The sequence below is a fragment of the Scomber scombrus genome, chromosome 14 (assembly GCF_963691925.1).
Source record: "Scomber scombrus chromosome 14, fScoSco1.1, whole genome shotgun sequence".
In the NCBI taxonomy this organism is placed as follows: domain Eukaryota; kingdom Metazoa; phylum Chordata; class Actinopteri; order Scombriformes; family Scombridae; genus Scomber; species Scomber scombrus.
Genome location: NC_084983.1, coordinates 9,310,617 through 9,454,795, shown reverse-complemented (window position 1 = coordinate 9,454,795; position 144,179 = coordinate 9,310,617). Strand labels below are relative to the sequence as shown.

The window sequence follows — 144,179 nt, the reverse complement described above, 5'->3', positions numbered from 1 at the left end:
GGGAAAACACAACAGAAGTGAGTCCAGATGTCAGTTCGGCCATTTTGACGACTAACTACTTCTAAAAGCGACCTTAAAGGATAAAGGAAGACTATGAAAACACATTCGCGCTTAGTAATTATGGTCTATCTACATTAAAGGGGGAGGACACACTCGCTACAAAGCTGAGGTCTGGAAAACTGCGTCTGGAAACGGACCCGTGCACCGTTTAAGTGCGTACTGTGGGGACGAATCCAGCACGGCAGTCGAAGTCCTCTCCAAGATGTTGTAACATGGGGAAAAAATCGTACATAAGGATTCAATTTAGAAAAATTCTTACCCCGGGTCATGTTGTGAATCATTTAGGCTTCCGGATGTGGCTTGACTCCCGTCTCCTTCCATATCTATTCCAAACTATAGGCTGGGACTACAGTAACAGTGACAGACACACACAGATACGGCAGGAGATATGCAAAGCCCCGCTATGAGAATATTACTGAGCCGGGAATGAAAGCGTCACACGTGGGATCAGCTCAGCCCCCTGCTCCCTCCTCCCTCTCTCTCAGCATGCTCTACCTTGGCCCACAGGGGGCGGAGCCTGGCTCTGTCACCTAACCAATCCAATTGACGTCAATTCAGGCAATCTGCAAACCAATACTCCGATTTGTCATTTAATTAAGCAATAAGCCACTAGAGGTGAAAGTGGCTTATTGCTCTTCTAAACCAGTGGACACATAACCTACTATTATATTAATAATAAAACATATTTGTCTAAGATATTGTTCTAATTAGTCGTGTTTACTTGTCACTATTCCACTGAGTAGTAATCATGTCAAAAGCAGCTGCGCAATCTTCTTTTTTTAATTACAATTACTTGTTCTTCCGCGATGCAATATAGTCCCCCAGAAAGCATTCAAAAGTGGGGCAATTCCTATGGGCGTGTTAATATTAAAATGATCCTGATAGTATGGCTGACAGGTGTTTATTATGATATAAGCAGAGTTTTACTCGGATAAAATAAGCATTAAATGTGTCCCAAAGTTTAACATTGGTATTGTAAAGCACAAGTTAACTGGCACCTTATTAGATTTCGCTAATGTATTTATAATTGAACAATAATTGAATAATAAGTAGTCAATAAAACAGTTATGGGTGGTCTTATTGAATGCTACCAATATGACTGGAAAGTGATAGATGGTAAATGTTGCAGTTAGCATATGTGAATTTTTTTATGTCTTAGTAGGAACGTTTGACTTTTAATGGGCCTTACAGCTTTAAACATGAACCTCATGTGCTACCAACAATGCAGACTTGTATTAATTAACAATTTTGTAATGTACATTATTAATTGAAATATGTTACAGTGATAATCCCCATAAACGAATCCATACTATAAAACATTACATTTTAAATACAGCCAAGAATGTGCAGAGGATCCAATTTTACAATATACAAAATGTTGCACATGTTAAGGTTACAAGATGAGCTGATATTAGAGAAAGTCTCCTGAGCCATCAAACCTGTGTTTAAGCTGACCCTGTGGCCTGGCCTTTAACAGCTATATTCATAATGAAAGCCAATGAAGTATTTTCCTATGGGGATCAATAAAGCATGGTATCTGTACAGTGGAGTAATTATGGATCTTTCATGTAGATGACCTATAATGAGCTTCTAGCTGTGCCCTCTGAACAATGTATGTGGAGATAAGCTGGTGCTGCCCTCTCATGACCCTGAAGAAGAAGCAGGATAAGAAATTAATGAATAAATGAACATGTATGACAGTTGCAATGGGAAAACACATATTTCTGGTATACATTATTTCCACCGTATGCTATCAAAAGACCACAAGAAAAAAAATCTCATGCTCAAATTATGTTTTAAAAATTGTAATATTCTAAGTCTTGTAGAAATGTAACCTTGTAACCACGCCAGATACTACTCACAGAGTTCACAGACAATAAATCCTATATAAATACAGTTTTCATTCATCTTAGCATGAGAATACATACAACAAAACTTCCCAAGCTTCTGCATGAAACGTGACTAGTGATCTATTATTCACATTCAGTGAAGTTTTGTGAATAGGCCTGCCTGTGCTGACTGTTTAGGGCACTACCAGAGGGAATTTCTTATCTATCCAGGCAGCATGTTTTTGAAACAATGACTTAGATAAAAACCCAAATAGCAACACTCTCGACATTTTAACAGCTAAAACTCTGTCATTAGTTAGGGGACACTCCACATTGCAGCTGTCAGTATCTTTGAAACAAAGGTACAGAAGCAATTGGAGGCAATTCCTTCTTGCACAGGACTGTCAAAGAAAATGGAAATATGAAGACCGGTGTGAAAGGCTATTACTTATTCCACTGTCTTTGCACTATTGTTATGTCCCATGCCATTTGGTGATACATTTAAGATTACTTTACTGTTGCGTTTTCTGTAAGTTGTCAAATGTGTGGTTGTGTCCTACAGCATATGCCTAGTGCAAGGAAATCACATGCAGCTGCAGAGATAGAAGAGTGAGAGAGGTGATAAATTGATGCATAATATGCGCTCTGAGGAACAACAGGCTTTAAAGCCCATCACAAGGTATTGAAGAGTCACAGTGGATTTAGCACATGAAAAGCAACTTCTGTTTTATGCTCAAATAAAGACACCGGAGTCCCAGGTTTCATGGTGTGGCTGAATTGTTTTTTTTCTTTTTAACATTGTTACCATTCCCTCTCTATTCTCTGTTGTTATACCATGAAGAGAGCAAAGTCAAATGTGAAAGATATGGTACAGCATGTGTGCCAGTTTACAATATCTGATCAAAGATTGTGAACTAGATGTGAACTGAAAACAACCCAAAGCAGACAATTGTATGTTAAATGTGAGACAGTCAAGCATATCCTATTACAGCAACAATCTTTCATATATTATGGACAACACCCGTTCAGGGTTTAGATCTCTAGATCCTTTTTTAAACTGATTGAAGTAGAAACATGTATAGATTTTTAAATTGAGCACTGTTCTCCTTTAATCTGATGATGAAAGTGCCTAAAATGTTTATCCCTCTTTAAGCAACTTTAGGTGCTCTGACTGCTATGCTTTTGGAGCAGTTGAGTGGTTTCTATTGAATGAGAACGAAAGAGGAAGGTTACCATATTCTATTACAAAGTCTATGAACAACATTCCTCGATAGTGATTCTCATCACGCAGTAATATCACCGTGACTTGCAAGTATTTATAATGGTGACAGCTGTTGTAAACATTCTAATTAATGAGTGGATGAAGAGTGTTAAGAAATGCACTTCTTTTTTTTATAGCCATCCTTTGAACTCAACTCTAATTCAATATTTACTTCAGACTGAAGGTAAATGCAAGGTTTTCTGAAAGCATAGTTGTGTCATTGCTACTGTATCCTGCATTCAGTGCTGAAAGATGAACCACTTCTCAATGGTGGGGGGGAACTCTGCCTGCGAAAAAAGCTTGTAACTAATTGAGCCTTTGCATGAAAACTGGAGGATTTGGGCATTGAGAGAGAAGTAAAATTGATAGTGTGTGAAAGAGCTGAGGGGAAAAAGAAAGTGAGAGAAGCAACAGACTTCACTGACAGTGTTATGAGATTCTGCTTTGAGAAGAAGAGGCATCCTGTTTCCTGTTGTAGTAATCATTTCGCACCTTCAGAATCTACACTTGACCTTGGAGAAATTGTTCTGGGATCCTCTATGACCCATTTTCTCCACAGAGATTCTGATGTATAATATGTGCATGCAACACAAAGCTATGTTTTTTTAAATATATTTTGTGCCGGTGATAATAAATGACTCATAGTGCTTATATGTATTTTAAAGTGAAACTCGAAGTCTATGGGGATTTTACATTTTTAAACAGAATTTGCATAAGTATCACAGAGGCTCATGTTTTGAGCATGTGAAAGAATCCAATATATATTAATCCAGCACTAAAAGAGAGCTCAGAGTAAATACCTTCAATCACTTGCATGAATATTTTGTGGGTATTATTCAGACACTCTTGAGATATTCTTAATTTTATCCTTCGGATTTTGTGAATGATTTTATATTGATCACTGTGGATTGAGTCGTCTCTGCTTTTCTCCGGAGGGCTTATTACGGTAAGAATTCAAAAAACCCAGAGGAGAAGCTGTGGAGAAGGCTGCAGATGTGAACAAATTGTCTCCCTCTAGTGTCCTTTCCTTTCTGCTTCTGCTTTGCTAAAGCACCTCTCAGGCTGCAGGGAGAAAGGCAGACTGAAACATGCATAATTGACAGTCCTATTTCAGGAATTAGCCATCCACCAAACTGCAGTCTACCTGCTATTTCATCTGGCATGGAATAACTTAGCATTTTTTAAGTCTGTGTCAGCCATAAAAGATTATTGAACAGTAAACTGATGTATTTAATTAATAAAATGTATGTTCTCATCACTGATTTGTATGTTTCCCCAAAGGTGCTTTTGTAAAAAAGCAACTGATCATAATTTGTGAGGATTACTGGGAATGTGTACCTTTGTTGCCACACACAGAAAAACTGTTTGAAGTCAGATCAGTAGGAAGGATGTTCTGGTGATGAGTGATTTCTCTCCCCCATTATGCCTTCTGTAACTACAGATGAGTTAATTAAGCTGTGCCAGAGGCTATGCACTCACATTCCAGGTAGATGGGCTACTGTGATATTCAGACTTCCACATTATTAAGAAATGAAACTGTAATATTGACTTTAGAAATATCTAAAAATGATGAGGCTTTTCACTGCTTTCACATTTCCAAAAATAAAGTCCTCCCATGCACTATGTGCCCAAATGTACCTCAGGGTACCACAAAACAGCCTGTTGTACCTCAAAATACCCCAAAGGATCACAAATTATTCCTCAGGGTATCACAAAATATGCAAAGTAAAATCCATCAGTACTGCATGAACAGAAGGTCCAACAGAGGTTTTACCACAATTGAACGACATACATTTCTGCTTTTCAATCCATACAAGTTGTCAAAACTTCATTTTGACCTTAGTATTAAAGTACCATTTGAATGTGGGGCTCTTTAGACCAATCAGGATCCGACATTAGTGGATGATGACGACATCATTTACCTGCTCCACTGGGCTGGGAGATAAGCTCATGCCCCTGCTGCTCCCTGGAACGTTCAGGCTGCTGTTTGTACGACTCCAGAGAGAGCTGTGTGTTACAGATGATGACGAGCGGCATTAAAGCACCGCGAGGAGCCATCCTATCACCTGTACAGGCAGCGACGGGGAGGGTGACGTGCATGCTGGCCTTTTGGAGGGCTTCATCAAGACAGAGGACCCTTCCTCATGCAGACACTGAATATGAAACTATCCCAGTCATGAAAGCCGCATCAATTTCACGGATTGGCTGAACATTTTAAATTCGACATTGTTTCTAAAGTGGGCTTGATTTGGAGCTCACAAGTCTCAAATCTATCCTTTTCCTCTAAGTACATTGGAGCCCATTTTGTTGAAATCCTCCTCAGGACAGCTGTGCACCATGCTCTCTGAGTATGCAGGCTTATCATGCAAATTTACAGCACACTCTCAAGATTTCCTTCTTAAAATGGTGTTAAGACACACTCATGCATGCGCACAGCTGCATTTGTTGTTGCTATACGGACAGACTGTCAAAAAAAGCTGCCTATGTATTAATAGCCTGAAGAACTCTTACATCCAATTTTATGCACTTTCTCTGGGTTTGTTTATATGAGTGCATGCTCTGCCTCAGACACTTTAAAAAAAAATCTTCCAGAGGCTAATAATGGTAAGCAGGCGTCTCTGGACAACACCAGCTAAGTGGTGTTTTTTGTCCTGTGGCTCATTCTTTGTTTTTCTACCAGCCTTTTCTTGTTACTTTATATTTTCCCCTAACTGGCTGCCACCATGCATTTTCTCAGTTGCCAACCACTTCCAATTCTGCAACCACTGACCTTAACACTGACCTTGCCTTGTCTGTGCCATTGAGACGAGAGCGAGAGATACCATATCTTCAGCTTCCCCCACTAGGCTGCAGGGTTGAATTTTGCCTGTCTCATCAGTCTTCCGGCTGCTGGAGTACGCCTTGTTATTTCTTCCAGATTCGTACACATTCACTTTTTAGCTGATCAGTGCCCGGATGGAAAACATTGCTCTTGGCTCAAAGAGATGGTGAGCCTTGGCATATAGACCCAAGCTGTCAATACAGATTAGGTTAATCAGATAAACTTTATCTGCAACATTTGAGCGTCCTTTGGTTGGGTACCAGCCTGATTTGGAGTTACAACTGATATTGTGATGCAGGCTCAAAGGAGGTTCAGATTGGCAGCCATTGTTTTATCTATAAGCTGGCTGCAGTGGTCTTTGGAAAGCCTCTGTGTATGACAGTGTGTGTGAGTGTTGGTCTCTCATGATGGTCCACAATAATGGTGTTGCATTAGGTGTACATTAGGCCTGTCGGTTGCTGGTTATCTACAGTAATTGTCCCCTCTCATGTGAGGAAAAGGTTTCTCTCAGAGCATTATCCTTCATCCTTTACTCTCTGTCTGTTTGTTCCCTTATTTTGAGTTGGTCTGAGTGCCAGAATGTGGCATTCCTGGAGAAGAATATCATTCAAAAGTTCAAAGTATAAGCCACAAATTTAGACACAAACAGCGACTGATTTCTGCCTACAGTTTTGAGATGCATTTAATTAAAATCTGAACAATAGTTGCATGTGAATTGTGTTGAATTATTAAGTCCCGTCATTGCAGATAACTCAAATATTTAAGTAGTGGTAGTAGTTAAGTACTAAGAGGTCATTCAGATTAGTTTCTGTCAGGTGCAGGTTGTGTACTGGTGTAGAATATAATCTTTCATTATTTGGTCTTTGACTGTCATATTTTGGAATAAACATTCATTTCAGTCCCACCACCACAAGAGGGCACTTGGAGCATGCCTACTCACAAGAGGAACTGATGTCATTTGTGTTTATGTGTCATTGTCTACGTGTGTATTCATGGAGGAGGTTCAGAGTGACAGGTCTCTTGTGTGCGTTTTAGGCGTGGTGAGTCTAATATAGTACATCACCCCAGGTTCACCACCTACAATGAACCTACAGCCTCTCTAGCTGAAGGGAAAGGCTGTATGACTTTCACAGGCTGTTGTGAGGGGAACAGCTAAAATGCTGGGATGTTTTCTGGACTCCCTGTTATTTCTGTGTGTAGAGCTTTTTCAGCAGTGTTAGATGTATAAACTGAAAACAACAACAGCAACAAAAAATTCTTAATGCTATTGTCTGTCTGTCTCTGTAGCTGATGGGGAATTAAATGTATATATAAGAGCACACGAGGGCAGCGGGGTTGCCGGGTGCAAAGACGTACACTGAGGGTGAGTCTTATTGAGTGTGGCTGAAAGAAAGAAGGCAGTTCACTCAAAATAAGCCTGGGAGGAGAGATGAAGAGGGGAGGCATGGCAGCAGTAAATGATACTAGCTTTCTACACCTTGTCAGTTATTAGGAGAAGCCAGAAGAGAAGTCTGACATGACTTTGTGTTGTCTACAGAGAAAATAATTGGCTAGCAGGCCAGCTCACTAGCACCTACAGTACAGTACTTTGAAAGGATGTTTTAAAGTTCAGCAGTTACAGGGAGGCAGGAAAAAAAGAAGTATATATATATAAAAAGATCTTTCTATATAAAAACATTTGCAACTAACCCACAGGCAAGTGACTTTTTTTTTCCTTTCTTTGTGGCAATCACACATCTGTTTGTGGGCAAATACAAACCATACAAAGAGCTCAAGGTAATACAAATAATACAACATGAATTGATGACCTGACCAGTCTACAGAGGGACACTATCTGGCTGGTCAATACGTTCAGCAGTACTTCATATAGGCAGAAATGTATGTGGCTTAAGAATAAAGTCAATAGAATAAATGTTTAATAATTAGTAAGTAATGACATAAAGATGCACATGGAAGAAAGAGACTGAGTTGACGTGAGACATGTAAACCAGGTTAATTTTTGTTTCGACCTGCCTATAAATAAACACCACACCAACCACAAGTTTCTTTCGGTTCTGCTTCTGCGTCTAAGCTGTAAGTACACAGAATTTATTCAGCAGGTGTTTCAAGATCTGTGATGCAGATTTTTGATGATATGATATGAATTAAGACTGGAGTGTAGATAAAATGATCTGTTATTTTTGTAGACTCTCTCTGACTTTTATCTTATTGTTTTTATTGAATAAACCTTTAGAATGAAATGTTGCTCTGCTAAATCATTTCAGTGCCTGATTGTCATCAGCCACATAACTATCTGTCCATCTCTCTCTGCAAATATAAGTTGGCATATTTTTAAAAGGGAATATATTTTACATGTCATTTTCCTTTCTGTTTTAGTTATTCAGGTATGCTCCATGGCCTGACAGGCATTACATCAGATGATTATCATTCACAGTGTGGGTGGTGACAGTGACTCCATATTGCTCTCCTTAGCTGTACCCGGCTGATCCACAGGTTCACCTGTTCTCCAGACTCTCACCTTCCCGCGCCACACAATTCCAGGAGGGAGCCTGGCTTTCGCTGTTTCACAGATGTTGCTGCATGTGAGATTTTCTCACTTCTGTTCAAGATGTCGCTCGAGGTCATATAGAGAGCATACACTCCTATGTTAGTCTCTGCTCCACGGTGTATTAATGCATAGTTAATTGTTTTTCACGGATATTTTGAAAACTAAGACTTGATATTTCAGAATGGTTGCTCAATTAGCAACAGATACGACTGTGTTTGTACTGAGCAGTTTCCATGTGTGATTAAATGTGGAATAAGTACTTTTATGCTTTATATAATATATAAACATAAAAACAAATACACTACTGTGCTTGCTAATGACATCTGAATGATGTAAGGTTGCCATGAGGACTGACAGAGTACCTATGTATAAAAGACTCATGTGAGTTGTAATTGTTGAATACTAAAAAAAATCAAACAATGACCAAAAGTTGTACATAACTGAGCACTTTTTTTATTTAACTTTACAGAAGTTACCTGGACATGTACCCAACAGTCACCTGACTCTCAGACATTGTATCCTTCTTTAGTTCATGAAATGCAGATTGCTTTAATGCTTGTCTTACTATTTTGGCACCTTTTATCCTTTTGGTACCGTATGCAAAGGTATTCCTAAAATGTAAAAATCTGTAGGATAGCACATTGCAGATATTTACACTAAATGACCATCAAGATTTGAATATCTTAACATTTCTTATAAATAAGATGAATATGTCTGTGCTTTAATGCTCTGCGGCATATAGCAGTACGTTAGCATTCCTGGAACGTTCGATCACCATGCAGATAATTTTCACGAGCACCACTGAATCATGAAGGACACTTAAGTCTGAGATGTGATCAAAATACAGAAGCAGGACTCGGCACTCAGAGTTTGTTAAAGATAGTGACGCAACATTGTCCATGTGTTTTTCCCTCCAGTTCACAGAGTCTGTGTTGTTTCCTGTTATGTGCATGTCATCGGCAGTTTCTGACATCATCCTGACACCAGAAAATATGGCTCATCTGTTTTGTTATATGACACAAGCAGGCAAGCATCATGGGCGTATATTAAAATAGGAAAAAGGGTCAAAATGAGTAATTTGGAACTTAAAGGAAGTTGGGGAAAAATACAATGGTAGGACCAAGACAACATTAGCCAAATCCATCCAGTGGTTTTGGAAAAACTGGAAGGATGACAATAAAACATGCACAAAAAAATGTTGGGCCATAACATGTACCGAACAGGTACTGACAGTAGTTGCAGATAAGCACCAGGCTACATTCAGACAAAACTGGTTCTTGAATGTATAGTGCCATCATGTGCTTAGCTGTAATCATTACAGAGTGCTTTTTTTAAAAATCCAGTAACAATGTCATTTGAGAGGAGGCCTACAAAAAATGTTATTACTGTAGAAAAGCTTTTTTTTAAACCTATAATTATAAATGTAGCATCATACTGTGCTCAGGATAGCAGGAATTGTGACAGTTATCATGAAGCCTGTGCTCTGTGTTGTATATGGCATTTTGCTGAAGAGAGCTGGTAATAGACCAACATAACAGGGACACAACAGTCAACAGTCTTGTGCATGTGCTGTAAATTCATAGTCAGACTATTTTTGAACTTGTTGTTCAAAATACATGTTGCAGAATGAGAGACAGAAGCCCCAGGTTATGTAGGAAAGTGAGAGAGGAGCAGGTAGCGTGGGCCGGGCTGCTGTTGCCGATGCCACTAGGAGGGGACTGATTCTGCCTCCTCACACTCCTGGTACGAAGAGTGGTTGTCTTCTTTGTTCGGATGGAAGGACTCTCTGTTGTGAAGAATCGGTCCGTGGGAAGCGTCATGTAAGCTCTGATGGGCGTTTTAGCGATGAAGCTTGTGTCGGAAATTGCGGATGTGTCAGTGGTGTGGAGTGAGTCACTGGGAGAGGTTTTCTCTGTGCCAGAGATGAAATTAGAATCCGTGTGGAGCATGTGATCTGCAGCAGCTGGGCTAGTGGTGGCAGAAAGGTGATTTATAGTTAGGTGGGTGCCTGTGGTTCTGACTGGCAGGGAGGAGATGCTGATAGGTGTGGTTGTGAAAGTGTGGTGCTGTGTGCTCAAGGTCTCCTTAGTGGTACTTAGCAGAGCAGAAACAGACATGTACCACCACCCGGTGACCCTAGCCTCATGGGGCATGGTGCTCATTTCCTGTGCACTCGCTGCCAGTGGGGGCAGGTTATAGGAGGCAAAGTGCCAGCCTCCAGTCCTGCTAGGGCGTAACCCTCCACAGACAGGCTGGGTGTGACAGGGGCAGCCCAGGACACGGGCAGGGGTACGCTGACTCCAAGAAAGTAAGTAGCTTATGTCGGCATAAAGGTGACAGTCCCAAGGGTTGTCGCCCAGAGTGATGAGTCTAAGTGATGTCGTCTTGTCCAACACTCCGGAGGGCAGCGTGGAAAAGCGGTTAGCGTGCAGATAGAAGTAAGTTAATCTGGAAAGGCGGTCCAAAGATCCTGGTAGCACCTTCACAAGTAAGTTATGGGACAGGTCAATAATCTCCAGGTGTACAGGCATGTTGGTGGGCAAAGTCCAGAAGTGATTGTAGCTCAGGTTGAGCGTGCACAGATTGATCAGAGTGTTGTTGATGAAGATGGCCCGCTCCAGGTTGTTGCTGGAGAGGTCAAGCGTTCGCAGATTCCACTGGTAGACTGTATCATTCTTGTCCAGCAAATGGATGCGGTTGGAGGCGGCATAGAGCTGCCAGAGGGAACGAGGCAGGCTGGTGGGCAGGTGACTCAGCCGGTTATGAGACAAATCGAGGATGCGGAGGTGAGATTGTGAGGAGAGCTGGTCGTCAAGGTTGTGGAACCGGTTATGGGACAAGTTAAGGGAATGCAGGTTGTGCTGCAGGCCATCGGGCAACTGTCTCAAACCCCTCCAGGAGCAGTCCACCTCCCTGTGGCTTTGGCTGCAGGAGCACACGGAGGGGCACACGGCTAGGACATGCAATCCCAGCAACAACACGAGCAGGAGTCCCAGCAGGGCCTCATTAGAGGAAAGCTTCAGCAGCTCATGCCTGCTAAAAGAAAGACAGGGAGACTGAAATATTAGGGTTTGTCTTACACTGCATCCCTGTTATCTTAAGAGGACACAGAGTGTACGTAGAGGTGATGCCTGCAGTGTGCTTGGATATTGAACACAGGGTATGTGCATTGACTATATGTAGGAGAAGCTAACTGCAGAGGGCTGTGCTGTTTCATCGTGGCTTTATAGCTCCACCTTCTGTCAGAATGTCTTTCTCTCTCTCTCTCTCTCTCTCTCTCTCTCTCTCTCTCTCTCTCTCTCTCTCTCTCTCTCTCTCTCTCTCTCTCTCTCTCTCTCTCTCTCTCTTGCTCACTGTCTGACACACACATACACAGAAACATTTTGTATATAAGTGCACATGCAGCTGCACATCTCTGCATTGCTTGCAGGTACATACATTCACATTACATGCCAAACTGACTCCGCTGATTATGCAGGCACGTTTTTAAGGGATGCTGTGGAGGTGTCGTTTCTAGAAATGGTCATACTGTAAATGTACCATCAGTAAGGGGTAATTTAAGGGCAGGGTTGTAATTTGTTCTTTTTCTTTAACAGACAAACATTTGACCTGATTTGCTAGAGGATATTTCTAGTCTATTCAAGAATATCATTCATCACACTGGATGAGAAATCCCTGTAGTAATTTTCCCTGGCATCAGTTTGCGTGTTCAGTCATCAGTGGTTGTCAGTACAGTCAGTCCCCTATCCTCACAGGAGGAGAACTAGCTCAATAGATGGGTTTTATTAATGACTCCACAGAGGACTAAGGCATCAGCCAGTCCAAAGGCAGGCAAAGACACAACCAGGAGCTCCACACAGCTGAATCTGCAGTATTATGTGGAGGCAGGGTGTGGCAGAATGCGTTAAAAAAAGAGTCATGAAATTTGTCCATAACTCACCTTCTCATCTTATCATTCCAGTTACTTTTCTCTGCTCCTTTTTGCTGTCCAGACCCTCTTTCCTCTCCTCTCCTGCTTTCAAGCTCGGGACCAGCTGCTGCTGTGCTGAAGGAGAATCTTTCTACGCCTGATTCCCCCTCATAGAATTTGACCCTTGCCCACTTGTCCAGTGCAGATTTCTAAGGTATAGCCCTCACCAGTTTGCTGCCTGGTCCTTTTGTCCTCTGAGAGTTGATATTGCCTCTTTTATGGATCTTTTGGGTTGGTGCGATCAGGCACTGCAGGCTCTGGATTTACTGTGCAGTGGAAGTGAGTGGGGAGGGATGGAGTGTTGTGTATTAGATGGGGAGGGGAGGGGAGGGGAGGAGGAGGTTGTAAGGAGAAATGGGGCGCATAAGGCTGCTACAAAGGAAACTCCTCATCACTCCACCATAAATCTGGTACCTTCCAGGATTTACTTCTGCATTTAGACTAACAACTATTGTTGTGTTTAGATTAATTGACTGATTGCAGGTGGTTGTATTCAAAATAAATTAGACTGTCCCCTAAATCAATATTATCCTTCTCTAAAGCACCCCTTTACAAAGTAGTACTGAAGAAATTGTGCTGTAATTGGTTGTTATTTTCCCTGTGTAGAGTTAGAGGCTGCCACAAAAAGCTTCAGGATTTATTGCAGAGGACTCTCCTCCACTGCAGCTTCCTACCTGTCATCAGCAATACAGGCAACTCTCTGTTCTGCACTGCATTGCTGTACTTCTACCACACACCACTAAGAACAGGTCAACAGTGATATAAATGATTCTCATCTCCATTTATTTTCTAATCAGGGTTTAAGTATAAAAAATGTAACAATCCCCACAATGTAAATTCCTGATTTATGCAACCACAGCAGCTGAGCCTTCTTCTGTATTTGTCTGGGACTTCTCTTTGCTCAATGTAAATTTAAAAACAGGAATGTCACTTGTAATGCATTTGTTACTTCCCCACTTATTTCTCTACTCTCATGCCTGCCTATTCATCTGATAACCAGCATGAGAATGAAACTTTTCTAAATGTGTCCTTTCACCGCTAGTTCCCAAAAGTCAAAACAGTCAAATCTTCACTTCCACAAAAAAAAACTTTAAACTGATGAAATAAATGGCACATCACCCAGAGATATCCCTCTTGAGGTGTTTCTATTTCAAAGTCGAAGCAGAGGCTGCACTGAGAAGGGACAAACTATTCAGACTTTTAATGAAAGGTGCACATCAATCATGGCGTCACAAGTAGATTGACAAATATCTTAACAAGACGATGGAAACAACCCTGCGTTGGATTTCTGAAAAGCTTTTTTGTATGGCTCTGTCAGCTCTGGCTGAGGTGAAAGAGAGCGTTCTTCCTGAGTTGAGTGGCACTGCCTGGGAGAGGCACATTCTCTGCTTGCTAATCAAGCAGATCTCTCTTTCTCTTTCCCTTACACACACACACACACACACACACACACACACACACACACACACACACACACACACACACACACACACACACACACACACACACACACACACACACACACACACACACACACACACACACACACGCCTTACGCACAACTTCATCTGAATGTTTCATTTCTCTTTTCTTTTCATAAATGCCATGAATGTGCTGTCCATTCTAAAAAGTGAAGTGTGAAAGACACAAATAGACACAATTGCACTAACCCGTATTCTGACATTACTATATTTTAATATTACAAAACACACAAATAACAGAGAACTACAGTATCAACTCATTATTTTCAACCAGAAATGGTCAGAGCTCAGACTGACTGAATTTCACAGCACACACAGATGTTCAACTTACTGAAAAGCAAAAGCTGCTGAAAAAAAAGTGCTCTTTCTTTAGAGGGCATGTAAAACTATAAACTATAGAGAACTGAAGACAGTTACTCAGAAAACTCTGGCCTCACACACACACATGTCAGATCATGGTCACTCTTGGGGACATCACATAGACTTACATTGAGTCCCCCCCCACCACACACACACACCACTCTACACCACATCCTTTGGTTCCTCTGTACCCTCAGAGGAGGAGGCTGCCACAGCTTTGGCCGACTGGGAATCTGCTGTCTCCTCTTGCAGGTTGGGGGAGGAAGGATTTTCATCACTGATCACAAGTGTCTCCTTCTCATTTTCACCTGCTGAAGCTTGAGCAGTGTCTCCAGGCTCCTTGTCGTTCTCTTCTCCCATTTGTCCATTATTGATTACTTTCTCTTCTTCTTTGGTGGCACTGTTACCCACCTCCTCCTGTGTTTGACTGACGTCAGCCATTAACACAGTGGTCTCTATGGCTTCTGTCTCTGACTTGCTTTTCTCTTTCATGGCAGTTCCCATCACACACCCAGAGTCAGAATCTCTCCTCTTCAGCTTGTTGATGTGTCTGCTCAACTGGCACACTTTGCACGTCAACGACACAGTAGAAATCAGCAGAACAGCACAGAGTATGATCAGTCCTCCAGCCACTGCTAACTCTCGGAGACACTCCGGCTTGTAAAATCTATCGTTATGTTTGGTGGCGGTGGGAATTGGGCCAGGTGGATTTGAAACACTATATTTGGGGGTTATTTGACCATTTGGGGTGACTGTTGACTCGCTACTTGTCAAGTAGCTAGCCTCAGATGTATGGCTGACAGCAATTGAGGATGTGTCGCTGGCAGTAGTTTCGGGCATGGTGCTGGCAGCTGGGGTTGGTTCTGAAAGAGCATTTCTGGCCATTAAGATCTCTTTTCCTGGAGTAGCCGTTTCAGGTAAGCTATCGTCATCATGATTATCATTGGTTGGAAAAATATCAGCTCCACAGAAAAGCACCATCAGAGTTTCTATGCAGTACAACAGGAGGAGGATGTTAGGGGCTTTCATGTTGTATCTGAAAAGAAATGTAATGGCAGTTTAGTTTAATGAAGTACTGTCATTATAATTTGCTTAATTTCTCTTCTTTCTCAGTAAGGTGCAATCTAGACAGGATCACACTTTACTATAAAATATATGGGAGGACACTATGAAAAACGATCTTCAAAGTGAATCAGCTACAGTGATTCTAGAAATTTGAATAGGTTGGAAAAGACCTATGAGCTGATCTTTTAAGGATAGATTCACAATTTTTCAAAGTCTTTCTTCAAATAATATTCAGATGTTCAAATGAACATTGACATGTTTTGTTTTCTGTAATAATTCCTACTGTTCATACTGACATAACATAATTGTGCTTAGAATGTAAGTGATGGCAGCCAACATACACAGTTCTCATTTTGAGAAAAAACTTTTTTTAAGAGTTTATCCGAAGATAATATGAAGCTCCAGCTGTCTGACTTTGTTAAATAAAGTGGCCATCTTCCACAGCTACTGTCTTTTTAGTAAAAACAACCAGCGTGTTCCTGTTCAGCTGCACTGGAAGGGTCTTAAAAAAAGAGAGATCTTGGCACTAGAAAGACTGTAACTTTAAAAGATCTTGACTTGATTTGACTAATTTGGACAACTGAAGTTTCATATTAGCATCACTTAAATACATTTTTTCACTGAAGAAGGACTGTGGATTTCAGTGTATGAACATAATAACGGGATTTCTTCATGGCAAGGAATAATTACAGCAAGAAAATGTGTCAATGTTCATTTGAGCAGCTGACAATTGTTTTAAGACAGACCTGAAAAACTGTGAATCCGTCCTTTAAGAGTCAATTACTGAACAACATAACGTCAAAAAGGGGAGGATTGTCCCATAACTGATATTTCATCATTCATCATTCACACATTTACATAGATTTGTAATATATATTGCTGAATACATGTACGTTCCTGAAATGGATGTAAAGTGATACAGGATATTGTACAACATATACTGCATCTTTAAAAGGTTATCTTTAAAACAGTCAAGTGGCCTGCGATTCAATTCACATTTCAATCTTCTGGATTCAAGACAGAACCATTCAATGTCACTAAATGTAAATTCAGATGTTAGCACTCATTTCATTTTCTAAGAGTTCATACCAAATGTGCTATAAAAAAGAACATTCTATTATTTCGAAATAAAAGTGCATATTAAAACATGAAATCTGTAACTTACGTTTGGTGATGTTGATATAGTTCCAAGAGGAGACAAAGGTTTTGTGTAGGTAAATATGTACACAGTGTGCTGCAGGTATAGAGAGATGGGACTCAGGCACAGTGGCAGTAATCTAAATCAATGGCATGCGTATCTAGCTGTCTGTTTATACTTCTCCATTTGGACTATAATAAGAAAAGGAAGTGGTTTTGTGTTCTGTTCTGGTCACGCAGACATCTGTGAGGTGGTATGTTGTAAAACACTGTATGAGTCGTAAATGATGACGAGAAGCTCACTTACAGGAAGAGAGTTTCTATTCACTGATTAAACTCATTGTAGAGGTTCAAAAAATATTTTATACGGCTATCAGCCACTTTTGGCTTTACTTTAGTGAGATTTGAATGAGTGCAGTTTGGGCTTTACTGTACATACATGCAACCATTTCAGTCATCTGTATTTACTTTAATAACAGAGTAAAACTAACTACACAATATCTCACACAAACACAGGAAGGAGGTCCACTAACTTTTAGAATGGTGATAGTCCAACTAAAAAACACTCAACACGTTGTAATAAACCTACAAGCAATATAATCTACAGCTGCAGATGTCTGTAACTTCACCCACAATGTTACTTAATATATATGCATGTAACTAATAGTTAGATATGTATGTATTAATAAACATGTTAAGTGTTTTTACTTATTTATTTCTTATTCTATTTATATCCTTGCTCTTGTCTAGAACCTGTGAGGAAGTTGCAGTGGTTTTGATGTGCAATAACAATAAACACTTTCTGTTTTATTCTATTTACTGTTGTGCATTTTGTGTCAGTCACTTCGGAAACAGCTCGGTCTTTCAGGCCACTCACAGGTCTGTATTTGGAAGCGGAGAAGCTGAAGAGGCATTATCATTTCAGCTCTCTTCTGGTTGGGGCCTGCAGACTATTTTAGGAGACATACATCGTCTTCAGCGTCATCTTCATCATTTTGTCAAAGCCGCACTACACGTACCTTTAATTATAAACCATGTTTCATGTCATGTAACAGTGATGCATGGCCTTTTGACTCAGTTAACACCATGTAGCAGAAAATATTGCAGCACAGCTTGTAGCTCAGGTTTAACATCCAAATAATGCAAGTAAGAGGAGCTGTGTTCAACATCAGTCATTTGCATTCATTTAGTCAAGTTCATTTTATGTAGTTCTTCTTTTGTTTTCCTCTGTTATTGTAACTCTGTGTCTCCTATGAGACTTTGCACTGTGATCATATCTACAATGAGTGAACATGTGCACCTGTACTATTTTGGGAGTGAAATGCTTGATTTGTCAAGTAACTTCATGCCTGCAAACGACTCGCAAAACAAGACCCACCCAACCCAGCCTTCATGAATCGACACTACATAGTCTATTTGTTTTGTAGGTAGAGAAGCAAAGACCGTGGATCTATCCTTTTGTCATCAGGGAAGTGACACCAAATATCAAAATGATACATATTAATATTGACCATCGAAATAACTGATAGTAAAACTGACTAAAAAAGAAAATGTATACCTCAAATGAAACTTTAAGCACAAGCTCAAGCAGGAAAACAACTGTCAGCCTATTTCATCATCACACTACATCAACTATTTTCCAATTATTTCACTGGGCTCTGAAGAGAGAAGAGAAAACCTGTTATGGTTCTATTCCAGTGTGTCTTTATATTTCTTAGCTGCCTTTATCCACCAGTTCACCAGAGACCCTCTGCTTTTCCCCCCTGTAATGTTGAGTCTGGACTGAGTGGGAGAAGGTCAGATACTTTGAATGTTAAGATGAACTGACTGTTTAATCCTGCATCATGACCTTACATCGCCATAGATGTCTTTTCTGTTTATTGATCACGTCTTTGTCCATATTCATGGACTAGACTAGGATGTTCTGTAAATATCTAACATGCAGGCAGGTAATACAACATTTTCAGTGGGTTTTCGTTGTTCCTTATGTTGGTTTCACTTATAGGTTGGAAATGTTAGTGACATATTGAGGAAAGGATTTTGTTTTTGGTTCCTCTGTGTTTTTCCTCCTGAATCCTCAGCCTGCTCTATCCTTCATACTTTCCCTCCACACCTGCCCTGCATTCAGTCTCTTTAGCCCTGACACACTCCTTGTGTCTTCCCCAGCCAATCAGCTCCCAGCCTGCCCTTGTGTCTTGCCACATGTTCCTTTTTGTTTCATTAGTTCAGTTTGTATTTTAAGACCTTGTTCTCAGTTCAGTTTTGTCGGCTCCTTTGTTCAGTCTGCTCTGTTTGCGTTGCAGTCTGTTTCAATTTTGCTTTGCCCTGCCAGTTTGGCTTTTGCCTGTGCAGTAATAAAGAAGTTTCTTCAAGACCCTGCACACCCACGCAGGTGTTTTCAATTTTTCTGGCTGCTGACTTCTGCTCAGGTTGTAGCTGGGTGGAGCTATATTGGAATTTTATGAGGTGACTAATCTAAACAAGCAAATAAGAATTACAGTGGTGTAATCTCACCCTCCCTAAAAGTTACAACTTTACTAATTACAGGGTCAGACACATGTTAATCAAGTGCAGTCTGTTCACGCCCACACAGTCCTCAGATAATGTCTAATCAGGCAAGAAAGTGAAAACACATGTGTGGGTGTGCAGGGCCTTTCAGTCTTACTCAACCATGCAGTCTACTGCATTTGGGTCCACCTGCTCTGTTCCATCTACCAAAAACGTTCAGTGCACTTAAAAATTCAAAATCGATCCCTATTTAAATAATATTGATTCATTAGGTTTCTGTCCTTGATGCTGATATTACAGTATATGATGAGGGAGGGAAAATGTGACCAGGTTGACCATGTGTGAAAGGAAGTGTGAACAGAAGAAGAAATTAATTCATCTCAAAAGCCCCCACCCCCCTCTTGAGTGATGGAAAGTCCCATTTGTCTGTATCAACAATGTCAGTTTACTGTATTCAACTTTATGATGGATGTGTGTGTATTTGGTTGTGACCCCATTTTCGTCCGTTTTGTACACTCACTCCTATAAATAACCCGGTGGATGTGGTGGTGGACAGCTCCACTGACATTGTAGATGTATTCTCTCTATTTTTGTTGTCATTAGTCATTAGTTTTGAAGATGTATTATTATTTTATTGAAATTGTTGCTTTTACTTTTGTATGTAGGAATTCTCCCGGTGTAAAAATGTAATAAAGTATATTTAAAATCTCAAGGTACACGTATACTTTTTCGTGCCCCTGGTACTCCGCACTACTTGATGCTGACAAGATGGAATGAAAGAGCGACGTCACTTTTCCGCCACACACCAGATGATAGGATGGGAAAAATCCACAGACCAGTTTTCCTTATGATAAGTTTTTACCTCATGCTTCAAACCCAAAGGAAAATGGATAATCATTCAAGTTCACATGCAATATTAATACTGAAAATCAAGATCAAGCTGACTCTTCTCTTCTACTCTACAGGATATTTCTGTCCAATCCTGAGTTCACTTTGGAAACCTGTGTAACCATTCGCAGGCGGCTGGCCAACCCACCCCATTCTAGCACTCGATGACTTTGATGCAACAGGGACTGAAGCTTGACACAGCCTCTGGTTACCGGTGATTGACCGGCAGACCACAGAGAGACCCGAGTGGGGTCTCTGTGGTAGGGTCCCTGGTCATGGGGGCAAACCCGCAGGCTAGAGGAACCAACCAGCTGAACACTGGAGAGAAGCTGGCTGGCAGGGGCTTTCTGATGGCAGGTCATGATTACCAATCGATCAGTGGAACAAAGTATCAGAAAAGCACAGTTTAGCTGCTTAGGCAACCCAGAAAGCACCCCACGAAAGTGGGCCACAAGTCTGGTGGCTTGTCAGGGCTGCTCTCTGGAGTCCTATGTTTTCATAACTGGGTTTCTGAAATCGTGCAAATAGTGGCTTGGAATTTCCACCAAAAGGAGAAGCAAAGACGCTTGAAGCTAAGGGGTCTGGCTTTGCTACTTCAGTCAAAACACACATTTCCAGGAAGTATTTTGCAGCCATGGTACAGCTGAAACACTTTGAATATTTCCGAGTAGTATTTCGCAGCCCTGGTACATCTGCTGGTATTTAGCAGCCCTGGTACACTGGCATGTATTTAGCAGCCCTGGTACAAAGGCATGTATATAGCAGGTCTAGGACACCTTGCAGTATTTCACAGCCCTGGTACACCAGCATGTATTTAGCAGCCCTGGGACACCTGCCAGTATTTAGCAGTCCTGCGCACCCAAACACAGGGCACTATGTGCTGCTTTCTTCTTTTTTTTTTTTACTTTTTTTCTTTCCATCAATCCCCTGCTTCATCCAAACACACACACCCAGAGTTAAAGCACTCGCACCCGGGCCTGGCGTACCCGTGGCATGCGAACCTCCGAACCTCCATCAACCTCACGCTTCATCCAAACACAAATACCCAGAGTTAAAGCACCCAAACCCGGGCACTGCAAAGCTACTATTACAAGTAGTGTGGTCTTTAAACAAAAAATAACTGAACTGAAAAGACAAAGAACACTGGACCTCAGACAAAAAAGACTCATACGGTGGAACTTGTTAAGGAGAGTCAAAAGGCTCAACTGATGGCTGACAGTTGCAGCAGTGCGCTCAGCAAATGCCAAAATGGCCTTCTTCTCTCTCTGTCTCTTTCTCTGGCTCACTCTCTCTCTGCCAAGGTTTAACAACAACGTTGTGGTGGTAGTGGTGTGATGACATTTCTGCACATTTGAGATTTGATACAATTATCACAGTCTAATTTTAAATCTGTTAGAATACTAGTAGAGTATGTGTTAAGTCTGTAAGTGCAAAGTTGAGTAACCAAAACAAACAAATGACTTATTGTCATATATTGCTTTGATTACCATGCAGGAAAGAAAGGCCATTCAGTGCCAGGCCCCCCAGTGAAGGAAAGTTTCCCCTCATCAAATTCTGGTCATGTGATACTGTACCAGTCGGAGTCAAAGAGCTTTTGGTTGCAGTACATCACCAGTCAGGATACAAGGCCCTTTCTCTTCTGCTGGATTAATACCAGTACACAGAAACCAATCCATCATTCTTAATAATCAGAGCTACACTTCAGATGCAACCTTAGTGAAAACAGGCTTCAAGGACTGAATGCTAGCAGTATTTCTCATTTTACTGACAGCTCGCAAGGCCTTGCATTGTAAACTTTTGATTGATTAATTGCTGAAAAAAGCTGCATAAGCAGAATGGTGAAAACTCAGAAGCTTGTAAAGCATTGCTTGTGTCAACAGTACATACTGGTTTTAATACATTAATAAAATCTTCAACCTGATTTGGACAGCACACATGCACTCTTTTTTCCCCCCACAATTCATTTTGGAGCAGATCCAGGCAGTTTAGCAGACTAACTCACTTACTGTAGTGGTTTCCAGATTTAGGAGGTAGTATAATTTTCAAATCAGCGGATTCAGCTTTGGGTGATAAAAAATATGACTATTTCATTGCTGAATAATGCGCAACACAAAAAGGGGAAAGCATGATAAGCTACAAAAAAGATCTGAGCAAACATAAGGTGCAAATGTGCAGATAAGCAGAGCTGACTCTCAGTGCTGGTTCACAATACAAAGACTGAAGATGACTATTATTACCTTCTGTTGGGTCTTTATGCCACCTAGAGGCAAACTGAGATTTTGAAAATTATAGAGTTTGAAGCAAAACGCAGCCCATACATAATTTACACATTAGGTAATATAATACTGTGTTTTTAGTATATATTACCTTTGTGTTACTGTCTATCTACTAAAGCACTATCCAACGATTTTGGTACTAAAAAGACTTTGGAAGATTCCCACTTGATTTGTAAACCTCTGTTTAGAGACTGTTGAAGTCTCATATTACCTTCCTCTATACTTTGAACAGACCAAGGACTGTGGATTTTGTCCTCATCACTTATACTGTAATCATAATAGGAAAGGGATCTTCTGCCAGTAAAGCGAGAAGGAACAACTGCAACAAGCATTAAGATATACTTGAAAATATATGAATATGTGTGACAATTGCCCTATTCTGATTTTATCCTGCATTCAGATATCCTATTTGCAGACACTAAACTTTTTTTCACTAATCATTGCACTGAGGATCCTATTAACATGTCCCATTAATTGGTTTGTAAAATGCAGAATAATAATACTTCAGTAGTTTTTCTATATCTGCATATTACATACTAGCATGGCAACAACTGAGGCTGGAATTTGTAATTTAGCTGCTATTAATCTCATGTTTGAAGCTAAATATTGTAGGGTACATCAATTATACTGTAACCTCGTGCTGTTAGGGGGTCAATAACAGCACTGCAACAGTAAAATAAGTGTCCACTCTACTGTTACATGACAAGCCTCATTTTATTGTCTTCCATGGATGAAAACAGAAACTGCGTGTACAGAATGGTAATCACATGCAATACAAAAATATGAATTTTTACAACAACATAAAAAACATGTATTGGCCCATTCTAAAAAATTGTACAGCTTTTTATACATTATTTTATACATGAAAAAAATATAAATATATATACACATCTGTAATAGCCATAGCAGTACCTATTCAAAAATGTTGTGATGTATTTTACATATAAAATGTTTATACAAATATTAGAAGAATCATGTTAATTTGCTATACATTAAATAATGTATGTACATTACATACCATTGGATTTGCAACACATTTACTGCAGTCTTTCACTAAACCAACCCTACGTATTCCAACACAGTACACTCACTCAGTCGCACGTGCACCCACACACACACACAACACATTAATACAAGCACGCCAACTGAAGCCAGCAATTACAAACAGAATACACAAGCGCGCACAAGAGGTAATGTTTTAGGAAGATATAGGACACTTTTGCGCCAGGTTCCTGATCTATCTTTTTTTTTTTCTTTTTTCTTTTTTGCGCAGATTATGAAATCACTCAACTTCTTCAGAAAGATCTTTCTAAATAACTCATATTCTCATAAGGTGCACTTTACACTTCAATGCATGGACATTACTTAAAAAAAATCTTTAATCATAAATAGCCAGCATTATTCTATTCCCAAGTGGATTGTGAACGATGAAGGGAATATTTCACCAGTTTCTTTTCACTTTTCAAAATGCATCCAATCAAACGGTGAATTTACCAGATTATATTCCAAAAAGACAACATACAAGTGAGCATATCACACTGTCCAAGCCTCTGAGTCCCTCCTGGAGAAATAAAACACTGCAAATATGACTATTCAATACCAAACTATAAAAAAAACCAACAGCAACAACAACAACAACAAAAAAAGAGTTCATGATTATTTTTTTCCTGCTGACAAAGTGCATATTGTGTCTAGACATTGGCTGGTGAACATCTCAGCACATGCCATCACACAACCATTAAAAAACTTGGGGTGGAGAGGAGCTGAGAGGCAGTTTGTTGGAGAACATCACTCAAGCAGCCTGTCGAATGTATGTCAAACCCTCAAAGGAAACATAGATAAATGAAGTGGTCCATTTGGTAGTAGGGTCCATTTTATGTCCAGCAGTGTGTGTGTGTGTGTGTGTGTGTGTGTGTGTGTGTGTGTGTGTGTGTGTGTGTGTGTGTGTGTGTGTGTGTGTGTGTGTGTGTGTGTGTGTGTGTGTTCAGAGAGGAAAAAAGAGCCATGGGGTCAGGGCTCCGGCAAGAACAACCACATCACAGCAGCACAGAAAAGGTGAGCGGGCCGAGGACAGGGCAGCCATCAGCAGGCACGGACCACAGCACACAAGTCAGTCTCAGCAAAGACACAACAAGCCAGTTAATTCACAAGCCTCAGAGTCCCGAACGACGTTACAGAAAAAAAAAACAACAACAAAAAAAACAAAAAGGAAGGCAAAGAGATATTAGACGAAAGGAGGGAAAGCGTGGAGGACGATAGCGGTTGTCCCCTCCCTCCTGCCACACCTCGGTCCACCGATCCTCTCTTCCGAACAAGAAAACGCAACGGTTAGACATGGAAGATCAGACTGTGGATTAGTGGAAGCAGTGTCTGTTTCAGGCAGAGGCAATGCTTTGATCAATCCTGTAAGAGTTAAGGATTCAGGAGCATGCAAGGCAGACCCAGGCTTTGTTTTGCATTGCTTATGTTTCAGAGTGACTGCTACAACCTAGATTAGAAAAGAGAAAAAAAAAGAAAAGAGAGAGAGATAGATAGAGTGAGAGAGAGAGAGAGAGATAAGAGCAAAAGGAAAACACAAAGGTTAGACGGTTAGTGAAAGTGCACAAGGGCTCACATTGAAGAGAGTACAATTTGAAGAGCAGAAAGATATTACATACACATAGATTAGTTAGGACATTCACTAAAAACAGATCAGGCTGTGTGAGTTCAATCCACAAAGAGATCGCTTCTGTATTAAGCGAATCATTTCGGGTCCAAGCTGATCTGAAGTCATTCATATCGTTTGCTTTTAAAGAAAACATGCTTCTCATCATGCATCTCTCCTGTCATCCGGCTGAAAAAAATTGCATTTGACCACACAGGGTTGATAGTGAAGCTCTATTAAAAAATAAAATATTTGCATGTAGTCTTGACAAGTGATGTGTGAAGATGCAAATCATAGAGAGAAAGCAGAAAAGAAGGAGGAAACATGGTGTGAAAGTGAAGCTGTGCTGATGTCCGGTGAATAAAAGTGTGGATGGTTGTGTTGCTGCAGGAAGTGGGGGAAAAAAACAAACTGGTCTGGGTACAAAATCTATCCTGATGGAGAAATGTTCAGGACTACTACACATACATGATTAGCAACATAGATGACAGCAAGCTTTTAAGGTCATGGTCTATTTGTTTTTGTATATATTATTTTTTACAGCTGCTCTCATCTTAAGATGACATGCCACAAAATGCCCTTTATTTATACCTATGTGACAGTATATCTCCCTTATACCTCCATATGTATGTATGTATATGCACTAAGTTTCATACATGCAGTAAGAAACTTAGTTCATGTATGAAATGGACTCACAGTGTGACTGTCATAACATTACTAAATTACTAAATGTGTGAGACAGTGACAGTCATGCCATGTGACACTTTTTTTCAGTCAAAAATGTGTTCTTTCAGTTGAGAGACAACTGTCAGGGCATTGTGTGATGAATAAATTAAACTTCACAATTCACATTTACATAAAAACTGCAACGCTCACATTACATTTGAGAACAAGGAGCTGCAGCTAAAGAGAACTATGCCATGGTGCAGTGACAGAGTGCATTAAGGGTAATGTGTGAAATACTTTTCTTTCTTTAAAAAAAAAAAAAAAATGTAACAACGTTTTTAATCTTAAGACTATGTAACCCCAACCCTTAATCTTGAGGCAGAAAAAACCTCTACTTCAGCCTCATATTTTTACTTGAGTTTGGAGTCAGTGATCATCAATGAGATGCCATTGTACCATGAGGAAACAGCAGATACACAATAAGAGATCTTCTTTTGTATTCACATGTCCAGTGTCATCACATCCTCTTTCGTTTCTGGGATACCTACTCTGCAGACTTCCAGAAGTGCCCTGGGTGGGATAGCCTGCGGTTGAGTTTTGGCAGCTTCTCCAGCATGTCGGCCAGCTGGGTGAACGTGGGCCTCTCTCTCAAGTCGTACGACCAGCAGGCGGACAGGATCTCCTGAGAGAACGAACCGCTTTGTGTCAATACACCTATCCAAAAATGCTGAGCCATGCACTCGCTGGACTGTGGACTATGAATGATGATCGATCTAACAAGTTTTGCAGCATCTTGATATCTCTGCATCACTAGGGCATGGTTGATTATTTTCCACTATTACAAAAGCAGAATAAATATGCACTTTTCTGAATGACACATTTGTGTTTCAACTCACAGTGACCTCCTTGCCAAGGCTGATCTCTGCCAGGACATTCTTTATCCCTTCTCCGCTCCCCACCTGCCATATGGTAGCTTCCACATGCTGGTTAGTGATTGGCCAGTCTCTTGCTTGGAGCTCATACCAAATGGTGCTTAAAGTGGAGGAAGAAAAAGTGTGATTATTATGACAAATGTTATTATCTCAAAGTAAAATTAAGCTCAAAAACAGGTGTGACATGACAGTAGGTCTCCAAGTAAGTTGAGTGTGCGGAGCTTACCCAAAAGCGTACACATCTGCAGAATTGGAGAAAGGAAGGCGGTCCTCATTGTTACCTGGGCTCATCCTGCGCACAATCTCTGGTGCGAGATAACAAATCCAGCCATGTGGAAGCTTTAGTTTATTCTCACGCCTGGAAAAAAAAGGCACGCTTTTCAGTAACAAATCAAATGGAGTGGAAAGATGCATTAACCATCGTGGAAAATACATTAACCACTGTGCTACTGTAAAACGTCTATTCAGAATGTGCTGGAAGTTACAGTGTACAATCAGGAAAACTCAGTCTCTGCAGAAAAAGAAAAAAAAGTACTGGCTGACAAGGGAGATGGATGGCTGCAGGACTGGAGCCACTGTGGACCTCAGCAATTATTACAAATCACTGGACCTCCCCAGGTAATAGTAGTGCAGTGTGAACAGGACTTTAGCTGAGGTTGTGTTTTTAAGCCTCTCAAGTGGTGTTTCTTACCTCCCCTCCTGAACAACTCCAGAGATCCCAAACAGCCCGAAGTCTGTGATCACTACTTTATTGGTATCATGAAATACGTTCTTTGACTTCAAGTCTTTGTGAACAATGCCTTTAGCGTGCAGATACCCCATTCCCTGTATAGGAAGACAAACATTGACAGTTCTTGAAGCGATGGCACACAGGCTCGGATGTTAATTCAGACAAATCTTTGACAAACTGGGACTTCTAAAATGCCAATTCAAAAAGGTGCACACTGTGGATTCTGGTTATATACTTTTGAATATAGTTTCCTTCCATTTTTCGATTGTAGGTCAATTAAATGTCTTTTTGCTGGGGCATTTTTATTTTCATGCACAAAAAAACACTGAAATGGCAACATGCTTTTGGGACATTAAAGCTATAATGAAAATTAAAGAGCAACAACACAAATGAAGTTTTAAATCAAAACATCAATGAGAGCTCTTAATAGATATCTATACATTAAAAACATTACCTTTACAATCTCCTGAGCGATTTGTCTCGTCTTATTAATATCCAAAGTGTTCTTAGTGTCTCTGACAACTGAATACAGCGTCCTCCCTTTACAGAAACTGTGGAGAGAGGTGAAGAGATTAAGAATACACTAAAAATGAAAAGATGTATTTGTGACATGTTAGATTCATTTTAGAGGCGCAGTATACTTAATGTATTTCTGCTCTCACCTGGTGATGATGGCTAGGTGGGGTGGAGCCATGCAGGCCCCCATGAAGAGGACCACATTCTCATGCCTGGTCTGCCTGTAGTTCATCACCTCCTTTTTAAAGAGCTTCAGATGGTCCTGATTGTTCCCATCAATCTCAAGAAGTCGGATGGCCACTTCGCCATGCCACCGACCTTTATGCACCTTTCCCCAGCGACCCTGCACGTACAAACCACTCCAGCATGAGTTCCAAAGCTCTCTGAATTCATTTGTACTAATTTTGAACCACTGCTGGGCCAATTTAAAGCAGACATAGAGGGATGGGACCCTCTTTTTATTTCTTTACGGGGTAAGGCTAATATTTTGAAGATGACTTGTGCACCTAGGTTTAATTACCTGCTCCAGACACTGCCAATTAGGATTCCCCTGAAATATTTTAAGCAGTTTAATAGGCTCTGTAGTATGTATCTTTGGAACAACAACTGCCCTAGGATTAACTTGCGCAGGTTACAGAGGCCAGGGGACCATGGTGGGCTAGGCATTCCAAACCTCCTTTCATGTCATCAGGCTTTCGGTTTGAGGCACCCGGCCCATTAGACTCTGCTATCTGAGCTCAACACCTTGGTTTTCTATTGAAAATGCCCTTTAATCATTATATATCAACTAGACTGCTGAAGGAGGCTCAGACTCACCCTATACTCCAACAAATGCAATGGATTTGGAAAAGGTTCTCTGTAATACTTAGGTTTGATCCATTCTTGAATCGGTCTTCAGGTATCTGTCAGAATCCTAAGCTTAACATAGATAAGAAACCATTTCTCTGGAAGGTTTGAGTGGAGAGGGGCATTCTTGTCTTGGGGGACTTTTGTGAGGGGGATAATGTAAAGTCATTCCCAAAAACAACAGTTTGACCTACCCCGACATCATTTGAGCAATGTTTTAGTTCACAAGTTTGACTCAACTTCTTCAAAATCCCCGGACTCAAACACTCCCTCTTCTATTCTGGGTTTATTCGGAAATGGACATGGGGCTTCAAAATACTACTCCATGCTTCTAAAGTATTAAAATACTAAGTCTTCTAATTTTGAAGTGGGATGGGAAATATCCAAATATGTAATTTTCGAAGATGTGTAGAAAAATTCTAAGGAATTTAAAGATAATGTCCAGTGAGATTAAAACAAGACTGGTCCAGTTTAAGATTATAAATAAAATGTACTTGATTCCTTCAAAGTTGTTCAAAGCTAAGCTGAGGGAGAGTCCAGAGTGCTGAAGATTTAAAATCGTAATGACATCTGTGATCCTGCCCATACTCGCAAGGTATTGAACAGCTATTCATGAAAATATTAAATTGAACATTGATGAGGATATTCCACTTTCTCCTATTTTGTACATTCTGGGTGATCCCCTAAGACTGTGTGATTCCCCCACGTCAGATGCAGATTGGATTCATGCAGCTGGGTAGGAAAATTCTAGTTTGTGAGAGGATTTGCCCCTAGCGAGAGTAATGTTTGGTCAACTGGGGACAACATTGTCTCTCTGGGTTGAACAGGTGGAGAATTATGGTCAAAAATGGGGAAAATACCTGGACTTTGTGAATGGTCAATAACAGAGGCCATAAGCTTAACCCCTCCCAGATGTTGGACCATCTGTGATTACCTGATTGTGAGTTATTCGGATGTGTGTCTACTGCTAGAGTGACATTATATGTGTCTCCTTTCATTTAATGTTGATTAGGATTAGGATTTAACACTTCAGCATGAATGCCCTTTTAGAATCTCATGCATACACTAGTAGCGTCTCAGTAAGATTGCTCACCTTTCCTATGAGTTCTCCAAGGTCCAGCTGCTCAAACGGGATGTCCCACTCCTGCAGGTACACGCTGGTCTGGCTCGCCTTGCGGGAGATGGGGCCCTTCCACTGGTTTCCTCGAGAGCTGGGCAGATCATCGAGCTCGTCGCCGTCACACTCGCCATCGGAGCCCATGTTCATCCTCATATCCTCTCTGTCGTCCTCATCCTCGCATTCGTCCTCATCCTCCTCCTCATTGTCCTCGATCTCCTCCTCTGCGTCGGGGTCTTCCTCTTCAACCTCAATTTCCTCTTCCCCTTCCTGCAAGAGTGTGGTGATGGGTTTTGTTATTCTACTGTGCATAAAGAATAACATCACAACCCCAGCAGGTCAACCTGGTTTCAATAAACAGATGTCAGAGGAGCTACTGTTTAAGGTTAATACCAGGCCATTCACAAAGAAATCTTTTGCAAAAAACCATGCCATCTGGGTATTGTAATCACATGAAAAATTGCAATCATTATCATGTTCAAAAGGAAATGACCTCATGTATCTGACTGAATAACTATAATGAGATCTGTTGCCTTCATATCTGCTTCAACACAGTTTGAGAGAAATTAGTTTGACCCTTGTCACTCTGCTTTGACAGCTGACTTTCAAAAAACCCATCTTGGTGCCAAAACAATTTCATTTAAAGCCATTTCCATCCATTTAAATGTGCATCACCATTTTCCTCTCTGTATGAGGCTAAGAGACTTTTGTGTGTTCTGTGGCACCAGTCCATTGCCTCCCAAGGTTACTCCATGAGCTCGAGAATGAATCGGAGTCTTTTACACATCTATGTGCTACAGTACCTTTGATGGATAACAATATCAATTGGTGTATTAGCATAAAAACAGAAAATATGATACAAGATACATTTCAAAAATATGTGTCTGAACGATCTCTTTATGTTGACAGTAAAATCTGGCACTGAAGTGTATTTTCTGTCGCGAAATTACCTCTTCGTCTTCATCTTCCACCAGCTCAGCATGTATGTCATCCGCTGATTGCTCTATTTCACTACTGTGATAGAGAAATTTGGTATGAGAGAGGTAAACTCCAAAAAAATAAAAAGTGTGTCATCAGTGAATCTGATTGAACTAGATTTTTATTAAAGAAATATCAGACGAGAACAGTCTTACACAGTGTCTTGGAGGACATCAGAGTGCAAATGAGAAGGACTGGAGACATCTGTAAGAGAGACAATTAAAAAGGTGGTTTAGGAAAGAATGAGAGGAATGAGGAAAAACTATTCTCCCTCTTCCAAAAGGCTTGATGCAATAGCGTCTAAACCCACCACATACACAACATGACTGTCCATGCAATTCCCCACTACCACCAGCAGATGGAGTCAAAACGGCTCTAAATGTCAACATGCAACCCTAGTGCTACCACGCAGTGACTGACTGCTAACCGCCACCACCCTGAGAGCAAACATGCAGAGGACAGTGAGAGCTAGAGGGAAGCTAATGTTTGCAGGGTGGAACGATGGGATAGTGACAGTGCATCATGACATTTTAGGACTCACCAGGGAAGATAAACTGCTGTCTATGCTGAAAGTAACAGGCAGCTTTTGTAAAAAAAAAAAAAAAAAAGAGAGGGAAAGACCGACAAGCATGGCAGGGAGAGAGACCGTTGGTTAGAGAAGCTTTGAATAAACAGATTTTGTAAAAAGGCACATCCACATTTGTCTTTCAGTGTTAATGCAATATACAAGAGAAAGGGAGAGAAGTGTTTTTGAGGTCAATACTGTTAAACTGGGATATAGGAGAAAAAATCTGTATAATAAGGAGAAATGAAGACTACAGTTCTAGCATGCACATGTCAGTATTTGTATTTCTTTACGTTTGTCTGTATATCTGTGTGTTTCTATATCCATCTGTGAGCCTTACCTGGGAAGTTGAAGCGGCTGTCCCGATGGCCTTTGGGCGAGGGGTTGGGTGGTGGAGTGGCGCTGGGGGGGTTACTCTGCTGGAAGGGTGCTGGGGAGGAAGGCGTGGACGAGGTGGTGGAGGACGGATTGCTGCTGGAGTCCAGCTGGTTCAGCACTGGGGGATGATCCTGGTGGTGGGACGGGGATGGATGCAAACAACACTAATCAGGATTGATAGATGATGGTCAAATGACATATTCAAAATTACTTCTACACTTCATTTTACAGCGCAGCAGTCAAATGAGATTTCCAGGTGAATCTGACAGATTTCTTTATGACAGAGACGGAAGCTTGATGGCAAAAATGGGACAAGCATCAGTAATTGTAATGTTTTGCCAGGACAGATGACAGAATAGGATCAGGCAGAGATGTAAAATCATTGCAAATATGGTGTTAATTCTCATACATACAAACAGTAAGTACCATACACAAGGCTCTAATCTGGTTGATTTACATCTTTGATATCTAGCTAAGTCATAGTTAAGTCAACAATGACGCAGCACTGTTTCAAATGACTACATACAGTCGGGACTATGCAGAACCCATAAGCCTTTTTTACCTTTTTGGTAATGGCCTTTGGTAGTGTGCCAAACTGTGGTGCTTCTGGCGGCCGGTCCACAGGGTTGTTTATATCAGACGGAACAGACTCAGTCCTCCGAATTTTGGCAACTAGGAGCGAATTAAGTAAGGTTACAATGTATAGACGCAATTCATCGTGTTAATCTGTTGCAGATGGAGGATATAACAAAGCTTACTTGGTAGAAAGGAGATTCTGCAGGATGGAGCTTCCTTTGTGCATTTGTTGTGGCACTTTAACCTGCACACACAGTAGGCAGCATATTAGAGATGCAGTAACTATCAACAATGTCTAACGCGCTACTGTTCTACTCAGTCAGTAATAAGAAATACTTCACACTGAGCGAACTGCGCTTTTAAACACAAAGCGCTCAACTCACCGACAGTGTTTGCACTTCACCCCAAACATCATGTTCTTCTGGCACACCTGACATGTCTGAGACAGCCAGGACTTAGTCGAAAACCTGCACAAGTAGAACTGCTGTTAGACCTACAGCATTATAGTCCTGAAGAATTATTGTTATCATTGTTAACTGATAACTTCATTAAATACAGATATAGTATATTTGATTTATTATGATATAAGCTAAGGATATATATTATAATAAAGTCTGTGTGCAAGCAGTAAGATCTACCTGTGTGTGACTGCTAAGCCTATGTCCCTTCTCACTGCTTGTGGGGAGCTGCGATGCCCTGCTACGTTATCTGGAAGGAAGAAAAGAGCGATTTAATGAAGTGACCCCAGTGGTTAATCACATACAGTTAGAAACTGAGAATTTAACAATTTAGATTTTGTCATTAGAACAGGGTCAAACTAATTTTCGGATTTGATTCCAGCACACAGAGAGGACTGGAGATGTTGCAGATCCAAACCTCATTCACAATCAACCCACAAAACACAAATGCAAGCACAAGAATGCATAGTAAATAAAGATGAGGAATTTAAATGTTCCTAGAACCTATTAGACAACCAAACTATGCTAATCAAATACAGAAATGCCAATCATTTTGAACACGTCAACTTGGATAAACCACGCTACCACATGCATTCACCAAATGAGCACAATTAAAAGTCAAAAACGTGCACAACTCACTCTTAATGGTGCTGTGCTCTTCCAAGAGGGTAGGCGTGCCAGGAAGGGTGTAAGGTGCTGTAGTGGCAGCTGGGGTGACTCCGGGGGTGCGTGCAGGCATGACGGGGTAACGAGAAGGTGAGTCCTCACATCCGTTCCCATTAACTTGCATATTCAGGAACAACTTATTCTTTTTAACACATCTGGAATAAGAGAGAGAGAAAAAAAAAAAAAGGAGAATCAGAAGGTCTGCAGTGTATGAGCAAAATCCAGGTTGGATACCACACAATGTCCACTGCACTGCTTGAGCACTATACTGTATGAGACAGATTATGTAAGGGCTAGAGAGAGGCACGTTGTAGCACCTAAATAGCATTGGCACAGGATAGCCAGGGTGACATCCCTAACACCCAGGCTGAAGTCACAAGGACTGATCCATAAGCACCTAGTAGTGCCAGTACTGTGACGTTTAAACACACGCACGTATGCACGTGAGTGATCGCAATTAGAAAAAGTGTCAACTCATCCCATTTTAGCAGATATCAGACCTGTGACCTGTTTTTACCAGCCAAAGAGTTTATACGCATATTGTTAGATACTGAACAGTGTGTTCAAACTAGCAAGATTGTCTGGGTGTGCGTTAGATACATTGGATCCATGTCAGCCATGTGTATCTCTTCATTTGCCAGATTTTTTTTTTTTTTACAGTTAAGCTTTCCATATACAGACAGGATATTATGGATAAACATGTGGCTTGTTTGTATATGTGCATCCAATCGCAATAGAGAGAGGGACACAGAGAGAGATTGTGTGCGACTTGCCACCTCTGAGCATTAGTCCACGGAAATACTTCCTGTTTTGACATGAGTCATAATCTCTGGGAATCTGTATGGGGATTAGCTCCAGTCATACCGTGCAGAGCAAAGGAGCAACAGGCAGGATGTGAAAAGGAGGAGAAAGAGACAAAGAGAGAAAATGTAAGTATCTAAGGAAAGGCTGACATGGTGTAAGACTGAAGTAAGATGCTGGACAGGTGCATTCAGATTATAAACTGTTATAATAACTCTGCAGGTGACTATAACAGCAACCTAGTTAGTGTAGTACCACCATGACCAGGCTGCACCACCCTCTACTGCAATTTCTCTTCACTACGTGTGGTACTTTTACAGGTTAATTGTTGAATTTTTGCAGTGCTAAAAGGACAGCTTGCCCTTGAATATATGAATACTCACCTCTCTGTGTCATAGCCAGAATAAAAGCAGACACAATTTGTCATGCATACAGCTCTGGCTTAGTCATGGAATAGTAAAATAAATTTGAGTAAAGCCCAAATGAAAAATCTGCTTCAAGAGGCCCTGTTAGAAATGCAATAATGCTAATAAGAATAATGATACATTTGCTTTCCTCTTGCAGGTCTTTTGAACACACACACACACACACACACACACACACACACACACACACACACACACACACACACACACACACACACACACACACACACACACACACACACACACACACACACACACACACACACACACACACACACACACACACACACACACACACACACACACGTGTGTAAACTAACTACCAGCAAAGCAACAGCTTGAGCTGACCACCTACTTGTTGGTGGGTGGGTCTTCGATGCGGTTGCCCAGCTGGGACTCGTGGCTTTTGCTGCGTGTCAGGGTGATATTGGGAAGTAGATGCAGCACTTTGCGGGACGGTGGCGGAGGGGTGCAAGGGGGCTTCAGTCGGTGACGCCTCTTTGAGGGCGGAGTAATGGGTGGGGTGGAAATGTGTCCGTGGAGCCGAGCTGAGCGAGCTATGGACATGGGAAATGGATCTGTGAGAGGGCTTTCGCTGTGGAAGTATGACATGGTCGCCTCAGGTGTGGGAACCGCTGACACAGAACCGGAGCGGGGATGAGGGAAGGTAGCGCAGGGGGTGGATGGGGTGGACTGGACGGCGGATGGGCGGGCTAGAGGTGAAGGACTGTGAATGCGGAGGGGTGTCCCCAGATTAGTTAGTTGGTCTGCGGTCAGTAGGGAGCCGCTGTCCCTCCTGGTGGGCTCAGACAACCAGGGACTGCCATCTTCTCTAAGTTCACCTCCTGATCAGGAGACAACAAAAAAAAGGCACTATAATAAACCAAAGGAAAATACAGTATGATGTATTTGATCATGGAGGTTTGGAGCAAACACATACCTGATTCAGTGGCACTATTCAGACAGGAGAGGGCAGCAATGAGCCTGGCACATTCTTCTGAACTGGATCCTAGCCTTCGCATTGTATCCCTCACCTGAGCACCTGTCATCTGCAGTAAGGCATCCAGGGACAACTTTGCTTCCACTGCCTAAAGAGGAAAGAATGACAACAATAAAAACATGTTTCATTGTAACTGGTGTATGGTAAAGTAGGTTGAAACTCAGCTTTAAAAAAGGAAAGTATAGTCTGGCACTAAATAGGTCACACAACCTGTGACAGATTATACATTACTTCAGATGTGGTTTTATGCCTGGATCAGTGTGTTTAACATTTAAAAACATTCTGCTGAAGTGGGGACCACCTCAGTTCAACTGAACAAAAGCTCAAGACCAAACAAAGATACGCCTGTTGGGAGGCCTGTATTCAGATTTAGCCAGTGTCCATTCAATATTCATTCTAATATTTGAAAGTCAGCCATGTTCATACAGATTCACTCAGAGCGTCCAAATTAATGTAGTAGGTGAAGCAAAGCATTTTGAGTGAGTGAGTGAGTGAGTGAGTGAGTGAGTGACTGAGTGAGAGAGAGAGAGGGATCATTGTACAGAGATGAAGGTTGACTAGAGATAGTAAACAGACATGTACGGTGTAGTGTAGAAACACACAACATGACATTATGCTAGTGAAAGATTCCATTGGTAAGCCAAAAATCACAAAAGTGGGTACCACTGGTAGACTACAAACTCAGAAAACAAACAGACCACAATAAGCACACTGTTCATTTAAGAATACAGAAAAAAGTACACCTTTCACATAGATTTAACAATTTAAGATAGATTAATTTTCTCACTCATGAAGTTTTCAATGTCTCAAATGATATCTGTTTCTGCCTGTATTTGGAAGTTACAGGTCCGAATTATACAATCAACTACTAATAACTAGACTAAATTTGAATAATTATGTGAATTATAATTACAATTTTCGCAACTATTCAATGAATGATTTTGCCTATGAAATGTCAGAAAATAGTTCAATTCCCCACAGCCTAAGCTGACATCTTCATATGTCTTGTTTTGTCTGAACAACAGTTATAAACAAAGATATTCAGTTTACTATCATGAACGACCATGAAAAGCCTAAAATCCTTCCATTTGAGAAGCTGAAACCATCGTCTGTCATGCTAAAACTATTTGATTATCAAAACAATTTTTTGTTGATCGACTAGTCAGGTCAGCTTGTTCCGAGAGCGTGAACACTGATCAGAAAACAAGGGTCATGAACGAAAACAGCCAAATGCAACATGACTGAGAGAGAACTAAACAACTGGACTAAGTAAATATAACTTAACAATAAAACCGTGGAAGTTTATAATACAGTAGGGTCCAAAAGTCTGACACTCATTCCTACTGTATGTCATATTTTAAGTGCAGTAAGTTATTAGTCACAGATTTTGATCAGGACTTTATGTAATAAAGTAGTAAAGAGAACCTGTATGAAACATGCATCTTTGACTTTACACTGTTAAATCACCATTTAGTTAAATGGGAGTTTGAACATCAAACAAGGCGCTTTATTGAAAGAACAATCCTTACACTACTTCTATCCATATACTCCCACCTCTTGCTTAGTAAAGAATATGTTCCTTTGTTCCAGGCCTTTCTCTGTGTCCTCTTATTTCCATCTGTTGTACAGTATACACCACTATCAGCCTTTTATGAGGATATAATAGCTGAGGATTAGGGGTCAAAGACTGAACAGAAACTGAGGCTGTATGGATACAGACCTACAACACTAGGTTATGTACTTTGCCAGTAGGCAAGATGCCAGAACATACAACAATTTATATATCACAGGAGGAAACAGGAGATAGTCAAGTGAGTTTAGGATGTTTTTTTTGTCATGGGAAGTGCGCAATTGCTTATCAGTCAGGTTAAACCCTTGCTCTGAGAGGGCAAACACTGATCAGAAAACTAGTGCAACCTCCCACACTCATGTGTACACTGTAAGCAAAAGGAAGTGCACACACGCAGACATAAACATATAAGCAAAGGTAAGAGATGTGTAATTCAAAAGTGGCTGTGGGCCCTCCACTCCCACTTTTTCACTCATAACAACATTTTTTTGCAACATTAACAGTTAATAGCTGGTTTGTGTGATTTCTGTGCTGGGCCTTCTTTGTGCACAATTGCTACGTATGTGTACACAGTTGGTGTTAAACACTAAAACATCTGAGAAATGTATTCCTGCAAAATGTACTCATCCAGAGTCCCTCAACCTATGGGCTTGGCCTGTGAGAGGTCAAATCTACTGGGCCTCACTCACATTATCAGATAACAGGGGTTACAGGATGAGTAACCGAGGATTCGTCTCACATTGGCTTGGCTCAAAATGCACTGGCAACCTTTTTTTTTCTTGTAGTGAGCACTGGGTTAATCAAGATAGGGCTGAAGAGCCACAGAGAAAATTAATTAGTTCACAGAAAGACACACATGCTCATTTAAAAGGCTGCCAACATGGATTCCACATGGTTGTATCACATTACGCAATAACTCACCGTCAGTTATAGTGTTGGAGCAGCGAGGTTGGAGTCTATGTAAAAGTAATGTAATGTATCATCTATTGGATCTCATAGTATGGTGCAAGAAGACACTGTAGAAATCTCAATCTAATCATGTTTGATCTAAGTGGGTCATCGACATGCCACGACGACTTTACATCTTTTAGGAAATCCCCATTGGCATACAAAAACAAATCAGCAATGTCACTATTTTTTTAAGCGAAGGGCTAAATTCTTTGAGGGTTAAGGTTGAGGTTTAAAGTGAAAAGCAAACAGCGCACTGAGCATGACAGATATGACTAAGCCGTAAACAGAGGACAAATAATCAGATATGGAACAAAGCATTGAAACGCCACTAAAAACAAGCTTGGGCCATATTAAAGAATAACAAGAGCAGAAACATTTTAAATAAGCAGGTCGCGGTCAGGTCACAACACAAAGACAAACAGACAAGAACAACACAAACATACATTAGCCAAGAGGGATTAAAACAGTTTACAGCGGCACAGGAAGGGGAGGTAGTGGCAAGAGAAAAAACGACAACAAACCATGCTGAGGAATGACACTAAACCACTAAACATGTAGAATAAAGGAAATGTATCCTACTGATGGATTTTTGTGCATAAGCAGCTAGTTGCAGGGTGCTGGTATAAGGAGTAGTGATGGTGACCCAGAAGATCTGCTTGCAGCAAAGCATCACAATGGGAGCAGTTTCTTCACAAAATACTAAAGGGAGATCTTTTTAGCAGCAATTATATCTTTTTTAATATATTAATCATAAAAAATGTATAAATAGAGGAAATTTTCAGTAGAAAATATCTCTTTTAGGACCCGCTCTCCTCCACAAAAGAGGTCAGAGGTCAGGATTAGCTACATATTAGCTGGAGGGGAGTCAGTGTCCTATTCAGGGACACCTCGGCAGTGTCTACCAACACTCAACATATTACTGAGCTCAAGCCCTCAATCTGTAGGTCACCTCTTTACAAGGCCACCACTGGGCTACCATACCCAGCGGTGGCCCAGTGGTGGCCCACTCACTAACATGACAAAAGCTTGACTTGGAACTAGATCTGCAGCAAAAACCAAGAGGGGTTGCTCTAAAGTAGTATGTTTTACTAACTCACTTTAATTTCTGCTCAAGTGCAACTGTTTGAGGCTTTAATATCATAATCATAAGAAAGATCTTTCAGAATGACATTTCAATGGTCACACACTGGTCAAGTATTCCACATTCACATGTGAGTAGTTCTGACTACACATTGAATGTGCATAAATGTGACACAAACACAGTCACCCAGGTCAGGGAGCAAGAAAGAAAGAGAGAGAGAAATACTGATATTCATATGAAACAACATGACCGACCTCGATGAGTTCTGGTCGCAGGTTGATGGTGCGTAGCCAGTCTCGCAAGTGTGGGTAGCTGTCCAGGGCCTCAGGCCTCTCTGTCTCTGGCACTTTCTGCTTGCACTGCAGCTGTTTACAGATGTATTTCATCAGCTTCACCTGCAGGGAGCAATAGAGAACACAGCGCAGATGGGAGGGGTTAGAATGGAGGCTCACAGTGAGCTAGGAGCTACAGCTAAAAGAACAGGCCTTCAGTGTAGAGGCTATCTGTCACATCTCTGTATTGGCAGTAAAATGACCTTAGCGGGATGACACAGAAATGCAGCAGAATATATATTTGATTGCTACTGTAATACCACACATAACAAGTAATTATTTGGAGCAGTGACACGATTTCTACTGACTACTGAGTCTTCTACAAGAGTGATACAAATAAACCTTTAAACAGATCCATCTTAGATTCATCACCTCACCTGACACAAAATACTATTTCTCTTTCAACAGATGCCTCTTCAGTATGATAAAGGTTAATCTGATACCTGGATTACTCCATATTCACACAGTTTTCCCACCTTGAACTCAATGTACCTGCAAACATTCCAGTGTTTGTTTAACCCAATTTCCCAGTTCTCCCAGTGCACAAGACCGTTAATTTGATACAAACAGCTAATATTGTACTGATGAACAATTAGCTGGTCATTCAGTGAGTGCATCTGCTGTGCTGCCACAGCAAACAAGTTCATGTGGAAAAATCAAGAAGCTTAGTGACATCAAAGTCCTTAATGACTGCAGAAAAGTGCCATATGACCAGTCAATTTTCCAGTTACTTACAGGAGCATTGTCTTTCATTAACTGACTCTGAGACAACATTGTAAAGATGTGGATCTTTTGTCACAATCAAATATGTATATCTGACTAATGATTATTTTCAATACTGATTAATCAAGAAAATAACCACAGGTCGATCGTTTGCTCTATAACACCAGAAAACCTGAAAATCCTGTTTACAACTGAAATATAATAATTTACCACAATGACACACACACACACAAAATAATCAGCAAATCTTCACATTTGAGAAGCTTGACCTCCTTCCACTCATGTTCTCATTTACAGAAAACATCACCAATATCTCCACCATCTGGGGGCTCTGCTGATGATGCATGGGAGCGAAAGGAGAGGAGAAGACCAGAAGAAGAACAACAAAAGCTTGCCTGCTGTCCTTTAAACATAGCTCAAGGTAGTAGCTTTCTGATGCACAGGAACCTGCCCCTCTCAGGTCTTCCTCTCAATGCTTGCATCCACTAATCAGCACATTAATGACTATAACCCTGGTTAAGACCTTTTCTGTAGTGTTCCAATGTATATAAATAATAACTTTGGTCTCAAAGCACTCAAAAGATTTGTAAGATAAGAAGATAAAATAACGACATATGAAGCTCTGACACTTAAACTACTATCTCAATGCTTTCCAAGCCAATGTTAAGTGCAGCGGTCCTTTGAGTAAGTCTAACAATGAACACCATGGTATTGGTTTGCAGCAGCCCGCGTTGTGCTGCTCAGCTCTGCCGTATAGAGTGTCTCCTTATCTCGCAGTCTATCTGTAAGAGTCCATTACAGCAGGCAGCACCTTCAGATGAGCCGTGCAACACCAGCTAGCTCTCGACCCGCCAGACACCTCTCGAGTGCCTGAGCAACAATGAGCGGCGCACGTCTTTCTCTGCTCATTCAACTCTCTCCGTGACACGTACGTTCGCTGACGAGACGGAGACTCATAGAGCGGCGCTACTCTGGGAAAGTGCGGCCTTGGGATGTAAAAAGGCAGCTAACAAAAAGCACCTCCACTGTAGTCCTCAGAGATGAAAGGAGAGAGAGAGAGAGGATGGTAAAGGAGTTAAATGCACTCAAGGTTGACTCCGACAGCTGCTGCTCGGCTCTGCAATTATTTATCATTATGAAATAATAAAGCAGGGTGCATTATAGTAATGTAAACTAATACAAAGGTACATATTCTGCTTCATACAAGCAGTGCAATGTGGTGCCCTGATGTTTTGACAACATCTGTACAGTTTTATGTTAGGTGCATGCATTCGACTTTCTCATTCTCTTACTCCCAGTTGGATTGGAACTCCTTTCAGAACTGGTAAACCAGCATGTGTAAAAAGAATGGGAGACACATAAGCAGGATTTCTCCTTGAATAATCACTGTGCTCCAATCATGTCTGAATAAAGTGTTTTTGAGCTGCGGCCAACAGTAAGAGACCTTTTACTAGATGTGGCTAATGAGCTAGCCTCCTGCTTTACCTCCCTATACACTAGTGCAGTCCTGTGACGTCAGGTTACCTAGCAACCCCTCTTCTGAGTCGTCAGCAACATTTCAGTGGGATTTTCCCATACATGTGAAACACAAAGCTCTGACACAATACATCTCAACATACAACTGTCATCATGTGTCTCGGCAGGATAATAACTGCACTGACTACAAACCATGACCAACAATTTTATCTTGAGTCACATGCGGAGCATTCACTTCCCCTATTATCATCCTAAATAAATACTGTGGATAGCATTACACAAGCACAGAAGTCCCCAAATCCCTCACTGTTATCAGTAATGTGTGTATTTGTGTTGGGAGCGACGAACCAAGAGATAATGACAGGGCCCTCTGCATATTATTTTTGGTGCAGAGTGGAGAAGGCAGCATTTGACGTGTGGCCTGGAGGTGGGAGGTGGGAGGAGGAGGGGAGAGGGGGGTAGGGTGATGGCGTCAGAGCCCACCTGTCAGCAGAGCTAAACAACACCATGGCAACGGCCTAATGCTGTGAAGGGGAGGGGGGGGGATGAGTGACAGCCAGTGTGTCAGACGCCACAGAGGAGAACGGAGTCCCAGCAACGGCCTGCCTGACACAGCAGACTTGGGGAGCAGATCCCACTGCTCCCATTGTTTTCTCAAGGCTATTGCTGACAAAGCCACTTTGGTGCACCTGCCAAGGATAGCATGGCCTATCTCAGAACTGAGCAACAAAATGCTCTATCACAGAAAATGATATTTGCACAGCAAGGTCAGTTCACTTCTCTCCAACTGAAAATGCAAAACGTTTCTTGCTCCCTGAATAGGAACAGTTCTTGTATCATATCAGTTATATTCCCCCACTTTGGTTCACCCCCACATCTGTACATAATATTATCATTATCAGCCACAAAGGGACATGAGACCAGGGATCATTTCGTTTTTTTTCCACGGTTACTGCCTCTGTCTTTAGATGTGTCACAGTCAACATGGGATGTGACAGTAGCAACAGTATCACTGGAGCTGGGAGATAATGCAAATTTTACGCCAATTTTAATATTGCCTTCAAGGACGCATTTTATGCAGGGCCATGCAAGTAAGCCGTGGCTGATGCACTGTTTTATCTGTGCATAAAAAATGATGAAGATGTCAAGAGACATAAAAAACAAAGAGCGGGGCCAGGGAGGCCAAGTTATGCAGAGGCCAGGTCACATGGACTTTGGTGGAGGGGGTGAACATACATGGTCAACAGTCCCTGACAATAGGCTGCTGCCCCTCCTCCATCATTGTTATCTGCTCTGAAGTGGGTGGGGGGTGGGGGGTACACAGACATATCCTTGGCCTTGTTTAGGCTAACATATCTGACAGAAAAACATGTCAGTGGTTCCATTTTAAACATACACATAATGTTTGTCACACTATAAATGCATTTACTACATCAGGACAGACCTCGCAATAATTTAAGTGCAATGATAGTAAATATATGTCGCTAATTTTAACCATTTACAACCAGACACACCATGATAACTCCCTTATGATTTGGTGCTAGAGCAAGAAAACCCCCACTTCTTTCCACAAAAGAAGTACACCAGACCTCAAAATTACAGGATATAATGCAACTCATCCTGAGTCAGTTTAAGAATAGATCAAGGCCTGCCTACACTGTTCAACCATCCTGATTTCCACATCGTGCAGTCCATTCTTATTGGCTATGCTACCCTTAATGCAAGAACAAAAAGAAAAAAAAAGAAAGAAAAAAAACGGAAACAGAGACAGGGTCAGTGTTGCTACAATCATGGAGTTGTGCTTCCTCTATACTCTCATGTAAGCAACATTCTCCATTGTCTTCTCCTAGGCCCCTGACACACACACACACACACACACACACACACACACACACACACACACACACACACACACACACACACACACACACACACACACACACACACACACACACACACACACACACACACACACACACACACACACACACACACACACACACACACACACACACACACACACACACACACACACACACACACACACACACACACACACACACACACACACACACACACACACACACACACACACACACACACACACACACAGGTTGTCATGTCATAAAGAGCAGCCCAGCGGATTGGCTTTGATTCTCCCCTCCCCTTTTCCTCTCTGCTTTCCCCTCTTGCACAGGCTCTTTGCGCGTCATTTGATTTTCTTATTTAACAACCAACCCTGAAAATGCGTAGGAAGAAAGATGTCTAAATATAGATGCAGCCACAACAGCTCACACCACGAGCGCACAGCAAAGTCTCTCCAACACCATGAGGAGACAAAACAGAGTGACGCTTTGCCGTTTTGCTGCAGATCAGCACTGATTAAAAAGATAAGATGGTGAATTGCTTTAATGTGAAAAGGTTTACAACAATGAATACATATCTAGGAACATTTGACACTTGTTTAAGGTTATGTAAAACAGCGCAGAAGCAAAAACACTTCTCCTGTTTATAGGATGTTTTCAAGTTCATGTTGCTAAGTGTCTGGATCGTGTAGACTGATTTGAACTGGGTTAAACCAAACAGACGAGCGACTAAAGCAGTGGATGTGATAAAGTAGGAGTCAGGAATATATAAAGAGCTACAGTTAAAGTAACACAGAGGCAGCATGAGAAGCAGACAGAGACCAGGATGAGTGGGATTAACATGTGAAAAGTGAAGTACCAGTTAGTACTCCATTTGAGAGGCCAGTATCATTATCCTCTCACTGGCAAGGCAGGAAAAACACACAGTTCAAGTGGAATAATAAAGCTCTCTCAATGAGAGTATAAAGTGAGTTCAAGCCTCTCTTGATTGCACTCCAGTGCAATATGGGAGCGAAACCCCTTTGCACCACGAGTGTGACAATGACTTTGACCTAACACGGTTCGCTCATTGGCTTTAAAGCTTTAGTAGTAGACATCTATCATGTCTAGTTATCTCCGCTATTAAATGGTTTACATCTGATCACCTGTGCACTGATGTGAGAGTTGCCAGCCAGTATGCTTGCTAGAATTTGGATCTCAAACACAACAGAGATAGGTTTTAGGGTTATCTTCTACATGCCTGAAATACAGCACCTGACATATTAGCTTGAATATGACATTATAATGTTGCCAAGATAGAAAGAATCCTCCTAAATCTGTGATTAACTCTCCAATCTGCTGACTTTAAACATTTCAGGCAAGTGGCATGTGAAACCTCAAGAAGGGCTCAAGCAAGAAGTGAAAGTGTACACTTATAGTAAGATGTGGTTTCAAAACGTTGTGCCAGTAAAGACATAGGAAGTAAGACTGCTGATCAAGACAGCAACCCATGCCTGGCCTGCCCCACTTGAAAGATTGCTGAAAGACATCTAGACCAGCTCTGCAAGCTTCTTAGCAATGATGGACGTTTGAATGTTACAAAAAGCCCGATCACAAATCACCAGCTGATCTGAGCTGCATGTTTTTATAGTTCTAAATCCTTTGTAAGAGCTTTAACAATATAATGACAAACTAGGAGAACTGCTAAAAGGAGCTTTGATGTGTTGCTTGAATAAAGGGTAATTGCTTGACAAATAAACTGTTACGTTGCCTTATTAATAAAAGTTTACTGTTCTCGGCTTAGAAATTCTCTTTTCTTTTCCCTTTTTCCATTACAAGGTGCTCAAAGGTCATGGAGACCTAGAGAACAGCAACTATGAAGCTAGCAGCGATGTTAATTTGATGACAGGGAGACTTGAACACAGTTCTAAAACTTAAAGTGTAACCTCACCCCCAGGGCTGAGCCTAACCCCACCCACTGCATATTTTTGAAATATGCTAAAAAGTGGGCATGGGGCTGAGAGGATGGGGTGGATGTGTGAAGCAGTAGTTACTCTGTGACATCGCTTGGCCAGAGAACTAACAATAATAATAATAACAACAATGAGGGGAAGACAAATGCGGCGACATTTTTAAACAAGCCACAAGTCATTTTTAAATAAACCTCTGTTTCACTTGGTTCATTGCTGCTTCACATGAAGACAGTTTTAGCTTCAACAGCTAACAGCAGCACTGACCTGCTGGAGGAACTCTCTCGGTCTGTGACTGTCCACCACGGTGCAGAGCTGCAGTCCGCCGCTGCTCCGCAGTGCACAGGTTCAGCAACGGTGGGCCTCAGGTAACACAGCCATATAACGTTTTGAAGATTTTTACCAGCTGATAACTGTAGAACCAGACAGCTGACAAAGCTAAAGAGCTATGAAATGCGATGTTGGTTGGTTTTGTGGCTGCCAATGGCATTTCCTTTCGTGGACAATCACAGACAGAGAGATATCCTCCAGTAGGTCAGTTCTGCTGAAGCTAAAACTGTCTCGATCAGCATGTGTTTGAAAATGAGTGAGGGCGGTGGGCGGCTTCACAGACTCTCACACTCACAGGCGGGGGCTGGGGAAGGCAGACATGATCATTCTACTATTTATATAAATTTCATGACGTAGGGTTAAGGTTAGCGTAGAAAATGGTCAACTCTATGTCTGCATTGGCCCCACCTTTTCAGGGCTGATTTCAAACAGCAGATGGCATTTACGGTCATTTTCAATCCCTGAAATGCTGATTTTTTATACATTTGGTCTCAATGTCAATATTAACACCAGCATTGATCCGCTTCATCACAGTATAGTCATATAATTTTTAATTTTAAGCTGAAAAAGATGTTTAAGTGCCCAGCAGCTCTGTAAGTTTAGAAATGTTATACAGGTTTTAGGAAGAGAAAGCATTTGATGTAAATAGACAGCAATTGTATGATCGCTTAAGATTATAAACTGAATACATGTATTGCCTCATTTCAAAATTCACCCATCACTTTCTTGACTATCTTTCACACATCCAATTCCTTGTTTAAATAGTTGTGACTTCTACCCTTGTTTAAATGAAAGGAAAGGAGGTACCAAGCAAGAATCTACTTGGTTCGATCATTAAGTCACTCTGAAGAAATCAAGAGCAAAAGGAACAGCTCATACATACTCCACTCAACCCATAACTATTGCATACAAAAAGTAGAAAATAGAAGAATAATAAAAAGAATTTTATGACGATAAAACAGTTAAGAGTAAGTAATGATAAAACGTGTTGGAACACAAAAATTGAAAAAGGGAACAGAAAATTATTTCACCAAACACCTGCAGCTACATCAAAAGGAAGATTTTGTGCCTCCGGATCTCAACTGGGTAGACATACCACAAGAACAAGACATCATGATATTATCAACAAATCAACAAAACACTGAAAATAAAAAAAAAGTCAGCAAATACAGTAGTAACGAAAGGGAAGGCAAGACATTATTTTGGGTTTAAACTGAGGTTTGAACCAGCAGTACTGGTGTGAAAAGTAAAACCAATTCTAAAGTGACTTAAACCTGCAATTTTAATAACCAGCAGGGGCTGCACTGGCTGCAAAAAAAAAGTCTGATCGTATCTATGAGAAAATGACCCTATCCTAATTCATTACCTAAGTCTTCTTCAATACAGCATGATGTTCATTTTGCAAATGATGGTCCCATTTAGAGTAAAACAGACAATATAGCAGTGTATGCTTTAGGGCGTGGCTACCTTGCGATTGACAAGTCGCTACCATGATAATAAATAGAGGCATAACAACATAGGTTATGTACCTTAATCTGAGATTCTATGAGTACATGAATAGCCCTCTAGGAGCTGTTGCTTTACAGTTTATGTTCAGTCGCTTAACAAAAGTAGCATCCCAATTAATATCAGAGTTAACATGAATTACAGATGCACCTTGCTAACCAAGCTAGCTAGCTAGCACTAATGTTAGGATTAGCTCCACCCTCTCTTCCATTTATGGTCACCTCTGGCTCCAAAAAAACAAGATGGTGACAGCCAAAATGCTGAATTTGTGGCTTCAAAACTGTAGACAACAAACAAATGAGTGATGTCTCAGTGGCAGCGTTCACTTCTTTTATACTATCTATGATTTAAATATAATGAAACCTAACATAATAGTCTTTAAAAATACTGTAAGAATCCACCAAAAGCCTATTTAAAGTGGATTCAATGGATATACCTCAATGTCATCCAAAACCTGTTTGACTATTGAAGAACTACATATCTATTCAGTTGAAATGGCATTACATAAATATAAATAAATACACCATTCAGGTTTATATTTAGCTGTGCTGTAAACCAGAAAGTATCTACCGGTTTCCAAAGCAGCAACCAAAAGCCAGTGAGCAGTGTGACGCTCTCATCACTCTGCTGCTGAAGTTGGAAGTAGGTTTGTGTGGGTTCAAAACCAAAAGGTGTCTAGCTGTTCTGATCCTAAAAAGGTACAACAGAAAAGGAAACTGAACCTTGCTAATACTACAAACCAGCAAAACAACCACCATCATGTAACCAGAGCCACTGTTCACACTTCTGACTTTCAGGGATAACCCCTTTCAACAGGCCTGGCAAACCACAGGAAAGAGACCTCAGAGCTGTTTTCATAGCCTTCAAGAAATATATGAGACCAGCATGGCCTGCCCATTGTCATGCAGAACAATGTCAGTGCAAAATGCATCTACAAGACAGCGTACCTCAGGAAGTACTCTGCCAGATCACGTCCTGTTCCACATAGTGACGAAGTACACATGACAATGGATGAAGAAGACTTGAAGCATGTGGAAGCAGGCAGGCAATGAACTTCACTTTACATTTCTCTATACAAACTGTGTGTCATAGGACCACTGCTCCCTTCAAATACAATCAGGCCAAAACTGATGGTTGCTGACTTTATACAGTAAAAGTAATAATTGTGATCAACAACCAGCTCCCAGTTATATAAAACTTGTGAACCTTTCTAGAATGTTTCATAAACTTAGGGAATAGTCTTTCAGTTATAGTTTAGCAGTCTACTCCCTACCTCATAGATTGAGTTTGCTTGAAAAGACAGAGCAGATATTTAAAAAACATTTTAACAAGTTCAAAAATGTGAAGAAATTAAAATTTGAAGAAAATAAAGTAAGACATAGGTAAGTCTAATATTAGATCAACTATCTTTAGAGAACAAAGATATGACAACAAATGGGGTTCACTCACACCTATTGTATAAAAATCAGTGCTAAAATACACAAAAATAAAAAATGGAACCTGATCCATTTGCTGGCAGGTTTCTGTTTAGGTACTTTCAATTTTTCATTTAATACTGTTTACTTTAGCCTGTGAAAATTGTGTTCCAGCGCTGTAGCTTGCCAACCTGCACCTGATGCCTGCCAGCCAGCTAGGAAGCTGCAGTTACCTAAATTATTTTGTAGACATTCATATTACCAAACTGGGAAAGCTGCACCTATACACACAAGACTGCTTTGTCATCACACACTTGGATACAGCCATCACAAATACAAACGGATCTTTTGAGCAGGCCATGCAGTTCTTGCTACCTGGCCTGCTGCAGCAACCTACAATCAGACAGTAATGAGATCACATTGTAACTTTGCGTCTGAATAAAAGGGATACTTTCTTCATCAGCCGTGATTCTGGACCAGTTTGAAGGTCACTTGAAAACCAGTTCAACCAGGCTGCTGCTGTCAATGTGTGGCTGAAACTAAATGCCCGGAGCTCTCTGGAACATTAGTTTTTAGGGGCAACAGCACAATTGTTCACAGGGTGCTCAGTTATACAGAAATAAAACAGACATGGATAATTGATAGCCTCTAGCCAATCAGGAGTGTGTATTCCTTTTATCCAAGGTATAAGGCTTAAATAAACCATGAGCCAGAAAACCCATTTACCATCTATCATGTCTCCAGGATGTCAGTATGTCTGGAGCCATATACCGAAGATTTGTTAATCTAATGTGCAGGCTGTCGTCTACTGCTTTTCACAACTCCACATCTCATCAAAATGCACTGTATCAGCCCTTTACACTACACACACACACCAGCCCTCTCTTCCCATCACCCTCCTCAGCAGGAGCAGGGCCTGTTGTCCCCTCATGGCATTGTTACTAACAACACGGAGCTGTACTTTCCATGATATGATTTCTTCAGTCATCTCGCAGCTGAGAATATTACAAAAACAATATGTGACTGTAAACATCCAGTGGGTGGAAACATGCAAGCCTGGGATAAAACTGACCCTGATGAAAGGGATTATAACATTACTACAAAATTCACAGTAGGAATGACTATTTTAAAAGATTAATGAGGCCCACTCTACATAAAAAAGCTACTACTGAGTACATTTAACTGAAAAACAGAATTTCCGATCTGCATTTGAATAGCAAGATTTTTTTGTTATATTATAGGCATGATGTGTGCATGCTTGGCCGATGCCTGCATGCTATACCAGGCATGACTCCTCCATGGCACTGCCTACTGTGGTCGGATATACTGAGGCCCTATAGCTCTTGCGCAAAGCAATGTCAAGTCATCCCAACGGGACTGAACTGAATCTGCATCCAGATGCAAGGGGGAGAGAAAAAAAAGGCAGCGCGCACATCAACCCTGTCTGCTCACGGTGGGGGAACTGAATAAACGCACGGATCACGTCGTGCATTTGGTTTTTGTATTTATCTTGCAGGCCTCCCGACTCACTGTACAAACACGAAATCCTGTGCAGACAGACAGAGCAGGATCCAGCCACATAAATGAAAGCAGATTATTAAATGTGTGCCATTAGGCCAAGGCTGAATTCAGCTGCACACCGCGGTGCTGTGAACTATCCGAGGGGGGCTCCTGACAAAAATGTTTGTCACCTATAGAGAAAGAGGTCACACAAATAACAGGATAAAGCATCACTAACATCTTCATCATTTAGGAATATTCTAGAGAGACAAGGATTGCACTCAAGCAATAATTTCTTAGTCATCTTCACCTCAATTAATCGACCCAGTGGTACAGTGTAAGCGACAAAATGCGCTCAGCTCACTGATGTGATAGGGCGCCTCGCTCGCAGCCAATATTAAGCCTATATGAGGCGGACATAGCGCTGGGGCTTCATGACTCCGCAATTTGACTAGACTGCTTTCTATTGCAGGAAGGGGCTCTGACATAACTGAAATGCACATTACCTCTAAAGTGCGTATTTCTTGTTGTGTGAGGTCGTTGGACGCGGCGCATTTGGTCCGTAGCCCCTGTAAACTGGAGATGGAGATATCAATCATATTCTGGATGAGTTCGCATTGATGTAGTGCGGCCATCGCTGCGCCACCACCACTATCCCTCTCCGGCTGCTCATCACTCTCGACCATCTTCCCACCTTTAGCAGACACACTATCCATTCCTCAGCATTGGGCACGGCTGGAAGGGCTGGAGTCAAACTGTTAAGCTCCAATAAAACATATGCAGCAGTCCAGCAACGCAGCGACCTATTGTGGAAGTTAGCTGACAGCAAATGTCCCCCTGCTCCCAATCTGGGAGAGAGATAGAAAAAAAAGTCAGGATGCAAACTAATTTCTTTCAATCAAAACAAGATGCTCGACGGCAACCCAGCTTGTAAAAGCGGCCCAAAGTCCAGTAATGCGCGACTTGAATTTAGAGTCCGTATAGGCTACCGACGAGAGGCTACTCTCTTCCACCGACAGCTCTGGCAGAGGCTTTCACCGTCTGTCAGCTGTTGGGAACATCATGGGGCGCGGTGCAATCTGGGAAATGAAGTCATATAGGTTACAAAAAACTGCACTCAACCTCAACGCTACATCCTCTCAATTTCCCTCAACCCATGCGCATATAGCTTACTCATGACTGGAAGAAAAGGGAGCTATAGTCATTGTTATATTCGGTTATTACAGTAACTGAATGACATTGGAATATATAGTGCGCAATTCAAAATATCACACAGAAATAACAGAAAAAGCAAGTGTAATTAATAACATTTTATGTTTTCCAGTTAGTGCCATATAGGCCTTTTTCACAGACATTTAAAAAAAAAAAAAAAGCACGTGTAAATAATAAAAATCAATTAACTCTCTTTAGCTGCTTCAGTTTCAGGGTCATGGTATTGTGCATGCTGGCTCGCTAGTCACACCGTCATGGCTTTCTAGGACACTTGAATATAAATGAGCCATCATTAATGCTATAAGTAACACCTGTGTTCGACTGTTGTGAAAAAAGGCCTGTTTTGTATGCTGAACTGGTATGGCTTTCTGGGATCTGTTTAAATGAAACAGAGCCATCATTAATGAATTATCTCTGCCTTTTCCTGTTGTAACAAGTCAAAATGTTCTGAAAAAGGCCAATGTAGTGACATATACAATATACACAGTACTTGTGCCCAGACTTTCAGCTGGTACTGTGTAAACAAGTACTATGAAGTAATGTGATAGGATCTGCATAGGCCTCCAAAATAGTCTTTTTCCTACTCTTGTTCAGGACAATTGTTCAATAGAGTGGAGATGTAAGGTTGGCAATTCCAGAGTAGCTTTGAACCCAAGGAATATTCAGCACTATTCACCTCACTCAAAACACCATGCACTGTCAGTACATACTCTGTGTTGCATAAAGAGCTGCGCAATAAGGCCTATAATAATACTATAAGGATTTAAACCACGTGACTAATAGGCCACACACAGTCAGCATAGAGTGAGCTACATAATAATTTGTACTTTGATATCTTAGTGGTACCTTACCCTTCATCAAATGAGTAGTTAGTTTATGTACTTGATTAAAGGCACAATCTGTGATTAGAGTAAAGCCCTCTTCCCATCCCACCAATCACAATCCACATAGCTGACATTCCGCTTGCATGTAGTCGAGTGTTCATGGACTGCAAATGTAGACTGTGCACTTTCCACTATGATGTGATGTTTGTAAAAAGGGTGCTGAGTACTGGGCCTTCATAGTACATATTTAAGTTTGTTAATCTAACTCTTCAGAAATCTCAATAATTACAAATGAGATGGCCATATTAAAAATGATCACTTAATCCTCCTACTTTATTTCAACACTAAAAGCAAAAAGCCCATGTTTAAAAAATAATGGTTAGTTACAAATCTTGAACCACTGCAACTTCACAATCTTGAAGTACCATTCGTCCTCCTATGAGGACAGTGCATATCATATGTACGGGGGTGGGAGGAGTGTGCTGGTTTCCACAACCATTAAGCAACAGTACACATGGCTCATTGCTGCAATGAGGGTGTGATGTTCCTTCCTTTAATATACCCTGATTATACAATGGGATCGTGAGTCACTTCTCTTGGAGCCTTGTGTTCCTTCTCTCCGTCTCTTTTTCTCTTCTGATTGCAGGGGAGACCACACTGTATATTACACTGCTTAGACATGCACCAGTCTAAATAACAGCCTAGCATCACAGCACGAATGGTTCAGATAGTGCAGAAGCGAAACAACAAACAAAGGAATTGGAAACCTCATTCAGAGTGTTTTGGTGTACCACTGAGTTAATCCAGTAAATTCCTCTAAATTAACACTGAAATTTGACTTTGATTTAACGTAACATTGCAAATTCATCTAATACTGTTGCAGCAATTTAGTGAAATGCACATAAAGCCACATTTCAATCATAAAGTATTTGGATTGTTGGCCCAGTGCTTAGTATAATTTCAGTCCTGCTGTATTAACAGCACAGATTTGATGGTGACATTCCAGCAGAACACCATGCCAATTTCAGCTCTTCTCTGTCTACAAATTCAAGTTATTAAGTGAGTCCACTGGGAACAGTGTCAGCATACAGGGACACTTTCAAAAGAGATATTTATGTAAGTATACTGTATGTCAGAAGTGAACTATGAGTATTTAGCAACATTTGGTTCCTTAATGCTCATAGTTCACTTCTGATTTCTAGTTCACTTTTTCTGCAGGAAAACATGTTAAAAAGTAAAACTTTGCAAATAAAGCTATATATTTATTTAAACACCTTTGATCTGTGTCATTGTCTTATTGCATAGCTGCACCAACATGAATCTTGCAGGGGGCAAGTGAATGTCTTTTGCGATTGCTTAACCACTCACTTGGCTGATGACAAAAAGGTGAAATGTAGCTAATGTGAGCACCACAGAGGTCGTTATCTTTTTACCTCATGTTCAGTGTGTTTCATGAAAGACCTCCAGGATCTCTGATGAAAAACACTTCAGTTCCTCAATGTTTGTTTCTCCTCCCCTCTGAGTTCTCTCTTTGTGCTGGAGTTCTCTCCAAGACTTCATGTGGCTTTTAAATTATACTTGAGGGTTATTGTTCAGAAATAAATGATGTGCATCATGCGGGCAACAAAATACAATGTGGAAGAGAAAAATTAACATGAGCAATGTTCAGATAGGCACTTGACAGCTTGCTGACACAACTCACTGAGCTGAGGATAACATGATCCTTTCCCAGCCTGACGGGCCCTTAAGCCAGTTAAACTGTTGTACTATTGGACAGCCAAGACGCCACACATAGCAAGGAGCTCGTGGCTTCAGATTAAATTAGATTGTGGACAATCTGGCTCCACCTTCTTTGGTGGTGAGGATTTTCAACGACCTAACCCTTCAGGTCTGGATCAGTTAATATTTTCTGATTCATCTCACATCCTCAGTGAAGGAACTCCTGGCCTATAGGCATGAGCAGATACATAAACTCATTGTATCAAAGTTTATAAAATGCAAGCTCTATAGCTCTCATTTTTAAAATGGCTTTAGTATGTTTTGTTTTTAAGACCTTTTTAAAGAACTGAATATAGAGCTATGTCCACTGACTACTTGGTATCATCACATTAATATGAATACAGGAAGTAACACAGAGCAAGCCTCCAGTGAACTCTAGCTGAACTCCCCACCCCATTGAGTACCCAAATGAGTTTTTCCCTTCTTTTTTTGCTTTTAAGGGACAGGGCAGGCTTCTAACCTTTGCTATATTTACTGAATACATACAGCTGGAAAACAAAGGGGACACTAGAGAAAGTAATGGTGGGCTTAAATGCTGCAGCCTTAACTGACTGACTACATGAGATTATATTTTAAAGTAAAAAAAGAAACACAGACATTGCTGGAGATCTTCAAGTGAATGATTGTTCACCCACATGTCTGCTTTTTCTGACCTTTGAGAATGTCAAATACAAAAATGCAACTGTGCAATCCTTCCATGAGGATGTAATATGAAGTAGGATGCACAGGGGATTGTAAATCAACTCGTCTAATGGTGGACAAAAAAGAACCTTGGAACAACTGGTGTTATAATCCTTGTGAGGGGAGCTTGAGCATAGATAAAACTAGAGAAAACTGTAATGGCACACACAGAGAAATGTTTACAGACAGCACCATCTGCTGGACAACTTTGTACTGTAATATAAACTCAGTCTTATATTCAGGCTTCAAGACCTTCTTAACTTTTTATCAGTGGAAATTCAGGAATTTTCTAGATGCCAGCCATGCTTCTCTGTTTGGTTTCAACTCAGTAAGCATGCACTCAGGTTTGTGGTTTGTCCAGTGGGCAAACCTGCAAGCAACTCAGAATTGTGGTATGACTGTTTGTGCCAGATGTGATGGCCCGGGTCATTACAGCGACAGCTGCCCTAAGGGGATTATTACACGCCAAATGTTAAAAATTGACAAATAACAGTATGATTAAGAGACGGAGGAAGTTTTACGGGTGAAAACAGATTGTCACTTGAGTCAGAGCAGAGAAGAATGAGCAGTCTTATTCAATATAAAAGTAAGCCTGAGCACAGTTCAACAGCTGTTCTAACTTCAATGTATGGCCTGTGTTACAATTAGTATCTCAGTCTGAATTGTTATCCCATTCTGACCCTGCATTGGGTTTTTGCTGTGAACTAAACAGCTCCAGTTCTCTTGAAGGAGTTGTTTAATATCTTTCTAATTGTATAAAGCTATTAATGGATTATGACCACTTGCCTATCCTTCCCATTTACAACCCATATGGAAGTCCAATATTACTGACCTATGAGTGACTCACAATAACACCTGTAAAAAAAAATGTATGTAACATAATAGCATTAAAATGCTAGTATCAACTGAATATCCCCACCTTCCTCCCCTTTCATTCGTGTAAGAGACCCCACAGTGGCTGCAAAAGGCTCTGTTTACAGTCAGTGTTTGGTTTGTCCATTCTGGGCTACTGTAGAAACTTGGTGGTGCAACATGACGGACTCTATGGAGGAGGACCCGCTCCTTATATAGATACAAAAGGCTCAATCTAAGGTGATAATACGATAATTAAAACATATTTACAAAAGTTATTTCGGATAGATGCAACTAAATTCTACACACTGCACCTTTAATGTGCCTTTTTACCTTCTATTACCTGTTCATTTAGGGCTACACCATGAGTATGTTTTTCTGCTTGGGTTTTATAAAATGTAAAACCTGAGCACTAAACATGTTTCAGTCTTCCCAGCTATGCGTTAGTTAAAGATCCCCTTAAGACATGTTTTTAGATATATAAAATACAATACTTTGAGTAATTATCTGTGTCTAGTTTTCCCCAAAAAGCATAATAAGTAACACAAAAAGTCTCTGCATTAAAGCAGACCATTCAAAATAACATGTTCTTAAACTGAACTAACTAAAGAAAAGTGACAAAAAGCAGCAGAAAAATATGGACAACATGCTAAAGCTGTGACACTCAGTAAGATTGAACTAGGTAGCTGTAGTAACTTCCTACATAAGACAAATATTTGGAGAATCTACTAAGCTTAAACATGAACATCTGATGGTGGGTACTGTTGGCTGATATATATTTTTTTCTTACAAAATGTGGGTAGTTGTCGTAACTGACTGGCAATTCTAAGTAAAAACCACATGTATGAGCAACATATATGTGGTACTCTTTTCTGTGAACCGGACTGATCCACTGCAAAATCTGAGGAAGAAGAAGAGGTGCTGGATGTCTCACACTCTAAGGTATGCACTAACAAATTTAGTAACTGATCTCATGATCTTTCATGTGATGTCAGCTGTAGCTCTTCATAGACTACTGCAATCCCTTTCATTTCTGATCTAACAGGTGTGAGGGTGTTGCTCCCCTGTTCAATCACAGAGGCGGGCTGTTGAATTACTTTTTAGTGAACATGCTCAATGTTATGTGCTTTTGGAAGCTTCCTGCAGTCTTGGATGTCCATGATTTCCAACAATTCCTCTTGGCCAACACTTTCAAAACCCAGACAAGATTCAAAGGTCAATTGCTTAGACTCTGACACATATTTGAAAATGATCACTCTCTACAAAGCATAAAACAGCTTTCTACAGAAGTACAGGTATGTTTTACATGAAGTTATTTCACATTTTTTAACTTGCAAGGCAGCTGGCATCGCAAGATCACTATGTCACAAGATCAGGCGAGACTGCATCTTGTCAGGATTCACGTTATGTGCTTGTATCCAAACCAATGTTGGTTCGGACCAATCGGTGTAACAAATTCAGCTGCCTTGCGAGGTAAGACGGTGATAGGCGATGATAGATAGTCCATCCAATCGACTGTCAACTCTTATTTGGCTCTGTGTAACAAACCATCAGGCATGCCAGGTTATCTCTTCTTTCCAGCCAATTCTTCAGCCTACATTTTCCCATTATTGTTTACCAAAATCATGATGTAGGTATAGCACTTTTGAAGCCATTTCCCACAGTGTGCCACTCATAAAAGTCATTCCAAAATTCTGTCAGTGCATCCCTCCATCATCAAAACACCTCCATCACCCACAGCCTTCTCAAGCTTTCCATCTGAAAGAATAACTTGAAAGTAAATGTCATCCTCCATGATACTTTCTTCAGAGATCACTTGAATAAAACCTGTCCAAACAATCATATTTCTTCAATCTTTCTCTCTGATTGGCTTGATCCTGCAATATATCAAGGGAAGGAGGCATGGGTTATTCAAAGGATAGCTCATGAGAGAGAGAGGGGCATGCTATCATCAAGACTGGAATCCTCCATCCTAGAGATGCTTTCTCTGTAGAAAGTTACAATGCCACTATCCTCTAAAGCATCCACATGGAGTAATGTTTGTAATGGCAAACTAGTAAATATTGTAAATACTGAGCTGCTTCCAACATAAATGACATCTGAAGTTTTATCTCCACAGTGTCTGTTGCAGAAGTGTCTGGACGGTGGCGATAGATTACCAGGTCTGTCATATGTCTTTTCACCTTCTTGTGCTGCATCACCTTTCTCCTCCTCCAGATTTATGTCACTTTGTCTTTTCTTACAGTTCTCTGACTGTAATACTATACTCTATAATGAATGCTGCTGAAGTTAAATTGATGTCAAAATCAGTCTGTATAATTGCCACCTGGGGGAAAACTAAAATGCTTAGTCTTTTTAATCAAGTTCTGTTTTTTACTAGTCTTTTCTTGTCCCACCACATATTCCCCTTCTCTGAAATGCATCCATTCCAACTCAGTTTCGTTGGAGGGCATTGATGCTCTGTCATGACACATGATAACCTTTGTTTCTTGAGAGCTTTCTTCTTAATCGCTTAAAGATCTTTGACTTGTGACTGCTGGGTTCTTTTTCCTTCCGTCAGCAGTATTTAAACAGCCAGTCGATCACCATATGATGGCAGATACTCTCTTAGTCGGTCATCTGTCTTGAGTTGTATGACACTGGAATCAATCTAAAATGAAGTAATGTTTCATGAATTCTTAGGTCAAGTACATTAAATCATAACAATGAAAAACCTGCATACACAGCACCAGATATTATTTACAGAGCTCAACCAAACTTTGGGTTTTTAATGTTTATGTGTGATTTGTTAAAATCAAGCTGTTGCATTCATTGTACGTCTTCCTCGGGCCGTGACCTTAAGTAATCACTTAGCTCATCCATCTTGTGACAGTTCAAAAAACCTCGAATAAAATCCAAACTTAAATGTGACCATAAATAAATGTAATCTATACAGTTGATTTTTACTAAGTCAATCATTATAATGCACATTTTATCTCATAATTTTGACGTTTATCTCATTTAAATATTTTAATCTCTTTGTTTTTTTTAATCTCATTATTGCCTTTTTATTTCATCATTTCAATTGCCTATCTCAAAATTATCACTTTTTATCTCATAATTGTGACTTACTTATTTTTTTTCTTTTTCTGGCAGAAATGGACTTCTATTCGAACTCCACCCCCTGCTCCTTCCAATGTATTATTGAACCCTTCCTGCTGTACTGCACTACCTGCTATTTCCCGGTGCTCACTCTCACCAATAGAAAAAAGCTCCTAGAAATCACTAACATATCTTTTACAATAGTTGGCCTCCCGACTCTCAACCTGCCACCCCTTATTGACACTGCCACCACTCACAGAGCAATGACTAACCATTCAACTATAGGAATAAGAAGCAAAACACTTATAAAAGGTATTGTGTGCACACCTGCCAAGGCTGGTGTTTGATGTCAAGTGTTCATAAACAGAATAACATTTCTACCACTCACTGCTGGAAATGGTTTTCCAAAAATATACTGTAAATAATATCAACACAATATCTTATGTTTTTGCAGTTTGTGGTGCTTTCTTAATACTGAACATTACTTGATACATAAACACATTTGATAGTTTTCTTTTATTTAGACAACCCAAATAAAAGGCACATAACATTGCGCATGTTTATGTAATAATTTGACAAACATACATTTTAAAAAAATGTAGGAATGTTTGACCTTTCTGCTAATCAGAAAGCCTAACCTCTCATATATACAAAATTACCATTGTTAATGTTCTAATACAAAAGATTTATAAAAAAGGTTATTTTATCTTTCACATCTATTGTAACTACCATATCCTTGGAACTAAAATAGTTTTGTACAAAGATATACATTCAACTGCTTTCACAAGGGTCCTGGAATTTCCAATTCATATTTTTTTTCCTTAAAAATAAAGAGATGTTCAATTCCACAAGAAATGTTCAGTTCATCACATTATTATTATTGTTGTATCAAATTTGGCAAACAGGCTATCATAGTGTATCTACGTAAATGCATAAGAACAAAAAAAAAAAAGCTACACTAATATTTTTTGTTTAAAACAAATTGGGGAAAAAATGACAAACATGCATATTGCATTGTTCAGTATAAACTGAATCAACTCAAAGAGCTGCAACACGGTTGAGATAACATGGCATTCATTAAAAAATAGTTCTGTTCAACAGCTACAGTGTTTGGGCTCATGCAACGTCAATCTTATCCCATTATTTGAATGGTTACAAACTTGCATTTGATCAAACTCAGCCAGTTCTCAGCCACCTACGTATGCAGCCTGAGACTGAACTGGACTTCAAAGGAAATGTAAAAAAAAAAAAGTACAGTATGTATGCCATTGTACAGTAAATTATTACTTCGATGGACGGCTATGTTTAAAATCAATTCTTTGACTTCTTCTCCCTGATGGAAGTCTACTCAGCTCTTAAAACAACAATGCCAAATGATTCAGGGAATCTAAAAAGGAAGATGGAGAAGTCAAGAATTAAGATACATGGTAGATATACTCAATAAAAAAAAAGGAGCTAAGTTCATGAGTAATGGGCTTTTTTGTGTGTTTCCTGAGTGAAGGATCCATAGTATCATCTTGGGGCTATCACAGATAAATGATTTAAAAAAAACCAAAACCAAAAAAAAAACAGTGTACAGAAGAGTCAGACAAAACAAAATCAGTCACCATGATGATGACACGAACAGCCTGAAAAAGCTTCACTACAAAGCCAGGCCTTTTTCCACGTTCAGCCACTAGATGGCCTCAAGTGTAGGCTGCCCAACCGAAACACTCGAGACTCCCAATTTTGATCTTTGATAATACTGCTGTTCACCTGCATGTAGGATATGCTTTCAGTGCAAGACTCATTCCATTCTGCCTTCATGGACAAATGAACACTACCAATAGGCAAAAAAATAAAAATAAAACAAACCTTTGAGATTCCATACAAATAGAAAACAAGTACAAGTACAAATATTCCATAGTCGAGAGGACAGTGTCGACTTGAATGACAAAAGCAGAAAAATTAAAAATGCTGACATGAAAATACATTACTATGTCAACTGTACAAGTTAGTCACTGTACCTCAAGAGCATACCTACTATCTGAGAAGATAAAGAAAAGCTATAGCACTGTGAAAAATATTCTTCAATGCAAATGGAAGCTGCTGTCCCTTTAACTAGACTCATTTCCTATAACATTAAATAGTGATTAGCAGGCTATAGTTTAAAAAAAATAAAATAAAAACCAACAAAGTACAAAGTAACACCCAGAGGCTTTGGGAGGAAAAACGTGTAAAACATCGAAAAGAGCAATTTATACTTATTGCTTCAGTCTATTTCTCATCTCCCGTTTACAAAAGCACGTGTGGGGTTTTCCAAGGGGGAGTCCCTCAAGGGTGCTCGAGGAATCGTCTCCTCTCATTTGTCATGATACAAATCACAGTTTCATCATTCTAACTGACTACGCTAAGTCTTACGGTTGTCCTGATTTCAAGGTAACTCCTACTCGATATCTACTCAACTGTTCTGCATCTCGTGTCAGTCACTTAACATTAGGCGGGACGCAGCTGTGACTTGGCGGCGAGGGGGTTGGGAGCTCCTACCAAGCCGCACAGCTCGTGTAAATACAGTATTCACTTCGAGGTTTGGTGAAGTAAACAGAGTTCGGGGGATAGAAAGAGCTGGGCTCGAGGTGCAAATAATAGAAGACCGGAGTCGCTTGTTTCACTTCATTTTCCCTTTCTTTCTGGCCAGTTCGATGCTCTCTCTCTTTCTCTCTCTGTCTCTTCTTTTACCAGGGTGGGGAAGAAGGCAAGACCTGGGACAGAAAAGGCATGCTATCCACTGGCCTCATGGCGATGTTGAGTGGACCGGCTATATTCATAGACATGGGGGTGGTTATTGCGACTGGGTGGGCGATATTCATGTGCGCCGTGGTGGGGATGTTGACAGAGGAGATGTTGATGGGCCCAGTGATGGTGACAGGGTGCTGGAGGCTGACCGGAGACGTGATGTTGACCGTGTTGGTGCTAATGTTCATTTGTGTGGCTATGGTGACGGCGTTGTTGGAGTGGATCCGGTTCATCGCCGTGGTGATGGGGGCCGAGATGGTCACAGGTGTAACCGAGGCAGAATGGCAAACTTCATTACCTTAAGGGAGAAAAGAAAATGAGGAAAAGAAAAAAACACAAGGAAGAGGATTCAGTTTTTTTGTTCTGCAGCAGCTCAAATTAGTTGTGCATTGGTAGGAGATGAAAAGATGTTGACAGCTACTGAAATGAGGCAGAGCTTTTTAAGCGTATGTTTTCAAGTCAAGAAGTCTGCATTTTGTAAAATAAATAAAGAGAGAGAGAGAGAGAGAGAGAGAGAGAGAGAGAGAGAGAGAGAGAGAGAGAGAGAGAGAGAGAGAGAGAGAGAGAGAAAAAAACATGCTGACAAGGCTGTAAAAGCTAGGGAAGATCAGGGAGCACACACGAGATGTATGAATACAGATTTGTAACTGCACACTTGTGATGTTAGGGGTGTCTTTTATGATGGATGTACATTACCTTTGTTACAGGAGTTAAAGTTGGTCTGTCCGTGAGTCTTCAAATGGCTGGTGATGTAAGCCGCGCTGAGCATTTTCCCACAGATGCTACAGGTGACTTTGCCTTCATGCCTGATCATGTGGGAACGGAGTCTGTCTTTGGTGGCAAAAGCAGAGGTACAGGCCTGTACACAGGGTCAAAGGTCAGTGGGGCACAACATCAACGATCTTACAATACTGATCATAATCATAACAATTAGATGGAGACTGATGACGAGGCTTACCGTTACTTGACATTTAAACGGTCTTTCTGAGGAATGCACATGCTTCACATGACAGCTCAAGTGGTCCGGCCTAGAGAAAGAAAAACAACGTTTAGTCTTTGGATGGTGATGCGGTGAGCTCTGGGAGGTTTGAGGTGAGTCATGCAGCTTAGTGTTTTAATTCCATACTCTCATTATGTAAATGTGAAGCCCAGACTGTCTGTCTTTACCTGGCCTCACTTTTAGCAAAACTCAGAAAAGAGCAAGTAAAGAGTGACACCTGTTGGTTAATTGTGCCAATTTTGAAAATTTGTTCATATTAAATTAGGTGGCAATTTGAAGTGTATGTTTTCTGCTACAGAGTCTAATTATCGTGATAAACATGCAGGTAATTTCAATTAAAGTCATCTATTTCTGATACATGTTCAAATGTCATGTTATTTACAATAGTTTTACTGTACTTGTTATTTAATAATAGTAGGAAAATAGTAAAATATTTGACTAAAAATAACTAAGATAATAATATATGTAGGTCGTACAATCATTTATATATTGACAATGGAGCACATAAAGCTTATATGTAAAGCCTAATGTAGAAGCACACATTACTAGGGCAGTGTTTTTGTGTAAGCATACTGATGTGGTCTAGTAGCTTTGATAATGAGGGGATGGGCACTTAAAAAAAAAAATCCCTAAAACTTCAGTCAACGGCAATTAATTCTCCCTGATCAATCGTGCGTGAATTAGTTTGACCTACTTTCAAAAACGCACCACACTGGGACGGTACATTTTTTAAAAACTTTTTGCACTTGTTTTCCCTGGGTGACGATTTAGCATTACGGTACACAACTGCTCATTTTCATTCATTCTTGACATTACTTACAGAAACCTGAAAAAGAATGTAAAGAGAATTACCAGTTTCCTGCTTAAAACAATGAATTTGCACAACATATCTTGTGGAGGATTAGGAGACTATGTAGGCCACAAAGTTAATTCAGCTTCATTTGTGCCAAAGGGAGATTGAATGATTGTATTACAACAAACTGTGAGAAAGTGTGAAATACATAAAAAATATATGGAGCAATCTTTGACCAATGTTTTCTATATTACTCATTTTCTCACTGAACTAAAACACTTGTCTAGTTTTTGAACCATTTCTTTTTTTTTAACATAAATTTGAACAACACATACAAAAGGTCAATAGTTCAAAAGCATCTTTGCAATCTGCCATGAAGCTATTGAAACTGAAAAGTGAAACTAAAAACAAACGCAGTATTTATCTACTTTATGATTTCCAGAGAATTCAGCGTATCACTAGTTGATAGAAAACAGCTCTTCACCTCTTGACCTTTCCAGTGAAACTCCAACATTCACAAATTCTACTTGGCACTGATACCCTCTGTCAGCTTGTTAGTTCTAGTGAAGCTGTGAGCTGAATCATGTTACAAGTGCCATAATGGAGTGAGTAAGGGCTACAGCGTTGGCAGCTGCTCCCAAACCGGAAAGTTTTGTGCTGCTGGATTTCTTTCTTTTTTTTCATACAAATGAGGGAGTCAAGTGGAATCTTCTCAGTGGTGCCATGAACCGGAATCTGTTTTTTTTTCTTTCTTTTTTTGTCTCGCTGATGAGGAGAGCAGACTCCAGACAGTGCCTGCCTACAGATCTGGCTGAGTGGCAGTGACTCAGTGCCCTGTTATTCAGTCTCTATTCTCACTTTCCAGTATGCTGATGAATCCCTACCACACGTCACCGTGTTGGAGGCATGCCCGAAACTGCCCAACGCAGCGCGGTGCTAATGTTACAGCTTGGCCAGGGTACACTGCTGATGTTTTTGTTGAAGTCGTGTTGCAGCACAAAACTCTTCTGGTCTTATCAATATGCTTTACTCACGCCATGCTGATTTACATAAAAGAAAGATTAAATAGATTAACTCATTAAAATACAGTGGAATAGTTTTTTTGTGTTGTTTGAGGCCACCATGAGACCTTCTTAAACTAAAATATTTATTCACTTCATAGTAAATGTGTTGACCTGAACATTACCCCATGGTTCACTGAATTCCCAGGGGAACGAGACGCTGTGACAAGCTGGCGGGAACCGCGAAGTGACAAGTGACGCCTCCCCCCTCCTTTGATACTCTACTACCACTGGTGCTCTCCCATGTGCGACTGTTTTAACATGTGGTTGAAATGGCGTGGGGGGGGGGGGGGGGGGGGGGGGAGCCAATGCAATCTAAACTGCTTAGCACAACTATAAATATGAAAACACAGCCACTGGGTTGCTACATGGACAGTAGACGGCCATGAGTAACCCAAACACCACAGGCTGAATCATTCACACACAAATCAAGGGCTGCTGTACAAGCAGTATGGTAGCAGCTCTGTGTACTTTTGGGAAAGTGGAAAAAAATGTACCACCTGGGAATTGCATTCTTTGTATTCAATTCCAATAAACTATCTAATGAATAACTGCATTCATAGAAGGTGGTCTTTTTAAAATAAATATAAATGTTACACTATGATCTAACAACAAGCCCTTTCTTTTACCTGAAACACATCTAGGAAACATTTTTTGGGCTGATGAGTAAATAGTCAAAATGTATGTTTGTGAGTGTAGTTTGTTTGTTTGTGTAATTTGTAAAAATTAGGTGGTGATGTTTTTTTGGAAATTCCACACAGACAAGTCCAGACTTTTCTTTGACCCTGGAATGCAACCATCAGAGGGTGAAATTACTTTCTGTTTCCACTCCCATAAGGATAAATTAGATCTCAGAAGCATACTTCCTGTTTACAATAGCCTCGTTACTTGTTGCTGCTTGTTGATTAAAAGGCATATGAATAATCTAGTACAGTTGTAAAAACAACTTTTTTTTTTTTTTTTTGCATTCGTCCCCATTTTCTCACCAATTTAGTATTTGTTATTGCCACAGTGTGCAGTCCCTGTTGCTGCTGATCCTATTACTCACCAAACACCTCCTCAGATACACATAGAGACAGGTTTCAGACAAGTTTCACTGGGTTAGTAAAGGCCTAGAGGAGTGCAATGATTAGGACATGAAAGCCAGCTGGCCTATCCCATGAAACAGGTTCGCTGAATTATTGCAGTGACTAAAACCTTAAACAATTACTTCACTTTGATTCTGAATGTTTGAAGGGGCCTCAGTATTTTATAGTGAAGTTACCTAGAGACTAATAGAACTGATAGTTAAAGAAAGTCAGCCAGGTAAATTCAGGCTTGCAAGTGTTGATTAGTTGATCAGCTGATTGGGAAAATCAATAGGCCACAGTTGAATCAAGAAAAGAATCAGTTAACTAATCAATAAAGAAAGAATAGTTAGTTTCAGCCCTACAGCTTTTTTTTCCACCATTGTACCTCTGGTCTGAGAGGGAACACAACAACAAATTCCACCACCTCAAGAGCTATATCAGGAATATACAAAGACATTTGAAACGGGTAATGTTATCTCCCTGTGAAATCTGTTGCCAGCCCTTAACAACCATCCACTGCTCAGGGTTTGACAGTCTGACTCTGTATGGCAGGTCTTTCTGGCAGTGTACAGAAATAATAACTGTACATGACAGATACTTACGAGAATTCACCTTTTCCCCACATTTTGTACTGATAGTTAAAGACAGCTACAGAACGGTGGGAAAAATAGGTTTATATCTTTAAAAAAGTACCTCCTATTTCACTTGAGCATCACATACAATATCATGAAGGTGTTTGACTGTAAATGGGATCGTTAAAAATGTTAACCTTACCTGGAAAAGCCTTTCCCACACACGGAACACACGTAGGGCTTGTGGACTCCTCCGTCGTGAGAGCGAACGTGGTAGGTCATTCGGTCCTTCCTTTTAAAGCGTTGCTGGCAGATGGGGCACTCGAAAGGCTTTTCATCTGAATGGGAGAGCTTGTGGCGATTCAGATGGTAGACATCACGAAAGGCCTTGCCACACATCTCGCACCCGTGGTTTTTCTTGACAGGTTTGGCAGGTTTCTTGGCGACGTTTTGCTGCGGCATACTGCCCATTGGGGATGATGACATGATACTTGAGGAAACGGAGGTGGTTGCGGTGGAGAGGATGCCTGCTACTGTGGAAATGTAGGAAGGGTGGCCGTTGTTGTCTCGCGGCATGGTCGAAATCATGGGGACCATGGTGGGGGCTGTCTGGGCGGTCTTCTTTGGCCGTGACACCATCTTGATACCGGTGTGGCTGGACTCATGGCGTCGCAGGTGGTAGCTGTCACGGAAGGCTTTGTTGCAGTAGCCACAGACGAAAGGCGTTTTGCCTTTGTGTTCCTTCTTTATCACAGGCATTGGCATCCGTGCGCCTCCTCCACTGGCCACATTGTCCTTGAGGAGATCCAAAGCACTGGAAGGGGGCTTCTGATCTAGATGGATGGGAAGGATAGGCTTCTGGTCAATTTGATCAGATCCTGCGTTAAGAAGTGGCAGCAGGCTGTTCTGGGCCACCTGGTGCTGGTGGTGGAGGGCTTCATTGGCCTGCTGATAAAACAAACATACAAACAGAGATTAATTCCAGACACTTAAACATTGATTGATTAGTTAACTACAACAGATAATAATAACAAAAGGTGAACATTTATTGAAACAAAACATTATGCAAAATTACCATCTCTTCTACAAAGAAATCAAATATTCACATCAATACTGTAGTTTGAAAAGAACATGAGAGGTGAGGAGCTATTTTTGTGCGGTGCCAATGTTCTTGCAATGCATTTAATACTCGACAAGTTTGTGAGACAAATCACCCATGAAAGCATTGGCGAGGCAACCGTAAACACGGGTTCAAATACTTCTTCAGTGGAGTCGTGATTGGTTCGCTCGCTCCATGTGAAAGCATCTTACGTCAGATGGATGTAACCCATTACGTGGTTATCCTTGCAATGTTACCGATTTCATTCACAACTCAGCTGTACCAACATGTTCCTGGAAATGTCACTAGATCTTGAGGTGGGAAGTTGGCAGTACAGATTTCCCTGAATATCGATCCCTCCTCCCATTCACACATGACCTAATGCAGGAAATGTTCCCGAACATTTCAGCTGTAGACTGCATGTGCGAAAGGGGCTTAAAATGGTACAGAATGCATAATGGGTACCAGATCTGTCATGAGTGAGGTTGATGCAGCGTGACATTAATGCAAAAGAATCCAAATATACTGGATGAAAAATGATCCCATCATTTTGGTGCTGATTCATCATGTGACTGCAAAGCAGGCATACCAAATTAGAGGCATAGCAGAGTCTGGCTGAACTGCCAAGAAGGCTCTGAACAGCTGAGCCTGTTCATGAGCTCCGTAGCAGAGAGCTACAGAGCTCAGGAGATATGGAGAAGTGGAAGTAAGTAAGTTGTGGGTCAGTAAAAAGTAGTGAGGTGCTCATATGCACAACAGATAAATAGAGGTCACTAAACTAGACAAAACAACATGGATTAAAGTGGCACAGCAGCTTACTGGGCTTGTGGCCTCTCCCACAGTGTAGTCTTGGAGTTTTGTAAGTGCAAACCAATGCTGACTAGTGCCACAACACAAATAAGGTGAAATGGCTGGGTGCAATCAGTGTTACCAGCAATCAGTTGCTAAGTTGGGTTTGACCAATTTAAGTAATTAAACCTCTGGACTGAGGTGGTCAGACATTATTTGCATCAGATGTGACACAGTACAAGATCAATTTTTCCCATAGACTCTGCTAAAATAATCAGGCAGCTCCAAATAAAAAATGATTCAGGGCATTTTGTTTGGGAATGTTTTGCACGGACGACGAAGGATAATAACTGGAAAAGGTTTGTCCCTTCCAAAAGAAATTTAAAGCAGTCATCAAATTGTTTTATTTTAAAGCTGAGTTTGGAGGAAATGTGTCACAGGGATGAAAAACTGCTGAAAACCATGCAGCAGACAATAGTTTTTGCAATGCTGACATAGGGACCTACATTCATCAAAAATGAACACAAGCAGACACAGAATTGCAAACCCACCATCGGCAGGGATGGATGTTAATGGTAATTCACTTCTTTTAATTCAGATTCCTCTGTGATTGAGGCTACACTTGTATTAAAAAAAACTATTTAGTGCTTCTGTTAAAGCTGCTGGAGTTAGCTCTGCTGTCATCTCTCTGCTAAACCCAGCTTTATTTTCACTTCACCTAAAACATGAAAAATTGTATTGCAGTTAATTCTCTTCTTTCAGTAAAACGGACACAGTCAAGACGACTGTGTTGTCAACCACCAGCAAGAAAGGCCAAGGTGAAATGCTTGACCTTTCCCTTTGAGGTTCAATCATCCATCGAAGAAGGCCAGCCAAGAAAAGGAGTCGCGAAAGACGAGGCAGGGGATGGAAAAGAAAAATGAACTGCACAATGTCCTCCTTATGTCATCTAGCCTATTGTGAAAGACACAAATCTGAGCAGTGATGCACTCGGGCCTCAGCAGGGGAGCTTTGTATGCTCATCTTCATTGATTTGGCTCATCTATTCATGAGACAGGGACATTGTTTATCCACACCCCACTCGGCTAAACTAGCCGTCATTCCCTCATACGCAATGGGACCTGGGAACTCACAGAGAATGCCACCGAGCCCACCCATCCATTTGTCTAAGCACCTGCTCACACTTGCCACCTTCCAGGATTAGTCATCATCATGCCAATGCTAGCCCATCCGCTGGCACACCAGGGGAGGGTGTGTGTGTGTGTGTGTGTGTGTGTGTGTGTGTGTGGGGGGGGTTACAAGCCCGGGAACCCTCTTTGTGAGGCTTGTGAACAGCAGACGTAGCCGCTGCAGACAGCCTGGCCCCTATACAGAGGTGCAGGGCCTGTAAGCTGCTGTGCCTTCATGCAGCTCTGACCATTTTGACACAAATGCGCTCTGACAACTGGGGCTGCTCCCTCATAAATAACATCAAAATGGAGGGAGTGTCCTGATGGCTCCACGGGCTACTGTTAGACTTGAATTGATCTCATGGTTTCAGTCACATTATGCACTGTCTCTCCTCAATCTTTTGTGTCACACTCTACAGCTGCTTGCTGTCACCCCAATTTTATTGTTTTTTTGTTTGTTTGTTTTTTACAAAGCAAACAAAAACTATTAATTGATAGTGATGGAGGAATATGGAGAGATCATACTGCAGAAAACAAAACTTTTCTCATGAATGTACGTCTTCTTTTTCCCTAACGTTATCATTTTTTTTTTTTTTTTTTAAAGCTGTTGTTCGATTGTTCACACGTTCTGAAATTCTTGGCTGTTGGTCAGTTTGCTGAGTTGACACAGCACAACACATTACTTTTGTAATGTTTGCAATACTTCAGGATTTTTTTCATAGCCTGCAAAGCTATGTGAATTCTGCAGGGATCTAATGGCTTGTTTGTTAATGCTATAAGTTGCAAAGGAGGGATCGTTCGGTCTTGCTAGGCGTGAGCAACTTGTTTTTAAATATGAATTCCTTCACCTGGCCTTGGATTGCATCATGTGAAAGGATGATAGTCATTTCTGAAGCTACTCACCATGTCACCCCCACCCTCCCCAAAAAACATGAAATCAATGAGCCAGAACCTCAAAAGTGAGAGGGATCGAATACAATCTCCCACAGCAAACATTTCTGTCAGGGACAGGGAATAGATACAAACAGCTGAGATGTACCTCTGCTTAAAATCTATGAAACATTTTAATTTGGGAGCACAAACAACTCTCTTGATGCGAGGAAATAGCAAACACTTTTTGACTGCTTTGCTTAATTCAGTTGTATTATTTGTAGGTTTAGAGCGTGGGCAGAAAGCAATAAAACTCACTTTAGATCCTGCAATAATCAGAATGACGGGGCAGTAATGAAAAACTGGATACTGCAACTTAAAATCAGTCACGTTGAGCAAGCGGAGACCTTTTTAACTGTTACCTAAAATGTTCACCTTTTGTCTGCATTAGGACTGCAGTTACACTCACAGACATACATAGTGATAAGAACACCTGGTCTTTGTTTGGACGTTTAAGTCACCCATAATATGAATCTGTGCTATGCAGTGATATTAACTGTTATTTCACTGTTATCATCTTGTGTGAATCCAAAGGCAGTTTAAGTAAAATCTTAAAAAGTTGATTGTTAAAAACTTGTACCTAGAAAGATATGAAAAAATATGTCTTACTGATGCAATTTACTATTTCACAAGGAGTGTACTTACATTTCCTCTGTCTATCTTTCATGTATTTTAATTGTATTACTTACTGTACTACTTATTAAACTGCCTTGTTTAACTGTTTACTACCGCCCTGGCAAAATCAAATGCTCACGTTAAAAGCTACATCATTTACATATTTATATAAACAGTGAATTAAATTACTGTGTCTGAGAGAGAGAAAAAAGTTTGCTTGTTGTGACAAACCTGCTTCATACAAAACAAGTTGTACCTACTCAACAGTGTACAGAAAGAGTTGAAGACTAGTTGGTGAGCAAAGTGAAAAACTAGGGAGCAAAGACTAAGATTTGTTTATAGGGGGTTGGTAGAGAACAAACCAAAGATGCAATATTGAGTTAATATTATTTAGTATTAGAGTCAATATTGGATTTGCATTCATCATGTGGTCAAAGACATGTCTGCTGGATGTGTAAATAGGCAACTGTGTGCTAACATGTTACCTCTATAAGATTTAGATGAGTTGGCTATGAATCAGTCAGCTTGACTTAAATTGGTTCTGAAAAAAACTGATTAATTACATTTTCTGATATTAAATGAATCATCACTTCGATGTAAGTGTGAATATCTAAATGTAATTGTGTGTAAAAACGATCATCAACAAATCAAGCCTGGCTTCCAAATTCAAGCGACATCACAAACAGCTGTTTTTAAAGTACGCCTTTCAGTTCAAGAGAAACAGATGAGTCAGTCTTTGACAAGTATCATTTTTGGTTTAGTGTGGCCACCTGTTGAACTTCATTTTCTTCAACAACTTGTGAATTTGTCAAAGTACTTGGAATGAATGGATATCTAACAATTCTCGTGTATTATTTTGTTATCATAATACAGTGCTTTTCTTGAGTGGCTATCACAGTTTCCAGACAAAGCCAGAATGGCAGTTTCAGGCACAGTGGGGTTAAGTTATGACTTTTTGTGGCTCTCGCTTTTGGGCTCTCTTAACCATGGTCCTTCCTGTCACTTTTTGCACTACTGGTGTATCACTGCACATGCTGAACTGGTGTTTGCAACATGATTCAACAGGGATCATACTGCTTGAAAATGCTGGATTTGAGTTATACTGCAATTTTGCCAAAAAAAAAGAAAAGAAAGAAAAAAGTGAGGATACAGCTGTACTTATGGCAATACCCCAGCTAATTTACACAATATGGATAATTGAAAACTCTTGAATAATATATAAGAGTATAGTGATAATGTGTGTCAATGTAATACCTATAGGTAATAGGTAACAGCTTTAAGAAGCATTAAAACTAAAAATGGCGCCAAGCATGTGGCAGTTGAAGTAAAGCTCTCCTTACATAAAGTGCCTTCATAAGTGCACACAGATTTACACAAGATTGACAAAGTAACAGTGTGAGGTACATAACACATGCAGGGCTTCTGGCTTGATGCCAGACAGTGCACAACAAACCACACTGTCCATCTGCCTTTTTCATCAGGGAGGAACGGTGCGCACAGCAAAATGTTACAAATGCCACAATCAAGGTGACATACGCCAAAGCCTGTGATACATAACACAACTTTTATAACAGTGCTCAATTCATATTCCTCCCAACTTTTGCTGCCACATAAGAAAGTTGGATAATTCATGTTACACTAATAAGAAACAATAAAGTTCTCTCATTTGTTTGTTAGTTTAAACTTCCCTGTAGCAGTTCTACTTTATTATTAACCTGTTTACTTGATTACTTTATTAATACAGTAGATGGCAATTGATGCGAGTAAACATGTTTGTCACAAAATATTAATTCAATTTTATTTGCTGACATTTGCAATGAAGTCAAAGATTACAAAGTCACTCATGAGGCTGCAGAAAAAAAATTATAAACTTGTTCAACGGCCAGCAACTCTCAAACATTTGTTGATCTTTTTCTATTAACGGGAATGTTTTTCTGAATGAAAGTGAACTGTTGCAAAGTTCACTGAAGCAGTTTTTTTAATGATGAGTTCCTCACAATGACTAAAATATATTTGGGCATAAATTCAAGGATAATACATAGAAAATCCCTCCCAAAGACTTTGGATTATACTTGGGATAGACAGCAAAATAGCATTATAATTGGATTAAGGAGTTCTATTTTGATTAAAAACTGCATTAAAAAAAATCAAACGACCAAATCTGCACAACACATTAAATCACTCGGGAAAAAAACAGCCTCCCCATAAAGACTCGGGGTGTTACATTTTTCATGTGCACACCAGGCTGAATTCTTTTAGGCTAAGTAAGGCCAGGAGAAGAAAACATTTCATTCATTTCATTGAACAAAAGCATCCCATATTAGCACCCAATGAAAACCATTAAACCGTGACGGATATCACTCTCAACAGCAGCACTCACTTTTCAGGCTGGAAATGAATTTGTGCATCGCGTCATGTCGTCGCTAATTTCAAATGTGCCTTTTCTTCGTTGCTAGTGTTAGCTGATGTTGTGTGCATAGTTTGAATTCCTTTCCACGGCGGTCACTGGGATTAAATAGCCAGTTAATAAACATGAGAGCCATAGCGCTTCGTTATCAAGTCATGTAACGTTAGTTTTGCAAGGTCATACCGACAGCCTCGCCCAAATGAAGCTAAATTAGTCGGCGGTAGTGATGAAGGCAGACTAAACACCGTTAGCTAACTTGGCTAGTTATTGTCGAACCGGCTGAGGCGAGCGGAAAGTTCACCGCCGTTAGGTTATCAGCTACTGAGATTTACCAAACGCACACTTATCCAATGTTGACTAAAATTACCCACTTTAAAACCATATTTATGTGTCGCATTATCCCCGTTAGAATGATAAGCTTCGCTGGCGTTACATCTCATTATCCGACGGCGTCTGATCAAAGGGGGGGAAAACAGGTCTGTCTCGATTGTAACGGTGCAGCGGCGTCTCCAGCCTTTACTTCAAATCATCCCGCATGTTTTGCTGGCTTCGATTTGGCAAATTAACTTACGAAGAATCACAAACCCCTTCATATTTATCCAGTACAGATCACCTAAGTAGCTGTACCACAAGGAAAACAAGCCACGTTTTTCAAACACTCGTTGAGGAGAATTGATTTTTTTTGTTCTAGCGTCATTCCCAAAGCCTCACAGCTGGAAGCCTGGATTGATATATACCATTGTTTTTGCTTGGCTACTTTATCTTGGCGTAACTCGTTTAAAAAAACTGGTTTTACCGCAAACATATTTCAAGCTCGCGTTTTTTAGAGGTTGTTTCACGAGCTACCCCAGTTTCCCTCCTAAACAGTCAACTTACTTGAAAAAGAAACGTACTCCAGCTCGGCTCCATTTCCACACTTAGTAATTCTGTAGGAAACCTACAACAAAGCAACCAAACATGGCTGAAACAACTTCCGGTAACCTCAAGGGCGGTACCACTTTACACATTATTTAGGGGGATTACATGTAGCGTGTTTAAAAAAAAAAAAAATCGTGTAATTGTTTATCTGACTCATAAAAATGGATAAGTAAATAAAAACAGCTAACTTGAAAATATGTTCTGAAATGTTTTTGCAAGAGGTCCTCTTATTAGTTCCTTTCCTCAACACACAAGTAATGTTATGTAGCTAGATTGTTAAACACCCCCACGGATGTGTTTCCGCTCGTTCTACGAAGGGCATTTGGTATAGTCGACCACAGTCGCATGTGGCTTCGATGTGATTGTGTTCAATTACACCATTTGTTTTTAGAAGAAAAATATGCAAGTTGAAAGCGGTTAGTTCTGCATTAGAAACATTTTTGATATTTTCTTTCCTTTCCTACAGTGAGACGTGTTTCGTTTTAAATGGAGCTTGAAGTAGCCAACGTGCATAGCAGCTTGTTTTCCTATTCATGAGATGGGGATGAATGAAAACAACAGAGTCGATAAAAAGCGCATTGCCTCCAGTGAACTGAAATAACACGTCCAGTCTCATTTTTGTCGGCGAATACGCCACTAATATTCAGTAACCTCAGATAGTTAAATGTACGTTTTTCTCGTCATGTCAGGCAACTGCAACCTTTAATTTCTTGCCGAATTTGATGGGATATCGGTGCATTTAACGCAGTAGATGCAGTTGCAGTTTTGCCAATTCAAGAGTTGTTTATTAAGATTACTGTCACAAAAACACAATTTTAAATTATACTACTTAAAGATGGGAACTGAAACTTTTGAGTGTCTCAAAACACGAGTTAATTTAGACTTTAAAGTGTATCCATCTCTGTGTATATTATCATTCATTATCAAACTGTTGACTTGATACTGTATGACTAATGATTAACTGACGTGAGGAACTCAACACTCAAAGAGTGATAACTGATAACTGATATGACCACAATGCAAATGAATCATAGCTGCTTTGGGATAATCCTGTTGTTTTTCCACCTGTCTCAACACACGCTAGACTTATTTTAGTCACTTGATGATATGTATCACAGAACATTCTGCTTCTCCTTTTCTTTTTTCCATCTTTGCTAAAATATCTCTAACTACAAAAATAATCTTTCCAATTCAGCTAATAATTAGCCAGTGTGGATACAACAAGCAGTTCCAAGGCAGCAAAAGAGTGTTGTTTAAAGCAAGTTACCTGGGTGTCACCAAAGCAACAGGGCCCAGACTGGTCGTCAGCACCAGACAATGTACACAAAACACATTGAGGCAACTAGCAGGCCAAACACTGTCAAATGTACATTACTACAAGAGGACCACTGCATAGGCGGATAAAAGCAAAATATTATTCCAGCGACAACTCTAATGGAAGTATCAATAAAGAATCAAAACAACAATATTATATCAGTTGTCTAAACCAGTTCAGTGTCTCAAATCAAGTTTTGAACTTAAAAAGAGATACAAGTTTCCTCTATAACACGCACAGTCAGGAAAAAATTAATATGAATTAAATTCAGTCTGAGCTCCACACTTAAGATTAACAGTATGTAATACTCTGATGATGAGATGTGTCTCTCCTGCCTTCACCTGTAACATCCCCTCATGTGTAAAACCACCAGAAAAGCACTTAATAAATGAGATCACTGTTAGTTTTTTCAGTGAAGAATTTCCTGGCACTGTGCTTCAAGATATCACCGTTTTTCAGAAAGCGAGGGAAAAAATGGTGAAAGTGTTCATTCTTTTGAGCAAAATTTCAACCCATGATGTAATGCCTTAATATGATAATGATTGGCAATTATAATTCAAAAACATTTTAAAGTTACACACTTTTAAAAAGACCTTTAAGTTGCATGCTGCATCCATTCAGTTTATTCATGCAATTCTTGAAATATGAAATAGTTTAATCTAAACTTTTACGATTAGGGATTTTCTTTGTGAAAATTTATCAAAATGCTGTGTGAGTTCTTTACATTACGTTTTTAGGAACAGTAAAGTCCAAAAGTATCAAAATCTTCTGAGAAACCACAATGTGTATTTCAGCTCTAAAGTTCAAGTGGACACTGTTCCGTGCCTGAACCAGTATTGTGCACACTCTTTCCAGTACGTTCTTTGAACTCTCTGCTTGTCAGTGAATGGCTGTTCAGTGAAGGTGCCCCCCATTGTACATTTGAATCTTTGTCCCACTGTACATTGAAAGCCTTTATTCACATACAGTGCAATGAATGTTTCAGTTAGAGGTAGGGAATATGTGTGGTCAGCCCATTCTCCCCACATCCAAACACGATAACGTCCAGCGACGGGTTCCACTTGAAAATACAGTTATGCAGATTGCTTCCTCTGATTTATTTCCAGCTTTGGATAAGGACGACTCAGATTCTCCACAGGTAAGCTCTGTCATGACAAGAAGACGGAATCAACAACAACATAGAAGTTGATTCCGTTTTTAGTTTGTTTTCCTTTTTAATATGATGAATTTCACAAATCATTCTTAAAGTAGGGGTTAAGTTTATGTATTACTTTAGGAATTATTTTGGAAATCTTGAATTGAAAAAACGTATGTATAATATAAGAAACTGCCTGTCTGTTACATCTTAATATAGTATCTGTCCTTTTATACTGTATGTAAAATACATATGTTGAAAGAATACTTGTTATTAACTACAGCAGTTTATAATTTTTAAAAAATCATAGTGAAAAATGACAGAAGGTTATGCCAGATTGTGATATACTAACATAAGGAGATTACTCACTTGGTAAGCTACTTTATGCATTTTTTAATATTTAATGGATATTTCTAAGTCCATATTTTAAATCAAGATAATATGTGAAAGTCATACATACAACTGCTTCCTTGATGAGACTAGTGAGTAATGTTCATGGCACTTTTTATCATTAGGAGTGGGAAGTGTATGAGCAACCAATGCAGTTGGATTACTAGTCACTGATAAAAAACATTTTGCCTGACTGATGTTAATATTATTTGAACTGTTGTGTTTCCACAGAAATGGGAGACTGGTCCATTCTTGGTCGCTTCCTAACTGAGGTTCAGAACCATTCCACGGTCATCGGGAAGATATGGCTGACAATGCTGCTCATCTTCCGCATCTTGCTTGTGGCCCTGGTAGGGGATGCAGTCTACAGTGATGAGCAGTCCAAGTTTACTTGCAACACCTTACAGCCTGGATGCAATAATGTCTGCTATGACACTTTTGCACCTGTCTCACACTTACGCTTTTGGGTCTTTCAGATTGTTCTTGTCTCCACACCTTCTATTTTCTACGTTGTCTATGTCTTGCAAAAAATCACCAAGAATGAAAAAATAGATGTTAAGGAAGTTGAAGTTGTACCCAAGTCCTCACCTGTGCTTGAGAGGGACAAATATATAGAAGGAGATAAGGAGGCAACACTGGAAGTTGGCGGTACTTATAACACCACCTATAACACTGAGGACTGGAGCTCCCAGGAAGATGAGTGTGAGGAGAAGAGTCAGCTTGAAGAAGAAATGAAAGAAGTAGGAAAAGACCCTACCCAGCTTTCCAGCCAGGTACTACTCATCTACATCATACATGTTATGCTGCGCTCCATCATGGAGATAATCTTCCTCATTGGACAGTATTACCTGTTTGGATTTGAAGTGCCACACCTTTTCCGCTGTGAAACCTACCCCTGTCCAAACCGAACTGACTGCTTTGTGTCTCGAGCTACAGAAAAGACCATCTTTCTCAACTTCATGTTCAGTGTCAGTCTAGGTTGCTTCATCTTGAACATTGTGGAGCTGCATTATCTGGGCTGGATTTATATTTTCAGAGTACTGTTCTCTGCATGCTGCACATGCTGTGACTCAGATAGGAACCCCGTGCGGGAGGTGGAATTATATTCTGACAACAACCCACTGCTGCTTGAGCTCAAACACTCTTTACGTGGCAGGGTTGTCCTGCAGACCACCTCTAGCATGTCCCGGGACAAGAGCTGTGGTGTCCCAACCCAGGCCCCGACCATCTCCTTTGAGACAGACTCTACGCTGGAGTGCACTTCGAAGAGAAACACAGATGAAAAGGACCGCACCAAGACCAGACCGTACAATATGAAAATAGGAAGAGGCAAAAAGTCGTGGCTATAAACTCTTTCAAACTATATTTTTCTTTTGCTTTATATATTTTTCCACCCTTGAATGCACTTGTGTATCTTAAAATTGATTTATATTGGAATCTTTTCTGGACAGATCAGTTTAATTAAGCTATGAAGTTAGTAAGAGAGTTCTGTGATAAAACATACAATTTCACGAGCAGACTATGAAAGATTCAGTGTTTCTATAGCCTCAGAAGGTTTCAATTCTGTAAGTGTACTCAGCATGAATAAGCTGCAACTTTGGAATGATTTGGTGAATGATGCAATTTGTTTGCCATTCTTGGTTTATCAGGTGAAAAATGACTGTAGAGGGAACCACTGATATAAAAATGTAGGGCAGCATTTATGAAAATGTTTCTGTAAATAAAGTCAAATCAATGTATTTGCTGTGATTTATGCATACCTTAATGCCTATACTTACACTTACTGAAGAAACAAGGACTATATTATTAGCTACACATCAACAGCATCACATTGGCCTGTTAAGCAGCAACACAGGAAGGCTTGATTGAGCTGTTATTGTTTGTTTTATCTGTCCAAAGTTTGCTGCAAAAAACTAAATTTAAACACCAAAGACAATGGAAAGTAACTTGTATTGTAGCGTGTACAATACCTCTGCCATAGAGTGGGACAAAAGGCTTTATATTGCCATATATTGGCAATTATGTCTCTCATTATATGTGAAGTTTTCTAGAGATGATTACCTTGTAGAATTATGATTTGAGCCGAAATTTGATAAAGGCATAACCAACAATGCAAAAATAATAAACACATTTCAAAGATTTTACATAATCAAATGTAAATTCCTGGCAGAATTTACCTGTACCTGTTCCAACAAGTAAGGAGACCAGGAGGGGTCACTGCTGTCCGGTTTACAATAATGTTGCCTTCAAGTGCTGTTGGAATTACTTTAATGTAGCGCAAACAAATCGGCACGTTCTATTTTCACTTGTTCAGGTTTAGTTGTCATGCATTTCTCCCCTTTTTTAACATTTTATTTCTGGCATTTAAGTGATAGCTTAAATCAGACCGACACATTATTTCCAAGTAGACTTACATTTACTTTTTACTTGTAAGATAAACTAATTAATAGATGCCTTTCCGGCAAATTCATGCTTTCATTCCTCCTCTGCAGCAAAACTGTAGCTACTTCTAACATTGTGTTGTTTTCATGAAAAGCAAAAATACGAGATTAGTTGTATCCCTAGCCCCTTTATTTCCCATTTATCGGAAGTCGGAGCTTAATTCAAGCATTTGAAGGCATCACAACTACATCACAGTACAGTTTCCTCGCACCTACTGTCAATTCCAGGGGAGAAAATGGTGAAAATTTAAAATAAGAAAACACAATGTCATGAGTCGACAATCACAGGTAAGTCACTATCATGTCTGCTATCAGCATTTACATCCAGTAATTTTACATTAATTGCATTTTTACACTCTCTACTGAAAGTGTTCCCTAAGGCCACCGGTGGTAGAGAATGAGGGCAAAGCAGCTTAAAGAGAGAGCATTACGGCCAAGCTGTAGTCTAGTCGCAGCGACAACCTATTATAGCTGTAAAGGGTGCTGTAAGTTCGGTAAAGAAACTGAAATGTTCCTCACTGCCTGTTAGAAGTCAAAACTAGAATATTATGATAACTTCCAAGTGCTGTAAAGTGACTGTATCTGTTCTGCTTTTACATGACCTCAGGAGATGTGATTAACTGTGGATTAAGTGCGAATTTACTGTTTATGGATTCACTGAAACAAAGCATGGTTGCTGGGTTTGCGCCTGCAAGGTATACAGTTTCAATAGAGAATCTCATGAATAAATACCTCATGTCCTGCATCACTTAAATGTCAGGGGCGATTCCAGGATCACACCTTCAGGTGGGCTCAGCCTCTAATGAGAATTTATAACAATCAGTTCAGTGTATTATAATTTAATTTCAAATATTAGGCTTCTTTTAATGAATTACTAGTAACATGGCTTGGAAAAACCCTCATATTCAGTTCAAACCTCAATACAGTTAGGTACACAGTTTACACCTTTAGAAGCAACCTAATTAGTTAGGTGCTCTCTTGTAATGTATTATAATAATAATGGTTCAAAATGAACAATCATAGATTTCAATACAGTACACGTTTTTGAGAGGCCCATCAGTCAGTTAATGAAACTTGAGGCAAAGACTCATCATAATAACCAGAACTTTCCAAAGTAACTAAAATATCAATTTATAGCAAAGTAGATATGAGACTTGTAGGCTACACCATTATGTCAGTCTCTGAAGCACACGGGGACAGCCCACCATATCATCAAGCAATTAAAGGAGCATCACACAATATCACACAGATATTGTCAAATCAGGCTGTCCCCCCTGCACCTCTGTGCACCTGGGCAAGGAACAACCTAAGAGATAACAATCTGAGACTAATAAATGCATGTCCATAAATGTTCTGTAAATATACCACAAGGCCCAATTATATTAGAATAAGAACCATTGTGACTACTTTATGTAAAATGATGAAGTGACTCAGTTAGCTCTTTAGTTGGTGCAATCAGACTAGCTCAGAGAGCTAACATTAGCTGATTTTAGCTCTGAAATTACTAGCGAGGTAGCTATATAGCAAACAATGTCAGAGAGAGAGAGAGAGAGAGAGAGAGAGAGAGAGAGAGAGAGATTGAACAAGACAGAGAAGGTCAAAGCTCTTCCAAACAGTGCTCGTGTAGGGTAGGTTCAAATGTATAATGGCGTGGTGATGTATCACTGTCATACTGTGAGAATAAATACAGATTCAATAATATGTCCATTTTTTTTTTGTCATTTCCTTTTTACAAACCATGATGCATCAGTCGATGATATCAGTTCCCTTACACACCTCTGGCACAGTATAATTTTCTCCTGACTGTGAATGACTTTGACTGTGTTGATGTTTTTGAACACAAATTAAACATTTTCTTAATTTTCTCCTTTTTTCTCTTCCCTACAGGTTACATTGGAAGTGATTCGGATCTAAAGTAGAAGCTTTCAGGTGCTTTTATTTCAATTCATACTGGTAAAAGACTTCAGAAAAAGTCCAGCATGTTTCACCTAATTAAGAAAGACAAGGAGAAGGAAAAGGATTTGGGAAAGATTCAGAAGAAAGACAAGAAAGAGAAGAAAGAGCGGATGTCCCAAGCAGAATTAAAGAGTCTGGAAGAGATGAGCATACGAAGAGGCTTCTTCAACCTCAATCGAGGTAGCACAAAGAGAGAATCTAGGAGCAAGCTGGAGATCTCTAGTCCTATCCCAATAAAGGTACCTAGCAACATGGAGCTCAGCCTGACAAACATGGAGGCTGAGCGTCTCCTCAACTGCAATACGCAGGAACAGGATGTGGGGCAATTAGGTACAAGTGCTTCTGGTGAGGAAATAAAGGGACATTACCAGGACCTTCATCGCACCTCTGTAAAAGAGAGAGCAGCCAAGTTTGGAGAATTGGCCAAGTCCAATTCTTTGATAATCCAGAAGCATGTCTCTTTTTCCCAGATGATCAAAGAGGAAAATGCTTCTGGTGCTTCTGGTTTTTCTGGGCAGAATTCGGAAACATTGTCTTTAAGGCCACAACATCTTCCTCAAGGAAACAACCCACAAAGCGTCAACATGTTTCACATTCCGGAGTTGGTGGAAAAGACCTTCCCTGGCGCAGACTTACAGTTGCCTATGCTTTCTGCTTCACCAATGCCAGACTCACGAGAACTGGTGTTACAGAGGCGCAACACGGGGGATTTTGGCTTCTCTTTGCGGAGGACCACCATGCTTGACAGGCAGCCTGATGGAGGAGTGTGTCGACGTGTGGTACACTTTGCAGAACCAGGTGCTGGTACCAAAGATTGGGCTCTGGGCTTGGTGCCGGGAGACAGGCTAGTGGAAATCAATGGGAACAATGTGGAGAACAAGAGCAGGGATGAGATCGTGGAGATGATCCGTCAATCTGGGGATTCAGTCCGGCTAAAGGTGCAGCCGATTTTGGAGCTGACTGAGTTGAACCGCAGCTGGCTGAGGACCACGCAATGCCTGCACAAAGAGGTTGGATTATTTTCAGTCCACTAAACAAATAGATTTAAACATACAAACACAAATTCCAAATTTTTTGATTAGTTTCTTCAGTGTCATTTCATACCCACAGAGTCTTTTTTGTAGGCTATAATTTCACCTTGGATCTTGAGATAATGGTTTGAGAAAGTTAATACATTATCTGCCTATGGTAGTACATTCATGAATCTTATTTCCATACAAAAACAAGTATATTTTATCTATGTTTTAAAATGCTGACAGAGTAATTTTCAAGAAATTACTACCAAGGTTTAAAAAAATTAATCTCCTTATTTGCTTAGAGAAACTTGAGTTTGTGTGTTTCTGTGGCCTCTGGATTTGGATTTTAAATACATGAGTAGCTGGTGTAAAAGTTGTCCCCTAGTCAAGTTGCTGTATAGCAGTCTTTTGTCTTAATTTGGTATTTCTTTCAAAAAGGGGCTTTGGGTTAAATATGTCTGGACCCTGGGTGAAGCTGTAATGACACTGGCAATGTGCTTTTGTGCATGCTTGTATTGGGGTGTGTGTGTGTGTGTTTTGAAAGAGAGAATGTGTTCTGGTGTATATATAATCCCCTCTCCCTCCCCCCAGTCCTTTGACACCAAACAATGGGACGCCGAAGGAGACAACGGCCCAAACGCCACCACGGCCCATGGCCATATGGTCTTGTAAGACTTGGCTGGCAGCCCATTCAATTCTTTTCGCTCGGATAATCATGTGCAACAAGTAGAGGAGCGTCATGTTAAACTCTTTATTAGCCAGCACAACAAACACCTGAATTTAATGAGTTGGGTATCCCAAACTGTATGTTTGCCAGAGTTTAGTCAGGGGTGTTAAGGCTGTGCATGTTCTTGCTTTTTATAAAAATACTTTCAATGTGTAGATGTAGATTTTTATTCCATTGTCTTAAAATCAGACATTGAGACAAGAGGCAAGACATTTTAGTGATAACCAAATTGGGTTAGATTAGACTAGAATAGTAGAATAGACACCATTCTAATATGCCAAAGTATATTAGTTACACGATAAAGATAGACTTACATGCAAATAGGAGCTCACATTAATGTAATTTTTTTGTAAAACAGAAAGCAAAAGAGTCAGATATCATAAAACCCTGTCAATCAAGGCAATGTCATAATATGGTATTTTGCTTGTTGAACAGCCCAATCTACATTTTTTATAAGTATTTTGACAAGAACCACACAGTTGTAAGTTACAGATTTTTTCAGAATAGCATTATATAAGAACAATGAAAGGAGCTTGGATATCACAGGATGGTAATAGATGATGGTTGATAGATTTCTGTATGGAAAGTTACTTTTTTAACTGACTGGCTAATTAATGTATAGTTGTTGTGTGATGATGATTGAAACCTGTGCCAGATTTGCCTGGCTTGGTGTTTGTCATTACCGGACTGGTTTCATTTTGTGAAGCTCACTTGTCTTTTAGAACTATGTGCATCTTAGTGAGCTACCATAGAAAATTACACATCTGATTTTAATGACACTTTAAGGTCGCCACCCACAGAGAAGGGAACTGAGTGGACTGAGGGAAAGGACCATAGTGATCAAAAGTTAAGTTGAAGGCCCTGTTCACACCTGGCATTAACATACTTCTTGGGTGATCTGATAACAAGTGGACATCTTTAAGTACAGGAGTGAATGCACCCAAGACACATTTAGATGGAATTGACCAGACCACATTCGGAAGTGGTCTGGGCTGCATCTCTCAGAGCCGTCTACTTGCGGTTGGATCATCCAAGATGTATGTTAAAGCCATGTGGGAACAGGGCCAAACAAACCGAAATAGTGTGGTGTGCACTGTAAAACAGCATGTTTTAGCTTCATATATCTTTTTGTGTATTTCATTGTCTTTCTCTCTGTCGAACTCTTTCACTCATGAAACATCATTTAGGATTACAGTATATGGGTCTGTGGGAATGAATGGGTTCACAACCACAGACACAATTCATGTGCTTCCCAAGAGGAGATGCCTGTCTCCCTGTCTTACTTTGTCCTACATTCAGCTGATCTTGATGATCGTCATTAGACAGGCCATTTGAAAAAGCAAAAGAAATGCATGTGAGGCTGACCTAGAACCAACAGTACTAATTATAGGTGGTTATAATAAGATCTGGATTCTAGATCTAGAGCTCTGCAACACAGTTAGATACCATGTATGATCCTTAAACATATTAAGCAAGTTTGCTCGCTTAACTTAAAGTAATAGTTGACATGCTAGGAAATGCACTTTTTTTGCTTATTGCCAACTTAGATGAGAATATCACTGGCACCATTATATGTGTCTGTTAAATATGACACTACAGCCAGGAAATGGTGTGGAAGCAGGGGGAAACAGCTAGCTTGGTTCTTTCCAAAAGTAAAAAAAATCCACCTATCAGCCCTTCTGTCATGGTTTTAAAGGTTTTTTTTAATGTTTTATTATTTTTTGGCAAGACGCAGTGACTTACTGGAGTCTTGTCATCACTGTGAGGTTGCCAGGCGACTGGCGGTAATCTGCCTAACTGCATGACAGTACAATAATAAAGAGGCGGTTATTGAGCAAAAAGTAACTATTCAGGTTTGATATCAGTTGAACACCTGCTCTCCTTCTGACTTCTGTCTCTATCATTTTCTGTTTAATTATTACATGGTTTCTGACTACAGCACCGTCAGATGGTTTGCTTTAGGCTGCATAATATACTTCTCACCATTACACATGAGTCTGAAAAAAAAAGGAATCTCCCCACCCATGTAATTGACTCTGGCAATAAATGAATATGATCCCAAACATGTGCTTGTTTTCTATTTAAAGTGTCAGTAGTAAACCTCCTTTTGTGAAAGAAACAACAGTAAGATATAACCGTACATGTATTCTGGTCAAAATGTAATTATTTCATGACTACGCCAAATATGCACAGCTAAGCACATGAACCTTTTGTCCATTGGGTGGCAGCCACTGTCCACACTACACAAGGCCAGAACAACTATTCTTCTGTTTTGTCCCTTCTGTTCTATTTCCAAAGCTTTATGCAACGTCCCTGATCCACTGCAAGCTCTTCAACATATTAGGTTTTAGACTTTGATTGGTGGTAAGAGTAAGTCTGAGGACAGTGGACATGTCATTACTGTGATGACACCACTGGATAAAGATTGCTATTATGTAATATTATATTTGCAGCTCATAAAAATGGAAACTAAGATTTAAAGTGTTTTGAATATATTTGAACTATGTTTTGAACAGTTAAAAAAAGATTTGAAACATTAAAGCAAGGCCCAACATAGTCATAATTATAGCAATTTGACAAGCTTTTGCTCAAAGATGTTCTGCACTCTTAATTTTTAATGTTTTGCCAGGATTTTGGTGTCTGTTTTAACGGGGTAAGATTTTAAACTGAATTTAAAAAAGGACTCAAAACAACCAAACTGGTTGAAAACTAGAGTACGATCAAGAAATCCTGTGTTTCCACTTTTAACGAGGTGCAAAATAAGGGCTCATACCATAACCCATCTATTTAAGGGAATCCTGCTGTATGAGCAGGTGTGCAGTGTGTAAGTGGGGCTTTGGTCCTCTGTGTCTGCTTATTGTTGTTTCACAGACATTGTGAAGGGAGGGGCACTGCTAGACATAGAGTTTTCCAGCTGGTTGAGGTAAACCAATTAGTCAGAGGCATTATGAAACCAAGCTGGGATGCCATTTTGCGGGGCACTCCCCACAAGTCAGCAGTGCCAAAACTGGTGCTGTTGTCCCTCGAATTGGATAGTGTCATTATGAACACCACATGTTCTTATAATCCAAACTGGCAGTATCACTTTTCATTGTTTAAATACTGTAAGGAAGCACACAAATAAACAAAAAAGCAGATCCTGTTAGGATTTCAACAATATCCCAGATCAAACCCTCCAGGAGCTTATTTGACCTGTTTACATTTAATAACACAGCTGATAGCAGACCTTGTCGCCAAATGTTTCATATCTCAATATCCCTTAATTACTTATCTCTCATCCCATACATATCCTGTCTTTCTGCAGACCAGACACAGTTTTATCATTAGGAAATTAGCAAATGGTTTAATCTCCTCCCCAAGCTGCCCATTTAAATTACATAATTACATCATCCCCATTTCCAGTAGGGAGATGTCAACTGAGAGTAGCACCAGTGTGGATTAGAAAGAGGTGGGGCTTTCAAGGATATAACTGTTCTGGTTCATGATAGTCTTAAGATGTAATTTTTCCTTTCCGTTTATTTTTAACATGTATTTAATATTTAGTGCTTAAGTTTCCCCTCGTAGATGAAGTGACACCAGTTTTAAACTTTGACCTCTTGTGTAGACTTAAAATGACCAGTGTGTAAGATTTAGGATCTATGGGCAGAAATTGTATATCATTTCCGCAAGCATGTTCTAATTAGTGCATAATCATCTGAATTTAAGAATTATGTTTCGTTAACGTAGAATGAGCCACTTATATCTACACAGGGAGTGGGTTACACATAGGCTAAGTTCTACAGTAGCCCAGAATGGACAAACCAGACAGTGACTCTAGAGAGGGCCTTTCAGGTTTTTTTGGCGAGTTTTGCAGCCACCATAGGTTCTCCTACATGCTTGAAACAGGAGGGTTATGGGAGGGGTATTCAGTTTGTTGCAATCTAAAATGTCACCACTAGATGGCACTAATCCTACACATAAAGTTTGTCAGTGAAGTGACTAATTTGACTGTAGGTTGACAAGGCAGAGATACTTGACATTCCTGGGTGTGTGACTGATTGCATGTCTGCCAGAGACATAGACACTTGTCACACACCCTCATCTTGCCAGCCATAAGTTTGAGCTAGAGCATGATTATTTGTTTTATGATACTTTTAGCGTAGTCACTACTAACAGATACAATGCATTCATGTTTTATTGAGACAATGAGCGTGTGTGCTTTATCAATGTGTTTATTGTTAGTACATTTAAATCAAATGAGATCAAAACTGTTTAAATTTGATGCTCCCAAGTTATGTCCACCTGGCCCACTTTCGAAAAGAAGTTCTGATTTTCAGGCCTATTTATTATTACTGAGTACAATCTGGGTCACATCCTGGAGTTTTATAGAACTGAACTTCAGATTCTGATGTGCCAAGATTAATTTCTGCTCTTAGTTGACAATCAGTTCCTGATTTATATTCTTGGAATGCACAATAAGGTGATTTTTATAATTCCCTCAATAAATAGAATACTTTTATTTCAAGATTATATAACTAGAAGAGGTTGATATAATTTTAAGATTATGATAATAATAATTATATTATATTAAGAATGTGGCACTAAACTCCAGCTGACACTATACAAGAGTTTATACAAGAATTGAACAGATTTAATTGTGTGGGAGGATTCAATCTTGGAAGCCATCGGCTATCGCCTGAGCAGATATCTGCATTCATATGCAGATATCTGTTTATAGAGATTAGGGAGGATTTAACTGGGTCAGAATCAGCAGTGTTTATGCTGTATAGAGTCCTTAATCTTTGGTCTGCTCTAACCATGTGTAGACAAACAGCCGACACGGTGCTGTGTCCCAGTAACTGACTCTGGGGATTAGCAAACTGTACTAGATAGACCAGCTAGGCTGCGGGTTTGGCTGGGTCCTGCTGAGCTCTATTATGTGAACTTCTGAGCTTCCCATGTGGAAGAAATGCCTTATAGCAGATTATAGATTTTTTGCAGGAAGGCTGTATTTGAGCACATTCGATTGAAATTAAAATAGAAAACCACATAACAAAACATTTTGAGGTTGCTTGGACTTTGTTTCTGATGATTCTGAAAGAAGTAATTCATCCAACATCCAATTACTATCACTTTGTACTTTGCTCATAGGAACTTTTTATTTGATAGATGAAACTGTTAATGAGTTAGAAGAGGAAGAGAATGTGCCAAGATTGGATTAGCTCATGCCCAGCCAAGCCTGTTGCTGCATTTCCTTGTTTGCCTTGTGTAGCTACACTCACTGTCACCAATGAACTGAATGCCTCCCACCCAACAACATAATCTTATATGTGTTTTTACCTAACTGGTTTCACAGCAATGCAGTTTTGACACATCTTTCACATTAATCCATCTCTTGAAACATTGTTTTGATTGGGGAAGCAGTGTAATATGCAAAATCCTATTTGCCTGCTCTGTGAGTCATTTAAAAAAGCTTAAAATCTTGATTTAAACTTTATTACAGATAAACATGAAATGAGTCGGATTTGTGGTATATCTGGGCTGGGGTCCTACAACATTGTTGGTGCTAAATTCTACATTGTGCAACCTCTTGAATTTAGGTCAGCTGTGTACCTAAGCAAAACCTTCTGTGAAACAGAGAAACCAATACATTGGTTTATAGCTCCCTCTTGTGGTATAAGGCTTTGTGAAGACCATGACTAGTGCTTCTGTAGCTGATGAGAAGCCAATTCAGGCATAACATGTTCTTTTTCTAAGTGTCACAAAGTTAAATAAATTAGATGGAGCATTGACCGCAGAGGATGGCTTCACAGGCTCACCTTACACTTTTTCTCATCTTGTCATCTTGGAGGGCAATGGAAGATTAAATAAGCTTTCATTCAGTTTTAAGTCTATGTGGAGTAGGTAACCCTTGCACCAACTACTGAACCTTATACTTAAATAAGCTTTCATTCAGTTTTAAGTCTATGTGGAGTAGGTAACCCTTGCACTAATTACTGAACCTTATACTTAAGCTTTCATTCAGTTTTAAGTCTGTGTGAAGTAGGTAACCCTTGCACTAACTACTGAACCGTATACTTAACAGAACAACATTCGACAATCTTTTAATTGTGTTATTGCAGCTGTGTTTCCCTCACGGGCACATAAAAGTTTATATGGCACCTGATGAGGGAGACTCCCCCTTTGATTCCCTGTCACCAGGAGAAGCGTGTGGCAGGGAAAAGTGGCAGTGGTAATTGGTGTGGTTCTGTAACTTCTATTTATAGCCCCCCTGTACTTCAGCAGCTGTCCCTCTTCTATCTCCTTGGTCAGCTCCTCTCACATTACCCCTCCACTGCCCACACCACAGCTTTAGTGTGCTGGCTGTGACCCCGCCCTCGAGGCTGCCCTCCCACTCACTACGGACTAGAGAGTGTGTGCTCTTTGTAGACCCAGGTCTTACCCCCCCTTGGCCCTGACTGCACTGCTCCAGTGACGGAGTGAAGATTGGAAGGTTAACCAGGCCTGGAGAGAAGGTAATGGGCTCAGGCCTCTGGTGGACTGTGTGTGTGGTGAGCAGTGTGATCTGCTCAGGGTGTACATGCTCTGCTTAGCAGTTCCATTTCGGCTCTGATGGCGTCTCAGAATGGCCTCCTTTGCAGCTGAAACTATTTATAGGAGTAGACTGATGAAAGCTGGGCAGGGGATGGTGAAACATTTTGCTCTGCGACTCACTTTTGTTTTTACTCTTCAATGAGTGAAAGGCCAGTTTTTAGATTTAACCTTTAAAGAAAAGTCGTAATAGGCATTCTATAAATGTGAGGAAGGTGCATGTTGCTTGGCCAGTAAGTGAAGTGAAGTATGCTTGTTGTTTTCCTTTGTCAACCATCAAATTGCTGTGTTGAATGTTTTTTTGCTATGGCAACAACTTACTTCAGTTGTGTACATAGATACATGTTTTCTAATAGATTTTTTGTTATCACTATAATGAAAAAATGACCAGCATTGTCCATTTTAGTGTGTATACTGAGGTAAAGTTAGTTCTTCATACATAGACTTTAGCCCTGTGTGGAATGTGATCTCTTTTAACCCTTTTGGCTAATCTTCCAAGAGTTTACATCAAAAACATTTAAGCATACAACAATTCATAAATAATTCAACATGTACTTGTTGACACACAAACATATCATATACATACATACATATTAACTGTGTACTGTGTGTACCTACATATATACACAGCTCTTCACATATACATTGCGAACCTACTGACAATCCAATACAGCAGTGTGATGATAACTACATTTGAACCTTAAAATCTTGCAATCAGAAATCCAACTGCTGTACTATTCATCAGTGAGTTATTTTAAAGAATTCCATAATTTAGCAGTTCAGAAAAGGAAAATCCTCTTTCTTGTTGTACAAATATTTTTTGTTTTATTTTAAGTTATTGGTTTCCATCCATTTGACACATTTAAAATAATTTGATAGTCATGCAACTGAGTTTTTGATTCTGCTGTTTGAGTTTGTTATCACTGAGGGAAGACCATCTGTGTATATAATAAACAACAATGGTCCAAGATACTCCCATGTAGGAGGCCACATGTAATTATACATGGGGAAGAAAAGGAGCCATTAACATAGATACAGTAGATTGCCTTCTACAATTTAAATAGGATTTCATCCACTTGATAGCATTCTTAATTAATTTCTTAGGATTGTGTGATCTATCAAATCGAATGCTGCAGTGAAGTCAAGAATAAGTAATGAAACAAGTTACCTTGATCAAGGGCACTTGCCATATTGTGTAGTTCACGATAATATTGGTCTATTTTTTTTATATGATTTAAAGATCTACTATCGTGATAATGGTAATGTTCCAACTTGTCGACATAATGACTTGATTTGTTGATGTTATGTTATGCACAGCAACAATAAGCATGGCTGAATGGGAAAGTAACATTGACTAACAACAATAGGGGGCTATATAAATAATATATTTCACCACCTCAAGCAGAAGCACCTAGTTGAGAATGAGGAGAGCCAAAAATGTTGTCATATCGTCAATTATATTATTAAATACCCTGGAATATCATGATATTATATTAGGGCCATATTCCCCCCCCATTAGCCACTCATCTGTCATATGTATTAATTTCCATATCTTTCCAATCCCTTACTATTCTTTCCAAAATTTTGCGTAAGTATGAGAGTAAGCGTATTGGGTGACTATTGGATGCAGTGAAAGTTCAGGCAGATCAAATAGATACTTTACAGGTCTTGTGAAATTGTTTTCCACATGGCTATGGTAGTGTGATGAAGGCAAGCTATCCATGTCAACATTGTTGTTCATGTCTTCTGTCCTCAGTGCTGCATGGTCCCACTGCCCTGTGGGTGTATGACCTGTTGTGTGCAGAAATCCAGCTCACAGTACCCCGACGCTCACCCCAAAATTCCCATTCTTCATCACTCCACACAGTACATCCTCCTCTTCTTCTCTTTCTGTTTCTCATCATTCCACACATTTATTCTCCTTGTCGCCCAGCTTGTTCCATGACATCTGGCCTGTTACCATGGCGTACAAATCACGCTTTTCATTCTGGGAGCAAAAGGGAAGTCTCGCTTTTCTGTGTTTTTTGCTTTTCAGTTCATATCTGCATGTTGTTTTTTTTGTTGGATTTGTGAAATGTTCCTTTATGTTGACAGAGAAAAGCTTTGCTCCCTATCTGTGGTTTGATTTTTCTTTTTTGTATTGCTTCCCTTCGTGTAGGTTAAAGTTGAAAAAAAGCCTGATGTAAGTGTTTTTTTTCACCCTGCATGCTTCTGGATAGTAACTCACATGATGCAAACTGTTTTGTGCACGGAAACAAATGAGGCTACTAATCATTATCACAACATTCTGCAGGCTAAAGCCAATTTACTTTACCATGGTCTCGGGAAGGAAGATAGCAATGTGGGAATTTGAGAGTAGGTGATTGCAAATATAGTTATTAACAATTAATTAACCATTAGCTGACAGGGCTTGAGGTGACATTCTTTATTCTCAGGGCAACTACTGTTTAGGGAATACAAAACTGTCACTTTTACTTAATTTTCTATCATAATTTATGAATGAAATGTCTATAAACTTTAAAGTTAGAATTGAATGAGGCTTTTAATGGAATAAATGGAAAATACACTCACTGATATAAAATATCAGAATAATCCTTCATTCTGAAATTCTGAGCCAAAACCATCTGTTGAAATCTTTAACAGTTTATCTGTGTCAATAATCTACACTATTGTCTGCCTTGCTCTGTTTGTATCCAGTCTGATGTAGATAGTATTCAGCCTCAGGCAGTCACTAAACCTGGGATAGATACAGAAAGTGATCCACAGCCAACTGTATCATCAGCTGAGGAGTCCAACATGGGTGGTCCAGATGCTCCAGGAGAGGAGAAGAGCGGTAAGAAGGTGGTGAGGGTTGTGAGGAGAGTTATCAGACGTGTGGTTCCTGCTGGTGTGGAACAGCAGAACCAGCCGGCTGTTGCTGAGGCTGCCATATCTGCCGCTGCAGCAGACTCTGCACTCAAAACGGCTAAGCCTGCTGGGGAGGAGAAGGATGATATCTCCAAGGGTCTGACCAGTCTAATGGGCAGAAGTAGAACCAAGGAGCACCGGCCTCGCACCCGCACCCAGGACCGCAAAGAGGACATGAAAGAAGAGGTGAAACAGGAAGAGGTGAAAGTAGAGGTGCAGAAAGAGGAGGAGAAACATACTGTGGAAAAAACAGAGGCTACCACGTCCACATCTGTACCCGCTGCTACACCACCAAGCCTGGCACCACCAAAGTCCAACCACCTCACCCCACCAGCTGGATTCATCCCTGCTCCCAAATCTGACCCTTTGGCCCCACCTGCTGGTTTCATTCCGGCTCCCAAACCTGACCCTTTGGCCCCGCCTGCTGGTTTCATCCCTGCCCCCAGACAAAATCTGTTGTCTCCTCCACCTGGCTTCATCCCTGCCAGAAAATCCAGTCCACTGCCCCTAAAACAGAATCCTCTGGCAAGACCAGCAGGTTTCATCCCCATCACAAAGACAGACCCTCTGGCTCCTCCTGCAGGGTTCATCCCAAAGCCTCGCACATTTGCTGTAAAGAAACCAGAGGTACTGAGTGAAAGAAGTGCATGTTTGCTACTTAACCTCCAGGTGGAGCATGCTGTGTGATAATAACAGACATTACAGCTAATATACATGCTCATATAATTCACCCTGAAAGACATCTTCAACTTGAGCAGACTTGCTTATGTTTGTGGATCATTGTGACTTTTTCTAACAGCTGGGACTGTAATTAGGTTTCATCTCATCCTTGTCATCAACAACTGAATGTGACTCCTTTTACTTTTTCTCCAAAGTACAAGTTGCTCTTTCTTTCTGACAAGAAAGGAGTTTTGATATAATGAAGCCACCCTGGATAAGTGAAGGAAAGCAGGGTGCATGCACCAGCTCATGATCAGACTTCATCAGCGCGTATAAGGATGTGCTCATGCCCTGCACTCTGTTAGTCTGGTCAGCTGGAGTTGTCTGTGAGCACTGAGCTGTGACTCATTACTGTCACTTTCTGCAAGCGGAGCATTGAAGTTGTGCTCTGACTGCTGGCAGACCACTGAGATAGGAGTTTTAATGATCTTTTAGGATGCTGTTTAAAGAAACGAATCAATATAAGTGTCCAATTGATATTTGTATGGACAAATTTGTAGTTCACATCAATTAAACTGTTGACCAGGATCACAGTTTGTCATTTTCAACTTTTAGCTGGCACTTAAATAATTTAATTCAGCTTCAGCTATTTAGCATTTATATTTTGACTTATGATAGGAATAGGATAATAGCTGTCATTTCAGTTTCAACATTGTTTATACTTTCACCGTCCCAGTTTCAATTTGTACCCCCGACAAGGTTATGTTTTTGTCGTGTTATTTAGTTTTGGGCTTTCCGTTTGTCAGCAGGCCATCTGAAAATCACCAACAGATGTCCATGCAGTGTGGTGAACAGCTGAGTATTTGGCCACAGACCCAGGGATTTGATTTTGGAGCTATGCATCTGATATTTTCACAGAGGGATATTGTGTTTTTAATTGCTTTAGGGAGAGATTTAGGTTTTGAATCTTATGGGATTAAGTCTAGTGCGTTTACTTTTCTGCTCCCGGCAGAGCTGCATATCAACTACATATCATGAGTCTGCATCAAAATGACTAATTCCTGTTGTTGACAATGGCAGACGCCAGTTATTGCTATTAAATACAGCTACACTTCCTGGAAAAAAATCAGTGTGACATGTAGATTACTGAATTTATCTTAGGCAGTGTATGGAGGTTTGTGGAATTCTAAATTGTAGTGTATTAGGAAACGGAGAAAAGGTGAAATGAAAGACAAATGTCCTTCTTTAGCCTTTATTAAATTTATTAAATGAAAAGAGTTTTTATCAGCACAACTCTAACTTAAAATACAACGTAACAGCAGTTATGGCACACAACTAGAACTATTCATCGATACACCACAGCTGAATAGTATTATAGAGCATAAATGTCACAGAACTTTTGATGTATCATTTTTAAGGTGATTCCTTGGATGTTGGTGCAGTTGTATGAGGATCAGATGAGACAACCCAAATTTCTTAATTGAACCATTATTCTTTTGCTGTAGCGCTTAATGATCCAATTTTCTTTAATAGTCACTTTCCCATACTCATTTCCTGATTGAATTAACTGGAAAAGTAGTAGGAGCAAACTTCCATTTAAGTTGGTCGTAGTTTTTGTGTGTGTTAAATGAAATCCAAAGTTAAAAGAAAATACACCAAGCTGAAAAATAACGGTCATCCTCATTGTCATTCTCATCATCTCTCCATAATTCCTTCCCTGTGTGCGCATCTTTGTTTGTCAAACTGTGTGTTTGTGAATATTGGCATTCATGTGCATACAGACACCTTGTCCACCTGTGGTTCTCAATGGTAAGCCGTCCCCCGTTGCACTGCCCCAGGCTCCTCCTGCATCTAATGAACAGGTGTGTGTTCGTCTTGCTGCAAATGTACACTGTGTGTTTCACATGTGGTCACATTCAAAACCACTAGTTTTTTTTTGTATATGAATTGCTTGTAAGTGTTCATTCAGTTTTCACAAGCAATTATCTCTGCATCATCGGTTTAATTTATGGCTACATATTTGCAATTCCTGGTGCTGCTTTGTTACTTTAGGCCCCAGAGCTGATTCCCACTGAGGAAGATCACAAGCGTGTGAAGAGGATTTTCACCATCGGTGACAATAATGTAACTTTTCTCCCCTCAATTTGTTTGCTTGCACCTGCTATACTTTACTAAGGCTTACCCTGTAACCAGCCTGAGTCAACTGCTTGCTTCCCCAGCTAGAGGGGAAATTGACCTAAGTCCACACCAGGTTGTCCCAGTAGAGTTCCAATGAAAGGGGTTCCCTAGTACTGTTAGCCACTTGGTGTAAAATCTGAAACTTGTGAGACCTAAGAGATATTTATATTTATATGGCTCACAAATTACAGAGATTTCATCAAAGTTGGTTTAGGAGAAAATAAAAGCTTTCTTGGACTTGTGTAGGCATATTTTGTGTTGCCTGAATGTTCATATTTATGATATAGTCTGAGGATATTTTGATAAACATTTTAATTGTATGCTGTGTGATTGATTCATTGGTAACACACTTTTGTTTCAGAAAAGACAACCGCATGAAACCTTTTATTCTTTTACACCTCTGATAATGAATTGAACAGCTTTAGCTGAGGGGTTTGTTCTTCTTATTACCCTCCTCTTATTCATTCTCTAGTATTAATAGTTGTGTTATCAGGTCCAGAGGAGCACCTACTGTATGTCAATTTGCTTTGCCCTTTGGCAGTGCTTGATTATATGTGCCTGCCTGGTTATTTGTTCTCTAAAGGTCTATAGCACTGAAAAACATTTTTTCTTATTCCTTCTTGCTCTGATGTCCCGTTGTCTAAAATAGTGTTTTGTTTCTTTGCTCTTTACATCAATGTGGATCACTGGATCTTGACTTGCTGCTGTACTCTTTGCTGTTTGCATGGCCAGCGCGCCAGAGGCCACAAATCCTCTCAGGTACAGTCTGCCCAACCGTAGGCTCGCCGCACTTGCTAGGGGGTAGAGTACTGGAGTCTAAGCTTGTTCTCCAATACTGACCCTGTGTGTGCCTGTGCTGTCTTTGTCACCACGTGACTATCTGGGGTTCATTCTGGGTTCATGCTGGAGTCTGGAATGTCATAATTTGGCATACACCAGCACTGAATTTGGGTCAGGGTAGTGTGCAGATGTAATAATGACTATTTTAATTATACTTTATGTTTCAGTCTTGTTGCCTTTACTCTCCCTTCCCTCATTTTAATGTTATGTATAGTCATATGCAACATGCAACATTAAACTGCTTCCTAAATATGTTTTTATAGATATATTTCAAATAAGGTTCCACATTTGCTTCTGTGAATTGACATATATTTATGTATGTTATTACATTATATCTTGGTGTTATTACAGTACTGTCTAAATATCTAATTTCATTAGCATTGATTTCTACAGTATATTTAAAACAGGCTGCATGGTGCTTTGCATTTATCCCTCATAGTGTACAACTGATCATGTAAACTCTGACTGTTAAAATGGCAGTGCCTGAATTTTGTCCCTCTAGATTTACACACTGCTTCAATGCACCTTGTAATCCCGGCTCATTAACACATTAACACTAATTTTTTTATGGTGAATTACTTGAATGACTCATTTACTTTACTAGCGTTGCTAGACTTACCATTGCATTGTTAGACTGCTGTGGGTCTGGCTGCAGTGCTTGTATCATCTTCTTTTTACTCTAAATCATTTGCGCTATGCCTGTTTTTGCATTTTGCATTCTTGACAAACGAATGGAATGTGTAACTGTTGATCAAATCACTTAGAGTACCAATTTCTCAGTTGGCTTCTGCTCCTTCCCTTCCCCAGTCCAAAGTTGTTGAAGACCCTGTGGCCTTCCTTCAGGCAGCACACTCTGCAGCTAAGGTTTGGGTGCATCCCGCAGTGTTTCAGAGTGATGTGTGTTTTGGTGGTTTTTGTGTGTGATGAGCTAGTAAAGCAGTGTGGGAGGATTACCTTGTAGTTATTGAGGCAATCAAAGGTTTGATCCTACCTGTGGCCCTGTGGCCCTGCCTGTATCCGTACCCTCCTTAACTGTTCCCACATCTTAACCAGTTGGAGAAAAGACAAAAACATACTTTCTCTGTACTGATATCTAATCTTTATTTTGGTAGCCTGATTGCATGTCTTCGTCACTCAAAACACTTGACTTTAGATGGTTGTTTTCTGTTTTTAACAGTATTTAGGTGTTTCTCTGTGTAATCCCCCTAAACCCATGTATTTCTGTCAGTGCTGCTCTTGATATGACATCTGTGACATCTTTTTAGTGAACACATTAAGTGGACTCTCAATGGGTTCAATGCACACTCTGTGAGCTCTGGAAAGGTCTTTTAAAGGGGAGCCATGGGAACTCTAGTTCATCTGTGATGGGCTGATGTGTAATGGATGTAAATTTTGGAGGTGAAATATGAAAATGAACCAGCTCACACACTTCATACAGGCTTTTACTCAGGAAGAATTCACATCCTTTTTTATGAATGTGTGTAAATCAGTCCATTATGTGATTACCTGCTTTAATCATTTTTCATTCAACAGTTGTCATTTCTGCTGTAATTCTTCAATTCATAATGTTTCCATAATTCTTAGAATACGTTTTTACTCATCCTGATTGTTACCTTGGTCTAACAGGGGAAGACTGAAGAGCAGATAGCAGCAGAGAGAGACTGGTACAACACCGAAAAAGTATGGCTTGTTCACAAGGATGGATTTTCCTTGGGTTAGTAAAAATGACGCTTTTAAGTATCTGTATGTATTCTGTATTTTCAGTATAGTATTTAAAAAAAAAACTCTGAACTTACTCCACTCTAATTGCTGATGTGCTTATTTTTGGGGGACATTTTACTATACCACAGAGGTGGTTTCTTGAAGAATAGAAAATGCTTTTGCAATTTAATGTTAAGAGAGGGCACCTGATTAGACTACTCTAATTTAACTCAGGCTGTATTTGATTAGACTATACCACTACTACTACTACTACGTTTTCAACATTGAATGCATTTTTTGTTTTTAATACAGCTTAGACATTATTAAAAGAGATGCAACTGCCAGACATTATCAGACATGTAAGATAAGATGACGCTTTTGCACTCGAGTGGAGATCATATGTCATGATAAATTAACTCCACTCTTTGTGGCGTTGCAGCAACTCTCCTGAAGACAGAGGCAGGCAGTCTGCCAGAGGGGAAGGTGAAAATCCGCCTGGAGAGTGATGGATCTTTATTGGATGTGGATGAAGATGATGTAGAGAAGGTATTTAATCATCAAATCAACTCTGAACCTCATCAATTACAGATGACACTGGGTGAGTGTATGACCGCCTCTGACTTTGAACTCTAGGCAAACCCCCCGATGTTTGAGCGAGTGGAGGACCTGGCCTCTCTCCAGTATTTGAACGAGTCGAGCGTGATGCACTCCCTGCGGCAACGGTATGGCGGTAACCTGGTGCACACCCACGCTGGGCCCAACATGGTGGTCATTAACCCCATTAGCACCCCCTCCATGTACTCTGAGAAGGTAAGCTGCAGCCTGTGCATGTAATGATATCTCTCATGGAATAATACACTACAAGAGTACAATCACAATGAAATTAGCATAAAGAGATATAGTCTCATATGTATAACTGCCTCTCTTTAATTGTGTCCTCTTTCTACCTTTACCTTTTCTCTTCTTTGCCAGGTGATGCAAATGTTTAAGGGCTGCAAAAGGGAGGACACTGCCCCTCACATTTACAACATGGCCCAGTCTGCTTATAGGAACCTCCTGACCACTCGTCAGGATCAGTCCATTGTCCTGCTGGGCAAGAGTGGTAGCGGCAAGACTACAAGCTGTCAACACATCATCCAATACTTGGTCTGCATTGCTGGCAGCACCAACAAAACCTTCTCCGGTAGGTTGGAAAGAATCCAAAATACTAACTAAAATAACAGTAAAACATTGTTGTGTTATTTAGTTCCCCCAAATGACTGTATGGATTTCTCTTTGTTGTCTGTAGCAGAGAAATGGCAGGCTGTCTACACAGTTTTGGAAGCATTTGGGAATGCCTCCACCTGTATGAATGGAAATGCTAGTCGCTTCTCCCATATTGTTTCCTTGGATTTTGACCAGGCGGGCCTGGTGACCTCAGCCTCTATCCAGGTACAAATAAACACATCTATTTATTTATTTAAATCACTGGTGCTCATCTGATGAATCACTCACTCCATTTATGAATACCTGCTATGATCTTGGACTATATACCATTAAATAGTATAGTATTTCAGGAAGCTCCAGCAGCCTTTGTTATTATATGTACTTGCACTGCATATAATAAACGTTATTTAATGTTTTTCTAATATCCTGTTTTGGTGTGTTTGGTGTGGCCTTGCAGACCATGCTTCTGGAGAAGATGAGGGTGACTAGAAGACCAGAAGGAGAATCTACGTTTAATATTTTTTACTACCTAATGGCTGGAGTAGAAACCGCTCTTAGGTCAGGATAACTACTACAATGCCAATTACACACACAAAACAGAATTTATTACATTCATATATTGCAATGATATAAAACTGCTTTTTGAGAATGCTGCCAATTTTTCTTAAAGTCTTACTTGTGTATTATAAGTGGACATAAGAAGTGAAGACATTTTCTGTGTTCTCACTGAGACTTTCTTCATCAGAACTGAGCTGCACCTCAACCACTTTGCTGAAAACAATGTGTTTGGAATCATGCCTCATAATAAGGTAAATTATTATTTTTTACCACTTATAAAGCTGACTGTTTAATGTTACTTTTATATGGATGCAGGTTGTCCGGTTGTCCAGTAGCAGACTTAAAAAGCTATGTTGTAAACTCACTAACAATTTGTAATTAAGTGGTTGGTCCTCTAATTGTGCATAATGCTTGTCACCAACAATCACACAGCAGTATGTCATTAGTGAACAAACCACCAGGATAGATTTTAATTTATGTTGTAATCACTTAAAAGAGCATTAGGTAACCGTTGTATTTTTCTTGAATATACTGTATGTGCTATCTGCCAGTCGGAGGATAAGCAGCGGGCCGCTCAGCAGTTTTCCAAGCTGCAGGCAGCCATGAAGGTTCTGGGGATCAGTTCTGATGAGCAGAGGGCCTTCTGGCTTGTCCTCGGGGCCATCTACCATCTTGGCTCTGCAGGAGCTACTAAGGGTAAGATTGCTGAACTAACCAAATACTTCACCATTCAGTAGCTGCATCACCTATTTGTGAGGATATTCATGAAATACCACATACCAGTAACAAAGACGCAAAGGGCCATTATTACATCTGACAGTACATTTTGAAAAAGCTAAAAATGTGTTAGCCACAAATCCTGAGCACTGCATTATCTCACTGTAGGTAACATCTTCTGTGTGATGCAAGACAGCTGTAATCCAGACAACTGAATTATGCATTTGCACTTTAAAAGACGTGCGCAGGTTGTTATACTGCTCTACTGCACTGATCTGTTGCTAAAAATAAAAATTTAGGGAAGGAATCATTTGAGTGACTGTAGCAGCAGTGATTACAGTAGCATTGCTGCTTCAGAACTGTTAGCCTTTCCATTTCCAAAACTCTGAAAATGGTAAAATTCATGAAAAGATATAATTAAAATTAATTTGCCTGCAGGCTCTGATCTAGTAGTTTAGATTTTAGTTAATTATCATATAGAGCAGATGATCTGTATAATAATTTATTAGATTGGGCCTTGTGTCAGGTTGCCTTTATTTAACCTTATTGAATCACTATATAAAATAAACAAAAGCAGGGTTTGTGCTACAGTTACAGCATCTGAAATCTGGCAAAACTAACTCACTCCAATTGTAAGGAAACAGCTCACTAATCTAATTTTGGCCTTAAGTCTTAACAAACATCTTATCTTGTCATATGAATGCATCAGGGGACTAATAGAAAGAGCAGTTATCTTAAACACGAGGATTTGATTTTGTCTTTGGAGCTATTTGTGTGATGAAACCATAACGTAAGAAAGCTGGATTATTTTTATCTCTGAAGTAATAGAACTGCCTCTGACTGTATTTGACTTTTGTTTGAAAATGAGATATCTCTCATTTGAAAAGTCTGAATTATTTTTATTATTGTTGAGGTAAGTATTAGTCGTAGTTTTAAAAGCTCCTTGCTTTTAAAAAGGTGCACTTTTTCAATTAAAGTCCTTACCAAAACCAGGTTTTAAAAGTAATTCACTGTAGCTACATCTAATATTGATTTCTTACAAGTGCTAAGCTTTGAATTCTCTCTCAATATATTTTAACTTGGCTCTCTTTGGTGCACATCTGATGTGCACATTTAGCAAAGTCAACTTAAGGATACTGTACTATCTTACTACAAATGTTTTTATCTGAGTAGCATTGAACTTACTGCAAATCAATTAACTTGATGTCTGACTTTCTCTGTTTTATAACCTGTTAATAAATATGGAATATCTATAGAATAATACAATATAAAATGACAAACAACATACATTAGCAGTGACTGTAGCTCTATGTGATATGTTTGTTCACTCTTCACTCTCTGTCTGCACTGTCACTTCTGGTCACTTATTTAGAATTGCTTGCCAGTTTTCAGTGATCCCCTCCAGCTGGCTGTCTTTTTCATGGCAATATAACAGCATCCAGGAACCCTTTTAAAATTTTCATCAACAGATATTGTTGCCTTTAGCATCTGCTCTAGGGAATACAGACCCTGAACAACTTCATTCTGATCTACAAATTATTGGGTGACTTATGACTTGTGCTGATAGGACTGCTTTGCTCCTCTTAAACACACAGTGGTTTTCATGAAGAAACTACGCACAATGGAGTAAAAGTAATAACCAAGAGTTGACACATTGGTGGTAATTAGATTCTGTCTCGCCGTCTGAGGGAATATTGAATTTATTCATGAAAATTCTCTGTGCTATTAAAAATATCTTTGCTGTGAGGACTTAGTTTATGTTTTGACTATCTCATACAAACCTATATAAAAACATAGTATACAAAATATGTTCATTTTTCAGCTTTATAGTACAACACAAGAGGGCAGCAATGATCTCTAATCCACAAGAACTAATTAAAGGGACCACTACCTGAGATGAACTTGCTTTTCTGACAACACTTATGTCTATCAAGTGTAGATAGAACAAAAAAGTGGCTACACAGTCAGTAGAGCAGACATTATATATAGGTTGTTTTTTAAAATGTATCTTTAAGAGTCAGACACTCATGAATGTTTGATTCAGTAACATTGGCTAACCCAATTTCCTCTTTTTGATGTTGAACTGGAATTTAAATGACTGTGGTGACGAATATCTATCAAAGCAAATATTTGAATGCCTTTGCTTGTCTTTACAACCATGCTGCTTATCATCATGAATAGTACACAGGGCTTCTGTAGGGCTGATTGAACAGATAGAGCCCACTACTCTCTGTGTGAATCCCCCCCAATTTATTTCTTTAGTCTTAAAAGATACCACTTCATGGTGGATTAAAACTGAAGTTTGCACTCATATCTGCATGTTTCCATCACTCAGCCACCAGATTAAAGAGAAACTTGTATTTTCCAACAGAGGTCTTCATATAAATAAATTAATTGGATTCCTTAATGATAAGTTTTGCTCTTATTCTCAAGATGATAAAAAGAGCATTTATCATTTCAGCTTCTTACATATTTTTTGAATGTAAAACAATAGAGGCTTTTAGCTGCTGACGCTACTGAATATGTCCTTTTCCCCCAACTATAATTAAATGTATTCAAGCCACCAACATTTTGAGCATGCTTTTAGTGCATGTTCTTACCAGCTGTGTCAGTGTCAGGTTGACCAGAGACATAATCATACCCTGTCAGAGACAGGATTTTCACAAAGCTACCAGGCTAGCCATGCGCCTAGGGTAGTTGGCAGAAGGGCTAATGGAAGTTTTCATGCACGTGTCTCAGCTGGCAGGAAACAATTTGCACGTCATGAGTGGGCCCAGAAGGCAGCCTACCTGCTGGGCTGCACCCTGGAGGAGCTCTCCTCCTCCATCTTCAAGCACCAGGCCAAGGGCACCCTGCCCAGAGCCAGCACCATCCGCCAGGCTTCTGACGAAAATGGCACAGCAGATGCAGGTACTCCACAGACCACATTTACCAACAGTCTCTACCTCCCCCACCCTCCTCTTTGTCACTCTCTGTTTCCACACACACGTGCACATATATGCCTCACGCCCATCACCTGAGGGAAATTGCATGCTCCGGAGAAAGTAAAGCTTATCTTAGTAATGAATACCACAGCTTTACAATGGCTATTGACAGATAAGTACACACGCTATGTCAGGACAAGCAATTTGGGATCCACTCCTAATTCATTGTCCTTGAAATCATAATTGCCTCACATTGATTTTTCACATGTGCAGGTCCTCTCACTTCCATCAAGACCGCAACACAGTTTGAAGGGCATGAGGGTACAGTTAAAAGTCTATCACAGTAGGGATGGACAGAATTGACCTCTGTTTCACCTTTCCTGTATCTCTCATGAAATATGAATATACTATCATAGATATGCGCACAGATGAAAGTATCAGCCAGGCACCATGAACTCACTATTTTGTGTGATAGTGAAATGAATTATGTAAGCTTAACAGGTGGCCATTGCCGCCAGGCACAGACATAAGTATGTGCTGTTTGATCTGACCAATTCAGAAACACCTGAGTCCTCAATGACACTGCTTTACAGGCAGACAATTTCAGACCCAGCTTGAATACTTTATGCCTTTGGGCATAATATGCTGAAATGAGCACATCCTTTCAGAAGAAAATGTAGTTAACATAGTTTTAGTCTAGCATCTACAGCTGACAAAGTGTTCCTTTACATAACTCAACTGACTCGTGTTATTTGATGACGGACATATTGTCATCAACTGGATGTTTCTGATTTGTTATGTGTCTGTGGTTGCTTTTCATACCAGGATCCAAGGCTACAGCCATAGAGTGTTTAGAGGCCATGGCATCTGCACTTTATTCTGAACTCTTCACTGTCCTCATTTCTTTAATAAACCGGTGAGTATTTCTTCTTCAGTACCTTAGAGAAGCTATATAACATTCAGTGAAGATGTCTTTGGCTTTATTGTGCATTATTTTATACACATTCCCTTTAATTTAGCTTGACATAGTGGATATCTTTCTAAATCTTGGGAGCTTGAAATAAAATTACATTTCTGCAACACGTATGTTTAACCAGTGCTAAAAGGACATGGGCTTAGGTTTTAGTTTATAATCAGGATTCGGTTTAATGAGTTTGAGGGTTGTATTGGAGAGACTTAAGGTTAAAGCTAAGAGTGATGCAGTGAATGTAATCAATAAGACTATTGTCTAAAGTATTGCAATGCTAATGTTTGTGTATTTGTGTGTGTGTGTTTGGCTTGTATGCTTCAGGGCCTTGAAATCCAGCCAGAACTCCTTGTGCTCTCTACTCATTGTGGACACACCGGGATTTCAAAACCCCAGGCTGGCTAAGCGCGAATGCGGTGCAACATTTGAGGACCTATGCCACAACTACACTCAAGAACGTCTGCAGACCCTCTTCTACCAGCGTACTTTTGTTCAGGAGTTGGAGAGATACAAGGAGGTAAGGACATTTGAAGTATAACACACCATGCATACAGCCTCATTTTCATTTTCTCTTTCTTCCTCCTACTTCTCCCTCTCTCTCCCTTTGTCTGCCGCTTTCCCTCAGATATATCAACTCCAATAGTGTATGTGTTCACACATCAGATACACCATCCCTCCCACCTGTCACAAGCTGTGACAAGCCAAAGTAGTTCATGTGTTAGACCTTCTCATTAGCGATGCCAGTCTTCACCTCTTCTGCCGAGATCAAAGTAAAGTCACTCACAACTGCCTGGGAGACACGCCCAGCTGCACAGCGGTGATGTGCTCCCTGATGAAGGAACTTTTCTTCTTCTGTCCTCTTTCAATCCTTGTCTGGCAGTGCTGGACCACAATAAATGTACACAATCATCTCTAAGAACTGAAGATATTTAATTATAAAATACCAGACATTACAAACATAGATATATTCATCCATTACTCCTGTTCCAACTCTAATCTCATAAATGTCCTTATTCAGAACTCAGCTGACAGCACACTAAAGTTAACCAGAAGTCTTAATCATATCACTTTTATTTCTGCGAACATGGATCCTGGGATTTCCTACCCACACTGCCACCCACATCCCCTACCTAAGAAAAAAGGAATCAGAGAAAAGTATTGCATACAGTAAATCTGTGTAGTGTAATTCTTTCTTGTCAGTGTATTTTCAAAACATAAGAAGCTTTGAAACTGTCGTTGAAAACTGGGTCAAACTCATTTAAAGCAGCACTCAGTCTCAACAATGGCAGTGACTGGCAGGTAAAACTGTGAAACACAACAGGCGTACATGCCTTATATTTTTGAACTAAACGCTATCGAGTGCTGCAGCCGCCTGGATAGTTTTCGATGTCTTCTACATATTGACTCCCCACAGCAGAGATCTAAAAATCAGTTAGGCTACTTCAAATACACAGTCAACTCCAACACTGGCATCCACACTATTAGCACTGCCAATATTTCCAGTGCAGCCTGCACTTTATTACTGTGAGCTGCTATATGCCTGTTTTGGTCTGGTGAAGGTAATTTCTAGTATATTTCATTCTACTTTATCCCAGAAATGTTAACGTCGCTACAGTAATGAAATCTTTTTCCATTTTCCATTTATATATTGGAAGTGCAAATGCCAAACGTTCTTGTTATTCTATTAGATTGGTTGTGGCTTTTATTTTCCTTCTATATAATATGCCATTGTTTTTTCATTTCAATATCCATAAACATCTTTTAATGGATATTACACTTAAATGAGACAACTAACAGTGCCCTTCTCATCTGTAAATGGTACTCAGACTTTGCTCTGAATGGACGACTTACAAATTCCAGACCCTGCTGCAGAATTATGACTCCCTGCACCCTCAAGAGCTGCATGGACACATAGGGTCAAATCCACAAAAGGACTGCGTGCAAGTGAGACAAAAACATAGTGTCTAATTCGCAAAGCAAAGGATTGAATGCGGGTGCAAACTGTGCTGCAAAGCAAATAGCATTGTGGTGCACTTGTTTCATATGCATGTATGTGAATAAGATAATACACTTGGTGAAAAATTGCCCCTTTCTATGCAAATAAGCATAATTGCATAAACCATCTAATTCAAAAAGACCAGGGCAAATTGCTGCATGCAGTTAGGGTGGTGCTATTAACATCAGAGAGTTGGTATTAACTGTGTGCACACTTGCTCCTCAGTGTCTCTCTCTTCAAATCTGTGTGATTGTGAAGCTTAAATGATATTGAATTGATATGAATGATATCAAGGGAGAAATCTCCAGTCAGACATTTGGCTACCTAAATTAATTTCAGCTACTTAAAAATAAAAATGTACTAACAGGTGGACACCAAATTGCTATGTTGAATACTAATTTGCGCATTGCAACATTGGAACTCTAGCCACAGGAACTACAGCCAAAATGAGAACTAGGTGCCTGTGGTCAAAATGTAGGTCCATAGTAGTGAATAGAATCAGTATCAGACTCTTCATTAAGAGAAACCCTCACATCCAACTGCACATTGAGTATAGTTTTATTCCTCACCATCTACATTACCATTTTCTGAATATCAGGCTCCTCTTGTTTAAACATAATTTTAATCTATGGTCACAGCAAGGAATCACAATGATACAAGGATACAAGGACTTTTATTGTCATCTCACCACAGTTCCATTTTTACCTTTTTGTTCAAATGCCTCATATGATAACATAAAATTGCATTTCTCTGGGCTTTGGTGATCAGGTAGCGTGAAGCAAGAGAGGTATTTAAACTTTAGAATAATTAAAATTGTAAGTGGAATAAAATAAAGAATATTACAAATATTGTGAATACTGTGATACCGAATGACTTTTAAAATGTGATTTAACAAAAAAAAAAAAGTCACTCTCACACAGCAACAGTGTTTTAACATTGTGTGTAGGAAATGGTGTTTTTCTTTTATTTAGCATCATCATAAGTCATTACAGAGTCTGTCAATCTGTTTGTCTGCCTTCCTCCAGGAGAACATAGAGCTTGTGTTAGATGACACAGAGCCCAGCACATCTCTGTCTATAGCAGTGGTAGACCAAGCCTCAAGCCAAGCACTGGTAAGTTCAATATTGACTGCGTTTGTTTACGTCTTCACTTCTGTTTTAATATTATACTGGATTTTTCCATTTGCATAGTCACTTATTTTTTTTGTTGATATTTTATGCATAAATCTGGTATTAGTATAATATTTTGCCTCTGATTGCCTCTCAGAACACCGGGGGGAATTGCGTGCCTTTCATGATCTATTTTCACACTAATCTCCTGGCACCGTTATTTAATCCAGTAATGAATATCATCATCTTTAAGCATCAGAAGTTTTCTTTATGGGAGTTTTCAAATATTGAAAGGTGTTGTTTGCTTGAAAGAGAGGGTAGGAGGAGGAAAAGAAAGGTTAGAGAATTGACTCGAAGAGAGAAAATCGATGTCTGACCTTTGCAGCTTGTGATCTGCACCATGGAAACAGAAATGGCAGAGTTTAGAGAGTCATAGATCACTTTGGTATAATTCTATTGCGTTCGGTTTGAGTGCTTTACTTTTTTAAAGGATTTCCACTCTAATGGGAATGTCATCAGATGCAATGAACTGTAGTACATCACACTAAAAACCAAAGTAAACTATAAAAATCAGCTTAGAATGAAAAGACTTTTTGATCAAAGATTGTTTTTTTCCACTCAGATTTTTTTTCTTCCTTGTTGCAACTCAGATGTCTGTTATCACACACTGCCTTAACGCTTATTTCATTGCAAGCCTCATAGTTGTCATATGTTTCCTCCAAACTGATATTCTGTGTTGTATTTGCAGCCAGTGTAGTGTGCACAGCTGATAAGGATGTCTCCAGTGTCACTTCCTGATAGCTGCTAAAACTGTTTTTGGTTTTGTGGTTTTGGTTCCCAATCTCCCAGGGTGGATTCAGGCCTGAGCCATGTTACCGAGCTGGCTATTGCAGTGTGGAAATGAATCTCACTGTAGCAATAGTGACTTACTCACAATGTCTTTGGCTAAAAAGGGCCACCGTTCAAACTTTCAATGTTTTAAGAGCTCAAACAAAGTATGCTTTTTAATGCTGGAAGTATACGTTTGTGCTGCGCTGCCCATAATAAAATCCAATCTTCGCCTGTTTGGTGTCATGAAAGACTAAATTCTTTCCAATGCACTTATTCCATGATCACTGATGCTGAATTAGGTTTTATTTTCGTCTCTGTGCTCACACTAATTGTATTACTTTTTAATCCCTTCTCTCCTGCCACTCTCCGTATTCATGAACAGCTTTTTGTTTCCATTTCAATTATAAGGAAAAGCTAAATTGATGAGGCTATTATCGTAGCAACTGCTGAAGGGCGCGGGGACCACAATTGCTTTTGAAACTTTAATTTCTGATGCTAGTTTTAATATCAGGCCTGTCATGAACCGGCTTATACTGGTAAAAGCACGCAGCAACCTACTTTTACTGACATTTCAGAGAATGCTTAATTGTTTTGTATTTAATATTTTAAAGAAACACTGGCAAAAGGCGCCACCATCCAGCCTTTGAAGGATAATTTCTAGGTTATTTCATAAGTAGAAGCATATTGGTTTTTTTTCTGTACCCATGAGGGGGATAAACAATAAAGGCTGGAATTTCCTCTGATTCATCAATGCGTTTTCATTAAATAGCTAAAGCAAGCGCCCTTGTGGCAAGGTGATTTGTTATTCATGTACTGGAAACTGCGGGTAAAACACAATCTCTTTTGAGGCGGACCTATTAGTGAAAAATAAGTGTACAAGCCAGAGAGTCAAATAGGTAAAGTGGAAAGTAAGCAAAAGGCACAGGGCAGTTTTCAGTTTGACAGTCACTTCCTCTCATGTACTATCCTTCTGAGCAACTGACGGTCAAACAGAACATTTTGTGTCCACAGCAGGGTTCCACTGAGAACCTATGACCTTTGTGCGTGTTTGACTGTGCGTGTGTGTTTATTTGGCAGGTACGCACAGTACGAACAGATGAAGCGCGAGGCATGTTGTGGCTGATGGAGGAGGAGGCGCTTCAGCCAGAGGCATCAGAGGCAAAACTTTTGGGACGTCTCTTTAGCTACTATGGACCTGCAGAGGGCGAGAGTAAAGGTGAGGAGAGCACAAACACACACTCAGCAAATAAAAAAGAATTCTACAAAAAAAGCAAGCTACCTGACCATAAGATGGCAGTCGAAATTAAAATTGAATATGAATATTTTATGCAAGTCTAATTTATACACAATAAACACAATTTGGATTTCAACTATGTTGCTTAATTATCATCATGGTGTAAATAAACATGCTTCTCTGGATCTTTCATCTCTGTTGTTGTGGTATTAAATATTATGTGTAATTTACTACCTTGAAACTCGCTTTGCGCATCTGTATGGTATTTTAGTGCCCAGCACAGACTGCATGGTGGACAGGTGGGAGGTCAGGTGTAGACGGGGTGGGAGGTTTATTTAGTGCAAAGTCAGTAATTGTGTTTTGGTTTAAAATTCCTTCGTAGAAAAACAGGAAAACAGGAATGAAGCACATCAATTTGTGGTGCAGTGTCACTCTGCTGCTGCTTGGGTGATTTTATTCACAGGATCATAGTAAATACTTGCTACAGACGTGCTGCAACAACAGATTAATGCTAAAAAAAAAGTTTTCAGTTAAATACTCTCCGACAAAAATCGGCACGGGCAACACCAGGCTGCTGCAGAACAACCACACACACCTCTACACACATCAGACTGGTTAGTTATAACTTGATATTCTTACCAAACTATGTGAGCTCAAATAGCGTCGGTCTGATGTAATCATATAAACAGCTTTACCAAATCAATTTCTTTATTTTTTATTTCCATCATTATCATAGTAAATAACTGATGTAGGCAACTAGTCCATCTGTTTGGCTGCAGATTTGTGGTGATGTGGATTCATGTCATGATGCTCTGAACCATCCAGGCATTTTGTGATGAATGTGACTGGCTGAGAGAGTATTAATTACATCTGCTGATCTATATTCACCTTCACTCAGCCCTTTAACGCATTGCCCATCTGCATACATGAACCAAAATACCAGGTGCACATGGAGACATCTAAGCAGTTTGTACCCCAAGAGGCCTACCACCTTGCGTATGTTGTTGTGCATAATTAACATACTGCCCTTTGTGTCACAGGTCAGTGTATTGTACAATGGTCACACTTCTACACAAATCAGACTGGTCACAATGGGCTCTATATATCTGTATAATAAATTGTACACACAGTACTATCTGACAGATTTACCAGTATCTTATTGTAGATATGTCATAATGTTGGCCATCTTGGCCATTTTTACTTGTAACAGTTACAGCTTATAAAAGTTCCACCAACAGAACTCTTTCTGGAAAGAATAGAAGTGTCATTTTTTCTCCCTCTGAAACAGCTGAAAGCCTCTCATTCATACTCTCTATACAGGCCAGATTTGAGTTAGAGTTCTCTCTAGTTTATCACCCATATCTCTTTGATAGTGTAGCACATCCCGCTTCAGTCAGACTGCTGCATTATCTGTCAGTATGTTGTCAGAAGATTGCATACTCTGGAACAGTTTTCATGTTGAAATGTGTCTTGCAACCTCGAAGACTCCTTATAAATCACTATCATAAACTCATTTTTATAAACTTTCTCTACTGGATTAACTTTATATTTTTTGTAATTGTCTTCTTATTTTGTAATATTATCATTATTATTATTTATTACACTACAGTATTATAGATTTCAACTAAAACTGCATGGACAGGCTCACAGGCCCCATAAGTAAATAAGTTAGGAACAGCAACACATTTTGATTATTATACTATCAGTAAAGTTTATGTAAGTGTGTGACAGTTGAATAATCAAGACATGATGCATCATCATGCTTTGATAAAACCTTCACACAGACTGGATAAACATTCTCCCTAAACTTCCGAATTAGACTTTTAATTATTTTCATCTCTCTGCAAATGAACAATGAGACAGAAAATCTCACACTCCTTCTTTCATTTACATCAGGTCACACTTTCCTCTTGAAAAGTGAAAAGGAGAATCATTTCCTGCTGGGCCACAGTCACGGGACTGACTGGGTGGAGTACGATGCCCGTGGATGGCTGAACTACGCCAAGCAAAATCCTGCCTCCAATAACGCTATGACCCTCCTGCAGGACTCGCAGAAGTAAGCATCACACATACAGGAGGACTGTGGTGACGGTGGTGTCAATATTACATGATTTTTACAATACTATCTCTTGCAGGAAGATCATTAGCTCAATGTTCATGGGCCGAGCGGGCGGAGCCACCGTGCTATCCGGTTCCATAGCAGGTCTTGAAGCTGGTTCCCAGCTCTCCCTGCGACGGGCTACCAGCATGAGGAAGACATTCACCTCAGGGGTGGCTGCTATCAAGAAGAAGTCTGTGTACATCCAGATAAAGCTTCAAGTGGTGAGAGACGAGAGGAGGGGATGGAACAACTAAAGGGAAAACTAAGACTTCTAAATAGAACATGAACAATGAATCAATCTGATTCCCTGTGATGTGCTTGTACTTCCAAGGATACTGAATCTTGGAATCTGAGCAGCTTTTTTTATTTTATTTATTGGCTCCCCTCTACATTGCTAACAGGTTAACAACAGGAACTTGACAGGTTGGCTCAGAGCTCATGGTTGTGAATTTGTATTGTACTGTGTACTTTGGGGCTTATAGCAGTCACAAATTGCTTAATGCAGCTTTAAATAAAATGGATGGGATCAAGGCCAGAACTTGGGCTGCAGCCAGAGCTAAATTGCAAAATTATATTAGGCTTCACCGGTGTCAGCGTGCTATGAGAGGAGTTTTGTTCTTCAAAAAAAAAGTGTCTAAAATGAAAGTTAGCAAAAAGCACAAGAAAGAACAAAAGGTTCAACAACTTTGTATTAGAAATTAATTTACCAAACAATACCATAATAACCCATAGGATAGTATTGATAGAAACAAGATTGCATATACAGTCCCCTCCAAAAGTATTGGAACAGTGAGGCCAATTCGTTTACTTTTGCTGTAGACTGAAAAAATTTGGGTTTGACATCAAAAGATGAATATGAGACAAGAGATCAACATTTCAGCTTTTATTTCCAGGTATTTACATCTAGATCTGATACACAACTTAAAAGATAGCATTATTTGTAACGGAACACCACATTTTTAGGTGAGCAAAAGTATTGGAACATGTGAGTGACAAGTGTGTTTTGTTGCCCAGTTGTGTCCCATTACATTGATTATTCAAACAATAAATAGCGCTGAATGTCTACGCTCAGTTTTATATTTGGGTTTTGCCTGTGCAGACTTAGTTAATTATAGTTAGAGGTGTAACCAACATGAAAACCAGAGAGCTGTCTATGGGTGAAAAAAAAGGAATTGTGAAGCTGAGAGAAAATGGAAAATCAATCAGAGCCATTGCACAAACATTGGCCATAGCCAGTACAACTCTTTGGAATGTCCTGAAGAAGAAAGAAACCACTGGTGTACTAAGTAACAGAAGTCGAACGGGTAGACCAAGGAAAACAGCAGCAGTTGACGACAGAAACATTGTGATAGCTGTAAAGAAAGATCCTAAAACAACTGTTAGTGACATCAGCAACAAGCTCCAGAGGGCAGGAGTGAAGGTATCAGAATCTACTGTTGGCAGAAGACTTCATGAACAAAAGCACAGAGGCTACACCAGAAGATGCAAACCACTCATTAGCTAAAAGAATAGGAAGGCCAGGCTGGATTTTGCCAGAAAGTACAGAGACGAGCCTCAAAAATTCTGGGACAAAGTTTTATGGACTGATGAGACAAAGATTAACCTTTACCAAAGTGATAGAAAGCGCTAAAGTTTGGAGAAAGAAAGGATCTGCTCATGATCCCAAACATACAAGCTCATCTGTGAAACATGGTGGAGGTAATGTCATGGCTTGGGCTTGCATGGCTTCTTCTGGGACGGGCTCATTAATATTCATTGATGATGTAACACATGATGGCAGCAGCAAAATGAACTCAGAAGTCTACAGAAACATTTTGTCTGCCAATTTAAAGGAAGATGCAACCAAACTGATTGAGAGATCCTTCATCATGCAGCAAGATAATGACCCAAAACACACTGCAAAAACAACAAAGGAGTTCATCAGGGGCAAGAAGTGGAAGGTTTTAGACTGGCCAAATCAATCTCCAGACTTAAACCCTATAGAGCATGTATTTTACCTGCTAAAGAGGAGACTGAAGGGAGTAACCCCCCAAAACAAACAACATCCGAGAGAGGCTGCAGTGAAAGCCTGGAAAAGCATCACAAAAGTAGAATGAAAAAGTTTGGTGATGTTAATGGGTCACAGGCTTGATGCAGTTATTGCAAGCAAAGGATTTGCAACTAAATATTAAGTCTTATTCATTTTAATCTATTTTAAGTCTATCTGTTCCAATACTTTTGCTCACCTAAAAATGTGGTGTTCCGTTACAAGTAATGCTATCTTCTAAGTTGTGTATCAGATCTAGATGTAAATACATGGATATAAAAGCTGAGATGTTGATCTCTTGTCTCATATTCATCTTTTGATGTTAAACCCAAATGTTTTCAGTCTACAGCAAAAATAAAGGAATTGGCCTCACTGTTCCAATACTTTTGGAGGGGACTGTACATATGGATCATTATTTCCAAACACCACAACAATAAAAGCAGAAATTTCCAGAATTTGTTCACTGTAAACCAGGGTGAACAGTATGCTCCTGCAGCAGGAAACACAACGTTTGGAAAGAACAAGAAGCACTACTACCCCTATGACATAAAATCAACATGAAAGGATGTGCATTTCCCAACTAAAAGTGATTGAAAAATCCATGAGGCATACATACAAATCGGCATAAAGCCAGTAGAGTATACAGAAACATATACTGGTACATGCTCTAGACAGAAGCTTCACAAATTGAAATAATAAAATCTGTCTTACAGTGTTGTTGTAGTGTAGACTTTTAATGTGACTTAAAAAAAGATAGCAGATTCAACCCCTGTGTGGGTATTAAAACACAAATATACAAAGACTTCTTATTAAAGTTAGAATAAAATAATACTATAAAGTGTGAATGTCAAATGTTTTATGTCAGTGTAAGATATTGCATTGGCTGTTGGCCTGTTTCCAGCAGAGTCCCTAACCCTCCCTTGTGTTTTCTAGGATGCTCTCCTTGACATGGTGCGGAGGTCCAGGATTCACTTTGTTCACTGCATATTGCCCAAGGCAGATGCCCTCAAGGCTCTGAACGGATCCCTGTTCAAAGGTGGGGAATGTGAGGCTCAGGGGGAGAGTGGAGATCCTGGCTTAATGCAGCTAGATGTAGCCTTGCTCCGTGCACAGCTGCGTGGCTCCAAGCTGCTGGATTCTCTCCGGATCTACAGGCAAGGTGAGGTAGCTGCTTAAATCACATACTAAGGACTAGTATTGAAATACAGACCTCTTTGTACAAGTATAGTTTTTTAAAAGAAAATATTATTTCTCAAACAGTCCCCTCTAAATGTCTATTTATACTCCACAAACATTTCTAGACTATAATGTTGTTATTCAATACTGACTTTCACAGGTTACCCCGATCACATGGTGTTCTCTGAGTTTCGACGGCGTTTCGATGTGCTGGCACCGCACCTCACCAAGAAGCATGGGAGGAATTACATAGTGAAGGACGAGAAGAGAGTAAGTCAATCAGCAAGAGAGGGAGTAAAACGTACACCTCCGCCAGTGGCCAAGCACAGTGAAGATTAATGGTGTGAGGAGGCAGCTTCATTACATCTGCCCCTGATTTGTCAGCGGCCAACTGTCAGAGAAATAAACCTTCATTCATCACAGCAATTGTAATGGTCTAATCAACTTAACCTTATCTGTATCATGCCTGGTAAAGAGGTAGATCAGTATTGTGACTTAAAAAGTTCTTCACTGCATTCAGAGCTTTGAAAATACCATTCAAGAGGGTTCACTGATCATCTTTTGTAATCTGGGAATTGGGAAGTAGCAGCCAAGGTTGCACCCTGTTGCTTTGACAGCGAAGTGCTTTACCTTTGTAGTACTTTTCTTTTAAATACATGAATAATGATTGTGGGGAGAAAAAAAAACAACCTTTAAGATGAAACCTGCAGTGAATTTTATTCTCGGAGGTTAACTATCAATGACGATGCACTGTGCATTGGCGCAATGGCGCTCTGCAAGAGAAACCCCCATTGAAATGCAGTGGAGAGAGGAAAAGAAAACACAAAAGTTTGTTTCTAGAGAGAAATGAGAAAGAGGGAGTGAAAGAAAGGGGTTGAAAGAGAGGAAAGCCTTTTTCCCCTGTGCCAATACGCTGGGGCTGGGTTTCTGTGGAAACACTGGCTAACAAAAGCCCTTTAGTGCTTGTGGCAGACCTCTCCTGGTGTAATCTAGATGTGGTCTTTCAGACTAGAGGCTCAAGTAGGGAGAAGAGGTTGAGACAACAATACACCTACAGTATACACAGGCTGGTAGACGGAGTGGGAGAGGCTCCAGGCTGGCTGATGGTGTACATCTGTGTGTGTTCAAAGGTGCACAAGGGCCAACACCACCAGGGGGGTCTTGAGGAATAAGCCAGGCACAGGTGGATTCTCTGGGACAAGTTATAATTGGTTTGTTGGTTGGGGTTGGGAGGTTCTGGAGAGTCAAGCTTTTTTCCCATGCTTCCTGTTTCATTTTACAACATAATACAGTTGGGAATGGATGTGAGAGAAGAGGGAACAGCGCTGTGTCATTAGTTCAGCATGGAAACTTAAGGAAACTATGGACTACTGAACTGCTGCTGTGCCAGTAGAAGTTCCCATTGGATCCAGCAATTGAGAAAGACTAAAACTGTGTGTGTGTTTGTATACATGTGTGCCTTTACCCAGGCTGTGGAGGAGTTACTGGAGTCCTTGGATTTGGAGAAGAGCAGCTACCACATGGGGCTGAGCAGGGTGAGTAACATCAACACATGTCAAACAAATAAAGTGCTTTAAAATTATTGAATAAAACATTGCTGTGAATGGCTGCTACTGTATACACAGCTTTTTATATCCTTGTTTTTTTGTCTTTCCGGGAAGGACACTGTCTGTGAGTCTTTCATTACACCTGTCCCTCTTTGATGACTGTTGGCTGTTTTTTTTTATGGAAAGATGCCAAGCCTTGCCTCCTCTTCCAGTCTTTTAAGCAATCACTACCCGAGAGGCATGTCTCTACCCTGCCCGACTATGTGACCGTAATTCCCTCTTTCTTTTCAGGTCATTAGAGCAAATTCTCCAAACTGATGGCCCTCTTTGTTTTTCACCACGACCGTTGTAAAGTAATCACAGTAAACACTGCTTGGCACACTGAGGTCTAATCCTATCAGCCGGAAAGTGGCCATCAGCCAATAAGGAAATCAAAGGAAACAATAATATACAAAACAGTGGAACTTATGCTCCCAGACATGTGCAGTGCGCAGGGCCCTTTTTTAGAACACATGACACAAGAATGGTTCGGAGGCAGCTTCACGTGGTGCCACGCTGGAGTGTGAAATGGGCTCAGAAGTAGACAAGCACAGTTGGCCATTCTAGTGTCGTCTTAGCAACCTTTCTCACTTGCATGCCAATTACACCAGCCTCAAATAACCTCATAGCAGCGGAATCACGGCTTTTGAAGGGATGAAATTTGCCACGTCTACAAGTTGCACATCTATGTACGTTTTGGAAAGTACTACAGGCATATGATAATGATGATGATGATGATGTAAGACACATAGCATCATTCCTCCTCACTGGTTTGCAGATTTTACTTCTAAAGCTGCTCCATCATTTACATCCTCTACTTTGTGTACAAATCACATATGGATTTGGTCATTTATAAAGCGCTGGGACTTGTGTACTGTAGAGACAGTTTTGCCGTCATCATCCATCCATTTTAATAGCTAGCTGCCATCATCATCCATCCATTTTAATAGCTAGCTGCCATCCTATCTGAAATGCATTTTCAGTACCTAATCCCTCTGAGGTATAGACAGGCCGTGACGTGAGCTGCTTTCTCCTGGCTGTTTACCTGTGTTTTACCTTTGGCCCAGATTAGGAACAGACCAGGCTGATTGTCCGAGATAATAACTTAATCACAGCCTTCTCACTTAGATAAGATTCACTTGTCCATGGATTACACTGTTTCTTATTGATTTACTGCTTCAGCACACTTATTTACTTTTGAACTCAGTTGTCTTTTTGTTTTTGCTGTTCTTCTTCACGCTAAAGCAGGGGCTCTAAATCGATTTTCTCCTGCCTAATACAAGCATTACATGATCTCTCACAAATATTATCCTTTGCTAATGAGTTAAAGTGATCTTATCTGTGTCTTTGATTTTTTTTCTTCTGTTTTTTGCTCTAGTTGTTCTTCAGAGCTGGTACCTTGGCTAAGCTGGAGGAACAGAGGGATGAGCAGACCAAGCGTAATCTAAGTCTATTCCAAGCTGCCTGTAGAGGATACCTGGCACGGCAAGCCTTCAAGAAGAGAAAGGTAGGAGAGATGTCACGCTGAGAAAAAGAGCTTGAAGTTAGTTTAAACTCAAAATGCCAAGGATCTATTTATCTAAATCAAATAAAGCTCTATTGATCAATCACAAAAACGACACAACTGTGCAAAAATAAATTAAGCATCAAGGTCCAATTTGCTGCTTTGCTCCTTTTTTCTTTTTTTTAATGAAGTAGGTGAAGTATGTGAGCTCCAGAGGCCTTGTTGCCTAGGAGTCCACCAGGGGCTGAAAATTCCTTGTTCAGAGCTAATTTTAGTGCCTGTTTGAGCTGCCACTGGGCTCTGCTCCTGGACTCCTTCAACTAATTACAAATGTGTTCTCTAAATCTATACCCTTCCTCCTGTACTGCAATCCATCCAATCAGCTTTCCCAAGTGGATATGTGATAGTGAAATGTCCTCTTCTGTTGCATTTGATCAGAGTGCCTTCCTTAAATACAGCTTTGTCAGGCATGCTGCTGACTCACACCCATCTGCTCCACCCATCTTCCATTTTTCACCCAGCTTGTGATGGGTTCAACTCTCTGGACCTCATACATGTCCTCTAGTGATGTATGAAGCCCCGCAGTCTCTCTCGTCTCTGTGATTACCATTTAAGTGAATGTACCGCTTCAGCTGGCTAGTGATGAACCAGCAGAAACAGAATCAACATTACCACTCTCCATCCAGTATGGCATGCTGTTAGTGAGTAGATATCTTGCACAAGAGTATAAGAGGCCAGTAAAACTATTACATTGTCATCTTTGCAATAAGGTAAATCAATATGACCTTGTTTATTACTGAACTCACTGCTCTCTCCTGTTACTGTTTTTACCACATGACTCTGAGTAATGGGTGTTGGTTAAAAATGGGAATCCAAGAGAGGCCAATCTTTATCAAGCTCAAGAAGTTAAAGAAACTCAACAGCGAGGAACCATCCAAAATTGCTAGGCAACTGTGCAATTACAAAATCCATTAGCAAAGAAGCAATTCTTTCCCCCCTTTGCGCCCGTATGCCCCCTATCTCCTGCAAATGTATCAGTAATAGAAAGATAAGACTTTATTTTTATTTTATCTTGTAATTTATTGCTCTTAAACTCAATTTAGGTGGGCAAGTTAAGATGTAACTTGCTCTAATGAATGTAATGAGAGCCACTGCAGATTCTGTAAAGTCAGGGTTAGGGGATGATCCAGTGTAGAGGTTTATTTAAACTCTCTACATCATAATGCACATTACTTTCACAGTAATAAACAGCGTCTCTCAAAAATCTATAAAGCTCAATTTTCTAGGATCGATTATACTTGAATGTAACTTTAACAGCTGGCGATACAAACTTGTTTAACCTTTTTTTAACAGCTTTGCTAAATTAAATATTGTTTATTCAATAAAGAGATTATGTCTGAGCAAGAATTTTCCCTGATGGAATTATAAATCAGGCATAAATCACTGATGAGATACTCAGATAAAAAAGCCATTCAGGCTGGGATACACATGCAGTACATGTCTCATGGTGTAGGCGTTGGAATAATCATGCACTGGCAAACTCTGCTCTTTAAATTAATTGAATTAAATCATATGAAGCCATATGAGTTTAGAATTTTTGGGACTCAACTTCAAAAATGACTCAGCATCCTTAAACCTATTAGGTCAGTATTTGTAGTCAAGTGTGAGACTGAGAGATGAAAATGTGCACAAGGAGCAAACAAGTCAAATCAAGCCAGTTTCCCCTTGCTGTCACCTTTTTTTTTTCATCTGCTGCTCAAGCAACCACAGTGTGCTGGATTTATTACTACTCGACTGTTACATGTATAGTATACAGTCCCTGCTTGCAATAATTTCCTGAAGGGCATTTTTTTCCCTTAGCTGAATCTTATTGCTGGTTATATTAGTCTGATTCAATTAGTCGTCACCAGAGTAATGGTGCAGAAGCAGAGCTGCGGTGGATTATTGAGTGATTTCCATCTCAACTTCTCTCCATGTGGACGATTTACAGAGTGTGTTGCTGTTCAATCTTAGAATAATCATCATATAATAACATCCACTTATGCCCTCACTGTTAACCTGTTATCCTTGTGTGGAAAATGATAGGGCTGCAGTGCCTCTTGCATTGTTTTAAGTATCCAGTCTTAGCAGGTACAGTAGATGGTATTTTTCTGATGAAGCCTCTCAGACGCCGGCCCGTTGATGTATATGGATGTGACAGGAACTTCTGTTGATTGATATTTCCTGGCATGTTAACCTTGTGAAGCTGTGCCATGTGCCCATGTGACATTATATGACAAAACCACAATTTTTCTTGTTTTTTTTTTCTCTCTCTCTCTCTCTCAACTGTCTCCTCAAGGGGACACCCTGACATTTTAAAAGTCTGTTATTTTGCCTCAGCAGGCACTTACCGCATTGGGAGTTTTGTCCTTCAGGTACCCTACAACTACATTTTTTCCAGCTATTTGCATTGAAATCAGCAATCGTAAGCTAGCTGTAGCCTAGTAATAATACACCTATTTGTTTGAAATTTCTCCCTGTGTTGCAACAGTGCTTGTTGAATGTTAAGATATAGCTTTATGAGACAGGGGATTCTACAGGATCTGTCATTCATTTGAAACATTCATTCCCATACCTCCATATCAAAGAAAAGTAAATTCCTGCAGCTGTAAAAGCGTGGTGAGGCTCTGCATTGGTATGAGGTTCATTTCTTTGTATATTGTGTGCCCTTTTCAATTTTTTTATAAAGCAGTGGTAACTCCAACAGCTAAGATTATAGCCCTTTGAAATGAATTTGTATTTCAGGATTTAAATGTCATTTGATAGTACTATGATAATGATATTAGTCGGGCATGACAAACCAATATGTTCCTGATAAGGCTATACATGTAATCAGACCCACTGTCCTTTACCAAGGTATAATTTCATGTTGAAGTAATCCTCAGGAACTGAGTGTTTGATTTAAAAGTGGGATCGAAGTGAGATCAGGCATTGCTGCAGCCACATATATGAGCACTCAGATGTCTTACATGTATACAAAAATGCCTGTATATACATACGTACATATCACACACTTACATACATCTGTAACTATACTGTATACGTAGAATATCGTTGAAGAGAAAGGAAAACATGCTTTTGTCCTTATCTTGGCTCACAGTCCTATGTCACATGACTCTGTCTTACAGTTGTACTCTCTTAATGTGATATGTTTACTAAAATGTTTTTCCACAGTGTTCATGCACTATAATCTTTTTTTGTTTTCCATTCATTTTAGACTAAATATGACAAGTGAGACCTCTCTAAATCTTCTGTCAGAGATTTGCTGCATTTCACTCCATGTTAAGTCTTTCACTATGTGACGAATCCTAATTGGTCATAGAGAGTACTGTACCTTGAGGGCAAAATGTACCTGATGATGAGAATTGTGCTGCTCTAATTGGGTTTGCCCATAATCTGCTGCTGCTAGAGAGCCTCATGCATAAGCAGCATGGAAATCGTGTAATACTTGGAATTAGCTGCCAACATGTTTGATTTAATTAATCAAAAATTAGCTTCCAGCCTTGGAACATACTCTGCTGAAACTCTCCAGAGGAGGCTGGCAAGTCCGGGGATAGCTGCTCGCCCATACACAGGCAATATAACACAAGAATGAGGAATGATATGTTTTTAAAATACTGTTCACCAGTGATGAGGGTAATATGGTGGCAGTAGATGGATTCTGGGAAGCATTTATTCCAGTGAGTAATTAAGATTTTTTTCAAATTCTCTGGCATTGTTCTATGGTTTGCTGGACATTGCCCTCTTGTGATATCTGTGTATTACACTCTTTTTGCATCTCTCTACATATATTGCATTTAACATCATGTGCTGTACTAGACTTATAACTGCAGCAATCTATTATTATCTTTCTTGTCTTGATTATGAAACACTTAAACAATCAATAACAAATACTCATAGAGTTACAAGTAATTACATGAATATTACACCACCATTGACTTAATCTGTATATATGTGTGTGTGTGTGTGTGTGTGTGTGTGTGTGTGTGTGTGTGTGTGTGTGTGTGTGTGTGTGTGTGTTTCTCTTTTTGTGTTCATAGATTCAAGATTTAGCAATCCGTTGCATCCAGAAAAACATCACGAAGAACCGTGGAGTGAAGGACTGGCCATGGTGGAAGGTCTTCACCACAGTCCAGCCCCTCATTAAGGTCCAGCTCACTGAGGAGCAGATGCGAGGCAAAGACGTGAGCAGTCCTCTCTCTGTCTGATACACCATACCTTATAGACTCCTCTCAATTACACAGCTTCTAATCCACTGTCCAAATGCACTAACTGCCACTGCAGCACAGCACTTCCTGTTATTTGTTTTTGACGTCTCTTGTATTACTTGATACTTCACTGTTTTACATGCAACATTACATGTGAACTGTACTCCTATGTTCTGTGCTACAGGAGGAAATACAGCAGCAGAAATTGAAGCTGGAGAAGGTGGAGAAAGAGAGAAATGAGCTGAGACTGAACACGGATCGATTGGAGAGCAGGGTGGGTGCTTTCGCCTGTGGCAGTGCATGCTGGGAGCATGGCGTTTCAGATTGGTGATGGAGTTACATACTTTCATTTTAGTTAAAGATTTGATCGCTTACTTGAGCAAGAACCGAGGAGAATATTTTGTCGTTTGCATGACACCTCGTGTGTGTGTCTCTGTGTGTCCAGATTTCAGACTTGTTAGCAGAGCTGGCTGATGAGAGAAGCACCAGTGAGTCAGCATCCCAGTTGCTGGAGACTGAGACTTCAGAGAGACTACGTCTGGAGAGGGACATGAAGGATCTACAGGTACATACACACACTGTAACATCATAATATTTAAAAAAAAATCCAACTATAATGCGACTTTTGATTGGTGTGTAAATCTGTGCATTCTAGGCTAAGCTTGATGCTGTTAAGAAGCAATTAGAATCACAGGAGATGGAGGTGATGGAAGCTCGGCTCATGAAAACATCAGAGCTCAACGGGGATGTGGACGATGATGATGATGATGCTGGTTAGTTGAACCTGAAATGCTTAGTGCTTGCATCCATGCATTTAATTCCAAGCCCAGAATTTGAGGAAGACTTATGAAGACTTGCAGTAACTTTTCTCTCCCTTTTGGAATAACAACCTTGATCATCAGTGTTTTAAACATTTGTTTTATATTCCCTAATTAATTGCACCTTGTGACACATGCAGCAGCTTGCCTGAGCCTGTCTAATGGGCATGTCAGCTCAGGTTAGAGGCATAATTTACTTAACGGCCCGTACCAGCATTATTCGCACAGTTCGAAAAATCTCCCTTATACTAATTGTAGCTGCGGGAATGAGTGGCTTTGTTCGACTGTTTCAGCGGGAGACATGGCAATAAGACTTGGTCACATGCTATTAAGTATATTTTCCAAGTTTGGGATTAACCACTAGGGGATTAAGATGTTCGCTCCCAGGCATACAACTAATGCTTATTACTGATTGGTCTCCACCTGCTGGGAAAGAGAGCTCCAGCTGAGAGAGTATTGTCCTTTTTTCCCCTTGTTCTCTCACCCCCCTTCAACCCACCTCAGAAGACAAGCCATTACAGAGCATATCAGAATTTTTAGATGAATGAGAAAATAATCGTTGGGATCAGAGCCGGTGGCCCTGCAAGTTGTCATTATGCTATATATATGCTAATGAGCAGCACTGATGGAGGAGCCGGTGTTGGTATGTGAAGGAGAAATGGACAGCCTCTAAAATGATAAGGCTTGGAAATGAACCTGAACCTGAATGTCTGCCTGGCCGCTGTTATAGTTCTGATAGCCTCTGACAGCTCCAGAATTAGGGTCGCCTAAGAACTGTGGAAAGTGCCACTTAGACATGTCCTTCTCTAACTACTATTGTGGTGTGCTCTGAATTCTTACCTCAGGTTTATCCAAGATTAGAGTTGAAGCGCAAAGGCTGCTTTGTAGTTTCCTGTCGTATTCTGTGACCTTATAAGGTCAGGATTTGATGAAAGAAGTTTTATTCCATGAAAGAATATATTACTTCGATCCTTGAATGTGATAACAATCGCAGCCAGTACAGTGCACCCCATAATCCACAGCATCCATATTTTCTGAGCTTTTGAGCCTCTTCCTTTGTATATCCTACTTGGCCTGCATTAAAGTCAGGAGACATCAAAATGTCACACAGACATTTTCTAAACTATATGTCTTTCCTCCAGGAGGTGAGTGGCGGATAAAGTACAACCGAGCCATTCGTGAAATGGAGTTCACCAAAAAGAAACTCCAGCAGGAGTTTGACGACAAACTGGAGACGGAGCAGCAGAGCAAACGACATCTTGAGAGAAGGGCAAGACACTTTTTGTTACATTAAATCTTTTTTTAAAAAAAACTGAAAATACGGTTGCCAGACAAGTAGCATGTTTAAATGTTATGATAATGATATGCATTGAACTGTCACAGAAGAATAATAAAAACATGTTTGCATGTTTGTGTACGCACGCTGCAGATGGCTGATTTGCAGACGGATAATGAGGATGTGCAGCGCTCTGTGCAGCAGCTGAAAAAGAAGTGCCAGAAACTGGCGGCGGAGCTACAGGACACCAAGCTTCACCTGGAGGGCTTACATAGCCGCAACCACGACCTGGAGAAGAAACAGAGGAAGTCAGTCTATCTATGTATCTATCCATCCATTTGTTTATCTGTTCGTTCATCCTCCTTTCTTTCATCGATACACAGATACAGATAACATATTGCTCTTTTCTCTTTGGATGGCCTGGCACCGACACTCTGACCCACCGCGCAGAACCACTAAAGTTTTCTTTAATTTGAATAGTGACTGAGATGTTCTGTAATCTGCGGAATTGCATTAGCTGAGAAAATGACTCAGACTTAAAGCACTTGAGAAGCTATCGCTGTGGCAGAATGTGATCTCTCCCCTGTGGCTAATTGAAGATGCTCTGTGGGTGAAATTATTTTCAGCTGCGCTTCAGAGAGAAAAACAGGGAATTACAACGAGCTGACAGCATGAAACACTTAGCTGTTAAGTTCAATAACCATAAGTGTTTCTGTCCTAGACAGTTGAAAAAAACATTTTGCACATTATTGCAACCCAATTGTAAATTGATGGCTAATGGAAAGGGATAACGGTTGGGGCTAAAATAGAGTTAGCACTGAAGTGATGTTGGGCTTTAGAAAGGCCTGGTGCCTTCTCATAAGTTTAACATCTACTAAGGAACAGGAGTTAGGATTTTAAAAAAACTGTACACAAAAGGTTACAGTTTTATTTACCACATATTCTGTATTATATTATCTCAGCCTTCTGCAAATTACTACATATTGGCACTTCTTGTACACCTAATGGTACCCTAGTCTTATGTAGAAAACATAATTTGCTAAGCTGTGTATTTATGTGTGTGTGTTTCAGATTTGACCTGGAGCAGAAAGAGTTTCAGACTGAGGTACAAAGAGAAAGGATCCAAAGGGAGAAGCTGGCTCGAGAGAGAGACGCCATGACTGGTGAGATGTTTAACCTCCGCCAGCAGCTGCAGGTAAGCTACTTTACAGAAGGTACGCCATACGTACTCGGATGTCCTCTCTCGGGGGAGACGTGTCTGGTCCCCCTGCTTTTTGTTTGACATAACTGGGCTGGTCCAGATGTGCGTTTTACTGTGCCTCTTTCTCCTACAGGACAAGGACACTGAATTGTGCTCAGTGAATGTGAAGGTGCAGCAGCTGGAGACAGAGCTACAGGATCTGTCCTCCCAGGAGTCGAAGGATGAAGCCTCACTGGCCAAGATCAAGAAACAGCTTCGTGACCTGGAGGCCAAGGTGAAAGACCAGGAGGAAGAGCTGGATGAACAGGCTGGAACCATCCAAGTACTGGAACAGGTACGGGGTGGGGGTGGTTGTGCAGATTTATTAAATCATTCCAGTATGGAGAAAGTTTTTTCTGCTAAAAACTGCTTATATAACCATTTCAACCAATACATAACTAATGTTATTACTTTTGAGTTTTTGTGTATAATTCTGTATTTTTGCATTTTGTGTTTGTGTTATTTTATGTGTGTCCTGTCATGTACCCAGGCTAAGCTGCGGCTGGAAATGGAGATGGAAAAGCAGCGACAGACCCACTCTAAAGATATTGAGAGCAAGGATGAAGAGGTAGACGAGATTAGGCGGTCCTGCAGTAAGAAGGTAGGTACTCCTGCTTCTCACTCTCATTCTTACTCTCTCTTATTTATGAGCCACTTCGCAATTTTTCCTATGTGTAGCCTCTCTTCAAAGAGCAATTAATCAGGCCTTGTCAAGGCATCACTGAGAAACATATACTTGTGTGTTGAAGTACATAGTACTTAGAGTTTCCTGTGTTAAGGTCTTGAATTATTTATTTCAAGTTATACACAGCAGAAAGTGCCTATTACTTATCATCATGTATTAGGAATAACAAGCACAAAAAATAGCTAATATTCTACACATACAATGTTAACGATTTAAAAAGACAAATTGTTTGCATTTGTATCTGTATTAAATATTTTAAAAAAGGTCTCACAGGATGGTTAATGGTGTGTTATGTTTGCTGACTTTGTTTATCTCTGATCATCTGTTTCTGCATCCTGACACTCTATTCATGTGTCCTGCAGCTGAAACAGATGGAGGTACAGCTGGAGGAGGAGTATGAAGACAAGCAGAAAGTGTTGCGTGAGAGAAGAGAGCTGGAGTCCAAACTGCTGAACGCACAGGACCAGGTATTTCCATCACTCTGCCTCTGCTTTTCTCTGTCAGTGCAGTTACAGTAAGTGCACGCGATTTAGTAGGTGCCACTTATTTTGATTGGAAAGAAACTGCTGTTGAGTCTCGAGAGACGTTATGCCTTTTGAGGGAGGATAGGAAAAATAGACTACATATAATGACACTGGCTTGAGAGGAGTGTTTTGTCATCCAGGTAAGCCACAGGGATGTGGAAACAGAGAAGAGGCTGAAGAAGGACCTGAAGAGAACCAAAGTCCTTCTGGCTGATGCACAGATTATGCTGGACCACCTGAAGAGTAACGCTCCGAGCAAGAGGGAGATCGCACAACTAAAAAATCAAGTATGCACGCCGCTCTATTTACAGATGATGGTTTGAATATGTAACAAAAAAAAAGTTTGGCCTCATAGTATAAAATTATGCACCCTCACTCTGCAAATACAATGTAGATCCTTGATCTTGATCTTTGAATGTTTGTTCCTCACCTTTCTACTTGGCACTCTCTCCTTCCTCCTGTTTCTCACAGCTGGAGGAGTCCGAGTTCACTTGCTCAGCAGCAGTAAAGGTTCGAAAGAGCATGGAAATTGAAATAGAGGACTTGCACATCCAAATGGAGGACGTGGTCAAATCTAAGATCTCGGTAAGTTTGACATCCAGCATTAATTATGTTCCAGTTATTCTCTTGCACTTGCTTAAATCAGTACTGCATATGTTTCCAACGCATAGTTTGTCTGTGCTATAATCAAATAGTTTATTATATCACATATTTATAGATAATGAAATATACCTACTACTAATTTCATCTCTCGATGAACAGATTTTCTGATGAAAGATAAATTGTTTGTATAAATGTGTCCGTACTCCTCTTTTGATTAGCATATTAAACCAAAAACAACAAACAACAAACAGTGTTTAATTAATGGAGGGCCTGTGTCAAATTTCCACTCTTCAAAATGCAGTAGGGCTTTAACATTAATATGCGTACATCATCAAGCCATGGTGGGATATTAAAATAATAAATGCCCTTTGGCATATGTCTGATTTCAACATTTTGCTCTAATGGATAAATAAGCTTTGCAGAATGTTTTTTTTTTTCTTCCATCTGCTCATTAATGCCTGTCTCATGAGAGTACTGCCTGCATTTCAGAATCGTAGACTGAGGATGTTTGTGTCTCTTGGGATGACATACAGAGTGCTGTGCACCTGTGCTTTGCTATTTAATTGCTGCATTTATGGCAAGGGAAGGTCTTAAATATCTCAGATTAGAGAATGCATATTGAGGGCCCGAGTGTCCCCCCTGAACAAAGAGGATGAACTCTAAATAGGACATCACCAGTATGCTGCACTGGCTGCACTTTTTCCTGCCTAAATGAGCCAATTGATTATCTCCAATTGGTCTCATCCTCCAGCCAGAGCCCCGTCCAGATTGTATTTCATTGCCATTAGATGAGATTCCAGGACTGCAGCGGACCAGCCAGCTAATAACCATTTATCATATTCAATAGCTCATGAATAAATCCTGTCGTTCTGTACTAAAATGTGTTTCCGTCTCCTCTTTGTCCCTCAGTTGGAGGAGCAGGTCAGCCGTCTGCAGAGAGAGAAGAATGACCTGCAGTCCCGTATGGAAGAAGATCAGGAAGACATGAATGAGCTGATGAAGAAACACAAGGCGGCAGTCGCCCAGGTAACAAAACCTGCTTAACACCTGACCGAGCTGTTCGAAAAGCCTTGAAAATACTATTATATTATGAGTCCCTCTCATCAGTACCCGGACCTGCTCCTCTAGGCAGGAAACAGAAAGCATGAGAGAGGCACAGTGGCAGAGGTGAAATAGATTATGACACAAAAAATTATGTTACACTTGTATTCATTTGTTTGTTTAATTGTATTTAGTTTGAAAGATACCATCACAAACATTGACATTAACATTTTGTTTTGCATGTGTAAGGCTTTGAAATTTGGAGGACATGTTCCCCTCCAAACACAGTGTGCGCTCTGCAATCAGGGAGATGCAATCTGTTCTACAACAGATCACATGACGTACTATTTGGCACCACCTCATTATTTTCATTAACAGTTTGGATTAAAAGTTACATATCTTTTCTACAAACAATTGAAGCATACATAGACACTCTTCTTCTCTTTGTCTCTCTGTGCACATACACATAGCCTAATACTCTGTTGACTTTGTGTGCCTGTATGTGTGTGTGTGTACTAGTCTGCCAGGGACTTGAGCCAGATCAGTGACCTGCAGGCCCAGCTGGAAGAGGCCACAAAGGAGAAGCAGGAAATCCAAGAAAAGGTATAGTACAAGGAAGGATTCAAAAGCACTATAGCTGTCTGCCAGGAACCTGCCTGCTTCCTCAGCACTTCTCTCTGATTAGACCGAGGCTTTTCATCAGGTTTCTCTGATTATTGTGACCAAAAAACTGCTTCATTTCTCTGGCAGTTTTCTTCTCAGAATTGCAATGCGATTTGCATTTAAATAGTAGAAATCAGTGAAGATTTTGAGTCAAGCAGAGAAATTGTTCTTTTGCTTCTGAGTACTCATATTTAAAGGAAGGGTCATGTGCATAAAGTCAGAGACTCGTTTCCATGGTTTGACCAATTAGATCAAATTAAAGCACTCGTTCTGGTCCTTTCGGTGTTTATCTCTGCACTTATTTAATTCAGCGGCTTCTGTCTCAGTGGTTCATTTGTGGGCATTGCCTTTCCAATATCAATGCATCAATTTATATAAAACTATCACAATTTTTCAGATAAATGAAAGAAAAAACACTGTCAGATGGTTTGGTTTGTTTATTCATTGGATGACTCAACTATCGACATGATAAACATGGCAACTGGACATACCTTGTTATGCCATTATATGTGTGACTCATTCGAATCATTAGAAAAATTCTGAAGGTGCTTTTTTTTGCTTTCACACATGAAAAATACCCTTCACAGCAGATGCTCACCAAGGAATCATATATAAAATGTCAAATTCCTGCTCTGTGTGACTTTTGTATTTGCTAGTTGCCTTGCCCACTCGCACAAACACTTACAATGTAGAGATGAGTGGCCCTGTTGCATTCATCTGTGTGCCTTCTGTGTGCCAGCCCCACTGCAGCAATGTGTGCATTTATAATATTAATTGAATGGCATGTTGACACACATTTAATATACATGTACAGTGATGTAACAATCAATCACAGATGACAGATTGCAACCCGCATTTAAATATTTACTTGCAGGAATAAATCATTATTACACACAGATCTGAGATATATAGTCTGAAAACCTCCGATCATATGTCCAATAATACATTATAGATACATTATTGTTCTATTTGACTTAGAATAATGGCTGCAAATGTACAAAAGTATATGTATCTATGATTCTCAGGTCAATGTTGCCCAAGGCTTTTGTAGCTTTCATTATAAAATATGCCTGGACAATATGGACAAAAAATATTATCATGATGAAGTTTCCCACATTGATTACTATTTATATTTCTCACTACATAAATATTGTACCACAGACTCTGAACTCTGCTAGGAGCTCTGCCAGGAGTTTGTACGATGTCTATATCTTAAGATTTTTAGCTCTGATTTACAGTAAGTGGGCAGATAGTTGTTTCAGCTGAGAGTTTCTGCATACAATCAAATCTCTGATACTAGCATGTAGGGAGCTCATACATGGCCTCAATATTTCACACATCCAGTAGCTGTGTGTTGATTTAGCCCATCTGTGGGCTGATTGGTTATAGTGTGTGCTGTTTGAAGCTCGGCATAAATGTGGATTCATGTGGCAAAAAGGTTAATGCACCTGATTTAGGCTAATGCTGATAATAGTGCTTTTATGATGTTTTTCTGATGGAGCGCTGTCTATTCAAAGGATAACCTCTAACATGCTGTGTGTCATGTGTTAATGCATACCCATTTTGTTTTAGCTGGAATATGTCAAGCTTTAGTGTGTGTTTGTGTGCACATTATACTGTACATGCTCAGGCAGTTATTGGACATTTAGATGTTTTTTTCCCCTCCTAGTGTTGATATGCAGTGCACTAAACAAATAAAACCATCTGCCTTGAACAGAATGTGTTTCAGATATAATTTCACTAAAGGACAGAACTGAGCTCTTGCCACTCCATAACAGCAGTCCCTGTTTCTATTAGATTAAGCTATATGTTTGCCAAAGCTTTGCTCAACTCTGTTATATTCAAGGCCCACCCATTAGAATTTATATGTATTTCTGGCTGCACAAGAGACACACAGCAGGCTGTAAGGCATTGTTAAAACCTGCCAGAGAAGGCAGTGATAACAATCTGAAGCGTCTGACCTTGAAGTGGTTATCTCATCCCCAGTAGGAGGGAAATCTGGCTTCTTTAGTAATATCAAAGGAAAACTCCAAATCCTCCTTGTCTCAGATGCAAAGTCCCTCATTAGGTGCCATGCTGCCTTTTGGGTCGTTTTTGTTATGACGAATCTTTCCTCCTTTTATCAGTCATGAGAAAACGATTCAGATGGAACAAACGTGCTTTGCATGAAGCTCAGCCCCTTCCCAAAGCCTGTGAAATTACTGTGACTCGGTGCTACTCAGCCTGAACCACAAGCTCTTCTATTGACCATTTGTGGTAGATTGGGGGCTTATCTAGAGCTCATTATTCAGACTCGACGCACAATATTTATGTTTACCAAGCTGGATTAAATTCACACAAACAGGGTGAAAAGTGAGCATTAATTTAGTTTTCGTACACGTAACATCAGCAGAAAGTATTCCGTAGTGCTCGCTAAAGAGGAAGTTGAAAAGCGCAGGTCAAGAAGGAGGTCTGCAAGAACTGCTGCGCAGGGAATGATTGTGTGTGTTTATTTGTATTCCCTTAGATTCATTCCCTGCAGAGCCAACTAGAGTTTCAGGAGCAGTCCATGGTGGAAAAGTCTCTCGTGAGCCGTCAAGAGGCCAAGATCCGTGAGCTGGAGACCAAGCTGGAGTATGAGAAGACACAGATAAAACGCTTGGAGGTGAGATAATCCTCTGTGTCTCAGAAATGTAAAAGACATGTTTTGCGAACCTACAAATGCAAATTTGACATTTCATTTTCAATTTATCCAGAGGCACAGCCAATATAAAGTGAAGGTTGTTGTCCTTTGAATAGATCCATATTTTTAAGAAGCTGGTTAGGAAAAGCATCCACCAAAGAATAAATATATTCTGATAAATAATTGGCAGCAGGACCATGTAAAAAATATGTTGAAGGTCCAATAACTTATTTTGACCACATGAAGGTGGTGTTTATTCATAAAATATATAGTGTTAAGTAATGAATGCAACTAAACAGCGTGTTGCTAAAAAGGCAATGCAAACTCACTATAACTTGAGTGTTCTGTATAAGAAGCTTATTGTTTCAGGTTTGGCTGCAAACATATATTATGAATGAAAGTCAATGATAGTTCACATCTGGACATATTGATATCCTCATAACATGAGAAAGGTCACTTAGTACTCAGTCACCTTGCCCACAGTGAATTTTTCATTTCTGTTCAATTTTCAATGCCGTTGTCATCATTGCAAACACCAGAAAACACCTGAGGTTAAATAGAGGCCAAAAGAGATTCTTCAGTTTAGCTGCTGAAAATTGTCCATGTGACCTATGTGAGAACAAGTTCGCCCAACTCACCTCAACTCCTCCCCAGAGCCTGGTGGGTCGTCTGAAGGAGAACCTTGAAAAGATGACAGAGGAGAGAAACCAATGCATTGCTGCAGAAAACAGAGAGAAAGACCAGAATAAGCGAATGCAGAGGCAGATCCGGGACATCAAGGAAGAAATGGGCGAGCTGTCCAAAAAGGAGGCCGAGGCGAGCCGGAAGAAGCACGAGCTGGTAAGGCCTTTGGGTGCTGGGAGACTTGATAGGATCCACTGGTGTTAACATCAGAGGAAAAGTAAGTAACCGTGCTTCTTCTGTGCTGTGATCCACTCACCAGGAAATGGACATAGAGAGCTTAGAGGCGGCAAATCAAAGCTTACAAGTGGACCTTAAGCTGGCCTTCAAGAGGATAGGTGACCTGCAGGCTGCTATCGAGGATGAGATGGAGAGTGATGACAATGATGACCTAGTTAACAGGTACAGTAAAGCTTTAATTGTCTGCAAAGGAGAACAAAGATGACCTTTGCTTCTGTAAATCTATAATGTGTGCTTGGTACATCAGGGGAAACTGTACTGTAGCTAGAGGCCCGGAGTACCGGAACACATTCTCTTCACAACTTGCAAGAAAGTTCCAAAATAGAGCAGCTAGATTTTTTGGTTTTTTTGTAGCCTGTCAATCACAGCTTGTATCTTCTCACTTTTTATCTCATACATCTTCCTACATCAGTTTCTCTTGAACCTCTTTTGCACTCTCTACACTTGGTCTGTTCCCCAAATACCTCTCACATGGTTTAATTCTGTTCCCTGCTTCTGATCTTTTGTCTCAGTGCTGGTTTTCCCTGTTTCGTTACTTCTTCCCTCTTTGCAGAAGGGTTGAGGGTTATGCTAGCTCTGAGCCCACTGAGGTAAACAAAGACCTCTTAAAGGAAGACATGACTGGCTCTGTTTGAGAAGGAGCCAGCAACAGAGTTGATTTACTGAATCACTGCGTTACAACGGATAGTTATTTTATGTGTGCGTGTGAGTGTGAAAGAATTTATTTGCTGTTATCTCATTTAGTCTTCTCTTGCACTGTTGTTTGCATATCTCACCTTCTCTGTTTCTCTTTTTTCCCTTGTTCCCTTTTTGGTGTCTCTCCCACACTTCTGGCAGTTTGCAAGACATGGTGACAAAATATCAGAAAAGAAAGAACAAAACGTGAGACTGGAAAATGCATCCTTTTGTTTCTGTCATTATGGTTGCTTTCAGAATGTTTTCTCACCCATTCTAACCACATGGGACAATAATGCAGTATGCCTTATCCTTTCAGTATGTGTTGTTCACTGTAACACTGTGAGGAGAAGACATTTTTAAATAGAGTGGAAACCATGCCTGATAAATGCTATTCTTAAAGTCTTATTTTATACTAAGTGACTGCAGGTGATTTCAGGGCTTATTTTTCTATGGACGTTTTTTGGCCTCTTTAATCAAATGGTAATGTATTTTGCAATCGGCAATTCAGTGTGCAAAGTAGCAATGCAATCATCAATTCAGTTTGAATTATTCTGATTAAAAATTAAAGTGAAAGCTCAATCAGTTGTATTTCATATTGCCGCAGTCTTTTGGTCTCTATTCAAATGGCAATGGATTTGGATATTGTTAATTCAGTGTGCCAGTATAACAGCGCCCCCAGTCTATTGCATTCTCATTGACTTGTCGCCACGCTCTTTTGGTGTCAAAATTTAAATTGGCTGAATCTAAATGTCCACCCTACAGACTTGCAGAATAAGCCCTCGCTCAGTTGATGAGTCCAGTTGTACGTACCGTGACATGTTCACTGTCATCCTGTCAAGTCTGCGAGTGCGCTGAGCTGGGAAGGGATATCAATGCGAACTTAAGACCTCAAGTGCTTCCATGGAGATAAATTGAAATTCCTTACCCTGCAACTGATTTGAAAGTGTTTTTCTGAATGGTTCTTAACAGTTCTGATATGTGCAGGTCTGATGCTTTACTCTCAACAAATCTGGTCAGATTGCTCAGGGAGATTTTCCCTTTTTATATGAACCTCAAAACACTGTTAATGTTATATTCACATCAACTGATGACCTTCACATTGAGGACAAAAATCATCCTTTGCCTGTCTAGTTTAGCAGATTATAGTAAACAAATCCAATTATTAAGCCTATAGGCCTCTTAAACTGTGTGTAAGTGATATTATACCTCATGCCATCAATTAATTTATCAAACAAAAGTAAAAAAAAAAAAAAATCTAAAGTAAATATTTTGCATATCCTATTATTAATATCATTATAGCAATACATTTTTATTTGTATTACTGATCATAATAATTAGCATTATTATTTCATTTTACACCATCACTTTATAGCGTATTGCTGCAGGATTACAATTTTGCCAACCAAAATCTGGCAAACTCTGCACCCCAATTGGACTCTCTGGTAGAGTCTGCAGAAAATCTCTTGGGCTACACCAACAGACTTCCTGGGAATGTGCTCGCAAAGCCTGCAAGTCTGCCATTGTAGGGAAGTCCTTAAGTTTCAGCCATGGAGCCATGCGATCTGTCAGTCCTCTCAGTTAAGGTCTTCAGTTAAGATGTTGCTTCCTCATTTAGTGACCAACAAATTGGGTAACAGCCGGTGTTCCAGTTTAATTGGTGTTTCCAATTAACTGGTAAGTCTCGTGTGCGTGAGACAGATGTGTGGTAGGCGTGGCTTGTTAGGACTTATTTTTGACTAAGCAGGAAATAAACATATTGATTACTTCGCCTCTCTGTCATAGATGCATTTCTCTCTATCAACATCTTTCGTCTTTTAAAATATTACAATAGAAACAGTTTACTGGAACATTTATTTTGGTCTATATGGGGGAATACATTGGGAACCGAGCCAACTTTATAACCACTGATATCTTAAAAAGAGACCACAGAGAGGTATGAAACCATAAGTACCAGTGCTATCTGTGACATCAACATTAGTAGATGCTTTACAGTAATAAAAACATTGGTTTGCACTTAGTCTAGAGATTGCCATTTGAATGAAGAGGCCAAAAAAACTTGCATAGTTCTTCTATCTTCAGAGGACACAAACTTATGTGAAAAATGTGTTTGCATACAGGATACTTTGCACAATATTAAAAAATATGTAAACTAAAATGGTAAATAGACTAAGTCTAAATGGCGCCAGCTTTCTCCTTTAGGCCTGTCTCACTACTTTGGGAAATATGACCCAACTGAAAAACAGCTTAGTGTTACAGACCTGCGGTAATACTGCATCATTGTCTCTATAAATATCTCGCATGAAACACCATCCTTTAGTACGTTCACAGCATCATCATGCATCATCGTGCATTTGTTTGGATCTGGGGTTAAGGATGTTTTGCACTGAACGCCGCTGTTTGTTATCTGTCTTCTGTTCCTGTGTGGTTTTTCTAAAGCACATGCAACAAGTCCATATCTCACTGAGTCAGTATAGGGAGCACACTGCAGATTTTCTCAGGAGTGTCTACGTGTCTATGTGAATGCAAAACATAAATATAATATGTCAGCAAATTTCCAATATTAGCTGTTTGAAAGTTTGGAAGAAATCTCTTAAATTGACAAATTGATTTAATTTCCCATAGATTGTTTTCATCTTTTCAGCTTGAAATTGCCTCTATATTTCATTTTCCTACTTCTGTACAGTGTTTTCTTACAGATTGGACTCTCTTGGTTCATAGATTGATATGAACTTAGAGATAGAGGCTGAGATTACACTACAGCGTGAAAATAAACTTAAATGAAATTTGCATTTGCACACACATAGAAATACATTCTAATGGCAATAACATCGGCCGTCATCAATTTAACATAAAAGATGCTACAGGATTACTGAAAGACATATCCATATTTATAGTTTAATTATAAAGCTGTTCTAAAGACAGAATGACAATGGAAACACAAGGTACTGTTTCTACTCAGACTTAGTGAGGTTGGGGTAGCTTACGTGTGCTCAGGAAAAACTGGAGTGCAAATTCAAATGCTTTTGTCCGTGAAAGGAATGCAGCATACCGTGCCTGTACATCCATGGCTGCGCAGTCAGAAAGTGGCGCAAGGCAGTGATGGCACAGTGCACTACTGAAACGTTTTCAGCTGATTTACATGCGTGCAGCTACCCCACTAATCCAATCTCATTTCATAGTGTCGTGAAACATTTAACTTTGACGCGAATGTTCACCTTGTCTTGCTTGATAAAATGACTGTGGTTCACTGTTTGGGAATGTTAAATGTGTTCTTTTGACTGACTAAACCTTATTTTCTTTCAGTGATTTTTTTTTTTTACGCCGTGGAAGCAATTTCGTGGCATGTTAAATAATTTAAACCTTCATCAGAGCATATTAAATAAATGTAGCCTTCAGTTTGTAGTGGATGTACCTGTCCATAATTTCCTGTTTTAACCTCTGATTGCTTTATTGTTTTTTTTTGTCATCCATTTTTCATCAGACATCAGTGTGTCAGTGCTCTGCTTTTCTTTTTTTGCAACTCAAGGAAAAGAGTGATGACTTACCATGTTTACTTAATTGTATTTTTCCATCTTTTGACATCATTACATTAGCAGCATGGATGAACAATAATGGAGGAGGGGATTTTTCTTCTAATTATGAAGTGGATTTTCCAGATGATTTACATTACTATTCAAAAATGTATGTACTAAATGCTTCAAAACAAAGGTTACAATAGCAGGATTATTGTTGTTGTAGTGGGGGATAATGTAAGAAATGCTACAATGGGCTTTCCTTTGAAGACTGCAGCAGACTACAATGAAAGAAGGGGTTATATAATGTGATATAATGTATGTGGTGCAAACTATCTAATTGAATTGTATGAATTGACTGGAAAGGTTGCATTTTTAAACACTCTGTTAGCCTAGCTATCATCTACACTAAGAACAAGATGCTAATTACTCTTCAGTTTAACATGAATTGCATAGTAGATCATCACGTGCACACTGTTTTAATAACATAAACTGATGCCCTGTGCTCTTTTCTTGCCAATATGAACAGTAATTAACTGAATTGAATTGATACCATAAAAATATGGTGTCGGTACCACAAGTGCTAAACTGCTAGAACCAAGCCATACGAGATTTGATGCTGAGTGAAAGTATTTGTGACAAAGATTTACAACCAGTGCAGGCCAATTGTCAGAAGCGATTAATGTTCACTTCTAAATTCTTGGGGCTTGTTTGTATCTACGAGCCTCAGGACTGGTTAGCAAGTAGTGCGGGGCCGATGACAAATCGTTTGTGACACCATTTGCACAGCACTCAATTGCAAGCCACCTTTTATTTCGTGCGTGTTGGTGTGTTAAAGCAAGGGGGGACAGAAGGAGTGGATTTTTTGCTGTGGGCTGGTCTCAGTATTTTGTTGTATAATATGTCATGTTATAAACTCACAGCATCACAGAGTTGAAAAATGGGCAGCATGTGTAATCAACTTGCTAGTATTAAGGAACCTGTTACCTTTTTTTATTTTTTAGCAGGCTGATATCAGATGTATTCATAATGCAGTAGAGAAGAGAGGGAGTAGACGTATAATAGCTGAATCTGGGCTCACAGTTTAGTTCGCTGCCTCATGTAGTACCTCTCAAACTCTGGAACATTTTTCTGCAGAAAATAGTACAATCAGGTACAATCAGGCCATTTAGTCTCTCTCGGATCATCATTACCTTCCCTCTAAAAAGCCTGGCTGTAAGGTTGATGATGAGAAACTTAAATATGTTAATGCTCTTAGAAAGCTTAAAAGCCTGAATACCATTCAGTCCAACAATCTGAGGCTTCTCTTCTCTCGTCTGTGCTCGCTCTCTCACCATACGCAAAAGCTTTTGGGCAGACCACCAAAAGAAAAAAAAAAAAAAGATAGGGAAGGAGAGAGGACACTTTGTTCCGTGAGAAAACATGACTGAATATGTGACAACATGTGCTTGGTGACAAAGGAAGCAATACGCAGCTCATTGGGAGAACACTACATAGGTGGATACGTGAACACATGATGGCGTTTAGCAGTGTGACTGTCGTTTCACGCCTCTTTGAATATTGTGTTTCCTCCTCATCCTCATAAGCCTTTAGCAGCATGTTCCAAAGCTCAGGCACATAAGCTTGTGGAAGAAGAAAGATCTCTTACCTGCATAGCTGTTTCTCATTTTAAATGACAGTCAGCTGTCTGTAAACACTGGATGATATATATCTATAGTCACGATAAACAAGGAAAATATTTCAGATTGATGAAGCAAGCACTCTTTGAAAGTTACTGTAGGTAAAACTACTATAAATAATAGTGAAGATGAATGTCTGCTATTAATCCGGAGGGACTGAAATGTGCAGTTCTGCTACAACAACCCTGTCATCAAATTTACAATATGTTTTCTTGCTATGTCATGGAGGATGTAATTCCCTCTGACAGAGCTTACCACAGCAACACCAGTCAAAAGCAGTTCAGGCCTTTAGAACACACTGTATGCAGTTTGACAACTATTGTATATGTGAAATGTAAATATTCACTCTCACACGTCGTGTAGCCAAGAAACACTATGTATCGAGCTCCAAGGTTGGAAGCAGCATCTGCTCAAACAAATGGAGGATTGTTTACATAATGCATTGCACACACACATTTCAACCACAATGGCACTATTGAGGTTATGCCAGTCAACCTTCCTTCAGCCGAACCCTCTCTTGTCACATTAACCTTCCCAGACAATGGGATGCATAATTCAGAAAATTCACTTTGGATTTGATACAAATGAATCAGGATTGACCTTATCCAGGTGGGATCTACCACGCTTTTTCATCAGGATCCACAGGTCTCTGTATATTGATTGTTATGTCAAGTGCGGGGCCACGGGGCTGTCTCGTGGCTCCACTCCAATAACAATCACCAGGAGCAGGTGACATGCCACACAGATGCTAGCAGCCCAGAAGCAGCCGAACAAGTTGATTATACCTCCAAGATCTTTGTCTACATTCTGCCTAGATAATGTGTCTTTTGAACATTGTGTTGAAAAACATCTTAAATATGTTGATATTATTGTGTCATATATCTGTTGTTTACTCAGCCTGTCCGGACCGCCTTGCATCATCCTAACAACTATTATTATAACAGAATGAATTTAACTGTGAAATTACTAACAGAAAGCCACTGATATGTAAAAACTAACCATCATTTTTCCTGTGTGATTCCTCTGATGTTACAAGGCATAAAATATTCACATAACAAGTCATTTGGTTACATTCTTATTCTTAAAATCTATCGAAATTCATTTTAAATTGTCAGTAAGCTTATAAGGGGTTTATTTCATTAGGAAAATTGTTGAAAGATGTTTGTTTATATTTAGTGGAATTATCTCACCTGAGTGGAACATTATTGTTCTTGCAGATGAGAAAATGACTTGTTCAGATGAATATTTCTGCCATTTCAAATGCTTCTCACAAACAAGCCTGTTTTTTCCCCCCCCCCTCGCAGCGGAGATGAAACAGAAACAGATTCAGAGGTGGAGGACCGTGTGGATGAAGTTAAGTCTTGGCTTTCAAAGAACAAAGGCTCTACCAAGACCCTGTCAGATGAGGGGAGTCTAAAGAGCACCAGGTTAGTGCCCCCATCCTTCTGCATCATGACAGATAACCATGTAACACGGTGATAAAACCACCCACATTCCCAGCCTTAAAAAGGCCCAGGATTACCTGGAGCAGTTTGCAACAGAAGGATGGGTATTTCATGTGATTAGGTGTCATCTCTCTCTCTTCCAGTAATCTGTCTAATGACAGGAGGCGGAATGGGGAAGTGGCTGCTGTCAAATTTATTGAAGTGGCCTGTGGCCAGTTGGCACGCCTGCTGCCTGCCTCATTTAGATAGATCTTCTCACTGGTTGATTGCCTCACTTTCTAAAGTGGATACTGTACATAGCCAGAGGTTTTGTGTACGTTCCATGACTTTTGACTTATCCCAAGAAAAAGATGAAAATAACACAGTAGATTCAACATCAAAGTCTGAACTCTCAGTTACCTTTCATCAGTTTGATATTGAAGATTATAATCATTAAGCATTTCTTTTGATTTTTTTCCTTTTTGGCTTCTGTTGGTTGTCTCTTGTGTCAATTTTATTATGTAACCCTTTAGATATTCAGCAAACGCAGACGTCAAAGAGGTGAAGGAAGGTAAGGAGAAGATAACTGACGGAGGTAAAGAAGGGAAAGAGGTAGAGCAGAACAGATCAGTGTCTGTCATGAGTTCCTTGAGCTACAGGAAGCGTTCAAACCTGAAAGACTCCATAGGGGGTAGAGGCGATGAAAGCTCCCTGTTCAGCACTCTCAAAGAACAGCCTGACACACCAGACCACACCTCCATTCGCAAAGCCAAGTCTAAGTCTGGAGATCTTCAGGAGGATTGGAAGAAGAGCCAGGCACAGGAAGACTTAGATGACAAAGGCTCTGTCATCTCCCTGGCCTATTCTGAGGCCACCAGCAGAGCTAGGAAGGGCTTGGAGTCCCGTTGGACCTCTAGAGGCAGCCCTGAATTTGATAAGGACTCTGTGGTATCCTCTGTGGCTGGCAGCAGGATGTCCACCCGAAGAGGGATGGTGGATATGGATGATGACAATAAGTCTACTATCAGCAGCGTGAGTCGCTTTAGCCCCCGATCCCTGCATCGCAGCGCTTCTTGGAAAGACGAGAGACGCAGTAGCTCTCGCTTGTCTCTTGCCCGCAGCTGTGGCCTCAGTGAATTTGGCCTGCATTTAGATAATGTTGATGATGATGATGCCCGGAGTGTGGCCTCTAGTGAAGGAGGACTTTCATCTTTCAGTCCCCGCTCCCTCAGTCGCAGCTTTTCCAACCCGCCCCAACCACGCTCCTCAGACGGCAACCTGCCAGATACATCTGACGTCAAGACTGTCTCCCACCGCAACTACTTGGACCCTGATTTGGAGGCTGCCATCAACGAAGTGCTGGCCTTCAAACCTATTAAGTTCAAGCGCAGCAAACTTGATGAATCCAGTGGTGAAGAAGAGGATGATAAGAAGGGGCCAGGGAGCGAAGACAGTAGAAAGAAAGGAGACGACCAGGGGCTTGGTTGCAGCACATCTAGCCTGGGTCGCTCTGCATCAGGGTCTGCTTTGGACTATGGAAATCGGCCGTCCAGCATGATGAGTACCAGCAGCTCCCGCAGTCGCAAAGATAAAAAAAGTAAAATCTCTCATTCGGACGACTCCTCCTCTGATGATCGCCACAGCAGAAAGAGCTCAAGGCGGAAGAAGGGCAAAAAGTCCAAGAAGAGATCTAAGAAGAAGCAAAGTGAGTCAGAGGATTCCTCTTCCTCTTCAGAGTCGTCATCATCCTCCTCCTCCTCCTCCTCCTCTTCCTCCTCTTCCTCCTCTTCCTCTGGCTCCACCATCTCATATCGCAGCTCCAGCAGTGTTAAAAGGGGCCCAAAACAACCATCTGATGACGGAGAGTCTGCAGGCGCATCTGGCAAGAAGGAAACCAAGAAGAAGCAGAAGAAGATGGATAGCACGGTGATGAAGTACCTCTACAGGCCTGACAGTGACTGATACCAAAAGATGAAGGTGATGCTTGGTGTGATAATAACACAGGAGCCTGGCATAACTGAAATGGATTCAGGATCTTTAACTTAACATACTAACTAAGTTTGCTGTGTAAATGTTTTGTTTGTATTCTGACTTTGTAAATAATCCTTATAATACACTAATGTTTATTTGTATTGTACTAGATAAGCCCTTGGTAAATTTTTCAGAAGTCTCATGCCAATTACTAGTGTGTGCCACCATCATTTTTATCCTTTTCTCCTGCCAACATTTGTCTTCATTTTTTTTAAAGCATTATGCAGTATAGTTTGCATATCTGACACAATCCAGTCACTTCTGTTTTATTTCTAAATACCATTATAAAACAACTGCTCATACATAGATGGAGAGGCGTAGCTACAGTAATCCATCCTTTCAATTCATCAAAGGTTACTTTTCTCTTTGTCGCTTTAACGTTTATTTATCCCACTCCCAACCACCAGAAAGCATGTGCTGAAGTACTAGTCATCAGACAATTTGTTACTCTCCTATTTTCATTTTGTAAAGACAGATTACATCTCTGCATTTGTGAATGTGTCTCTGAATGGATTCTGTCATAAGTACATACTGTTGGTACGAGAGAGGCGAGTGTCTGGCTGTGGCTGTTCTTCAAGTGCAAACAGATGTTGGCAATGAGGCAAAAACAAAATGACAACAATTTTAGCTTCAACGTGTTAACCAAGAAGAGTTTAAAGAGGTGTGACATGACTGTTGATATTGGTGGATGTGGATACTTTGCATCATAATTAAAATGATAAATTTAGCGCTGAGCTTCAAAAGCCTAGCTATTTTAAGAGTAATTGTACTTGACATTTGGAGTGTTTCTGCCTCCTGTGTGTGTGTTAAAATATACAAAACAGCACGTTTGAGGGGTTTTTTTGTTTGTTTTTTATGATGGATAGACCAAGTGTCCTTAAATATGTTTGTGTTTCCAGTTGAACACTTGCTCATGGGTTCATTGCTTGAATTAAGGCAGGTTTAATGGACTGAAGATGGTACTGACATTTATGTCAACAATAGTTTTCATAGTACTGCAGGATGACAGTTTACAATTGAAATGTGTTTTAGTGGAGAGTTTCTTTTGAGCATTCTGCCTACATTTAAAAATTCATCTAAAACACCATCACAAAGCTTCCACACTACCAATTTGCCAAACCACTACTCTCTGGAAATCAGCTACAAGGCATTAAAAGCTAAACCCAAAATATAATGAAAACACATTTAAACACAATATCACGCTCACTTTAGTCAAATTCACCTGAAAGTAATTATTAGAGCGTTACAATTAACCAAGTAGTTTTGCATGTGTTGCTCATTCTGCTGGTTGTAACATTCACATTACTTCTAGTCTTAATAATTGAATTAACCATGTTCTCATGTTTTATAAATTGTAGTTTTGATTTTCAACTATGGGTTCCCTGTAATGTATGACACTTACACATCTTGCAATAGCAAATGGGAGCTGTAACAGCCTTATGAAATGATGTTCAATGCTTAAGCTTTATACACATATCTAATAGCTTGAAATACCTGTATCAGGTTGTGGATTATTCTAAACTGCATGAAGGCAGTGACTGTTGCTATAGTATTTGTGAAGTTTTTTTTGCCTGTTGTCCTGAGGGTGTGTATCAAAGAGCAGTGATGACTCACAGTAGTCTGGATGTATAAAATCTCTACAGTGAATTCATGTGTCAATAAAGTAGTGCATTTGAGTGACTGCCATGCCGTGAGTTGTCATGACAACATAATCTAAGGCTGTATAACCCCAGTTTTAAGAGACCATTAATGAGTGTGGTAGGTAGAAGCAAGGTACAGCACAGAAGACAGACTTCTTTTGTAGCTGAGCTATGAGTATGACATTTACCATACTAATATACAGTTAACATATGTTAACATTGTGCAGTGTTTCATGCATGTCAAGTGTAAATACTTTTTACCTTTTTTTTTCTTCCCTACACCTTTCAGTTTTATTTTTACTGTATGTTGCCAAGCAATGATCTAATGGTGTGTCTGTATGTGTGTTGACCTCTTTAGCCCTCCTGTGCACCGGAGACACCTGAGTCTTGGCAGATCTGATGAAGAGGAAGATGTAGACAGAGACTCCAGGAGGCAGTCACTGAGGCAGAGCGACGGTGAAGGCACATTGGCAGAGAGCACATCGTAACACAAACTCTCTCATTCACACCAAGCACACAGGAGGGATGCCATTCTTTCCCTCCCAACTTAACCACCACGCCAGAAAGTGAGGCCAGCTGCTTCCAGAGGCAACGACAGAGAAGAGGCACAGAGAGAAAACTGTTTTCTGATAGTTTAGTTTGGCCATTTTATCATCTTAACTGTGCTTTTTTTTCTTCTCTTTTTCCATTTAATTTAACACAACATATTGAATAAGTTAGCCAATACAGAACAGGGAAAGTTGAGCACTATCTGAAGAACTCCATGCTGCTGCTTTATATTAAAAAAAGCTGCTTTTCAGGCAAATTTAAGCACTCCTCTTGCACTCTCCTCAGACTATTCAGATAGCTCTGCCAAGAGGATTTAGATAAGCCCGCTCTGGCTGGACTCCTCCAAGAAAGTCTGACCAACTATTAAGACTTTCCTTATCTCTTTCAC

General features: G+C 40.1%; 7 protein-coding genes across 12 annotated transcripts in view; 2 read left to right on the top strand and 5 right to left on the bottom strand.

Moving 5' to 3' along the window:
• Positions 1-462, bottom strand: part of LOC133994578 (RNA-binding protein Musashi homolog 2) — a 243,370-nt gene extending 242,908 nt beyond the window's left edge. For all 6 annotated transcript variants that reach the window (XM_062433898.1, XM_062433900.1, XM_062433902.1 and 3 more), the window contains exon 1: positions 320-462. In XM_062433898.1, the coding sequence (XP_062289882.1) occupies positions 320-381 (62 nt within the window). In that variant the 5' untranslated portion in view covers positions 382-462. The remainder of the gene's footprint in view (positions 1-319) is intronic.
• Positions 463-10,126: 9,664 nt separating this feature from the next.
• Positions 10,127-12,467, bottom strand: LOC133994362 (oligodendrocyte-myelin glycoprotein-like). Its single transcript, XM_062433608.1, has 2 exons — positions 12,460-12,467; positions 10,127-11,555 (listed from the first exon to the last, which is right to left on the bottom strand). Exons 1-2 carry the CDS (start codon positions 12,465-12,467, stop codon positions 10,127-10,129), a joined length of 1,437 nt encoding a protein of 478 aa, XP_062289592.1.
• Positions 12,468-14,262: 1,795 nt separating this feature from the next.
• LOC133994452 (uncharacterized) lies at positions 14,263-16,646 on the bottom strand. The gene is made up of 2 exons (XM_062433708.1): positions 16,561-16,646; positions 14,263-15,366 (listed from the first exon to the last, which is right to left on the bottom strand). Exon 2 carries the CDS (start codon positions 15,357-15,359, stop codon positions 14,493-14,495), a length of 867 nt encoding a protein of 288 aa, XP_062289692.1. The 5' UTR covers positions 15,360-15,366; positions 16,561-16,646; the 3' UTR covers positions 14,263-14,492.
• A 9,384-nt stretch (positions 16,647-26,030) lies between these two features.
• ksr1a (kinase suppressor of ras 1a) lies at positions 26,031-39,441 on the bottom strand. Its single transcript, XM_062433507.1, has 18 exons — positions 39,359-39,441; positions 35,443-35,590; positions 34,858-35,347; positions 33,250-33,431; positions 32,791-32,860; positions 32,536-32,619; positions 32,335-32,396; positions 32,139-32,248; positions 31,539-31,707; positions 30,789-30,837; positions 30,606-30,669; positions 29,632-29,925; positions 27,839-28,035; positions 27,631-27,727; positions 27,138-27,271; positions 26,673-26,804; positions 26,411-26,546; positions 26,031-26,196 (listed from the first exon to the last, which is right to left on the bottom strand). The coding sequence occupies exons 2-18, from the start codon at positions 35,549-35,551 to the stop codon at positions 26,059-26,061; spliced, it is 2,517 nt and encodes an 838-aa protein (XP_062289491.1). The 5' UTR covers positions 35,552-35,590; positions 39,359-39,441; the 3' UTR covers positions 26,031-26,058.
• A 19,689-nt stretch (positions 39,442-59,130) lies between these two features.
• On the bottom strand, positions 59,131-73,822 carry LOC133993947 (vascular endothelial zinc finger 1-like). The gene is made up of 5 exons (XM_062433089.1): positions 73,786-73,822; positions 66,103-66,848; positions 62,363-62,432; positions 62,101-62,263; positions 59,131-61,702 (listed from the first exon to the last, which is right to left on the bottom strand). Exons 1-5 carry the CDS (start codon positions 73,816-73,818, stop codon positions 61,344-61,346), a joined length of 1,371 nt encoding a protein of 456 aa, XP_062289073.1. The 5' UTR covers positions 73,819-73,822; the 3' UTR covers positions 59,131-61,343.
• Positions 73,823-76,882: 3,060 nt separating this feature from the next.
• On the top strand, positions 76,883-78,016 carry LOC133994215 (gap junction delta-2 protein-like). Its single transcript, XM_062433437.1, has one exon. The coding sequence runs from the start codon at positions 76,901-76,903 to the stop codon at positions 78,014-78,016; it is 1,116 nt and encodes a 371-aa protein (XP_062289421.1). The 5' UTR covers positions 76,883-76,900.
• A 3,071-nt stretch (positions 78,017-81,087) lies between these two features.
• On the top strand, positions 81,088-143,634 carry LOC133994361 (unconventional myosin-XVIIIa-like). Its single transcript, XM_062433607.1, has 46 exons — positions 81,088-82,074; positions 82,672-82,743; positions 92,075-92,911; positions 94,726-94,806; positions 94,997-95,068; positions 96,770-96,826; positions 97,589-97,676; positions 98,103-98,209; positions 98,297-98,473; positions 98,636-98,846; positions 98,952-99,094; positions 99,327-99,427; positions 99,615-99,678; positions 99,979-100,123; positions 102,884-103,054; positions 103,894-103,984; positions 104,360-104,552; positions 107,057-107,143; positions 109,049-109,187; positions 111,102-111,261; positions 111,341-111,527; positions 114,266-114,491; positions 114,669-114,778; positions 115,978-116,043; positions 117,473-117,601; positions 121,678-121,821; positions 122,030-122,119; positions 122,291-122,410; positions 122,501-122,618; positions 123,806-123,933; positions 124,093-124,247; positions 125,011-125,134; positions 125,274-125,474; positions 125,670-125,780; positions 126,227-126,331; positions 126,529-126,675; positions 126,860-126,973; positions 127,901-128,017; positions 128,552-128,635; positions 131,202-131,339; positions 132,012-132,197; positions 132,301-132,440; positions 133,116-133,160; positions 139,452-139,574; positions 140,105-141,548; positions 143,601-143,634. Exons 1-45 carry the CDS (start codon positions 81,088-81,090, stop codon positions 141,531-141,533), a joined length of 8,520 nt encoding a protein of 2,839 aa, XP_062289591.1. The 3' UTR covers positions 141,534-141,548; positions 143,601-143,634.
• The last annotated feature ends 545 nt before the right edge of the window (positions 143,635-144,179 follow it).

What these genes read in the sequence shown, in the direction of transcription:
- LOC133994452 (XM_062433708.1), bottom strand. Translation starts at nt 15,359, where the DNA reads ATGAAAGCCCCTAACATCCTCCTCCTGTTGTACTGCATAGAAACTCTG.
- ksr1a (XM_062433507.1), bottom strand. Translation starts at nt 35,551, where the DNA reads ATGACAGGTGCTCAGGTGAGGGATACAATGCGAAGGCTAGGATCCAGT. An exon ending in GGCTTAGCAGTCACACACAG is followed by an intron (nt 32,620 to 32,790) that starts GTAGATCTTACT and finishes CTACTTGTGCAG; the next exon opens with GTTTTCGACTAAGTCCTGGC. An exon ending in CAAAGGCCATTACCAAAAAG is followed by an intron (nt 31,708 to 32,138) that starts GTAAAAAAGGCT and finishes TCCCACCACCAG; the next exon opens with GATCATCCCCCAGTGCTGAA.
- LOC133993947 (XM_062433089.1), bottom strand. Translation starts at nt 73,818, where the DNA reads ATGGAGCCGAGCTGGAGTACGTTTCTTTTTCAA. An exon ending in GGAGTACGTTTCTTTTTCAA is followed by an intron (nt 66,849 to 73,785) that starts GTAAGTTGACTG and finishes TTGTTTTATCAG; the next exon opens with CAGGCCAATGAAGCCCTCCA. An exon ending in CGTTTAAATGTCAAGTAACG is followed by an intron (nt 62,264 to 62,362) that starts GTAAGCCTCGTC and finishes CCCTGTGTACAG; the next exon opens with GCCTGTACCTCTGCTTTTGC.
- LOC133994215 (XM_062433437.1), top strand. Translation starts at nt 76,901, where the DNA reads ATGGGAGACTGGTCCATTCTTGGTCGCTTCCTAACTGAGGTTCAGAAC.
- LOC133994361 (XM_062433607.1), top strand. Translation starts at nt 81,088, where the DNA reads ATGTTTCACCTAATTAAGAAAGACAAGGAGAAGGAAAAGGATTTGGGA. An exon ending in TGCTGAACGCACAGGACCAG is followed by an intron (nt 126,332 to 126,528) that starts GTATTTCCATCA and finishes TTTGTCATCCAG; the next exon opens with GTAAGCCACAGGGATGTGGA. An exon ending in TCGCACAACTAAAAAATCAA is followed by an intron (nt 126,676 to 126,859) that starts GTATGCACGCCG and finishes TGTTTCTCACAG; the next exon opens with CTGGAGGAGTCCGAGTTCAC.